This window comes from Eucalyptus grandis, chromosome 8 (assembly GCF_016545825.1).
Source record: "Eucalyptus grandis isolate ANBG69807.140 chromosome 8, ASM1654582v1, whole genome shotgun sequence".
Classification (NCBI taxonomy): Eukaryota; Viridiplantae; Streptophyta; class Magnoliopsida; order Myrtales; family Myrtaceae; genus Eucalyptus; species Eucalyptus grandis.
This window is the reverse complement of record NC_052619.1, coordinates 8249006-8390004: the sequence shown is the minus strand read 5'-3', so window position 1 is coordinate 8390004 and position 140999 is coordinate 8249006. Positions and strand designations below refer to the sequence as shown.

Below are 140999 nucleotides of genomic sequence, written 5' to 3'. Positions count from 1 at the left end.
GTAAGCTGATTTTCTTTTAATTTTATTTTCTTGCCGCGACTACCGTCAACCGCCCGAAGCCACCGCCGCGATCGCCGCCATCGGTCACCGTCGGTCGCCGCCGCCCCCGTCGCCGCGCCGGCCTCCGCGGTTGCCTCCGCCGGCAGCTGCCGCCACCGCCCGTCGCCATCCGCCATCGGTCGCCGACCACCGCCGCCTCAGCCTTCGGCTGCCCAGCCGCCGCCGCCGCATGATCGCTGGCCGCCGGCGCCACCGCCGACCCGCCGTCGGAAGCCACTCCAGTTGCCCGGCGCCCAAGCAGCTGTTACCCGGCCGTGGAGCGGCGGCGGTCGGCGGTGAAAGTGATCGCGGCCGGCGACTCGTGAGCGACGGCAATCTTGGTGCGGCGGCGCGCGGCGATCCGTCTGCAAAAATATAAAATGAATAAATACAAAAAAGAAATTGTTGCGTTACCAAACACATTTCTATTCTTTTTCTATTCCAGGAGTAGAAATTTTGTGTCGTTCTCGGCAAACGGGTTAACTTTTACTCAGAAATTGTTCCCCCGAGTAGAAATAGAAAAGAACTATTTCTGAAAAAAAAAACTCTTCCAGAAACGAAGCGTTGTCATGCGCAGCCCTAAGTTTCCTTGAATATACAGGAAAAATTCCATCTTTGAATATGTAGGAATCGGTCAATAAAATAATGGTCGATTTGGGAAAATGTACCAAAATAGTTATAAACCTAGCAAATTTAGTGGTAAACATTTAAATTAGATTGACTTAGTTATAAATCTTTTTATATTTATACCAATTCAATCCATCTAAAATTAATTACATGGACACCGATGGTCTTATTGGCATGGCATATGTTGACATATTATTTTTTTTATAATTTTTTTGAATTTTTTTTATTAATGTAATAGGTGTAGAATTTTTTTGTACCTTTCAAAATGGGGAGAAGTGACGTGGAGACGGGTGACGTATCCGCGGGGCAATACGAGGCTAGTTCGTGGCCTTGGACGCGCAAAGCAAGGTAATTACTTTCGATGCGTGGAAAATCAATAATCCCCCAAAGGTGCGATTGTAGTCCTGGTGGAGTTTGACTGGTACATGAACCCGGACATCATGGGACTCTTGGGCCGATGCTGGTTGGTTTGGCAAACGTACGGATTCTCATCGCTTTAGATACTTTTATTTATTTAATTATTTATTTTTGCTAGAGCTGTCCAGTATACTACCGAAAAACAAAAAATAATGGGCGACGAGAAGGGGAAGGTCACTAGAACTCGTCTCTATGAAACCCCTCTTCTCTATAATCAGCTTCGATTTGGTCTCCACATTACGCTTGCAATCTATCTTTAGTTTTCATTATCCGATGGATTCTCAATTGGTCACTTTTCCAATAAATTACGAGCTTTGATTGCAACTATTGATGTTTTATAAAATTTCGAACTTTTTCTTAGTAAAGTACGAAAAAAATGAAAAAAATCTTCCATACACGATGATGCAGGAATTCATCCACAAACAAGGCCCACTTAACCTGTGCATAGTTACTTTTCAACACACAAATTATAAATTTCCTTAAAAATTAATTGCTTCTAAGAAAAAGACAAACTATCGGCGATTGTAAGAATTTCACTGCACCAAATTCATTCAGATCTCTTTCTTTTAGGTAACACGTGCCAATCTACTAAATCATAATTAAATCAATTTTTTTTAATGAATATGAAAGCATATCAATTCCAAAATTTTTAAAAATTCCAAAAGTTCTATAAAATAAATAATATAATTTTTTGGTAACTTATTGATAAGTTATCGAACAAACAATTTAATAGTCACTTAATCTATAACAAAAATAGTCACTTAATATTGTCTGAAACTTATAATTTTTCTTAAAAATTCAAAAAAACATGATATCCACAAAAGGTAAGCTCTTATTTGTAAGGGTGTGCATGATCAGGGCGGGCGGTTCCCGACCTAGACCTAACCACCCTCTAAGGACCGGTTCCGAAAAATTGGAATCGGGATCTACCCGTTTGTTGCATGGATCCATCCCGGAATCGGACCGCCGATCACAGTCCCGGTTCCCGGTGGATCCATGGTGTGAAAGCTAGTACAAGCACCTAGAGGAAGTGAATAGATGCAAAAATAAATTTTCCAGAGAGAAGTGTGCAATTATAATCAACAATAGAATATGAAAATGAAATTAGACTCTTATAAACAAATTGAGTTATAATCAAAGTAAAAGAGCTAAGGGAAGAGAATAAAAACACAAGATTTATAGTGGTTGACTTAATCCAAGCCTACGTTCATTCTTCCGCACCGACAGCCCACCGCTAGATTTCACTATGAATCAAAAGAGTTGTTACAGTAAAGCTCTTTCTTGATTCCACAGTGTAGAGACCTTGCTACACTTCCTTAATGTTTCACAAAAATATAAACTCTCTTTTCAGTACAAGATTTCGCTCAACAATTGAATTGACTAAGAACAATGAGCTTAAAACTTTGGAATTCTTCTATCGCGCACACACTCGAATAACTGGAACATCTTCCTTATATACTCTTCATGTCATCACACCCGTTGGCACTTACCAAAGGAGTTCTTCCAATCTACCCGTTGGACAGAATTAATTAGGGAGATTTTTGAGTTAAGGAATATGTGTCGATAGCCCACCAATTCTGTCGCCCATACAATCGGGATCTAGGTTTCCATAAGTAGAACATTCCAAGTATACTTTGCCAATCAACTAATCCAAAATCCCTGAATCAATCTCAATTTAAATAATGGATTCTGACATGCTATATTCAGCTAAGAGATCTTCTTCAGTTGATAGAATTAAATCCTTAACGAAATACTTAATTTTGGATAAGCCTTCTTCGACGGTCTAGAAATTGTCAATGAGGATAGACTTTGAGTCTTGAGTCTGGTAGTCCGGAGGTTTTCAGATTTTGATGGAAGAGTCTGCAAGTCTTCAGACTAGGCTGATGAAAACGTTTTGTCAACTTCAAACACTCAAGGAAGTTTTCTCCAACAATCCCCCCTTTTTGATGGTGACAAAATTTTCATGCAGATTTGGATAACTTTGTCCTGCAAAACAATACTCAAACGAACATGGATATCTCACAAAAGATAATTAGCTTAGTAAAGATAACATTAAAATCTGTATCCACAGAAAGTAGGTTAGTCTTGTAAATGAGCAACTATCTTTGTCATGAAATACCAATAGTGCTTAAGATAAACAAACGATCAAACAGTCCAAATCCAAATCCGAGTCACAGCCAAACAGCCAACCACAAAAAGTAAAGTCAATCAAACACAAAGTCAAAGTTTAAATCTCAAAAGTTTAAATCTCAAATCTGCACCACATCTCTCCTTTTTGTCAGCATTAAAAGGTAGAGATGAAAAGAGAATGGAATTAGGATTGCTTTAGAACACGAACAAGCTGAAAATCTCCTATTGACTAGACAATCCATTCCAGCTTTTTCAAATCCTCCTTCAATTGAGCCACATTTTCACCCTTGGCATTTGCATGAACTTGAAGAGCAAGGGCATGGATTTGATCATGCAAAAGAAACTGAAGAGGCTTGACCTGCATTTTGCAAGTTTTGAACTTCGCATCCTAGAGCATAAATTTGGCCTCGCATCTCAAGAGAACATTAAGCACTCTGCGAAAGTACGCACAGATTATCACCGAGTTCTGGCTTCTGCATGATCAGAAGGTGTATTGGCAGATGATGGCAAGTCAGCATGATCACGCAGATTGGGCAATGAAACCTCATGGCCTTCCTCAGGAAATTGAGAGACATAGATGTCTTTTGGATTTGCTGGTAAACGACTTACTCCTTCACTAGTGGCAGCAATTGAAGATGTACCTTTTTCTCGAGTATCTCCCCCTTTGTTTCATTGCCTTCGGGCGGTGAGAAGTGTTGGAGAAAACTTCCTTGAGTGTTTTGAAGTTGACAAAACGTTTCCATTAGTCTAGTCTAAAGACTTGCAGACTCTTCCATCAAAGTCGAAGACCTCGGACTGCCCAGGACTCAAGACTCAAAGTCTATCCTCATTGACCGTTTCTAGACCGTCGAAGAAGGCTTATCCGAAATGGAGTATTTCGTTAAGGATTTGATTTTGTTGACTAAAGAAGATCTTTTGGCTGGATATAGCATGTCGGAATCCATTATTCAAATTAAGATTGATTCAGGGATTTTGGATCCGTTGATTGGCGAAGTATACTTGGAAGGTTCTACTTATGGAAACCTAGATCATGATTGTATGGGCGAGCAAAATTGGTGGGCTATCGTCATATTCCTTAAATAACTCGAAATCTTCCTAATTGATTATGTCCAACGAGTAGATTGGAAGAATTCATTTGGTAAGTGCCAACGGGTGTAATGGCATGAAGGAGTATATAAGGAAGACGTTCTAGTTGTTTGAATGTGTGCGCGATAGAAGAATTCCAAAGTCTGAAGCTCATTGTTCTTAGTCAATTAAATTGTTGAGCGAAATCTTGTACGCAAAAGAGAGTCTATATCTTTGAGAGACCTTGAGGAAATGTAGCGAGTCTCTACTGCTTGTGGAATCAAGGAAGAGCTTTACTGTAACAACTCTTTTGTTTCATAGTGAAATCCAGCCGGTGGGCTGTCAGTGCGGAAGAGTGGACGTAGGCTTGGATTAAGCCGAACCACTATAAACCCTGTGTTCTTATTCTCTTCCCTACGCTCTTTTACTTTGATCGTAACTCGATTTGTTTACAAGAGTCTAATTTCCTTTTCATAATCTATTGCTGATTTGAGTTGCACACTCACTCGGGAAATTTGTTTTTACACCTATTTACCCCCTCTAGGTGCTCGTACTAGCTTTCACAATTGGTATCAAAGCTTGTGTACTCACTTAAGTTGAAGTGTTTTTACTTGAGTTAAAGATCCATGACTAGTATGTTGGCTTCGGGACTAGTTAAAGGGCAAGCAATATCGAGACCTCCTTATTTTGATGGAAATGAATACAACATATGGAAAAACAAGATGAATGCATTCCTAAGATCAAAGGATCCTCGGAATGGGATGTGATAGATAAATGAATTATTCCTAAAGCTGCACCGAGTCTCGAAAGAGGAAAAGAAGCCATTGAGCTTAGTGAAATAACTCAAGAAGAGATAACCAAGAGACAAGCTCTTGATGCAAAAGTAATTTATTCTTTATATTGTGCATTATCTCCCGATGAGTATAACAAAATATCTTCTTGTGAAACAGCTAAAGAAGTTTGGGATAGATTACACATCACCTATGAAGGAACTGATCGAGTGAAAGAAACCAGAATTAACATTCTACTCGGTCAATACGAAGCATTCAAAATGAAATCAGGAAAATCTATCATTGATATATTTAGTCATTTTACATAAATCGTAAATGGTCTTGATTATTAAGATCAACCAATTTCTGGACCCATGAAGGTAAACAAGCTATTATGGACTGTCCAAGGATTGGAATCACATAAAGATCTCAATAAGGGAGACACAAAGAATCATGCCACTCTATGTTGACGAATTGGTTGGGACTCTTGGTCTTATGAAGTGGAGCAAATCAACGAAGATGAAGATCCTAAAGGTAAGAAATGCATTGCATTAAAATCTAATGATGATTCTGATGTCACAGATTCCGAAGACGATATGGATGATGAAGAGCTTACTCTCATGATAAGAAAATTCAGAAAACTAAACAGAAATGGGAGAAGATTTAATCCAAAGAAACAAAGTTTCAAAAGCAACAGACTAAGTCAGTTGAGGATAATGAATCTAATAAAGATGTAGTTTGCTTAAAATGTAAGAAAAATGGACACATCAAACCCAATTGTTCCCTTCTGAGGAAAAAGAAATGAAAAGCTGAGAAATATCGAAATGCACTTAAAGCAGAAACTTGGAGTGATACAGAATGTAAGGAAAGTGATGATGATTATGCCAATATTTGTCTCATGGCACAATTAGACTCAAATTCAGACAGTGAAGTGGATGTAAGTAATTTGAAAATCCCTACTAAAGTCTCTAGATACATTGATGAATTATGTCTTAGTCTCAAAACTTCTCTAAAGATTTCCAAACTTAAAAGAGAAAATTCAGTACTTGAAACAACAGTAAAATGTTTGGAAAGAAAATGTCAAAAGTTTAGACAAAAGTGTTACTACTTTGAAAGAAAATGCAAACAATCTTTCAAAAGAAAATGCATTCTTAAAAAATGATATCTTAAGTATTTCTAAAAAATTTCTATAGGATCTAAGAAACTTGAAAAAATTTCAGCACAAAAACCTTACTTCAACAAATCAGGCTTAGGAATGACTACATCAAACCATTCCTCTAATTGATTTTCCTAAAATAAAGGAAAGAATTAAGCAAAGATTTACAAGAGATTCTTACAAAAATCATTTCCAAAATTTTTTGTAAAACTAGTAGGTCACAATGCTCTTAAATGTTCTAAATGCAATAGCTCAGATCATTTTAAGAAAGAATGTCATTTGATTTGGAAACTGTTAAGAAGGTATGGGCAAATACCGTATATTACACTAACACCAATGGACCCAAGAAAATATGGGTACCAAATAAAGCTTGAGTCTCTTTTCTAAATGCAGGTCACTATCAAGAAAAATGTTAAATGATACATGGATAGTGGATGCTCAAGACATATGACGGAGATTCAAATTACTTCATAAAGCTTGTACAAGTTAATGGTGGAAAAGTTTCTTTTGGAGGAAACAACAAATGAAGAATTGTGGGATACGAAATCTAAAGATTGGAAGCCTTACGATCGGTAATGTTTCCTTAGTGAAAGGACTCAACTACAATTTGCTGAGTATCAGTTAGCTGTGCGACACCGGTTTCAAAATCAACTTTCAAGAAGGAATATGTTCAAGAACCAGTAAAGACTCCTCTCGGTCTTTCACGAATTCGAAGACATGGGAATATCTACCTCTTGGATATCAAACCGGATGAAACTCAATGTCTAATCTCAATTCAAGAAAAAACAAACTTATGGCATAGAAAACTTAGGCATATCAACATGAAGCAAATAGCCAAAATCTCGGTAAAGCTTGTTCGTGGACTACCCAATCGACATACCAAAAGTCTGATCTATGCACACCATGCGTGTTGGGAAAACATGTAAGAATTTCATTCAAACCAATAAATCAAGTATCCACTAATCGTGTACTGCAACTCTTGCATATGGATCTCTTCGAACCAACTAGAACTCAGAGCATTGGAGGTAAGAAATACTATTTAGTAATTGTGGATGATTATTCACAATTCACTTGGGTATATTTCCTAGTAAGTAAGTCTGAAACATTTTATTATTTTATAAAGTTTGCTAAAAAGGTCCAAAATGAGAAATTGTATGTTATTTCAAGTATACGGACATACCATGGAGGTGAATTTAAAAATCAAGACTTTACAAAATTCTGTGATGAATTTGGGTTTCGGCATGTGTTCTCTTCACCATATACTCGAGCAAAATGGAGTTGTGGAAAGAAAGAATAAGTCACTTCAAGAAATAGCTAGAACTCTTTTAATTGAAAGTAACATATTTTTTTTTTTTTTTTGGGCTGAAGCGGTTTCACGCATGTTATATTATTAATAGAGTCTTCTTGAGGCCTATTCTGGAGAAAACTCCTTATGAGTTATTCAAAGGAAAGAAGCCCATTGTTTCATATTTTCATGTGTTTTGATGTAAATGTTTTATATTGAAAAATGCAAATGATCGAGTTGGTAAGTTTGAAGAAAAATCAGATGAATGTATTTTCCTTGGATATTCTATCTTAAGCAAAGCTTACATAGTTTACAACAAAATGACTCAATCTGTGAAAGAATCGATGAATGTTAAATTTCAAGACTTTATGCAAAATCAATCGATTCACACTCATCTTGAAGAATCTGAACCTGCTCCAGACTCTACAAAGTCTAAATCTTCAGAAGCAGCTCAAACTTCAGAAGACAAGCAACAAATGATCAACGAAGATTCAAATGAGGAAAAAGATCAACAGTCTGACAAATCAACCAGCAACTGGAAGCATAAGTCCAGTCATCCCAAAGATCTCATTATTGGTGATATTAATGAAGGAATTCGCACAAGATCCAAAAGGCGTGAAGAGTCTAGTCTTTGTAGCTCTTATTTCTGAAATAGAACCCAAAAGCATAGAAGAAGCTTTAACTGATGAAAGCTGGATTGAAGCTATGCAAGAAGAACTCAGGCAATTCAGCATCAATGATGTCTGGGAATTGACTCCTAAACCGAAAGGTAAATCCATTATTGGAGCTAAATGGGTTTTTAGGAACAAGATAAACGAGAAAGGAAAAGTTGTAAGAAACAAAGCAAGACTCATGGCCAAGGGATATACGTAAGAAGAAGGGATAGACTATGATGAGACTTACACACCAGTAGCAAGGTTAGAAGCAATTAAATTATTACTTGTTTTTGCCTGTCATAAGAATTTCAGGTTATTCCAAATAGACGTCAAAAGTGCTTTCCTAAATGGATTTATCCAAGAGGAAGTCTATGTGGAACAACCACCCAGTTTTGAAGACTCAAGGAAATCAGACTCTGTATTTAGATTGAAAAAGGCTATATATGGTTTAAAGCAAGCACCTCGACCTTGGTACGACAGACTAAGTAAGTTTTTAATTCAAAATGGCTTTGTCAAAGGTAAAGTAGATACTACATTGTTTATCAAGAAAGAAAGCAAAAGCCTTTTACTTGTTCAAATTTATGTTGATGATATTTTTTTGGATCTTCTAATGAAAATCTGTGCAAGAAATTCTCTAAGTTTATGCAGGATGAGTTTAAAATGAGCATGATGGGTGAACTAACCTTCTTTTTCGGGCTTCAAGTGAAATAACTGAAGGAATGAACCTTTATTCATCAAGAAAAATATGCTAAAGAACTTGTCAAAAAGTTTGGACTGGAGAATTGCAAAAAGACTGATATACCAATGTCAAGTTCTTTGAAGCTAGACAAAGATGAGGAAGGAAAGAAAGTTGACCAGAAGTTATACAGGAGTATCATTAGTTCACTTCTTTATCTAACTGCTTCTAGACCTGACATTTTGTTTAGTGTTTGTATTTGTGCCAGATTTCAATCAGACCCTAAAGAATCTCATCTAAGTGCTGCAAAGCGTGTTATCAAATACATTGGCTCAATTTCAAATTTGGGTCTCTGGTATCCTGAAGAATGAGACTTTACTCTTCTTGGATACTCAGATGCAGACCTAGCCGGATGCAGAGTTGATAGAAAGAGTACCTCAGGCACCTGTCAACTACTTGAAAACAGAACAGTGTCTTGGTTTTCAAAGAAGCAAAGTACCGTAGCTCTTTCTACAACAGAAGCAAAGTATATAGCTCTTAGAAGTTGTTGTTCACAAATTCTGTGGATAAAGCAACAACTAAGAGACTTTGGAATTGAAGATTCATGCACTGAGATTAAATGTGACAACACTAGCGTAATCAATCTCACCAAAAATCCGATTATTCACTCAAGAGCAAAACATATAGAGATTCGACATCATTTCATTAGAGATCATGTTCAAAATGGAGAAGTTTCGATTCAGTTTATTGATTCAAAGGATCAACTTGCGGATATATTTATAAAGCCTTTGGAGAAAAATCAATTTGAAGTTATTCGTTACATACTCAATATCTTAAAGTCTGAGGAAGTTCAAACTCAAGACTGAAAGTCTAAAGACAATGAGACTTAGACGATCAAGATTTACGACTGTAAGTTAGTTCTATTTTAGAAAGTTATCTCTCGGACCAAATCTTGAAAATGTACAATCATCTATCCGAAATTGTTTGATGTTATTTTCCCAGTTTTCGTGATTATTGCAATCATTCCTTTTCGAAAAAAGAAGTTATTTTTAAAATGACATTTATCTAATTTTTGAAAAGGCAGTTATTTTTTTTAAAAAAATGCATTTTTAAATTTCCTTTTTACGACGCTCCGTATGCCTCGCTTCGACTGCCTTATATACTGTTGGTTCTTCTTCGTTTTACTCACAAAAACCCTAAGAGAGCACAGATCTTCCACTTATGTCTTCTTTTCTTGTTTAATCCTCGAAAAGTTTTCATATTTCTTGGGAAACAAGCTTGGAATCTCTCAAAGACTGTGAAAGATGTCGTCTCAAAGAAAGTCTTCGAGGATCGCGAACATGGGACCACAGCAAATGTGTGAGGGGCCTACGCACTTTGATCTCACCGAGGAATAAGAATCTCTAGACAGCAGCAGAGCCCACAACATTCTCGCAAATAGCGTCCATCTCCTCCATCTAGACCTCGAGTGTTGCACATCGAGAAGAGGAAGAAATCATCGAAGATGCGTAACCCGTAAGAACTCATAAGCCCGCTTTTACTTACAAACTTTACCATGCTTTGAAGAGGAGTGGTACTCCGTTGAACTATATTGGTGAATTTTTGAAAGACAAAGGGTATAGAAATGAAACTTTCTTTTTACGCACAATGGAACGATTGGGAATTGCCCCTGCAGGGTCGACGGAAGAAGCATTGGCAAATATTCCAAGCGATCCACGTGTTGGAGGGCTGAGTCAACCTGATGGGAATGATGATGATAGGATGTACAATCAATTTAAACCTAGAATGGGTGTTGCGGCAAAAATCCGAAGCAAAAGGACAGACTTGTTTCGCTCGGAGGAACACAAGCAACTGTACTCTAAGTTGCTAAAGCGTGGTGTGATAAACCCTAGAAGTGTGGACTTTGATTTTCTTGACTCTCTTAATGTCAATCTGCGAGAAAAATTCAATCTTCTTCAACTCGAACAGTTTTGTTCTGAAACGACAGAGGTTTATGCTGAACTTACTGCTTACTTCTATTCGAATCTCAGTTTCTTAGATGCGAATAGATTCTTTTTCAGTGTTCGAGATCAGGACTATGTGGTTGACATGAATACATTGGCTAATGTGATTGGGGTTGAAAGAGGGAGATATCAACCTATGAGTGTGTCTATTGCTCGTGCAATGATAGAGTTTGTTCAGGATAGAACAACGAAAGGAAAGATTTCCTATTCGAGGATGAATGCGTCCAACATTTTGCTTCACAAAATAGTAATTAACTGCCTCGAGACCAAAATCAACTTCAAAGACCGACGTTTCAAACTCGGAGGCAAAGCGATGTATGCCATCAATGCTTTGGCAAAAAGTTATCTTCTCCACACACTATTATGTTCCACATGTACAGAACAATGGTGAAGGACAAGGGTCAACTTCCTTACTCAGCACATGTGACCAAGTTATTCAGACATTTGAATGTTCAGCCTCCCCGGATTCTTTGTGTTCGAAGATGCGATCAAATGGTGGTGGGACTGAGAATGGTCTCTAAAATGCGTCTGAAGGAACTCAACAAGGCTTTAGAGCAATTCAAGGTGAAAACCCCCGTCAAGACTCATCTAGTCTCTTCAGCTGCAAAGCGGAAAGGGAAGGAGCCCATGGTTGCTCCATCCAAGAAAAGAAGAGCACTCATCATTGAGGATGAAGAGGATGAGGATGATATCACCATTTCTGTGATGGCATTGAAGAACTTGAGTCGTTCTCTTCCATAGACAATGGAGAGACAAGAACAAGACAAGGATGAGACAGAACAGAGGATTGGAGAGAGAGAAGAATTGGAGAAAGAAGTAGAGGAGGAAATGATTGAGGAAGAAGAAGAAGAGGGCAGAGGAGAACAAGCAGAAGCAGAGCATGAGGAATATTTTCTCCACTTGAAGGCATGGAAATAGGGGGAGATCCCCGAGAAAAGGGGTACGTCCTCATTTCCCCCACCGGTGAAAGAGTAAGTCGCTCTCCAGCGATTCGAGAGGACATCTATGCCTCTCAATTTCTTGAGGAGGGACCTAATGTTTCATTGCCCAATCTGCGTGACCATGCTGACTTGCCATCATCTGCCAATACTCCGTCGATCGAGCAAAAACGATTACTCGGACGATAATTCAGCGGGACTTTCGTAGAGTGCTTGATGTTCTTTTGGAGATGCGCGGCTAAATCTATGCTCTAGGATATAAAATTCAAAACTTGCAGAATGTAGGCCAAGCCTCTTCAGTTTCTTTGCATGATCAAATTCATGCCCTTGCTCTTCAAGTTCAAGCAAATGCTAAGAGTGAAGATGTGGCGCAACTGAAGGAGGATTTGAAAAAGCTAGAAGGGATTGTCCAGTCAATGGGAGATTTCCAACTTGTTCGTGTTCCCAAGCAATCTTAATTCTATTTTCTTTTCATCTCTACCTTTTTAATGATGACAAAAAAGGGGAGAGATGTGGTGCATATTTGACTTTGAACTTTGAACTCTTGACTTTTATGACGATTATGTTTGATTGACTTGACTTTTGTGTTTAGCTGTTTGGATTTGGACTGGATTTGGATTTGACTGTTTAAACGTTTGTTTATCTTAAGCACTATTGATATCTCATGACTTTGCTCATTTACGTAACTAACCTACTTTCGTGGATGCAGATTCTAATGATATATTTACTAAGCCATTTATTATTTGTGAGATATCTATGTTTGCTTGAGTAATGTTTTGCGAGTCAAAATTATCTAAATCTGCAGGAAAGTTTTGTCACCATCAAAAAGGAGAGATTGTGGAGAAAACTTCCTTGAGTGTTTTGAAGTTGACAAAACGTTTCCATCAGTCTAGTCTGAAAACTTGCGCACTCTTCCATCAAAGTTTGAAGACCTCCGGATTGCCAGACTCAAGACTCAAAATCTATCCTCATTGACAGTTTCTAGACAGTCAAAGAAGGCTTATCCGAAACGGAGTATTTCGTTAAGGATTTAATTCTGTCAACTAAAGAAGATCTTTTGGCTGGATATAGCATGTTGGAATCCATTATTCAAATTAAGATTGATTCAGGGATTTTGAATTTGTTGATTAGCGAAGTATACTTGGAAGGTTCTACTTATGGAAACCTAGATCCTGATTGTATGGGCGAGTAGGATTGGTGGGCTATCGTCATATTCCTTAAATAGCTCGAAATCTTCCTAATTGATTCTGTCCAACGGGTAGATTGGAAGAATTCCTTTGGTAAGTGCCAACGGGTGTGATGACATGAAGGAGTATATAAGAAAGACGTTCTAGTTGTTCGAGTGTGTGCGCAATAGAAGAATTCCAAAGTCTGAAACTCCTTGTTCTTAGTCAATTAAATTGTTGAGCGAAATCTTGTACGCAAAAGAGAGTCTATATCTTTGAGAGATCTTGAGGAAATGTAGCAAAGTCTCTACACTGTGGAATCAAGGAAGCGCTTTACTGTAACAACTCTTTTATTTCATAGTGAAATCCAACCGGTGGGCTGTCAGTGCAGAAGAGTGGATGTAAGCTTGGATTAAGTCGAACCACTATAAACCCTGTGTTCTTATTCTCTTCCCTACGCTCTTTTACTTTGATCGTAACTCGATTTGTTTACAAGAGTCTAATTTCCTTTTCATAATCTATTATTGATTTGAGTTGCACACTTCACTTGGGGAAATTTGTTTTTACACATATTCACCCCTAGGTGCTTGTACTAGCTTTCACAAGAGGTACTCTTCATGCTCGTTTCTTCTTGTTCACCTCTGCCCTCTTCTTCTTCTTCTTCTTCTTCTTCCTCCTCAATCCTTTCCTCCTCTGCTTCTTTCTCCAATGATTCTCTCTCTCCAGTCCTCTCCGTTCGATCTCCTCCTTGTCTTGTTCCTATCTCACCTGTCTCTGGAACAGAACAACTTAAGTTCTTCAATGCAAGAGCAGAAATTGTGATATCATCCTCATCCTCTTCATCCTCCAAGATGAGTGCTCTTCTTTTCTTGGATGGAGCAATCATGGGCTCCTTCCCTTTCCGTTTTGCAGCCGATGAGACTGGGTGAGTCTTGACAGGGGTTTTAACCTTGAATCACTTCAAAGCCTTATTAAGTTCCTTCAAACGCATTTTAGAGACCATTTTCAGCCCCACCACCATTTGATCGCATGTTCAAACACAAAGAATCCTGGGAGACTGAATGTTCAAATGTATGAATAACTTGGTGACAAGTGCTGAGTAAGGAAGTTGGCCTTTGTCCTTCACCATCGTTCTGTATATGTGGAATATAATAGTGTGTGGAAGGGAGAACTTTTTGCCAGCGTTAATGACATACATCAGCTTTGCCTCCGAGTTTGAACATCGGTCTTTGAAGTCGATTTGGGTCTGAGGCAATTGATTATTATCTTGTGAAGCAAAATATTTGAGGCATTCATCCTCAAATATGAAATTTTTCCCTCCGTCATTCTATCCCGAACAAGCTCTATCGTTGCACGACCAATAGACACACCGATTGGTTGGTATTTCTCTCTTTCAACTCCAATCACATTAGCCAATGTATCCATGTCAACCACATAGTCCCGATCTCGAACACTGAAAGAGAATCTATTCGCATCTAAGAAACTTTGATTATAATAGAAGTAAGCAAAGTGAGTTCAGCATAAGCCTTTGTCGTTTCAGAACAAAACCGTTCTAGTTGAAGAAGATTGAACTTCTCTTGTAGCTTGACATTTAGAGAATCAAGAAAATCAAAGTCCACACTTTTAGGATTAATCACACCACGCTCTAGCAACTTAGAGTACAATTGCTTGTGTTCCTCCAAGCGAAACAAATCTGTCCTTTTGCTTCGGATTTTCGCCGCAACACCCATTCTAGGTTTAAACTGAGTGTACATCCTATCATCATCGTTCCCATCAGGTTGACTTAGCCCTCCAACATGTGGATCGCTTGGGATATTTGCCAATGCTTCTTCTGCTGACCCCATAGGAGCAATTCCCAATCGTTCCATTGTGCGTAAAAAGTAGGTTTTATTTCGATATCCTTTGTCTTTCAAAAATTCATCAATATAGTTCAAAGGAGTACCACTCCTCTTCAAAGCACAATAAAGCTTAAAAGTAAAAGCGGGCTTTTGAGTTCTTACAGGTTCTGCATCTTCGATGATTTCTTCCTCTTCTTGATGTTCAATATTCTGAGGTCTAGATGGAGGAGATGGACAATGCTAAGAATGTTGTGGGCTCTGCTGCTGTCTAGGAGATTATTCTTCCTCGGTGAGATCAAAATGCGTAGGTCCCTCATGCATTTGCTATGGTCCCAATGTTCGTGATCCTCAAAGACTTTCTTTGAGACGACATCTTTCACGTCTTTGGGAGATTCCAAGCTTGTTTTGCAAGAAAGGTGAAAAATTTTCGAGGATTAAACAATATAAGAAAATAGAAGTGGAAGATCTGTGCTCTCTTAGTGTTTTTGTGAGTAAAACGAAGAAGAATCAATAGTATATAAGGCAGTCGAAGCGAGGCATGCGGAACGTTGTAAAAGGAAATATAAAAATGCCTTTTAAAAAATAACTGCATTTTCAAAAATTAGATAACCGTCATTTTAAAAATAACTTCTTTTCGAAAAGGAAAGATTGCAATAATCACGAAAACTGGGAAATAACATCAATCGATTACGGATATATGATCGTACCTTTTCGAGATTTGATTCGAGATATAAGTTTCTAAAATAGAAGTAACTTACAGTCGTAAATCTTGATTGTCTGAGTTTGAGTGTCTTTAGACTTTCAGCCTTGAGACTGAGCTTCCTCAAACTTTAAGATATTGAGTCTAGAACGAATAACTTCAAATTAATTTTTCTCCAAAGGCTTTGTAAATATATCCGCCAGCTGATTCTTTGAATCAATAAACTGAATCGAAATTTCTCCATTTTGAACATGATCTCTAATAAAATGATGTCGAATCTCTATATGTTTTGCTCTTGAGTGAAGAATTGGATTCTTGGTGAGATTGATTGTGCTGGTGTTGTCACATTTGATCTCGGTGCATGAATCTTCAATTCCAAAGTCTCTTAGCTGTTGTTTTATCCACAGAATTTGTAAACAACAACTTCCAAGAGCTACATACTTTGCTTTTGCCATAGAAAGAGCTACGGTACTTTGCTTCCTTAAAAACCAAGACACTGTCCTGTTACCAAGTAGTTGATAGGAGCCCGAGGTGCTCTTTCTATCAACTTTGCATACGGCTAGGTCTGCGTCCGAGTATCCAAGAAGAGTGAAGTCTCCTTCTTTAGGATACTAGAGACTTAAATTTGAAGTTGAGCAATGTATTTGATAATACGTTTTGCAGCACTTAAATGAGATTCTTTGGGGTTTGATTGAAATCTGTCACAAATACAAACACTAAACAGAATGTCAGGTCTAGAAGCAGTAAGATAAATAAGTGAACCAATAATACTCCTGTATAGTTTCTGGTCAACTTTCTTTCCTCTTTCATCTTTGTCCAACTTCAAGGAACTTGACATTGGTATATTAGTTTTTTTGCAATTTTCCAGTCCAAATTTTTTGACAAGTTCTTTAGCATATTTTTCTTGATGAATAAAGGTTCCCTCCTTCGGTTGTTTCACTTGAAGCCTAAGAAAGAAGGTTAGTTCACCCATCATGCTCATTTCAAATTTATCCCGCATAGACTTAGAGAATTTCTTGCACAGATTTTCATTAGAAGATCCAAAAATAATATCATCAACATAAATTTGAACAAGTAAAAAGCTTTTGCTTTCTCTTTTGATAAACGAAGTAGTATCTACTTTATCATTGACAAAGCCATTTTGAATTAAAAACTTACTTAGTCCGTCGTACCAAGCTCGATGTGCTTGCTTTAGACCATATAGAGCCTTTTTCAATTTGAATACAGAGTTTGGTTTCCTTAGGTCTTCAAAATTAGGTGGTTGTTCCACATAGACTTCCTCTTAGATAAATCCATTTAGGAAAGCATTTTTGACGTTCATTTGGAATAACTTGAAATTCTTATAACAAGCAAAAGCAAGTAATAATCTAATTGCTTCTAACCTTGCTACTGGTGCGTAAGTCTCATCATAGTCTATCCCTTCTTCTTACGTATATCTTTTGGCCACGAGTCTTGCTTTGTTTCTTACGACTTTTCCTTTCTCGTTCATCTTGTTCCTAAAAACCCATTTAGCTCCAATGATGGATTTACCCTTCGGTTTAAGAGTCAATTCCCAGACATCATTGATACTGAATTGCCTGAGTTCTTCTTGCATAACTTCAATCCAGCTTTCATTAGATAAAGCTTCTTCTATGTTTTTGGGTTCTATTTCAAAAATAAGAGCCACATCACTAGACTCTTCACGCCTTTTGGATCTTGTGCGAATTCCTTAATTAATATCACCAATAATGAGATCTTTGGGATGACTAGAATTATGTTTCCAGTTGCTGGATGATTTTTCAAACTGTTGATCATTTTTATCATTTGAATCTTCGATGATCATTTGTTACTCGTCTTCTAAAGTCTGAGCTGCTTCTAGAAATTTTGACTTTGTAGAGTCTGAAGCAGATTCAGATTCTTCAAGTTGAGTCTGAATCGATTGATTTTGCATAAAGTCTTGAAATTTGACATTCATCGATTCCTCCACAGATTGAGTCTTTTTGTTGTATACTCTGTAAGCTTTGCTTGTGATAGAATATCCAAGGAAAATACCTTCATCTGATTTTTTTTCAAACTTACCAACTTGATCATTTATATTTTTCAATATAAAACATTTACATCCAAATACATGAAAATACGAAATAATTGGCTTATTTCCTTTAAATAACTCATAGAGAGTTTTCTCCAGAATAGGCCTTAAGAAGACTCTATTAATAATATAGCATGCTGTAGAAACTACTTCAGCCTAAAAGCAAAAGGAGATGTTACTTTCAATTAAAAGAGTTCTAGCCATTTCCTGTAGCGATCTATTCTTTCTTTCCACGACTCCATTTTGCTCTGGAGTATATGGTGAAGAGAACACATGCTGAAAGCCAGATTCATCACAGAATTTTGCAAAGTTTTGATTTTCAAATTCACCTCCATGGTCTGTCCGTATACTTGAAATAACATACACTTTCTCATTTTGGACATCTTTTAGCAAACTTTATAAAATAAGAAAATGTTTCAGACTTACTTGCCAGGAAATATACCCAAGTGAATCGTGAATAATCATCCACAATTACTAGGCAGTATTTCTTACCTCCAATGCTCTGAGTTTTGGTTGGTTCAAAGAGATCCATATGCAAGAGCTGCAATACACGATTAGTGGATACTTGATTTATTGGTTTGAATGAATTTATTACCTATTTTCCCAATACGCATGGTGTGCATAGATCAGACTTTTGGTATGTCAGTTTGGGTAGTCCACGAACAAGCTTCTTTGCTGAGATTTTGGTTATTTGCTTCATGTTGATGTGCCCAAATTTTATGTGCCATAAGTTTGCTTCATTTTGAATTGAGATTAGACATTGGGTTTCATCTGGTTTGATATCCAAAAGGTAGATATTCCCATGTCTTCGCCCCGTGAAAGACTGAGAGGAATCTTTACTGGTTCCTGAACATATTCCTTCTTGAAAGTTGATTTTGAAACTAGTGTCGCACAGCTGACTGATACTCAGCAAGTTGTAATTGAGTCATTCCACTAAGGAAACATTACTGATCGTGAGGCTTCCAATCTTTATAGTTTCGTATCCCACAATTCTTCCTTTGCTATTTCCTCAAAAAAAAAAAACTTTTCCACCATTAACTTGTACAAGTTTTATGAAGCAATTTGAGTCTCCTGTCATATGTTTTGAGCATCCATTATCCAAGTATCATTTAACATTTTTCTTGATAGTGACCTGCATTTAGAAAAGAGACTCAAGTTTTCTTTGGTACCCATATTTTCTTGGGTCCATTGGTGTTAGTGTAATATACAGTCTTTACCCATACCTTCCAACAGGTTTCCAAACCATAGGACATTTTTCTCAAAATGATCGAGCTATTGCACTTAGAACATTTAAGAGCACTGCGGCCTACAGGTTTTACAAAAACTTTTTGGAAATGATTTTTGTAAGAATCTTTTGTAGGTCTTTGCTTAATTCTTTCCTTTACTTTAGGAAAATCAATTAGAGGAATGGTTTCAGCAGTCATTCCTAAACCTGATTTGTTGAAGTAAGATCTTTGTGTTGAAAGAATTTTTTCAAGTTTCTCAGATCCTATAGAAAATCTTTTAGAAATACACAAGATATCATTTTTCAAGAATGCATTTTCTTTTGAAAGATTGTTTGCATTTTCTTTCAAAGTAGTAACACTTTTGTCTAAACTTTTGATATTCTCTTTCCAAACATTTTCCTATTGTTTCAATGCAGAATTTTCCCTTTTAAGTTCGGAAATCCTTTTGAGAGAGTAAGACACAATTCATCTATATATCTAGAGACTTTAGTAGGGATTTTTAAATTACTTACCTCGATTTCACCGTGCGAGTCCGAGTCCTGCTCGGAGTCCGAATCCGAGTCCGATTGTGCCATGAGACAAATATTGCCATAATCATCATCACTTTCCTCACATTCGGTATCACTCCAAGTTTCGCTTTAAGTGCCTTTCAATATTTCTCAGCTTTTCCTTTCTTTCTCTTTAGAAGGGGACAGTTGGGTTTGATATGTCCATTTTTCTTGCATTCAAAGCAGACTACATCTTTATTGGATTCATCATCCTTAACTGATTTATTTTGTAGCTTTTGGAAACTTTGTTTTTTTGGATTGAATCTTCTCCTCTTTACCGTTCGGTTTCTGAACCTTCTTATCATGAGAGCAAGCTCTTCATCATCCATATCGTCTTCAGAATCTGTGACATTAGAATCATCATTAGATTTTAATGCAATTGATTTCTTACCTTTAGGATCTTCATCTTCGTTGATTTGCTCCACTTCATAAGACTGAAGAGTCCCAATCAATTCATCAACAGAGAGTGGCATGATTCTTTGTGTCTCCCTTATTGAGGTCTTTATGTGATTTCAATCATTGGATAGTCCACGTAGTAGCTTGTTTACCTTCATGGGTCCAGAAATTGGTTGACCTTGATATTTAAGACCATTCACGATCTCTGTAAAACGACTAAACATGTCAGTGATAGATTCTTCTGGTTTCATCTTGAATGCTTCATATTGACCGAGCAGAATATTGATTATGGTTTCTTTCACTCGATCAGTTTCTTCATAAGTGATGTGTAATCTATCCTAGACTTTTTTAGCTGTTTCACAAGAAGATATTCTGTTATATTCAATAGGAGATAATGCACAATATAAAGAATAAATTGCTTTTGCATTAAGAGCTTATCTCTTGGTTATCTCTTCTTGAGTCATTTCACTGGACTCAACAGCTTCTTTTCCTTTTTTTTGAGACTGGTGTAGCTTTAGGAATGATTATTTTGTCTACCACATCCCATTTAAGAGGATCCTTTGATCTTATGAATGCCTTCATCTTTTTTTTTCTATATGTTGTATTCATTTCCATCAAAATAAGGCGTTTTAGTATTGCTTTGCCCTTCAACCAGACTTGGAGCCAGTATACTGGCCATGGATCTTTAACTCGAGTAAAACACTTCAACTTAAGTGAGTACACAAGCTCTGATACCAATTGTGAAAGTTAGTACGAGCACCTAGAGGGGGTGAATATGTGCAAAAAAAAAAATTACAGAGAGAAGTGTGTAATTCTAATCAACAATAGAATATGAAAAGGAAATTAGACTCTTGTAAACAAATTGAGTTACAATCAAAGTAAAAGAGCTTAGGGAAGATAATAAGAACACAAGATTTATAGTGGTTTGGCTTAATCGAAGCCTACGTCTACTCTTCCGTACTAACAACCCACCGGCTGGATTTCACTATGAATCAAAAGAGTTGTTACAAAGTAAAGCTCTTCCTTGATTCCACAGGTGTAGAGACTTTGCTACACTTCCTCAAGGTCTCACAAAAATATAAACTCTCTTTTGAGTACAAGATTTCGTTCAACAATTGAATTGACTAAGAACAAGGAGCTTCGATTTTGGAATTCTTCTATCGCGCACACACTCAAATAAGCGGAACGTCTTCCTTATATACTCCTTCATGCCATCACACCCGTTGGCACTTACCAAAGGAGTTCTTCCAATCTACTCGTTGGACATAATCAATTAGGGAGATTTCGAGTTATTTAAGGAATATGTCGATAGCCTACCAATCCTGCTCGCCCATACAATCAGGATCTAGGTTTCCATAAGTAGAACCTTTCAAGTATGCTTTGCCAATCAACGGATTCAAAATCCCTGAATTAATCTCAATTTGAATAATGGATTCCGACATGCTATATCCAGCCAAGAGATCTTCTTCGCGATAGAATCAAATCCTTAACGAAATACTTAGTTCTGGATAAGCCTTCTTTGACGGTCTAAAAACGGTCAACGAGGATAGACTTTAAGTCTTAAGTCTGGCAGTCCAGAGGTTTTCAGACTTTGATGGAAGAGTTTGCAAGTCTTCAGACTAGACTGATGGAAACATTTTGTCAACTTCAAAACACTCAAGAAAGTTTTCTCCAACACATGGAACCGATCTTGACGCGAATGTGGAGCTCCGGCGAGGAGATCGGCGGAGGTGTGGCATCAGCAGTAAGGCGAACCAGCAATGGACAGGAGAAACCGGAGTCGCAGGGGCTGCAGGGATCGCGCAAAGGGGCGGTGGAGCAGCGACGGAGGCGTAGCGATCGGTTCGGGATTTGCTGGTGTCGGTCATCGTGGTTGTAGGGGTTGCAACGGCGTCGTGGGTCACTGTTGGGTGGAGCAGAGGCCGTGGTGGGCTGCGTGAGGGGGCGGACAACGGCGGTGGAGGAGCAGCGGCGCGCGTCGACACTCGAGGAGGAATCGAAATGGCTGCAAGGATCGCACGAGGGGGCGGCGGAGCGGTGACGGAGGCGCAGCCACCGATTCGGGATCTGCTCTTGCGTCGGTCGTTGCGGCTGTAGGGGCTGCAACAGCGTCGGATTGCTGGCGAAGGGGGCCCGGAGCATAAGCAACGGCGATGGGCGAGCGGGTGAAGGGCGCTCGTGGCTGCTAGCGCAGTGGTTGGCGCGGAGGCGAGCTGTGGCGTCGTGGGTCATTGCTGGGTGGAGCAGAGGCTGTGGCGGCTGGCGCGAGGGGGAGGACAGTAGCGGCGGCGGCGACATCAACGCTCAGGGAGGAACTGAGGAAGAGACAGAGAAGAGAGATAGAGAAGAGAGATAGTCATCGAACTGAAGAAGTCGAAGACGAGAGGAGAGAAGTCACGCTCGGTTAGGGTTTGTTTTGTTTTAGTAATATTTTAATATTAAAAATTAATCGGTCCGGTGCAGGTGGGCGGGCGGGCGGATCCGTCCATGGAACCAAGAACCGGACCGGTACCCACCGGTTCCAGTAAATTAGAACTGAGAACCGGACCGGTTCCCTCAAGAACCGCCGGTTTCGGGTGGTTCCATCCGATTCCGGGCGGTCTGGGTGATTCCGGGTATTTTGCACACCCCTACTTATTTGTGTGGGATCCATCATGTCAAAGTTGGATAATCTCGCTCACCCCACCCAAATGTTCATCCTCACAGAGTCACACCGTAAGAGTTACAAGATCCATCTATAAATATACTTAATTTGTCTGCCTATCTATCCATCTATCTCGCTAGTTATTTAAAAATAGTTGTTTGGTTATCCTTGGAAAAAATTATATCATTTAATTCTATGAATTGCACATGTAAAAATACCAAGATTGAACTAAACAAGAACTTTGACCAAGAATACAAAAAACTAAGCAAGAACTTTTGTTAGGTTTATTATTTTTACAATTATGTCATAAATCTATCATAATTATGTCAATTCAATTTTTTTGTCGATTAAATCCTAAATCTTTTGTATTTATACCAATTCAGTATACATGCCAAATTTTAGCCGGCTGGCTTTGGCAGATATGTTAGCTGTCCTACATGGTGTCACTGATGTTGACATAAATAATTTTTAATTAAGGGAAAATTCTAAATAAGGACCTAAAGTGAATCTATTTTTTCAAATAAGTACCAAAAGTGAACTTTATGTCAAATAAGGACCCGAAGTGGATCAATCGTTTCAAATAATGACCCGAAGTGAATTTTGTATCAAATAAGGATCCAAAGTGATCAAGTTAATCTTTATTGAGGGCCTTAACTCATCGACAAACATTTTCCAAAGATTAAAATAGGGGCAATTTTGTCAGAAATTTGTGATTGGAAAAAATGGAAAATTCTAAATTAATTAAGTTTAGATTATTCATTAAGATGTTTATGTTTTCTTCTTTCTTCTCCCCTGCTGCTCCTCAACCAATTCGCTGCCCAGTCATTGTCATGACTCGATTCTCGTCGCTCCTCACCTTGCTCGACCGGTGGAGAATTTGCGTCTCCGCAAACAAAGAAAGAAGAATTTGGTTTTGTTCTTATTTTTGAATTCGTGCCTCAACTAGTAGAGAATTTGGGTCTTTGACTTTGCGGAGGATGGGTAGAAGGAATGGGCGAACTTCGGTCTTTGACTTTGCGAGAGGATGGGTACAAGGAATGGGAGACCGTAGAAAACCTAGGGTTTTTTTTTTTTTTGTTTTATGTTTTAGGATTTGTTAATTTTCCCTAGATTTTTTTTTGACAAAATTGCCCAAACTCCGGTCGTCGAAAATGTCACATTTTGGCTGACCAAATAAGCTTAGGTCCTTATTTGGAATTAATTCAACCACTTTGGGTCCTTATTTGAGATAATGGGTTCACTTTGGGTTTTTATCTGATACAAAGTTCATTTCGGATCCTTATTTGAGAAAATTGATCCACTTCGGATCCTTATTTGAGATTTTCCCTTTAATTAATAATATTTTATTTTTCCTTTTTTTCTTCCCTTCCTTTTTCCTCCAATGAGTCGACCAACTAAAGGTAAGGTCGGGGATTTGGCAAGGCCAAGCCTCAAGTATGTTGTAAGATGATGGTTTCTCGTGCATATAGTCCAAGAAACTTGATAATATTAATTTTCAGTCTATAAATAACGAATGATACAGTTTTTCTACCATAGTTATGGAAGATGAGATCGTACAACATACAAATAATCATGCATGAACTGGTAATCCTTAAAGTTTCCAAATACACTAGTATCATTTAATTCAGAAAGAATGTAGTTAACGCCAATCGGAAATTTAGCAGAAAGATAGAGAGATAAGAGCATGTAATCATCTTGTTAAAGAAAAAAAAGAGGGAGCATGTGATGATCATCAATATCAAGCTCATCGAGAGCTCCAACCATCTGACAGTCTCCTCCATAACCTCAATGCACATGCTGCCAGTGTCCTCCATTGAAGTCCGTCCCTCAGCTTCATCTACAGTCAGATCGCCCCCACAGCCGTCCTCTGAGCCAACCCTATAACTTCCTGAAGCTGTAATCAATGCAATTTTATTAAGCCTCGTGCAGCCAAAATAAAAGCAGTCCTGAGGTTTTTTAATTCATAGTTTGAGAGTAAGAAAAGTCAGTTGGATTTACAATTGAACTAATCAAAGAAAGAAATTCATGCATTAACTTATTCTGCATATTATAGCCAAGAGATCATACCGCCCTAGAAAATGATATTCTATTGTACACTAACACTATTATTATAAATATATAACTAAAAGGAATGTCGCAAAATCATATCAAATTTAAACTTTACACGTACAATTTATAGAAGTCTTATCAACCTTCCACTAAACTCAATTTACATTCTCAATAACAATTCTACAGTCAAAACACTAGCTTTGTAGATTTTGTTCCCGTATGAGAAACTTCATTTTTTAACTATGATACGGTAAATCAAGGAGAGGTCTTAACTAGTGTGAAAAAATTCGTAATCTTTTCTTCAGATTCTTGTATGTGAGCTAGGTGAAAGGCTCAGTTGATGTGCGTAAGCTATGGGGAGTTGGTTGGTTCCAAAGGTTACTTTTGAATCCAATATTTGATTATACAAAGGTTAAATGATACTGCACATGTGATTTTGTGATATTTAGTAGGATTCACCGTAGCCTTCATAGTTTCTTAATATGTATCAATTTGGCATGGAAAAATGAGCCAACGTAATACTTATCTGATAAAAATCATAATTGTAATCAGCAATGAGAAATTGTCAATTCTATAAAAACATTTTCATCACCATGTGTAAAGAATATGTTCCAAACTGCGATACTATAGAAAGACAATACGATCTCTTGTGGAAATAAAAAAAAAAAAAAATTGTTGAGATGAAACTAAAGATATCAAATCCTTATCGAGAAAACTAGAAGATTTAACTAATAATAATTGTAGTGAACCTATAAAAAGGATAAAGGCCTAACAAAAAATTACTTATTTTTGAGACCCCATTGTAAGTTCTATCCTTATACATTATGATCGACAGCTCATATTAGATCTAGTTGCATTTTATTGGAATTGAGAAAATAGTTGTCCTCATCCACAGATTCGGGCTCTCGGAGCAGACTTCCATTTTTTCCCTAATTTTGATTGTTCTTTTTAATAACCAATAAGTAATTATTGAAATTATCAAGCCAATTAAGATATTTTCATCATCACGCATAAAGAATGTGTTTGAGATTTAGTAATGTCCCATACCTGTTGTCATCCGCAGATTCGGGCCTCTTTGAACATGCAGACGGGGCATCTGTGCTTTTTCGTCCCTGATTTTTATTGTTTTTTAATAACTAAAAAATAATTATTGAAATTACCAATCTATAAAAACATTTTCATCATGTTCGAGAGTTAATATGATCCCACACTAGCTGTCCTCATCCTCATCCTCATCCTCGTCCTCGTCATCGGCCGAAGATCCAGGCCTCTTGCTGTCTTCAAAATGCAGATTCACCTTCTCTCCTATTTTGTCCCTGAGTTGGTTAACAAGAGCATCGCATTGGGACATCACACTAAAATTCTCCAATATCTTGCACTCGTGGATCCCTTCAACAGTTTTCAAACACTCGAGGTGCCTAAACTCGAGTTTTATGAGACGCGGCATTGCTCCTTCTTTAATAGTCACACGCACAAGCTGAGGCAGCTTCCAAATCTTCAAGATCATGAGGCTCGGAAACCCACCTTTGGCGAACGTCAGACTAGTGCCTAGGAAAGAATTGGCCAACAGCTTGAGTGTCCTCAGGTGTCCCAGGAGGCCACCCAACTCAGGCATCATGTCTGCTTCCACCCTCGAACCCGACAGGATCAAAACCCTGAGCGAGACCGGCAGGAGCTGTGTCCAGATGGGTTTGTTGAGTCGGCCCAGCAAGTAAAGCACGAACAGTCCGTGATGCTCCGCCAACGACAATTTCGGCAACGGGCCTATCTGCGATTTCGCGGGCTTGGCATTTTTGGTCACCCCCAAGGTCAAGGACTGGAGATAGGTGAGCCTAGAGCTAATCCAATCGGCTAGTGCTTTTCCCGCAGTGCCTGAGGTGTCCCTATCCAATTGGTGCAAGAAAAGCTTCAGCGTGGTCAAGCTGTTCATGTGGCCCATCACCGAGTTCTCCTTCACTTCACCGATAACTAGCCCGCTTAAGGTTTGGAGTTTAGTCAAAGCATTATCATCCTCGAAGATCTTCTTCAAGTCGATGTACAACCAGTTGAGATGCAAGTGCCTCAAGTTCCTCGCCTTCCAGAAGGAATTCGGCAGGGAAGTGATGTAGGTGTCCTTTATGTCAAGAGTCTCAAGATATTGCAGATCCGCAACTGCACTAGGGATCGAGTGCAACACCGTGGATCTTAATCCTAGGTACTTTAGGAGCACCAACTTATGGAGCACACCTTCCAAGGATGGCCTATACACACCCTCCAAGTCAAGTACCCTCAGCAAGCTATAGGCGGTCTTGGAGGTCATGTTCCTGAGGAAGTTGCTGATTTCCTTGGTGAGCATGCCTCTCCTCATGTAGAACGACAGAAACGAGCGGACGTGATTGAGGTTCAAACCGGGGTAGCTGCCACCATGGCTGTCTCTGACTATGTTTGTGTGCTCTGCGAGCCACCGGACCTTGATTTCGTACTGATGGGCTGGCAGCTGTTGTTGCTGGCTGGTTGGGCCGCAGTCATTCTCGTCTTTTGACTTGCTAGCGGCATGTATGTGGAGGAACTTTGTGTCCATGGCGATCGGGTGGATCAGGTCATACAGAGAGGTGAGCATGTAGCAAGCTTTGGGGAATCCATCCGCCCTCCAGCTCACCACCTCGATGACGTTCCTTCCCGCAAGGTCCAGAATGAAAGTCTCTCCAGCAGCCTCGGGCTGCCTTGTCAGTTTTCTTTCTCCGTCGTAACAATGCGAATCCAATAAGCCCTCAGCCAACCACAGCCTCACTAGCCTTCTTGTCGAAATGGGGGCTGCTCGGGGGAACAAAACCATGTAGATGAAACACGGTTTTAGATGGGCTGCCAATTTATGGTAACTCAATTGTAGTAGCTCTGATGTTGACATCTTAGAACGATCTTTCTCCAACGCTGCGCGTTCCTGGTCTCCAGCATTTAGCAGCAAACCGCTGAGTAAGGATATACGGAGCGGCAAGCCCTGACAAATTTCTATGATACCCTTCTTTTTTGAGAGGCTCTGACCATTGGGTACTCTTTGCTTGAACTTCCCAGCGAGCATTTTCCGGCTCTGTGTTGAATTTAATTTTTTAGCTCGATCCTCCTTTCCGGGAAAAAGGACGTCTTATTGGCTATGCTGGAGTCTTGAGTCGTGATAATTATGTGGCCTGGCCCAGGATAAAGGATGCTCACTAACCTTGGCAGGAGTCGCTCGTTGGACGGGTGCATGCCATCCAACACGATGAGGAACTTCTTCCTCTTGGCCAATTCAATGCGGTGCATTTCCGTCATCTCGTGCAAATTCATGTCCTTCACCTCCCTCGCTAGCTTCCCCATTTGCTGCAGTATCTCAAATAAGAAATCCTGGATGTCCATTCCGGCTGAGAGGCGGACCCAAGCACACCACTCAAAGCCCAGGTACTTCGCTTCATTGTAGACGCATCTCGTGACGTACGTCTTGCCGACGCCTTGCTCACCCCAAATCAAAGTGCAACCGAGATTCCCCTGTCTCGTTCCCTCCCCCCGAATAGACAATTTTATTTCCTCCTTTTGCTGCAGCCATAAATCTTTCATCGACTCTTGCCAATCCCATAAACTAGTCAGCCTCGCCAGTTTTCATCTTGCTCTGGAGCACTAGTAAGGAGGAGGAACAAGCAGATTCCTTCCTCATCTTGCCCTCGGCCTCCTTCTTGCCCGTCAAGCCGTGGTCTTGACACAGCTCCTGCATCTCCTGCATCTTATTCACCAGATTGGACAGGTCCCTCCTTAGCTGGTGCTTGGAGATGAGCGCGGCTGGCAGCCTCATGGCCATGTGCAGGGCGTCGTGCCTCCCGCCGGCCTCTCTGAGGTGGAAATTCTCGATGAATTGCTCAGTGTCGTACATGGCTTGGAGGAGCCGCCCCAACCATCCTGCCCTACTCAGGGACATGCCGTCTGGCGTGGAAAGAACTCTTGAATCGTGGCCAGCTTCTCCTTGGCCTCCTTCACGAGTGGTTCAATTGACGAGCACCTTACGCACACCGGATGAGAGAGCAACATCTCTAATTTCTGGGACACGATCTCAGCAGCGGCTTCAGCAGCCATCGTGTATGTTATCGTGTTGGAAGCAGCCATGCCTGATCAATGTGTTTGTTTCGATCAAGGCCGCGTGTGTATGCTGGCTTGTTTGCTTGGATTAAACTTATTTGTTGGAACATATCATTTTTTAAGCTTTTCTTGGTATGGCTTCTCCTGTCTCCAACAAGCTTTGTTTGATTCTTTGCTTGTGCGATTTTTTGACCGTGAGACGGTATCTCCCAGAGTAATTGTGATAGAAGACTAAATTTCGTTTATAAAATTACTCAGGTGAAGTTCTTTATCTGTGAAATCTATCGAATCGCTTAATATAATAATCTTATTGATGCATCTTGGTATTCTCTGCTCTTATGTGTGAAGGTAATCAATTCGATCATTACGGTCGGACTAGGAGCTGCACAGATAACAAAAAAAATGGCCCATCAAAATTTAATATTTTGATGAAATTCCAGAGCACCTTACGAATGTAATATTTTACCGACCCAAATAACCCATATATGAGTGATGGGAGATCAGAGAGACATATGAGGCACTTATTGAACGAGATGACTTGATTAATTTATCAAAAAACCGAAACTATGTTAATAATTAACTACCAAAAGTTGGCTCAAAGGGACGTTTAAGCGCCAAAGTTACGAAAATGACATTTAAGTGCCAAATCGGAACAAAATAGATCACTTAAGCTGCGCATGACAAAATTTCTGAAACAGAAATTGATTTCTAACCATAAATCAATTTCTTTTTCTATTCCCGGACAAGTTTCTAAGCAAAGAAACCCGTTTGATAACAACTCAAAAGTTCTATTTCTGAAACAGAAATCCGTTTGATAACATAACAAAATTTCTATTTCTAGGAATATAAATTAATTATATAACAACATAGGAAATCCTCAAATACAAAATAATAGTCGAAATAATACTAAAACAACATAGGAAATCCTCAAATACAAAATAATAGTCGAAATAATATTAATACATTACAAAAGTTGAAAATACAATTTCATGGAATTTCCAGCATATTATTATCTCTTGCCATTTTATTAGCAATTGTTTTCTTAAGCGTATTTATTTGGTTTCCCTCCTCGATCAATGTATCGTTTGCAAGCTCATCCTGCATAGGTTCAAACAAGTACTGCGGAAGCATGAATATGGGTGCCATCAATGGTGCCAAAAACTAGTATTATACAAGATTATTAACAAAATAAAATTAATTGTGTAAAGAAATATATAAGAATTCTACCTTAAAGTAACGTTTATGGTTAGGAACCAATTGAGGGAAAGTCGGTTTATTTTGATTCTCGAATTGAATCAATCCAGTTGCTCATTCCTAATTTCTTTATCGTTGCTCAATGAACCTTTAATGGCCCTTGCATAGTAAAGAGAGAGATCTCTTGAATCTCTTGCCTTCGAATTAAAATTCAAGATTGTGTAACAATTTAATTATTTTGATTTTGCAAGAATTTTGAATTCGTAAAAAAATAAGGTTAAATTTCTAGGCACGTTTTTATTCATCTATTACGTAAGAACTTTTTCTTCAACTGGCCATGCGCGTGACTTTTCTAGGAGGAAAGAGCCCCATTGTTTTTAAGTAAGCATTTAAGAACTTTGGTCGTTTTTGAAAATTAGGGACCCATTGGATTGCCTTTCATCCTAAAGAGGAAGTTATAAAAAAATACAAAAAAAAAAAAAAAACACAAGCAAAATGAGAAAAAGAAAATTATCAATAATTTGTGAAATTGTGGTTATGAGTGAATTAAGTTAGCAAGAAAGCGCAAGGTTCTTTTATATGGTTTGATTTCAGTTTCTGATTTCTATTTCGAAACGAGAAGTTAAAAATTTCAGCTTCGATTTCTTCAATTTCTCTATTTTTGTAATAGAAATCTGTTTGAAATAAAGAAATCAAATTGTGTTACCAAACGGATTTCTGTTCCAAACTTGTTCCACGGAACAGAGAAACAGAGAATCGAGAAACATAAATTTTGTCATGCGCGCCCTTAAGTGCCAATCCAGCCAAAATTTGACCAAAACGCTAACGTGTCAATTTTTCGATGAAGCAAGTACAAAACGGCGTCGTTTTGGTGCTAACGTGGTAAAAGATTAATATAAAAATTAATTAAATTAAATTTATTTAAAATATTTAAAAATACTAATAAAAGTAAAAAAAATTAAAAAATTAAAAAAAAATTTAAAAATTAAAAAAAAATTAAAAAATTAAAAAGAAAAAAGAAAAAGAAGGTGCCTAAGGGTTGAGTCCTTAGCCGTCACTGCTAGGAAGGGCCGGCGATAGAGGGAAGGTCGGCGAGGGCCCGTGAGCCCTCGCCCGGATTCGACGAGGGTCGGCGGCCCTTGCCTAGGGCTTGGCAATCTCGGCCAACCCTCCCCCTCTGTCGTCGGCCCTTCCCAACGGCGGTGGAAGAAGTCTAAGATTGTTGAATATATCCTCTCAAGTTATTTTCAGCCGCCTCCCTCTTTTATTATTATTATTATTATTATTATTATTATTATTATTATTATTATTATTATTATTATTATTATTATTATTATTATTATTATTATTATTATTATTATTATTATTATTATTATTTGTATTTGTATTTTTAAATATTTTAAATAAATTTAGTTTTAAATTAAGTTTAATTAATTTTATATTAATTTTCTACCACATCGCACCATAACGACATCGTTTTTGCATTGTTTAGTCACGTCGGCGTGCAAAACGACGCCGTTTTGCACTTACTTCACCGGAAATTGCGTACGTCAGCATTTCTGCTGGATTTTGGCTGGATTGGTACTTAAGTAATCTATTTCTCTCCGATTTTAGCACTTAATAATCACTTTAGTAACTTTTGACACTTAAGTGTCCTTTTGTGCCAACTTTTGGTACTTGAAGCGTACTTTTGTTACTATAAATCCTAAAACTTGTCATGAAAGTGCAACTAAGCCTTATAACTTGTAAAAAGTGTAATCAATTCATAAAACTTGTCAAATTTATGCAATCAGGTCCTTCCGTTGACATTGTCAATTTGATTAATGAAAAATGCTAACGTGGCATTTTGATTTTTTGTATTTCCTATGTTGCATTTTTTATTTTTAATTCAATTCTTATTAAAATTAGATTAAAAACTAAAATAAAACTTAAAATCTTATTAAAAGATGAACCCAAAAAAGAAAAAAAAAATGGAATGGAGGGCTCGCCGGTAGAGCTTCAGGTGTTGCCATTGTTGCCACTATTGAAAGGGACGGCACCTTCGTTAACCTTTAGCAACAGTTGGTGACCCTCACAAATCCTGGGTGAGGGTAGCCAAATTTGACGACGCCAGCCCCTTGGGCAAGGCCTCGTTGACCCTCGCTTGGGGCCAGCTAGCCTCACCCATCAACCCTCATCGCCTTGGGTCGCGAGGTTAGTCAGCCCCAAGCGAGTATTAGCGAGGCCTCACCCGGGTTGGGCGATGGTCACCAAGTGAGAGCCTCCATCGCCTAGATTTGGGCACCCTCACCTGGGGTCAATGAGGCCTCACCCTGGCCGGGCGAGGGCCGGCCACCCTTAGGCTTGGCAGAGGTCGTTGTCCCTTTCGGCGGTGGACGATGGCGGCGATGGCAGCTAAAGCTCCCCTAATGAGCCATCCATTGTTTTTTTTTTTAAATAATATTTTTTAGGTTTTTTAAATTTGTTTTATCTAATTTAAATAATAATTGAATAAAAATAATATAAAAATGTCATGTAGGAAATAAAAAATAATTTAAAAATGCCACGTCAGTATTTTTCACTAATCAACTTGACGTTATTAACAAAATGACTTGATTGTACCAATTTATCAAGTTTTAAGACTTGATTACATTTTTTTATAAGTTTTATGACTCAATTATACTTTCACAACAAGTTTTAGAACTTCTAGTAAATATATCCCATGATTAATTAGTGAAGTCTTCGTTGCACAGGGGAGTTTTTCTGGGGGAGGAGAGGGCAACCCTTGTTAACATTCTCACTTCGAGCAAAAATTGGGTCATCTTGCGCTGCCTGCTATGTTCTTCCTTGGCCATGACTCTTTCTCATGTGGTATCATTGGGCTTACTTTATCTTTTTCTTCGCGTGTTAGACACTTTAAAGAACAATAAAAAATTATATAAACAATTGTAGCTTGAAAAAATGTCTTGAATTTGAACCCATGAAAGATTCCTTATCCAAGTAGAAATTTCAAATCCCATTAGAAATTGTGATTTAAATTTAAAAAAGTCTTGATTGAACTTTTGGTTGATCGAATATATGAAGCAACAACAAATTTGCTAGTTTTAAGTCAGCTAAAAGAGCTGTAACTGTTGACCGCACGAAAATGCCTTGCGCCGAAGTTTTGTGCATGAGTGTCGATTTCGTTTTTTTGTTTTGCTACATGATAATTAGGCTGTCGAATCTGTTTAATGGACTCTAATGTTTTGATGCCAATAACCAAAGGAGCAGATGCGTATCCCATACAAAAATCATCTCTGCAGTAACTGTAATTGAAAATTTGAATTCGTCATAACTTCTTCTCCTAGTGTGAACAGCTCCCTCACTCGATGAAGTAGCCCATATGCATAGTAGAAATCACACCCAAAAAACTTGACATGAAAGTATACTTAAGTCCTAACAATTAGGAAAATGTCACTTCCTTTTTTTAAAAAAAATGGGATACTTGAGTACCAAGTCCAACGAATCTTACCGGAAATCTTACATAACAATTTTTCATTAATATTGCTCGCCTACGTGGCTCGTCGGAGAGCTGACTCAGTAATAAAATGCAAAAACGATATCATCTTGGCATGGATTTGAATTTTAATATAAAAATTCATTAATATAAATGTAAAACCAAATTTTAAAAAATGAGAACAAGATGAAAAATTGCAGGTGACTAAGGGCTCAGACCTCGCCACTACCTCCCCACCATCATCGGGTTAGGGGTTGACGACCCCAACCGACTTTGGTGATGGTGGGGAGGCGGCAGCGAGCTTCTCTTTTTAATAAATTTAATTAATTTTTATATTAATTATCTACCCATGTTAACAGCAAAACAACATCGTTTTTGCACTTATCTAGCCAAATCAATGTGCAAAACAATGTCATTTTGCACCTGCCTCGCTAGAAAATCACCACGTTAGTATTTGACCAGATTTTCTTGCCAATAACACTTAACTAATTCATTTTACCTCGATTTTGACACTTAAGTGTCACCTTCCTAACTTTGGTTTTTTTGTATCCCCATGCCAAGTTTTAGCATTCTAGGTATTTAGGACTCCCAAAAAAAACCTTTCAATACACTAGGGAATGCAAAATCCAGTTAAATGTTCAGCATGAGCAAAGAGGACGAGCCGAAATTAGTTAATGTTCAGGCAAAGACGGGTCCGAGCCACCCTGCTTCTCTTGAGAGGAAGCATGCCGATATCTCTCCGGAAGCAGCCGAGATTTGGGGCTCTCTTTTAACTTCTGATAACGCGGCTTCATTAGCCAAAAGTGAGAAAATTGGTTCTGTTGATCTTTTCCACAGTTGCCATAATGGTCCAGGCAATGGTTTTGTACTTGATTCATCCGCGTCGTAGGCTTCATTCATTATCAAAAGCTTGATTAGCTGCTGCTTAATTTATTTGTTCATCTAGCTTTGCTGCATTTTCAGTTTTGGTTCAAAATTATGTGCAATAGCTAGAAGGAGTTTACCTTGGAGATAGGAATCAATATGGATTGAGACTCAGCTAATCTATTGAATGTCTGTGCAGTTCTATCCTAGCCGACTCAGCTAATATGTAAACGAAAGAAATAGTTGAAGGTTACGGGAATCAAAGAGCCAGTATTCAAAATCGCTGGCTAGTGCATGAACAAAAGCAAGATAATTACTTTCGATGCGCGGGAAATTAATAACACAGCCGGCGATGCGAGCAGTCCTGGAGAAGTTTGACTGGTACATCATATCATAATGGGCAACAAACCCTGGTTGATACAAAAAAAAAAAAAAATTTATCTATTTCTTTATTTTTCTGTCATTGGAACAAGTTTGGAACAAAAATCCATTTAGTTATACAATTTCATTTTTCTATTTCTAAAATAAATTTTTACTCCAAAAATAGATTTAGAACAAAAATTAGAAGTTAAAATTTTTAACTTTTTTATTTCTAGAACAAAAGTGAGAAATGATAACTATTCTCATTGTTCACTCTTATCACCGTCTATCACCCACCTGCCGCAAGTGGGACGCTAGACGCCCACCATCGACCGCTGACACCGGCCACTAGCTGCCCTCCGCTGAATGCTAGATGCTTGCCACTCGCTGCTTGCCACTGAACTCCGGTTGGACACCGGTTGTCGTCGGCCACCCACCACCGATGCCCGCTGCCCCCAAAAATAAAAATTTTATTCTATTATCAAATGGATTTATGTTCAAAAAACAGAAATTTTGAGTCATCAAATGCATTTCTTTATAAGTTTCTGTTCATAAATTGATTTCTATTTTAGAAATTTTTTCATGCGCACCTTATAACTCATTTTTCCAAAGCCCCTCTTCTTTATATTCAGCTTTGATTTGGTCTCCAAATTGCTCCAGGAAGCTTGCAATCTATCTTTAGTTTTCGTTATCCAATTGATTATCAATTAGACACTTTTCTAATAAATAATGAGCTTTTTTATTGTAATTATTGACATTTTTATAAGAAAAAGGAAAATTTAAAATATACTAAAAATTATTCACGTTAGCATCGATGATGTCATGTAAGATAACTAGCATTCATGTCAGTATTGGTTGGCCAAAATTGGCTAGATCGGTAAATTGGAATAAATGCAAAAGGCTTATGACTCATTTGGCTAAAAAAAAGTTAGAACTGAGTTAACATAATTGCAAGAAGATAAGGACCTTTTTGGGAATTTTCCCTCACCAAGTAGGTTAGAAATCAAATTCCATTGAATGAGAATCTAAATAATCAAATTTACACATCAGTGCTCAAAAGCAAAATTTGCTAACTAATTCGCTAAGAATTAGTTTCCCTATAGACATGAGAAAGCCTTATATCTAACACTACAGTAGATCTTGACCATAAAAGATCATAGAATAACTTAAATTTAAATTTAAAAAAAAAATATTGTATGCAATATAATTTAAAATCATCATGAATTTGCTCATAATTCTCAAGTCTCAAGTCATATGTTTTTTACTGTGAAATTCAACAGAGGACTTTTGTTTGCTTGATAAATTTAGAGCATATAGTTATTTTATCCAAAGGTGTTCTTTGTCTTGAATTGTAGTTTTAGACCGAATCCAACTTTTAACTTAATATCGGTATTATAGACGTAATAGATCGGTCACAAAGGAGTTGAATTTTCTTTTATGGGATCACAAATTCGAAATATTTTGTGAATAAATCTCTTGCTAGTTTGTATTTCAGGATTTCTTTAATTAATGGGGCGGAGTATTAACGGTTCAAACTGAATATTATGTCACAAGCAGGAGACCAGGCAGCCAATTTTCACTCACCCTCTTTTTTTTTTTTATTATAAATGTAAACATAGGTAATTGTGGTTTTTGTTTTTGCTGGTGAACGTCGGAGACTTCTGAACCCCCAAAAGTAAAAGAACAATGGAGACATGAGGTGGGACCAAAAGATTTCCCGTCCATCATATGATAAATTCTAACTTGTGGCGCGGATCTTTTTCTTTTCTTGAAGAAAAGAAAACTTAATTTGAGGTTACGAATTCTCAGACTTGACTTTTGTAGGTTCTTAATTGCATGTGTCAAGCCTTGATTTGCAACATTTAGGGCTTAATTAAGTTCAGCTAGGAGTGGGCCGCAAGCTGCATCTCCTTCGCGGGGCAGTGTGTGGAAGATCAAAATGTTCAGCGACCATCATGCATCACATGCTTCTTTGCGAACCATCATGTATAAATGGAGAAAAACGTTTGGTCGGTGTCAATACACTGCGTCGCAATTGTTCGGATATGGATGACAAGTTGTGATCACAAAGGTCACAAACCACATCAGTCGATGACAACATGGTGTTAAATACATGTGCTTTGGTGCAATGTTTTATCGCAGTGACAACTTCATTCACGGATTTGACATGAAGATTAGTATTCAATGAAAGAATATGCTTGTCTACTAGAATCAAAGCAATTGACTTGATGCTTTGGAATTACTTCAATTTGGGGTGAGCATTTATCACCCTTTTTGGCCTTTTTGTGACTTTAGTTGTGATATCTAGTTAAAAGTGGTGATTTATGTGTTCCCCATGGATCACGTTATGCTAGTGATGGTTGTTGGACAATGTGTGAGAATCACAGTGGTTAGAGTGAAGGTCACTACATTTCAATTCAGAGTAGTAATTGAGAAATCAAACTATAACTATCGACCTATTTTCCAGCCTTCTCAATTAAAGTTGATCATACTTAGGTTAGTATAAATGCCAGAACTTGATTCTATCACTTTACTTCCCCCTCGAGCAAATTCAAAGAATTGCTTGTTCATTATGTATCTAAAAGTGGTATCGCAAGTAATGTGTCGCATTTATCCCAAATTGATAAACTCTAAGTTGTGGTGCTGATCCTTTTCTTTTCTTGAAGGAAAACAAAACTTAGTTTGAGCTTACAAATTTTTGGACTTGACTTTTGTAAGTTCTTAATTGCATGTCTCAAGCCTTTATTTGCAATGTTTAGAGCTTAATTAAGTTACGCTAGAGGTGGGCCGCCACCTGCATGTCTTTCACTGGGTAGCGTGTGGAACATCAAAATGGTCAACGACCATCATGCACTACATGCATCCTTGTGAACCATCGTGTATAGATGGAGAAAAATGTTTAGCCGGCGTCGCACACCGCGTGGCAATTGTTCCAATATGAATGACAAGTTGTAATCACAATGTTCACAAACCGCATTAGTTGACGGTAATGTGGTGTGAGATACATGCGCTCTAGTGCAATGTTTTATCATGGTGATGACTTTAATAATGGATTTGCATGAAGATTAGTATTCAAGGAAAGAATATGCTTGTCTATTGAAATTAAAGCAATCGGCTCGATGCTTTGGAATTGCTTCAATTTGGAGTGAGCATTTATCACCCTCTTTTGGCCCTTTTTGTGATTTTACTTTTGATATCCGGTTAAAATTGGCGATTTCTATATTCCCCATGGATCACATTAGGCTAGTATGCTGGTTGGACAATGTGTAAGAACCACAATAGTTAGAGGGAAGATAAATCAAACTTTTACTCTCAGGCTATATTCTAGCCTTCTCAATTAAAGTAGATCATACTTAGGTTAGTACAAATGCCAAAACTTGATTTTGTCGCTTTACTCCTCCATCAAGCAAATTCAAATAATCACTTAATGATTATGCATTCAAAAGTGGCGTTACGAGTAATATGTCGCATTTACCCCAAACTAGCTTTGCGTTTAAAAAAAAAAAAAAAACTCCCAAAGCAATACATCCATGCTGTAATTACCCTCAAACTAATTTTTATGTTACAAAAAATCCTAAAATGATAGATTCGCACTATATTTATTCTAAACTAACATACCCGTTTGAATAAAATGGTAATAAAATGGGATTTTTTAGATGTGAATGTGGCACAAATATATTAATTTGGATTTTTTTGTAACAAAAAAGTTAATTTGAGATAAATAATGTGATACAAAAATTAGTTTAGTGTAAATATAGCACGAATATACCAGTTTGAAGTTTTTCGTGATATTAATCTTATAATAAATACAAGTTTCCAAGAATCTATATATCTAATTTCAAAAGAGAAGATAAATTGTAAATTGTGTCTACTTATTGGAATGTTCACATGAAGAGAATTGATATTCTGAGAGCAACAATCACATCATCCATGGGTAATTTATTTAAGGGCTGCTTAACTAAAGATAAAAGGAGGGGAAATTACCTTCACTTTCTATGGCATATGAAGATATTGATTCTGGGTTGTTATTGCAGGAAATTACTTTTAGCATTTTGATTAATTAATTTTGTATACTTTTAAAAACACATAAAATTAGAGAACCAGAAAAAAAAAAAAGAAAAGAAAAGGGCAGGAGAAAGAACAACTATAGAAAGTACATATTTAATTCTTCCAAAGAAATTAAACAGATATTTTCCTGATAATATCAATCGAGGTGTTTAATTAATCAAGAGCTTCGGATAGAACTTAATTTGGCTTTTCTTTCTAGTGTGTTAATGGGCTTCTTTTATTGTGTTATTCTATTGTATAATAACAAAAATACACATGCATTGCCTATATAAAAAATTAACATCCAAAAGGCTTTGTGAAATCGCTGTATCATACAACATGTGAATTATTAATTAATGAAAAGAAGTTATGAAAATAATACGTAGGAATTTTGAGATTACTTTTTTCTTTTTCTTTTTTATAGCAAGGCTGTTTATAAGATAGAAAATGTTTAATGTTGAGAGAGAGAGAGAGAGAGAGAGAGAGAGAGAGAGAGAGAGAGAGAGAGAATCGTTAATCGATGCATTTGTCCATCCATAGAATATTTGCCAAATAGCTAATTGAGTATATTTTTGAGAAAAAAAGGATTGTGATCTCTTTAAGAGATCCTTTTTCTTTCCATAATAATATAGAATAGCAAAATTCCAGTGGTTTAAAAAAGTTACATATTTTTCTTTGATTTTTATAGCTTTAACCATGAGGTTTTTAATTCCTCCGAGCTTGACGTGTCTCTCTATTGATTTTTAAAGTTTTGTCCCATATCTCAAGTCTCCACTAATATAAAGTAAACAAAATTGGTATTTCGTCTCACTTTCATGTTGTCCATATTCCTTGAGACGTTATATGGCGACAACACAAATGGATGATCTGCTATTCTTGCCATCATGTTCTTAATGAAAAACTTACCAACTCCCCCCTTTTTTCACAAGGAAGATAAATAGATCTTTGTTACTTTTAATGAAAGTATTTTGAGAGAATGTTTGATCCTCGATTTTACTTTTTTGAGTCTAACTGGACAAAGGAAAATAGTGGCAAAGTTAGAATACTTAATCTGTGATTTTTTGCTTGTTACTACCGCCATCGCTTTGTCAAGTTTTGAATTTCGTGGCTACAATCTAATAAAGGATCAATATACTATCAAAATTTTATGAACCATCACTTCAACAAATTTTTTTTTAAAGTATCCATTTAAGTAAATTCAATGAGTTAGGTTAGCTTTTTCGATTAATTTAAGTCATTGGAGTCACTAGAGTGATCAATTTCACAGTTTACTGATTTTTGAAAGGTTTTGGCACCAAAATCAACTTTATACAAAAGTTGTGGCACTGATTTTTTTTCCTTAACATAAAAAGAAAACTTAGTTTGAGGTTATGAATTCTTGGACTTAGACGCTTTTGTAAGTTCTTAGTTGCATGTTTCAAGCCTTAATTTGCAACTTGTAGGGCTTAATTAAGTTAACTGAGAGGTGGGCCCAATAAGTGGAAGGTCAAAATGTTCAGCCGTGTCATGCACCAGATGCACTCTTGTAAACATCGTGTATTGATTGTTAAAAATGCTTGGCCAGTGTCGCACACCGCATGCCAATTATTCAGACATGGATAACATATAGTGATCACGGTGATCATAAATCACATCAATTGATGGTGACGTGGTGTGAGATCTACATGCTCTCATGCAATGTTTTATTGTGATGATGACTCCCTTCACAAATTGAGATGGAGATTAATGCTCAAGGTAATAATATGCTTGTCTGTTGGAATCAAAGCAATTGACCTGATGCTTCGGAATTATTTCAATTTGGAGTAAGCATTTATCACCCTGTTTTGGCCTTTTGCTAACTTTACTTTTTATAGCAAGCTAAATAGGTGATTACTTTATTCATATGAACCATGTTAGGTTGGTGATGCATGTCGAGCAAAGTGTGAAATTCACTGAATTTAAATTTGGAGAAATGATTGAAAAACCAAACTTTAACTATTGGCCTATATTCCAATCTTCTAAATCAAAGTGAATTAAAGTAGATCATGCACATGCTAGTACTAATGTTGGAACCTGATTTTGTCACTTTACTTATGCATCGAGCAAATCAGAGAATTGCTTGATGATTATGCATCCAAAAGTGATGTTATGAGAAATGCGTTGCTGGTGTTTAGAAAAGGTTATTGCTTTTTTGTTTCTTGTAATGTTATGTGGGGTAAATGGGTGTTTCTAAATTTAGTTCCCATCCTAAGTTAATGCTTATATAATAGTGGCAGTTCTAATGGTGAGGTAAATTCAAAGCTCATGCTGCCTTGCCTTGCTTTGCTTTGTCCTCTCTCTCTCTCTCTACACCAATCAGGGAACTTCCAAAGACCAAACAATTTAATCCCAAACTCTTTGCGGCTCTCTCTCTCTCTCTCTCTCTCTCTCTCTCTCTCTCTCTCTCTCTCTCTCTCTAATCCCAAACTCTTTCTGGCAGAACCTTTCGAGTTTTTAGAGAAAAGCCAACTCAAGAGAGAGCAAATTAATGCACAGTTGTGAGTGAAGTTACATTGGTAGTAGCATCTTAGATATAGGAAACAGCTAGTATGACACAAGCTACTCTAGCAAGTCTTCTGTGGAGGAAGGAAGTTGGGGAGTAGCACTAGGGCAAGTAACTTATTTCACTAGTCTCATCTGTTAGTCTTGATGCATAGATTCCTCAAGGCATTAGAGTGCCACCTATGATTGGAAAACTAGGTTGCACGATTGAAGGAGGTGGCAAAAGGTGGATTTTCCTCATCGGAAACTAGATCAATCAAGTGGGAGAGTATCCCTTTGAAAGAGTAGCTTTCCAGTTCATGAGGAGGTCATTCCAAATCGACCCTTCTACCACCCATTTGTTGGCACGTTGGGGCGCATCCTCTATATACACACAAACACACACAATTAAAATTCACAATTCTAAGATCATTTTTGACATACAAAAAAGACAATGGGTTGGCAATCAAAAGTCCTTATCTAATACGATCCGTCACTCGAATCTATCTCCTTTCTAGAAGGCTAGGCTAGGCAAGTGCTCTTGCTATCCTATTTATCATGGGAAACCTTCAGTAGTACCGTCTGATTCTATTATAGTGGTAGCAAATGGCCGAATCCATCTGCTTCTTTCTTCGTATGCAAGTAAGGAGCCATCCTTAGATTGTCTCAAGCTACATACCCTTCTCATAAGATGCTGTCTATCTTTCTAGCCCAGTACCAATAATTCTTCATAGTTTAATGGACACCAAGCATAACCTTCGGCCCAAATATTCAAGAATAATAACCCCCATGCATCCCGTGGTATAGCATAAGATAGTTTCAATAACATTTGAGAATATTTTATTTGAATTTTATGAAAAAACTAATCCATTCCTTTTTCCGGGGTTGAAAAGACTATTCCATTCGTTGTCACAAAACGTCGGAACATGAGAGACAAGCTCAAAACACAACATATTCCAAAGAGGCGAAGGAGGATAACACAACCAAGTAGAAGGGAGGGATTTTTCAACGATGGGCTTTGGGGCAAGCCCAATCAGCTTAGCTGGTCGGCCTCACGTGGGCAGTAATTCACGCTCACTTCTCTCGTCTGGGCTGTAAGTACATCCGGCAGTCTTCAATCATATTTTGCATGGCCCATGAGCTTTGGCTCATGGGCTTTGGCTTGCTTCTGAAATGAACTGCACAATTGATGAGCTTGGGCTTCGGTTTGGCCCGCAGGAGACGCGCGCACTGTTCTTGCGAAAACCGGCAATCGACAACCGCGCTCCGACGGTCTCTATGAACTCCGGCCACCGATCCGTCAACACTTCCTTCTACCCAAGATCCACAGTCGACGTTGAGCTTGGTGGATTTACTCGCCGGCGGAACCCATCGAACTGGCCGAGAAGGTAAGGGCGCGCATGGAAACACTTCTTCTTTTTTTGTTCCGAGGAACAAAAAAAAAAGTGTTTACGTTCCGGAGAACAATTTTTGAACAAAAGAACGCGTTTGGTAACGTTTGTTCCGGGAATAAAAATGAATTGAAACGCGTTTGGTAAATTTTATTCTTTTTATTTATTTTAATTTTTTAATATTTTTATTTTATTTTTCCTTTCTTTTTTATTTTTCTTCTTTCGGCCCGGTCACCGGCCTCCGGCGACCGGGCCGACGGGGCCGGCAGCCTCGCCCGGCCACGGCGAGGCTCGCCGGCCCCCGGCGAGGCTCGGCCTCGCCTTGGCTGCGAGCTCGAGCTCGCCCGAGATCCGGCGAGGTCGCCGACCCTCGACGGCGTCGCCGGCCCTCGACGGCCGGTCCCGGCCATGGCCGAGGCCGGCGACCGTCAAAAAAAAAAAAAAGAAAAGAAGAAGAAAAGAGAAGAGAGAGAAGAAGAGAAGTGTTTCTTCAAAATTGTTTCTGAACAAGAAGTAACTTTTTTGTGTTTCGATAAACGCAAATGAAACGCGTTTCTTCTTTTTTGTTCCCAGAAACAAAAAAACAGAAAAGTGTTCAGAAACAGAAACAAGAAACGTTTCCATGCAGGCCCTAAGCTTTCGTTTCCCTGTTTCTTCCCCTTCAATCTGGGGTTCCCCATTTGATTTGATTTGATTTTGACCTACTCAGCACGATCCTGCAATTAGAGAGGGAAGGGCCGAAAGGAGCTGATCTCTATCTCTCTCTCTCTCTCTCTCTCTTTGCCATTGTCAAGCGAAAGCGAAGCTGAAACGAGCTCAATCGCTGCCCTCGAGCACGTAAGGTGCTTCTCTATAAAGTCGTTTACGTGCTTGCTCATTCGCTAAATTTTGCACTTCCCATCCTCAATTCCAATTTCCATGTTCTGTAGGAAAGATCGCGAGTCTGTCGTTGTTTCCCCTCTATTTCATGCTACTTATACGTATGTCCTGACGGTTGACAAGCGTGAGATCATTTTCTTGTTCGGAGTGTGGCAGAACTTCGACTCTAGGGTTTAGGGTTTTCCCATTTGTTGGTCAAGTTAAACGCTTATTTATCATAAAGGAGCTGTTTTGATTACTGGACTTTTCTTTTTCTGGGAAACTTTGGCATCTGCTTCCTGAACCATCCGAGATTCTTGGCGGGGTTGTTAGGGCTTGTGTATTAGTCGATAGTGGGTTTCTGTGGAGTGTATTTATCTTGGTGAAGTAATTTCAGTTGGTGGGTAGTATTTACAGGGTACTGGGTGATGTCCATAAATTAACTTTGCCATCATTGTCGACTGTGCATCCTGGAGGCGCGTTTGCTTTTGTTGGTCTAACCGTGCTGTTTCAATCCATCCCTGCGATATGGTCATCGGGTGATTTTTGTAATCACTCATGGTTGTTGTCTAAGTTGCTGTGAGGGCTTCGCTTGGTTATTCATTGTTGTTTTGCTTCTTTTAGTGCTTTAATTGGTAATCTCTTCAGTTGAAAACATTTGGGCTGAACTTGCACGATCTTATGTGTCATGGTAGCTTGAATTGTCCTCTGCTATATATCATTTATTGCTGACTATTGCTGACTTACGCATTTCGGCACAGATTGCAGGAGAGGTTCACACGCATTGAACAGGATCGACTACCTATTAGATAACCATGGCATTACAAGAACAGTTGAATAAATTCAAGAAACAGCAGGAGAAGTGTCAATCCACTCTTACCAGTATTGTAGCCAGAGCAGGAAGCACGAGTACTCCAGCAAAGCCCATGCCTGCACCTCCTGTTGGTGCACGAGCTACATTGCCTGCTGTCAAGTTCTCAGATGATACAGAAAGACTTAAATATGTTAGTGGTATACGCAAAGCACCTGTAGGAGCTCAGATGAAGCGCGTCATCGACTTGTTGTATGAGGTAATCTAAACTTCTCTCTGTGTGCAGGCGCTTGCAATTGTGTGAGAACTCAAGTTTGGTTGTATTCTAATGACGGTTGTTTTTTATCACTCTTATAATAGGTACTAATGATTATTCATATTTATAGCAAACCGAATAAGTTCTGGAACTGTTGGCTTGTCTCTGCCATTGATTTACTCAACGTAGGGTAGGATGCATGATGTGGATTTGTCACTAGTCGGAGTTAGAGGTCCATTAATCATTGAAATGGAGAATTAGTTGAATCTCCCTCAAATGTTGTGTGATGGTACTTACTAATTGATTGATGAATGTGGCTTTACAATAAGGGTCATGATTTTTCGGGAGCAGTGATATTTATCAGTATGATGGAGGACTTGGGCAAGGTGTTAGTAATTCCAGAGTCAAACAACAGCCATGGACAAACTGAGCACCTTTCTTGAGTGCTAGCTCATTGAATGGAGGCGGTCTTCCAAAGTTGTCTTGGTTTAGTAATGGAATAATTGACAAGCAGCTTTGCCACCTGTTGCGCATAATTCCACACGTTTTGAGTCTTTGGCCTTCTGAATTAGATTGCATTTATTGCACCAGAAGTCCCTGGCACCCGTCAATGGCATCAATCTCTCTCATCTAATTCTCTATTTGCTGTGTGTTGTTTTGTCGCGACATAAATTTCGAGTGTACCACCTAAGTTTACGCTAATGGATTACTAAATCTTTAAATTTAGTTCGGGCTCTCTCAAGCTCATACTAATTTGCAACTTAAAATTCAAATATTTAACATGTAAAAGATTATTATCTAGACTAATCGATTTACGGTAGGTCGATTAGACACCTAAGTAAAATAATGAGAGAATTATTTTACTCCTACGAACCAGAGACTAAGGATATGGAGACTTGATTACACTAAATTTCTCTAATGCCCTTTCGGTATCATTCTTTTTATTTTCAAAAATGTTTTTGCATGCAGCGTGGATTTATTTTAAGCTAAATCACTATCACACAATGGGATGATCACACGGATGCTCAATCATCATTAAACACTCAATCAAACAAATTACAAAATAAATAAATAAACACGCAAAGCAAGCAATTTTTTGGTTTTTCTTTTAATTAGAACTTTATCAATAGACACGCATTGTTTACCCGCCGGCTACCGGCCGTACGGGAGTTCCACAGGTATCAAAAAAAAAAAAAAAAACACACGCATTTAACTACATGACATAATTTTACTAACAAACTATTTCTAATTAAATGAACCTAACATGCAAACTAAATGACATGCACCTAATATTTTTGTGTTTTTTTAATTCGGAATTAATAAAAAACCTAATTTTACCAACTAAAATGTATGTTCATCTAATTTAGTTTAGTAATTAATTTGACTTAAACCCTATCCTATCTTAGAAAATTATTTTTTTAAAGAAAAATGAGATTATCTAAATGTGCAAACATTATTTATGGGTCTTATCTAAAAAATTCAATCCTAATTTATTTCAAAAATCATCTATAGGTGCAATCCTAATTTACTAACACACTCCGATGCAAAATTTGATATTTTTATGTTTTTTAGTATTTTTCCAATATAAGCAACTATATCTAAACAATCAAGATTTTCATCAATGAGAATTAAAATAACCAAAAATAATCCGTTGTCTCACAGGTTAAATTAACGGTTATTTTAACCCTAAACATCACAACATAAAGTTCAAAATAATTAAAAATCTGATCCGAAATCTTACGGATCAAATTAATAATTATAATGATTTAACAATTAAAATATTATCAAAATACTCAAAAGTTAATATAATTTTAAAAAAATAATCCGACGTCTTACAAATCAAATTAATAATTATAATAATTTTGGACAAGGGATAATGCCTATAATATTAAAATAATTAGCATCTACATACCATGCTCCAATAATAATGAAACTTAAGAAAAAAAAATTAAAAAATAAAAATAAAAATAAACTACCCAGGGGACTCAACACGATAGGCTTCGGGCGCGATGGTGCTGTTGGTGGAGCGGCGGTGACGCGTGCGCTTGGACGGAGGGCTGAGCGACGGCGGGCGGCGCCCGGGAGAGGGAGGCGTCGGCAGCGGGCGCCAGCGACAAGCGGAGGCGCAGCAGCAAGGGCGAGCGGGCGCGACAGCAGGGGCGAGGACGTCGGACGCCGGGCGGAGTTGTTGTGGTGGCAGGCGAGCGGGGGCGGCGGCGTCGCTGGCTGCAGGCGCGGTCGTCGCAGACAGGCAGAGACGGAGCGGTGGTGGCCGGGAGGAGCAGGCGTCGGGCTGAGATGCGGTGCTGGGCAGAAGGAAGCACGGCTACTGGCTACTGGTGCGGTTTGATGCTGGCGGGTGCTTGGGCAAGGACGGCGTTCGCGGCGGCTGCAGATCGCATGGGCTTCGCAGGTTGCGGGTGAGGCGAGCAGGCGGGCGCGACCGGCGAAGGGCTTCAGCGGGAGGGAAGCAGCAACAGCGGCGTCGGGATCTAGCGGACGAGCGGCAAGTCGCGGGTCACGAGCGCCAATGACCGGCACGGCGGAGCAGGGCTGTTGGCGGTGCTGCGGGTGAGCAGTGGAGGCAGAGGTCGCAGGTGGGGCGTCGGACGATGGCTGCAGCAGCGCGGCGGCCTCTGGACAGCAGCAGCGACGCGGGCTCACGGGCGACGGAGGGTCCCGGCAGAGGTGACCAGCAGCGGCGATGGGCGTGCAGGTCGCGAGCTACTGCAAGTCGTTGCGGCGGTGGCTGGCGTGCAGGCGGAGGGTGGGTGGAAACGTTGCAAGCGTGGCGGAGGTTAAAGCGGGTGCTCGCGCAGCAGGGGACACCGGGGTGGAGGTGCAGGCGCGGGCGGAGACGATGGCTGCAGCAGCGTCGCGGCCTCTGGACAGCAGCAGGCGAGGCGGCGTAGGGGGTCGACGAGGGGCTGCGAGGCGGAGGGCAACGAAGAAGACAAACAGTCCCCTGCGTTTCTTCTTTCTTCCTTTTCTTGTTTTTTTCTCTGCTCTCACGAGTCACATCTCTCTCACTCGACGTCACTTCTGTGCAGACTTTGAGAACACTTCGCTGACCTTTTCTTTTTTTTTTTCTCCCAAACAAAGATGAAAGAACTCTTTTTTTTTTTTTTGCGCCACTATTGACAAAGGGAAGGGTAAAGTTTCGTGGGATGAAGTGTGCCTTCCTAAGAATGAAGAATGATTGGGTATTCGTAAGTTGAAAGACCGTAACAAATCAACTATACTTAAATAGATTTGGATTCTTTTCACAGACAAAGAATCCTTATGGTGTCGTTAGATTTACTCCAATTTATTAAAAATGGACAACTTTTGGATCTCTTCCTCACCTTCTGTTTGCTCTTGGGCTTAGAAAATAATCTTACTTCTAAGAGCAGAGTTTTAGCTATCATTTCTCTGGAAAATTGGAAATGGTCTTTCGGCTTCCTTATGGTTTGATTGCTAGCTTTTAGAGGGCTCGCTTGATCAGATTATTCTGCATCCTCTTATTGAGATATCTGTCTTCCAAAGCATGCAGTAGTCGTGGATCTCCTCTCCCCTATGGGAGATTCCTTCGGGCTTTTCCTTCAAAGCTTGGGATTCCCCATTCCGATTTCATCCTCTACTCGGGATCGTTTCTTATGGAGTCGAGACCCCTCCGGATCCTTCTCGGTGGCTTTTGCTTGGGATTGCATTAGAACAAAAAAAAATCGGTTGCCTTGGGCTTCTCTTATCTGAAACTCTAATATTGCTCCTAGATTCCAGTTTAATTTGTGGCTGATTATGAAGAACGGATTGCCTACCTAGGAGCTCCTTCTCTCTCATGGAAGAATTGACTTTTGCACTTGTGCGTTATGCAATGAAGTTCCGAATTCCATCAATCACCTATTTTTTGACTGCTATGTCTCAGCTTCTCTTGCTTTCTTTTGGGCAACAAGGTGTAACTTACCTTGGCGAGCGAGACTGTGGGCGGAGAACCTATCTTGGGCTATTAAATAACCTATCTTGGGCTATTAAATTCTTATCTGGTAAAGTTTCTTCTACCATATTGCTAGATTTTCTTTTGTTGCCTTATGTTACTTGATTTGGAAAAAAAAAGGAATGATATTATACTCCGTGGGGAAGCCTTGGTCATCTCTGTGTTGAAAAATCACCTGATTAAAGTTGTAAACAATGTAAAGGAGAAAGCACTTACCTTCTCAAATGTTCTAGATATCCCAAGAAACAAGCGTCTTCAGAAAAAACTGGGGCTTTGATCCCTCCATTTTCTCAGGCCGTCCTTCGACTCTATAGGTTGCTCATGGATCGTGTTCTTGCTTCTAGTTACTTCAGCTCTCTGTTCTTTGTCTCTTCATTTTTGAATTGCTGAGGTTTCGTGTTGGCTGTTGTGACTTCTGTTTAAGTGACCTTGTTGGTCGCTTTTTGTTTTTTCCTGTTTTTGTTTCTCTTTGCCTTTGGCTCTTTCTTCGGCTTCCTTCCACTCTTTCTACTTACTTTAGTTAGAGTGTAAGTTTTTTGTGCGGCTTTTGTATAGTTGTCCAAAGCTATTTATTCATTACCTTTACAAAAAAAAAAAATTTTCTTTTTTCTTTCTTTTTTTGAATTTCGAACTCTAACAAAATGAAGGAACCACTCTCACAATTTTTTTTTTTGCTCTGAATTTTTTTGAATCCCACCCCCCTCGTACGAGAAAAGGTCCCCTTTTTATATGCAACGAAATTGAGCCCCTATATGGAAGAAGCAGAATTTCCTTTTTCTTTTCGATTGCATCTCGCACGATAAGGCGTAATCTTCACAATTTTATTTCATTTTCTTTCCTTTGTTCATGCCCATCAACAATTAAAAAATCTGATTTTTTTTTATTATGTCGAAAATGCATATTATACAAAGATCAATGCCAAATATATATCACATTTGAAATATTATATCAAAACCTTCCAATTTTCAACGAAATATACCTCTCTGTATATATCGTTTGAATATATCAAATGCGCCTAAAATGATATACTATGCAATTCTTTTTTTTAGGGGTTAGAATTAATCTCTAATTTGTATGCAAAAAATCAATGATTGGATTGCCAAAATTTAGGTGTCAATATGTTTCTTTCTTTTTTTTGTTCTTTTTTGGGTGCTTGCCCCTTCATGTCTTTCCTTGTTGCATCCCATATCCCTCCATTATTACTCTTCGAGTTGGGTTAAACATTACCAATCGATGCTTAGATCAGAGACCTAGTACATATTATCTGAATGGTCTTCATTAATTGAATGACTGTTTCCAGACAAGGCTGGCGCTTACACCAGAGCAGATAAACAACGCATGTTACGTTGATATGCTTTACAAGGTACACTTTCCTTGGAAGCTCCTCTGTTGTATTATATACTTTGCTTTCTTGAGGTGATGTTTTGGTTTTGGTTTTTTAATTGCTTCAGTCAAGGCATGATGTGAAGGAAAAGAATCAGTTACAAAAGTTGATAAGAAGCTACACGGATGGCATTAAGGTCATTGACCTTAAGGTTGCGTACCCAACTGTGATGGAGGACTTAGGGTGCGTTTGGGAACCACTTCCCAAAGCCCCTTCGGGGTCCAAAGTCCTTTGGGCAAAAAAAAAGGCGTTTGGGAAAAAACTTTGGAAGGCACCTGGACAAAATGCTAGCATTTTTAAGGCTGAAAGCCCAAGGCAGGGGGGGACCTGCCTTGGGCTTTCAGCTTTCTCGGCATGCCCACGCGTTCTTTGTTCACTCTTTTTTTTCCAAAATTGTCCTCATGAATTTTTGTTTTTTCGGTTCGTGCCCTTGGATGAAACACTGTTCATCTTCTCCGGGCCGACGCTCTGAGGGACGCCGCGACCTAGCGATCGTCGTCGGAGAGTCGGACGACCTCCGCGAGTCGCGGCGTTGCCGGCGACCGTCGCTTGCCGCACCGTGTGACCTCCGCGGGGAGCTCGCCGAGGCCGCGCGACCCATCCGGTCGCGGTCTGGTGGTCGCGACCAGATCCGGTGCCGGAGGCTCGGCGGCGACCAGATCCGGGTCGCGCGACCTTGCCGCCCCCGGATCCGGGTCGCGGGCGTCGCGCGACCTCCCGCGACCTCGCCGCCCCAGATCCGGGGCGGCGAGGTCGCGCGACCCCGTCGCGACCCGGATCCGGGCGGCGAGGTCCTCCCGCGACCTCGACGCCTCGGATCTAGGTCGCCGGAGGTCGAGGCGGCGTCGCTCGACGCGCGCGGCCTCGCCGCCCCCCAGATCCGGCGTCGCCGGAGGTCGAGGCCGCGTCGCGCGGACGCGCGCGACCTCGCCGCCCAGTCCGGGTCGCCGGAGGTCGCGACGGCGTCGCGCGACCTCGCCGCCCCGGATCTGGGTCGCCGGAGGTCGCCGGAGGTCGCCGGAGGTTGCTGACGGCCGCTGCCCTCGCCGGTCTTTTTTTTTTTTTTTTTTAATAATTTTTTTATCACAAAACTCATTTGTAAATGTGTAAATTCCCCAAACGCTATTTTGCTCAAAGCACTTCACAAAGAGCTTTTAAAGTACAATTTGCCAAACACAGTTTGCATTTTGAAAAACATCTTTAAGTCAAAGATCTTTGCATTTTCCTAAAGGCTTTACCCCAAAGTGGTTCCCAAACGCACCCTTAGGCTGCGTTTGGTTCAGCATTTGCAATGGGCTTTGAGTCCAATGCAAATCTTTGAAAGCCTAAAGCTATTTGGGAAAAATGCGGTTATGTTTGGTAAAAAAATTTTGCAAATGGACTTTGAGTTGAACGTGCATTTGGTAAAAAACTTTTGGAAAGGGCTTTATGGGTATTATATTTTCTTTTCTTTTTTTTTTTTTGGAAAAATCAGCTAAACCCTTCGCCGGACCGGCGAAGGGCTGCGGCACGGCGAGCCGGATCTGCGCGCGGCGGCCGTTGGCTGAGGTCGGGCGACCTCCGGCGAGGGTCGCGCGACCCGGCCGAGGGCCGCGGAGGTCGCCCAACCTCGGGCGACCCGGGGTCGCTTCGACCCGGGGGCGCGCGACCCGGGCGACCGCCGCCCGGGTCTCGCGGCCGCAGCGGCGGCCCTTGTCGTCGCGCGACCCTCGCGAGACCCGGGCGAGGGCCTCCTGCGGCCGCGAGACCCGGGCGGCGGTCGCCCGGGTCGCGCGGCCCTCGGGTCGAGCGACCCCGTCGCCCGAGGTCAGCGACCTCCGGCGGCCCTCGGGGTCGCGCGACCCTCGCCGGAGGTCGCCCGACCTCCAGCCCGGCGGCCGCCGGCGCCGATCTCCAGCTCGCCGGCGGCCGTCACCCTTCGCCGGTCCGGCGAAGGGCTGCTCTTTTTCATTTAAAAAATAAATAAATGCAGGGGCAACGGTGGGTTTTCAAAAAACTTTTGAGGGTAAAATAGGAAATAATATTTTCATTAAATGGACCTCCAGCATTCCGAAAATGCTGAGAGCTTTCAGCATTCCCAAGGGGAAACTTTCACTTGAAAGCCCCTTGGGAATGGTTGCCAAACACCCATTTTTGGGTGAAAGGGCTTTGGGGCTTGGATGGGCTTTCTAAATGCCCATCCAAACGCACCCTTACAGGTATATCTACTTGCTGATCACGTACTCCTTGGTTCATTGTGACTCAAGTCTGGTTTTCCTTTTTCTTTTAAATAAACAACTACGATAAAAGGCAGCTGAAGTTAATTTGCTAGGCTAGCACGCAATCTGAAAGTGGTTTAAAAATATGTCCTTGAAAGTACCGTGTAGTCTTTATAGCTTGACATTTGATTGTTGCTGTGGTTTATGATTGATTTTTGCATTTCCTCTAATGTTCTATATTTACAGGGTAATAAATTGAAATGACTGCTGAATGAATGTCAGAGTTCCTGCCATGTCATTTTACCTTATGGAATTGATTGGATTGTTGTTCTAGTTGACTATTGGACCTAACGCACACACTTACTAACATCAGAACTCAACCAGCAAAATGGTGATAAGAATATTTCATGCTTTACCTACATTTCCTATCGCTATTGGAATAGTGAATTTTTTCATTTGTCAGCGATATTGGTATTATGAGGAGGTTCTTATCAGAATCTGAATTAATGTGTTAGGTCTCTATCGTCTTTTAATTTTAGTTTCTACATAAATCATAGATGGGAAGTCCACTAATGAAGCATTTAGTATACAGTGAAGCTTAAAAAGTATATGATTTTCGTTTTCGTGTTGGTCCGGGAATGACAAATGGAGTTCTTTGTTATGCTTCTTGATTTCTAATGCATATATACAAAAGTTTACAGGCCTTGAAAGCTGCTGGTCAAGTATGGCTCCTATCGAAGTTCGACTCTCAGGAGGATATTGCCTTCCCGAATGATCCCAAGGTGCCCATAAAAGTAGATGACGATCTGAAGCAACTCTTTCGGAGAATCGAATTACCTCGGGACATGATTGACATCAAGAAAGATCTCCAGAAGAATAGGATGAAACCGTCAAAAAACATGACGCAGAGAAGGCTTGCGGCCCAAATCCATGGGATTTCACAGAAGCCCAAGCTCAAGAAGAAGAAGCGCGAGATCAGCAAGAGGACGAAGCTCACCAACGTTCATCTTCCTGAACTCTTTGAGAATCTCAGAGGTTCCTGAAGGAGGGAGACGCCGGAGCTGTCCTCAGCAAACAAATACCAAAGGACTGCTTGGAGGGCGATCTTTTTCCCCGTGTATCTTTGATTGATGTACATACCGCAGGCTTGTTTTTAGATCATTGATCTCGACCATAATTTGAGGTGTACAGTCAAGAGTTCTTAAAGTCAGATTCATCCAAGTTCAAAGGAGGCAAAGAACTTGTATTAGAAAGCTCCTCAATCGGATTAGATCCGCAAAGGACCAATGACAAATACATCGGCCCGCATCTGGGTCCTGAACACTTTCTGCTTCGTCCGATTCCTGATGAATAAGTGAGAGAGTGGTATACACAAAGCACCTGTTGCTTGTAGTGATAGTCCTGTCAGCCCATGTTTTCCAACATCCTCGTTTGACTGAAGTTCGGTTCCCAAGCCACTACGACTCCATCTTACTAATTGTAAGACATGGGAGGGACATTTCCATCTCTCATTATTGCTCCAAGAGTGAGAAGATAGCCATATGAAGAATTAAAAAGAAACTGGATGACTTTGGCTTTCAGACGGCTTTCTGGATCTTTCCCGCCATTTATATCCGAATTCGAAAATATGGATTCTCAGCTGGAGAAACAGCATGCAATGAACCTGTTCATGTTCCTGGTATGGTCCTCAAGAACACAAACCTGGGTTCTTGGGTAATTACATGATGCACGAGAAATAGTAATATCACAACATATCATTGGAGTTAATTCGGATATGAATACAGGTCAAGACAATCGTGTGGATAGGAACAAGAGAGAAGGGGAGAAGAAAGAAAATGGAGTAATCGAAATCCTGAGACAATAGGCATTATCGAAACATACTTTGTCATCAATAAAGAAAACATTTCTCATTGATTAATTATTTCAATTAATATAATCGATTATTTTCAAAAAAAATATTTTTTAAATTATTTATTTTTCACAAAATAAATGGGGCGTTAACGTTTGTTTGAAGTTTTCCTCATCTACTTTTAAATCAATTTGTGACTCTACTGGTAGTCTCTTAAAAAGTGATTTCCTCTAAGTTTGCGGGAACTGTCTTCTGCGTGGTTACCTATTGACATCCCGTGCTAACACGCGTGTCCCACTAACGGCAATTACATCAGTCCATACAGCAGCAAAATTGTCCATTTTTTACTGACCTTCAAATTGAATAATGTGCAAGTTACGCCAAAATAGTTTGGAAATTACGAAGAGATAATTAAAAAAAGAAGAAGCAAAATTGTTATCTTATTGCCAGAAAATTGAGGGAGCCCATAGCTTGGATTTGGAACACATCTCCTTGTCGGAGCGTGGAGTCCAGGAGCGAGGTTCGTAAGATTCCATCACGACCATACAAAAAATATAAAGTAATAAAATAAAACGAAAAAAAAAGAAAGGGGGGGCGGCGGGCCAAGGAATGCAAATTCCAAAGCTAGTTGTCCGGAAGTGTTTGTGGTTCTACTTACTTTGCGACAATAAATCAACTATGACAAAATTATAGTAAAAATACTTTGTTATTTTAGCTCTCTTTTTTGTTGAAATATTTTACTAGTATTTTAAGTATATGAGTATGAAACGATAATGTTCTCTTATCATGTTACGACATAACGCATGATGACAATGTGATCAAAATTCTCCTCGTGGTAAGGCATATACCTACAAAGCCAGTGACTTGGTCCATAAGGATATCCTAAACTTGGTATGCATACCCAAAAAAACCCCTCATTAGATTCATAATCATAAAACCCCTCATTGGATTCATGCTCGTGTCGCTGACTCCGCAATAAGGTCACACCACCTTCACAAACTTCGATCTTTTTTATTTTTTATTTTGCCAGCCAGTTATTGACACTAAACATGAGGTTGCAACAGAAGAAGAGCGAGTCCCCGGAAGAACGAGCAGAGGAGGAAGAAGAAGAGAAGAATTGGAGTTGGAGTCGGAAAGTAGCGAAGGGACGTAGATGGGGGCTTTGTTGCCGGAGAGCGTACTCGCATAGAACGACCCCATCATCAGGGCCGCCATTATCATCTGCCCTGATCTCAAATCGAACGTCGATCCCAAATGTCACCTTCGCAAGCTATCCTTGCTAGTGTCGCTGACTCAGTGATTCCAAACACCCGAAGTAGCCTCGCGGTGCCCGGCCCCGCCGGGTCTTGTCGGCCGCCGGCGAAGGCAACCGTGGCCTTGCTTGAGCCACAATGGCCTCGCCGGCCACCATGGGAAACAAAAAATGAAAAGATGGAAAGGAAAAAAAAAAAGTAGAAAAAAAGAGTAAATGAAAAGTAAAAAATAAAAAATAAAAAATTTGAAAAAATATTAAAATATTATTTAAATTTGTCCACGTCAATGCTTTGCCTTGCGCCACGTAGGATGGCTGACATCTTGGCCAAATTGATTCAATTGGCAAAACTTAAAAAAGGCTTATGACTCAATTAGTAAAATTAAACAGTTTAAAATTAAATAAACAAAAATAGATTTAAGATTTCTTGGACAATTTTCCCCCACAAGTGGCCCATCAAGAATTTAACATTTTGATTAAATTCCACCCACCCTTAGAATTTAATATTTTACCAAGTAATAGTTCATATGTGAGTAATGTGGGATCATTAGTCACCATTGAACGAGATCATTTGACTAATTAGTTAAATAAACGAAACCATGTTAACAAATATCAAGTCTTTCCGGTACAAAGAGAGTTGTTTTGGTGAATGGAAAGGAACCCTGTTGAGATTCTCGCTTCAAGCAAAAATTAGCTAGTCTTGCACTTCCTTTAACAATGTCAGGGAAAGCAGTTATTTAATCAAGTGGGGCTTAAGTGGGGCTTACTTTGTCTTTTCCTTTGCGTGTTAGACACTTTAAAGCACAATCAAACATTACGTTTACATACGTGCCCGCGATTCTAGGAAATGTTTTGAGATGATTATACCTTGCCTTGATCTTTTGGCTATTTTTTTTTTTAAAATTTCTTAAATAGCGTGTTTGGAATATTGATGTCAATCATCAAACTTAAGTTAGTATCATAGTAAAGGACCTAAGGTCACTTTGCATTTCAGTGGGGTGAATATATGTAATGGACAAAAAAGAACTCTCACATCGTCTTACAAAACAAGTTACAATTGTTATTGAGAAAATGTTTTGAGTTTGATCCAGTGAAAGATTTTAGATCCAAGTATAAATTCCAAATCCCAATTAGAAGAGTCTTGATTGGACTTTTGGTTGATTGAACATACGAAGCAACAACAAATTTGCTAGTTTGATTCAGCTAAAAGAGGTTTTATATTTCGGATACAAAGAGGAGGATGTTGGTGTTAGGACACTAGAGCACACAAGAGTAATGTTAATATTTTTTTCTCTGAGAGTTTTCTGAGTTCTCTAAGAGAGCTGTAACAGTTGACTGCATTAAAATGCCTTGCACCAAGAAAACGAAGTTTTGTGCATTTGCGTCATTCTTCGTTTGCTACATGATAATTAGTCTCTTGAACCTGTTTACTGGACTCTAATGTTTTGATGCCAATGACCAAGTAGCAGACGCGTATCCCATTAAAAAATCATCTCTGTGGTAATTGTAGTTGAAAATTGAAATTCATCATAACTTCTTCTCCTAGTGTGAACAGCTAATCTCTCTCAATTGACGAAGCAGGTCCCCATATATATAGCAGAAATTAAACCAAAAAAACCTTCAATGAGGATTCACAACACTACACCAGGGAATGCAAAATCCAGTTAAATGTTCAGCATGAGCAAAGAGGGTGACGCCAAAGCTAAATTCAAACAATCAAGTTAACGTTCAGGCAAAGACGGGTCAGAGCCGCCCTGCTTCACCTGGGAGGAGGCATGCTGATATATCTCTGGAAGCAGCTGAGACTATAACGCAGCTTTAGTAGCTAAGAAGTGAGAAAAATGGTTTTGTTGATCTTTTCAATTGTTGTCATAATAGTCCGGGCAATGGTTTTGTACTTGATTCATCCGCTTCGTGGACTTCATTCATGATCAAAAGCTTGATTAGCTGCGGCTTGATTTTTTTTTTTTTTAATAGATTTGCTGCATTTTCGGTTTTGGTTCAAAATTATGTACAATAGCTAGAAGAAGGGGTCTACCTTGGAGATAGGAATCAATATGGATTGAGACTCTGCTAATCTATTGAATGTCTGCGCAATGCTATACTAGCTGACTGTTATTAAGGGAAAACTTTAATATGTAAACTAAAGAAATAGTTGAAGGCTATGAGAAATCAAAAGGCCAGTATTCAAAATCGCCAGGCTAGTTCATGAACAAAGCAAGATTATTAATTTCGATGCACGGGAAACCAATAATCCAACCAGAGATGCGAGAATGCGAGTAGTCCTGGAGAAGTTTGACTGGCACATGAACAAAATATAATGGGCGACAAGCCCCATCAGGGATGGTCACTAACTAGAACTCGTCTTTGGAACTCGTCCCTACAAAACCCCTCTCCTCTATACTCAGCTTCGATTTGGTTTCCATATTACTCCAAGAAGCTCGCAATCTATCTTTATTTTTTGTTATCCGATCGATTTTCAATGAGTCGCTTTTCCAATAAATAACGAGCTTTTTATTGCAATTATCAACATTTTTCATAGAAAAATTGAAAAAATAATATTAAAATATAATTAAAAATTACCCAAATCAGCATCAATGATGCCACATTGGATGGCCGACATCCATGTCAACACTGGTTGGCCAAAGTTGGCTAGATTTGCTAAATTGATACAAATGCAAAAGATTTAGGCCTTATTTAGTCAACCAAAAGTTTACAATTACAAGAAGTTTATAAATTAATTGGCAATTTTCCTTCACCAAGTCGGTTAGAAATCAAATTCCATTGAATGAAAATCTAAATATGAAAAACTTTACTTGATCATCAAGTAGCATAATAATCAAATTCTTCGAATAAAAAACTATGTAGACTTACACGTCAGTGCTCAAAGCAAAATATCGGTATTATAGACGTAATAGCTCAGTCAAAAAAGAGTTGAATTTTCTTTTGTGGGCTTGCAAATTCGAAATACTTTGTGGATAAATCTCTTGCGAGTTTGTACTTCAGGAATTCTCTAATTAATCGAGCGGAGTATTAACGGTTGAAACCAAATATTACATCACGAGCATGAGACCGGGCAGGCAATTTTCACTCACCCTGTTGTATATGTAAATAGAGGCAATCATGTATGGTATTTTGTTATTTGCTGGTGAGCAACGGAGACTTCTGAACCCAAAAAAAAAGAAAAAGAAAAAGAACAATGGAGACATGAGGGACCAAAAGATTTCCCATCCGTCATTTGATGAATTCTAAGTTGTGGCGCAGATCCTTTTCCTTTCTTGAACGAAAAGAAAACTTAATTTGATGTTATGAATTCTTGGACTTGACTTCTGTAGGTTCTTAGTTGCATGTTTCAAGCCTTGATTTGCAATGTTTAGGGCTTGATTTTTTTTTTTTTAATCCATTGACAACTTTATCCATGAATTTGATGCAAAGATCAGTATTCAAGGAAGGAATATGCCTATCTATTGGAATCAAAGCAATCAACTCGATACTTTGGAATTGCTTTAATTTGGAGTGAACATTTATCACCCTCTTTGGTCTTTTTGTGACTTTAATTGTGACAGCAAGTTAAAATTGGTGATTTCTATATTCCACGTGGATCACATTAGGGTAGTGATGCTTGTTGGACAATGTGTGAGAATCACACTTGTTAGATTGAAGATCACTAGATTTCAATTTAACGTAATGATTGAGAAATCAAACTCCTTCTCAATTAAAGTAGTACAAATGCCATAACTTGATTCTGTTACTTTACTTTCTTCTCAGGCAATTCAAAGAATCACTTTATGATTATGCATCCTAAAGTGGTGTCACAAGTAATGTGTTAACATGTATCCCAAACTAGTTTTTGTGTTAAAAAAAAAAAAAAAAACTCCCTAAGCAATACACCTATGCCACATTTACTCTTAAACTAATTTTTGTGTTATAATAAATCCTAGAATGGTAGATTCATGCCATATTTACCCTAAGCTAATATATCCGTGCCACATTTACCTCAGATTGTAATAAATATGGACTTTTTAGTAGTAAATGTGGCACGAATATATCAAAGAAATTAATCAACATATTTTTCTGATAATTTCAGCCACATTATGCACCACATGCATCCTTGCAAACATTGTATATAGATGGAGAAAAATGTTCGGCTGGTGTCACACGCCATGTTCCAATCATCCAAATGACATGTTGTGATCACGGTGGTCATAAATCACATTAGCTTACGGCGACGTAGTGCGAGATATACACACTTTTGTGCAATGTTTTATCGTGATAGCAATTTCATTCACGAATTTGAGACGGAGATTTAGTGTTTAAGTAAATAATATCCTTGTCTACTGGAATCAAAGCAATCTACATGATTCTTCGGAATTACTTCAATTTGGAGTAAGCATTTGTCACCCTCTTTTCACCTTTTTGTGACTTTACTTGTGATAGCAACTTAAACAAGTGATTTCTATATTCCACATGAATCATGTTAGGCTGGTCATGCGTGTCGAGCAAAGTGTGAAAATCATAATGGTTAGAGTGAAGTTCACTCAATTTAAATTTGGAGTAGTGATTGAAAAACCAAACTTTAACTCGCAACATATATTCCAATCTTCTCAATTAATGTAGATCATATGCATGCTCATATGAATGTTGGAACTCAATTTTGTCACTTTACATTTTTTTCAGGCAAATTCAGAGAATCGGTTGATAATCATAGATCTAAAAATGGTGTTGCAAATAATGTATCGTTGGTGTTTCGAAACGGAAAATGCTTTTTTGTTCATTGTAATGTTAGGTAGGGTAAATGGGTGCTGTTAAATGTGGTTCCTATCCCAAGTTAGTGCTTATATAAGAGTGGCGGATCTGAGGATGACGCTGAGGTAAATTCAAGGCGATTGCTGCTTTGCCTTGTTTTGTCCTCTCCATTATATAATGCTAATTACAATTACAATTCTGCTTGAATGTAAATATTACTAAAATCTGATTTGTAAATTCACAATTATAAGATCATTTTTGACACACAAAAAAGACAATGAGCTAGCAATCATAAGTCCTTATCTAATTTATTTTCGAACGAAGTTTAGTTTAGAATACGAACTGTCACTTGAATCTATCGCCTTTCTAGAAGGCTAGGGTAGGCTAGTGCTCTTGCTCTCCCCTTAGTTATAGGTAACCCTTAGTAGTACAGATTGATTCTACTCTAGCGGTAGTAAATGGCCGAACCCGTTCGTTCCTTCCTAGATTGCGTTAAGCTACATGCCCCTCTCACAAAACGTTGTCCATCTTTCTAATCCAGTGCCAGTAGTTCTCCATATTTTAATGGACACTAAGCATAACCTTCACCCCGAATATTTGAGAATATTAACTCCCATGCATTACAGTGGATAGCACAAGACAATTTTGGTAACATTTGAGAATATAATATTTGAATTTTATGAAAAAACTAATCCATTTTTTTTGTTGTTCGAAAAGAATATTTCATTCATTGTTGCAAAACATCGGAACATAATGGACAAGTCTCGGAACACAACATATTTCAAAGAGGCGAAGCGGGATGACAACCAATTAGGAGGGAGGGAGTTCCTGCGATGGGCTTTGGCTAGCCCAATCAGCTTAGCTGGTTGGCCTCGCGGGGGCAATAAAAAACGCGCTCACTTCTCTCGTCCGGCAGTCTTCAATCACATTTTGCAGGTCCATGGGCTTTGGCTCATGGGCTTTGGCCTTCTACTGAAATAAACTGCACAATTGATGAGTTAGGGCTTCGGTTTGGCCCGCAGAAGACGCGCACACTGTTCTTGCAAAAACCGGCAATGGACGACCCCGTTCCGGCGGTCTCTACGAACTCCGGCCACCGATCCTTCGACACTTCCTGCTACCCAAGATCCGCCGTCGACGTTGAGTTTGGTGGATTTACTCGCCGGCGGAACCCATGGAACTGGCCGAGAAGGTAAGCTTTCGTTTCCCTGTTTCTTCCCCTTCAATCTAGGGTTCCTCATTTGGTTTGATTTGACTTTGACCTCTATTCAGCACGATCCTACAATTAGAGAGGGAAGGGCCTACAGGAGCTGATCTCTCTCTCTCTCTCTCTCTCTCTCTCTGCCATTGTCAAGCGAGAGGGAAGCTGAAACAGATCGGAAAGCTCGATCGCTACCCTCGATCACGTAAGGTGCTTCTCTATAAAGTCGCTTGCTTGCTTGCTCATTTCATGCTACTTATACATATATCCTGACAGTTAACCCTAAGCGTGAGATCAATTTCTTGTTCGGAGGTGGGCAGAACTTCGAGCCTAGGGTTTAGCGTTTTCCCATGTGTTGGTCAAGTTAAACGCTTATTCATGACAAAAGAGCTGTTTTGATTACTGGAGTTTTTTTAATTTGGGGAACTTTGGCATCTGTTCCCTCAACTATCCGAGATTCTTGTATGGGGGGCTTAGGGCTTGTGTATTAGTCGATAGTGGGTTTCTGTGGAGTGTATTCATCTTAGTGAAGTAATTTCAGTTGGTGGGTAGTACTTACTGGTTACTGGGCAATGTCCATGAATTAACTTTGCCATCGTTGTCGATTGTGCATCCTGGATGTGCGTTTGCTTTTGTTCGGTCTAACTGTGCAGTTTCGATCCATCCCTGCGATATGGTCATTGGGTGATTTTTTTGTAATCACTCATGATTGTTGTCAAAGTTGCTGTGAAGGCTTCACTTGGTTATTCAACTGAACGATGCTAAGGCTGAAGGCAGATTTATGCTCTACTTTTCCAGAAGATGTGACCTTGCTGATTTCATTGTTGTTTTGCTTCTTTTGGTGCTTTAATTGGTAATCTCTTCAGTTGAAATATTTGGGCTGAGCTTGCACGATCTTCCTCATCATGGTAGCTTGAATTGTTCTCTGCTATACATCATTTGTTGTGGACTATTGCTGACTTACACATTTCGGCACAGATTGCGGGAGAGGTTCACGCGCATTGAACGAGATTGACTACCTTTTGGATAACCATGGCATTACAAGAACAGTTAAATAAATTCAAGAAACAGCAGGCGAAGTGTCAATCCACTCTTACCAGTATTGTGGCCAGAGCAGGAAGCACGAGTAGTCCAGCAAAGCCGATGCCTGCACCTCCTCCTGGTGCACGAGCTCCATTGCCTGCTGTCAAGTTCTCAGATGATACAGAAAGACTTAAATATGTTACTGGTATACGCAAAGCACCTGTAGGAGCTCAGATGAAGCGCGTCATTGACTTGTTGTATGAGGTAATCTAAACTTACTTCTCTCTGTGTGCAGGCACTCGCAATTGTATGCGTACTCAAGTTTGGTTGTATTCTAATGATAGGGTTGTCTTTTATTACTCTTATAATGGGTACTAATGATTATTCATATGTATAGCAAACCGAATAAGTTCTGGAACTGTTGGCTTGGCTCTGCAATTGATTTACTCGACGTAGGGTAGGATGCATGATGAGGATTTGTCATTAGTCAGAGTTAGAGGTCCATTAATCATTGAATTGGAGAATTTGTTGAATCTCCCTCAAATGTTGTGTGATGGTACGTATTGATTGATTGATAAAGGCAGCTTTACAATAAGGTTCATGATATTTCTGGAGCAATGAATTTTATCAGTATGATAGAGGACTTAGGCAAAGTTTTAGTAATTCCCAAGTCAAACAGCTGTGGGCTAACTGATCACCTTTCTTGTGTACTAGCTCATTGAATGGAGGCAGTCTTCCAAAGTTGTCTTGGTTTAGTAATGGAATAATTGACAAGCAGCAGCTTTGCCACCTGCTTTGCATACTTCCAGTTGTTTGAGTCTTCACCTTCTGAATTAGATTGCATTTATTTCACCAGAAGTCCCTGGCACCCATCAATGGCATCAATCTCTCTCATCTAATTCTCTATTTGTTGTCCTGTTTCTTGTTATTTTTATTTTTGTGCTTGCCCCCTCATGTCTTTCTTTGTTGTATCCCATATCCCTCCATAAGTACTATTTGAGTTGTGTTAAACATTACCAATCGATGCTTAGATCTGAGACCTAGTGCATATCATCTGAACGGTTTTCATTAATTGAAAAGAATGTTTCCAGTCAAGGCTGGCACTTACACCAGAGCAGATAAATGAAGCATGTTATGTTGATATGCTTTCCAATAAAGCTGTGTTTGACAATTTGGCAAATAACCCCAAAGTATACTAGGATGGCCAGCGGTTTTCTTACGAGGTACACTTTCCTGGGAAGCTCCTCTATTGTATAAATGTATACTGTGCTTTCTTGAGGTGATAGTTTGGTCTTTGTTTTTGAATTGCTTCAGTCAAAGCATGATGTGAAGAACAAGAATAAGTTACTGAAGTTGATAAGAAGCTACACGAAGGGCATTAAGGTCATTGACCTTAAGAATGCATACCCAACTGTCATGGAGGACTTACAGGTATATCTACTTGCTAATTGCGTTCTCCTTGCTTCATTGCGACTCAAGTCTGGTTTTCCATTCTTTTAATTGACTAAGATAAAAGGCAGCTGAAGTTAGTTTGCTAGGCTAGCACACAATGGCTTTCTCTAAAAGGGGTTTAAAATATGTTCTTGAGAGTACTGTGTAGTCTTTATAGCTTTCCACTTGATTGTTGCTGGGGTTTATGATTCATTTTTTGCATTTCCTGTAATTAAATTGAAATGACTGCTGAATGAATGTTGGAGTTCCTGCCATGTCATTTTTACCTTCTGAGATTGATTGGGTAGTTTTTCTAGACTTCTAGTTGATTATTGGACCCAATAACATACACACACTTACTTCATCAGAACACAACCAGTGAAACAGTGATATAAGTGTTTCATGCTTTGCCTAAATTTCCTATTGCTATTGGACTGGTTAATTTTTTTGGTTGTAAGCAATATTGGTATCATGAGGAGGTTCTTATCAGAATCTGAATTAATGTGTTTGGCCTCTATTGTCTTTTAATTTTAGTTTCTACATAACTCGTAGATGGGACCTCCACTAATTAAGTGTTTAGTAGACATTGAGGCTTAAAAAGTATATGATTATCATTTTTGTGTTGGTCCGGGAATGACAAATGGAGTCCTTTGTTATGCTTCTTGATTTCTAAGGCATATATACAAAAGTTCACAGGCCTGAAAGCTGCTGGTCAAGTATGGCTCCTATTGAACTTCAACTCTCAGGAGGATATTGCCTACCCAAATGATCCCAAAGTGCCCGTAAAAGTAGATGACGATCTGAAGCGACTCTTTCGGAGTATTGAACTCCTGCGGGACATGATTGACATCGAGAATGATCTCCAGAAGAGTACGATGAAAGCATCAACAAACACAATGCAGAGAAGGCTTGCGGCCCAAATCCATGGGATTTCGCAGAAGCCCAAGCTCAAGAAGAAGAAGCACGAGATCAGCAAAAGAACGAAGCTCACCCACGTTCATCTTCCAGAACTCTTTGAGAATCTGAGAGGTTCCTGAAGGATGGAGACGCAGAAGCTGTCCTCAGCAAGCAAATACCAGAGAACTGCATGGACGGCAATCTTTTTCCCGTGTATATTTGATTGTTGTACTTACCGTATGCTTGTTTTTGGATCATTGATCTCAACCATAATTTGAGGTACAGTCGCCGAGTTCTTAAAGTCAGATTCATCCAAGTTCAAAGGGGGCAAAGAACGATTATCAGAGAGCTATTGAACCGGATTAGATCCACAAAAGACCAATGACAAGTACATAGCGGCATCTGTCTCCTAAGCACTTTTTGCTTCTTCCGATTCCTGATTGACAAGTGAGTGAGTGGTATCCACAAAGCACCTGTTGCTTGGAGTGATAGTCCCGTCTCTCTGCATTATTAGCATGGACAATCTAAGTTTTCCAACATCCCTGTTTGACAAAAGTTAGGTTCTCAAGCCACTGCGACTACATCTTACTAATTGTATGACATGTGAAGGACATTCCTATCTCTCGTAACTGCTCCAAGACTCAAAACACAGCCATTTGAAGAACTCAAAAAAAATTGGACGACTATGGCTTTCAGATAGCTTTCTAGATGCTTCCCGCCATTTATACGTGAATTCAAAAGTATCAACTCCGACTCATAAAAACATCATGCAATGAAGCTGCTCATGTCCCCCAGTACAGTACTTTGGAACACAAACCCGGGTTCTTAAGTAATTGTGCAATGTGCGAGAAATAATAATGTCATAGCATGTCATTGGGGTTGATTCGGATGTTCATAGAAGTCGAGACACTCTTGTGGACAGGAACAAGAGAGTATGGGCGAAGAAAGAAGAAAGAAAATGGGGTAATCGAAATCGCGAGATGGTAGGCAAATTTTGTGCAAAGAACGAATGTCGGAACGAGGATTTTGGCACGTGAGGATATTCTTCATACTCATTTGCAACTCGTGTTCATATTTAGCTCCTAGTTACTTTTCTAGATGATCCAGTTACAATGTGAAAATTAAGCGGATGGGGCGAACAAAAGTTGATTGCGAAAACAATGGCATGCACGGAGAATGGGGTTGGGGGATGTGGAAATAGTGCATTTGAATTTCATGAACTACAGTGCACAATTACTGGAATATTCACAGAGGTCTAAGCGGCGGAGGGGTGACTAGCCAGCCCTCCTGGCCTGCCACTTCTTCTGAACAATTATCATGCTGCTCCGTTCGGGCGACAGGAGTTTGGTAGAGTGAATTATGCATGTGTTTGATGTGGAAATGGCTGTACCTTCCCCTTCTTGGGCATACCTTTGACAGTATCTCAGCCACAGAACTCAAAATGGTAGAAGATATTCGATAGAAACTTCTTTCGCATGTAAGCTGGAACATGGTCTCTTAAGAGAAGAAAGAAATTTTGAATGAAAAGTCAGCGGCGGAGGTAGATGCGGTTTCTCTTCCATCAGGTCTTTGTTTTTAAGCTCTAAAAAAAATCAACAGCACTTTATAGTCCTCTCCTTCTGTGTCATGAAGTTTGGCGAACAGTCACCGACCACCCATTTAAAATTTCAATAAAATCGCAGGTCGATACTTGTTTGTTTCCCTTCTCACTTGGAATTAGTCACTTTATTGAGTTCTCGCTAATGGTATTCTCGCACTTTAACCGGTTTATGTTCCAGCTCTTTCTGATATAAATATTTGACTATCGATTCAAGTGACGTGTTCAACTAAAAAAAATCGGATGATATATGAGTGTAAGCTCCGCTCCTTGTTTTTCACTTGTCATATTAACATGATCAAATGTTTTGAATCTGGGCCCTCAAACATGAGAAAGGGATTTGCAAATTCTATATTGATTAATAGCAAGTGACAACCTAACTGATGAGGAAGAGAAAGGATTTGCTGGATTAGCTGTATGCATCCCAAATATCGAATGGGGGGCATTGTTGTGTAGCAATATCATCATGTTGGTTCCTCTTCCACATTCTTGCTGATGTGGAATTGCCCAGGGCATTGTGCCTCATTCGCTTTGTGTTAGCTTGAAGTTTCTCCACTCACCTATGGCAGACAAGGGTTGCCGTCCCTCAATCCAAAAAACCAGAAAGAAAGTAAAGAAAAAAAAATGAAAAAATTAGAAAAAAATCAAAAATATTAAAATATTATTAAAATTTATCCACATCAATGCCGGTTATACTATGTAGGATGGTCGGCATTCATATCAAGCAATTTCGGTCAAAATTAGTTGAATGGACTTAATTAACATAATCAAAAGATTTATGATTGAATTGATAAAAGTGCAATAATTACATCAGTTCGACTTTCAAATTGAAAAAAAAAAAAAAACTCTTCAAATCAATCCAAAATAGTTTGGAAGTTACGAAGAGATAATAGAAAAAATGAGAGTAAAAAAGCAAATTTGTTATCTTACCGTTAGAAAATTGAGGGCGCCCATAGCTTAGAACACATCTCCGTGTGAGTGATGACAAGGCCACCCTCGCGGCCTCTAGCGAGGGCTCAAGCCTCGTTAGGGGTGAGATGAGGCATGACCTTGTAGGATCTAGTGAGGTCGAGTCTCGCCAGCCATTACTAGGCCTTGGTGAGGCCATCAAGCATCTCACCGGTTCTACCTTCGTTGGAGGAAGAGGGAAGTGAAGAAAAGAAAGAGAAAAGAAAAGAAAAGAAAAGAAAAATAAATAAATAAATAAATAATTTGAAATAATATTAAAATATTATTAAAAATTGCTCAAGTTAGCACCGTGACGCCACTTAGGATAGCTAACATCTATGTCGGTATCAGCCGGTCAAAAAATAGCCAAATGAATTGAATTAGTACAAATACAAAAGATTTAAGACTCATTTGGATAAACAAAAATGTTTAGAATTGAATTAATACAATTGCAATATATTTAGAACTTTTTTGGTAATTTTTCTTTACTAGGTTAGAAATCGGAAAAGAACACCAAGTACCAAAACTTAGCATGGGGAAACACTTAAGTGTCAAAAATTACGAAAGTGACACTTAAGTGCCATTTTTTCTTAAAAATGGAATATTTCAGTAACAAGTTCCACGAATATGGCCGAAAATCCTATATGGCAATTTTTTAATAATAAACTCACATACGTGGCATGCCGAGAACGAGTTAGCGTCGAAGAACCAAAACGACGTCCTTTTATCTTCTTCTTCTTCCTTTTATATATAAAATTTAATTAAATTATAATATTTATATTTATTATTATTATTATTATTATTATTATTATTATTATTATTATTCTTATTAAAGGAGGAGGAGGCAAGCAGTTGAAGGTTGAGCCCTTACCTCCACCTCCTCACTATCGTTGAAAGGGCCGACGACCTTGGCCCCTAGACCCTTCACCCACCATTGCCAGCCCTTTCGGTGACGGTGAGGAGGTAGCAATGAGGGCTTAGCCCTTAGCCGCTTGCCTCCTTCCCCTTTTTCCCTTTTTTTATTTTAAAAAAATTAAATTAATATATAATTAAATTAATATTTATATTAATTATTTAACCATGTCAACAAAATGGCGTTGTTTTTGTGCTTGTCTAGCCACATCAGTGTACAGAACGATATCGTTTTGCACCTGTCTAGTCGGAAAATCGTCACATCAATATTTTAGCCGGATATTCTTACCGTTAGCACTTAATTGATCTATTTTATTTTGATTTTGACATTTAAGTATCACTTTCGTAATTTTTGGCACTTAAATGTAGTTTTGGCACTCCAGGTGTTCGACACTCATTAGAAATCAAATTCCATTGAATGAAAATCTAAATATAAAAACTCTACTTGATCATCATGTAGTGTAATAATCAAAATTTTCGAATAAAAATCTATGTAGACTTATACATCAAGACTGAAAGCAAATTTGCTAACTAATTCACACAAGAATTCGTTTCTCTATAGACACGAGAAAGCCTTTTATCAAACACTTAGGTAGAACTTGAACATAAAAGATTATAGATTACCTTAAATTTAAATAAAAATATTGCATGCAATATTATTTGAAATCATCCTGAATTTGGTCATAACTCTCAAGTCTCAAATCATATGTTTCTTTGACTGTAAAATTCAACAGGGGGCTTTTGTTTGCTTAAAATTGATAAATTTAGAGCGTACAGTTATTTTATCCTTCTTTGTCTTGAATTGTAGTTTTAGACCAAATCCAACTTTTAACTTAAAAGTGGTATCATGGACATAATAGCACGGTCACAAAAGAGTTGTATTTTCTTTTATGGAATCACAAATTTGAAATATTTTAAATCTCTTGCTAGTTTGTATTTCGGGAATTCTCTAATTGATCGGGTGGAGCAATAACGGTTGAAACCGAATATTACGTCGCGAGCATGAGACCGGGCAGCTGGTCTTCACTCCCCCTTTTTTCTAAATGTAAAATTAGGTTACTATGTATGGTATTTTGTTATTTGCTGGGCAACAACGGAGACTTCTAATAGAAAAGGAGAGAGAGAGAAAGAACAAGGGAGACAACGGGTGGGAGCGAAAGACTTCCCAACCATAATGAATTCTACGTTGTGGCGCTGATGCTTTTCTTTTCCTCTCAAATTACGAATTCCTAGACTCGACTTTTGGAGGTTCTTAGTCGCACATTTCAAGCCTTGATTTGCCCCGTTTAGGGCTTAAATAAGTTAACCTAGAGGTGGGCTGCCAGCAACATGTCCTTCACGGAACAGCGTGGGGAAGATCAAAATGTTCAACGATCATCATGCATTGCATGCATCCTTGTGAAATATCATGTATAAATGGAGAAAAATGTTCAGTCGGTGTTGCACACCGCAGGGCAATTGTTCAAACATGGATGACAAGTTACGATCACAATGGTCACAAACCACATTAGTTGACGGCGACATGGTGTTAAATGTATGCACTCCTGTGCAATATTTTATTGTGGTGATGACTTCATTCATGGATTTGACACAAAGATCGATGTTCAAGGAAATAATATGCTTGTCTTCTAGGATTAAAGTAATCGGATCGATGCTTTGAAATTGCCTCAATTTGAAGTGAGCATTTATCACCCTCTTTTAACCTTTTTGTGACTTTACTTGTGATAGCAAATTAAAATAGTTGATTTTTATATTCCACATGAATCATGCTAGTGATGCTTGATGGACAATGTGTGATAATCATAATGGTTAGAGTGAAGATCATTGGATTTCAATTTGGAGTAATGATTGAGAAATCAAACTTTAACTATCAGCCTATATTTAAACCTTCTCAATTAAAGTAGTTCATACTCAATATGATTTTGTTGTTTTATTTCCCCTTCTGATAAATTCATAGAATCGCCTAACAGTTATGCATTCAAAAGTAATATCATGGATAACGTGTCGCATTAAGCCCCAAACTAGTTTTTTGTGTTACAAAAACTCCAAAAAAAAAAAAAAAAATACACCCGTTCTACATTTACCCTAAGCTAATTTTTGCATAAAAAAAAATCCTAAATTGGTAGACCCATGCCACATTTGCCCAAGCTGATATACTCATGCCATATTTTATCACAAATTGTGATAAATCTATGATTTTTTTAGAGTAAATGTGGCACAAGTATATCAATTTGAAATTTTTTGTTATATAAAAATTATTTTGAAATAAACGTGGCACGGGTGCACCATGTTGAGACGGTAAACAGAGGTTTTTTGTAATATTTGTTGGAGAAATCTTTCCAGAATATTTTGAAACTGACAAAACATTTCTATCAGTCTAGTCTGGATATCGATAGTTAAAGTCTCAAGACTTTGTAATCTCAAGTCTCAAGACTCAAGACTCAAGACTCAAGACTCAAGATTATTCTCACTGACAGTCTTTCTAATCCAGTGGCGAAGGATATCCGAAACTGAAGTATATGGTTGAGGATTTGATCCTATCCTCTGGAAAAGATCCCTTGGTTGGATAATCATTTCGGATTCTTTGATTCTTATCTAAGATCAATTGAAGATCCAATGTTCGACGAAACGTTCTTGGAATGTTCTATTCTTGAAAACCAAAATCCTGATTGTATGGGCGAACAACATTGATGGGCTATCATCAGATTCCTTAAATAGCTCGGATGATCTTCTTAATTGATTCCGTCCAACGGGTAGATTGGAGGAATTCCTTTGGTAAGTGCCAACGGCTATGATGGCATAAAGGAGTATAAAAGGAAGACGTTCTAGTTGTTTTAAGTGTGTGATCGATAGAAAAATTCCAGTCTGAAAAACCTTGATTGTTAGTCGATACGGTTCGAGCAAAATTGTATACACAGAGTGTTTATACTTGGTGATACCTTGAGCGAGTGTAGTAGATCATCTACATCAAGAAATCAAGGAAGATCAACACTGTAACATCTCTTTGTTCATAGTGGAATCCAGCCAATCGGCTGTCAGTGCAGAAAAGTGGACGTAGGCTTGAATCAAGCCGAACCACTATAAACCTCGTGTTTAATTCTCTCTTTCCTTTACTCAGTCTTACGATTAATTTTTTAATCCTTCATCTGTCTAAGTATTGTGCAATCTTCAAGAAATTTTTATAAACCTATTCACCCCCCTCTAGGTACTCGTACTAGCATTATCAATATTAACCTTATAATAAATATGAGGTTTTAGGGTATCCATATATCCAGTGTCAAAAGAGAAGATAAATTGTAAATTTTGTCTATTTATAGGAATGTTCACATGAAGACATTAATTTTCTGAGTGTAATGATCACATCATCCATCGGTAATTTAATTAAGGGATGCTTAACTAAAGATAAAAAGAGGGGAAATCACCTTCACTTTCTATGGCTTAACAAGATATCTGAGATTCTATGGTTGTTATTGCAGGAAATTACTTTTAGCTTTTTGATTAATTAACTTTGCATACTTTTAAAAACACATGAAATTAGAGAACCAAAAATAAGAAAAGGCAGGAGAAAGCACAACCATAGAAAGTACAGATTTAATTCTTACAAAGAAATTAATTAAGATATTTTTCTGATAATACCAATCTAGGTGTTTAATTAATCGTGAGCTCGGGAACAGCTCAAGTTGGCTTTTCTTCGTAGTGTGTAAGTGGCTTCTTTTATTGTGTTATCCTATTGTGTAATAGCAAAATCCAAATGCGATGCCTGTATACAAAAATTGACATCCAAAATGACAAAAAAGTTATTGACACAATATGCAGGAATTGCATATACTGTGGAAAATGACAAACCTTTCGAAACTTTTTTTTTTTTTTTTTTATGGTAGGGTTGTTTATAAGATACAAAATGTTTAAATGTTAAAAGTAATACACATAAGAGATAAAGTAGAACCGTTAATTGATGCATTTGCCCATTCATAAAATATCTGTAAAAAATCTAATCGAGGATATTTTTGAGAAAAACAGCATTGTGATCTCTTAAAGAGATCCTTTTTGCTTTACATAAAAGTATAGATTAGCAAAATACCAGCGGTTTAAAAAAGTTACGTACGATTGAATCAATCAAAAATCTGCATTTGTACTCTCTTTTTTTTTTCAGCTTTGACCATGAGGCCTTTAATTCCTCCGGGCTCTGTGTATCTCTCTATCGCTTTTAAAAGTTTTGACCCATGTCTCTCGTTCTCCTTTAATATGAAGTGAAAAAATTGGCATTTCGTCTCCCTTGTCCACATTTCTTGAGATGTTATATGGTGACGACACAGATTGATGATCTGCAAGTCTTGCCATTGCGTTCTTAATGAAAATTTTACTGGCTTCCAATTTTTTTTAGGAAAACACAGAGATCTTTGTAATTTAAATGAAAGTAATATGCTTATCTACTGGAATCAAAGCAATCAACTTGATGCTTTGGAATTGCTTGAAATTGGAGGGAGCATTATGACCCTCTTTTGGCCTTTTTGTGACTTTACTTGTTATAGCAAGCTCAATAGGTGATTTTTAAATTTCACATGAATCATATTAAAGTGGGGATTTCAGACAAAGTGTGAAAATAACAATGATTGTTGGGAAGTTTATTAGATTTCAATTTGGGGCAGTGATTGAGAAGCCAAACTTTAACTCTCTGTCTAGTTCCAATCTTCTCAATTATGGTAGACAATACTTGTGCTAGCACGAATGCCAGAACCTGATTTTGTCACTTTATTTCTGCCTGGGGCAAATGTAGAGGATTGCTTCTTGATTATGCATCAAAAAGTAGTGCCGTGAGTATTGTGTTGCTGCCTTTTTGTTCCTTCTAATGTTTTGCAGTGTAAATAATTGCTTCTGAACTTGATTACTATCCCAAGTAATGCTCATAAAATGATGGCAGTTCCAAGGACAATGCTGAGGTAAATTCAAAGCTAATGCTGTTTTGCCTTACTTCCTCTCCAGTCTCCATATATAATCTTAAGTTTGACCGCTCTTTAAGTGGGTGCCCCGATCGTTGAGTCTGTCGGTGCCATCTGTTCGAGTTCAACCATGGGATTTTCGCTGACAAACGCTCATGGTCTATGGAAAGAGTGGGGGCTGCAGTTACTCGTCCTCTTCAGCTTGTTCCTCCAATTGACCCTTGCCACTCTGGCCAGTTGGAGGAAATCCATTTTCAGGAACTGGATCCAAGTCGTGCTCTGGACGACGTACCTTTCGGCGGACTCCATCGCGACTCTTGCGCTCGGCATCATGTCGAGCCGCCTGGCCAACATGAAGGAAACAAAGGGGACAATCGATACGAAGAGCCAGATCATGGCGTTCTGGGCGCCGTTCCTCCTCCTCCACTTGGGTGGGCCTGACACGATCACCTCGTATGCCCTGGAGGACAACGAGCTATGGCTGAGGCAACTGGCGCGGCTTTGCGTCCAGGTAGGACTAGCGTTTTACATTTACTTCTTGGCGTTGTGGGGGTCTACACTGTGGATATTAGCGGCGGGGATGATCCTGGTGGGATTCATCAGATATGCAGAGAGGACATTGTGCTTGTACTTGGCTAGCGAAGGTCGACTTCAAGGTTCAATGCTTCCGCGGCCCGATTTCGGTTCCGTATACCCCAGGAATGTGGCGCGGTACACTCTGAAGAAAGAGGAGGGTTACCGGGTTGGAATCGACGAGCTCACGCGGATTCCGGCTCTGGAGGATCACTCAGTGAAGGACTTTCAAGCGACTCTGGACAAAGCCTATGAGTTGTTCAATATCTTCAAGCTTCTCTTTGTGGGCCTGAACGTCAGCTTTGTCGACCTGGGCGTCAGTCGGCCCATGTTCAAGGGCCCAGATATGAAAGCAGTGAAGGCTTTCAAAATCGTGGAGATCGAGCTCGGGTTCATGTACGATCTGCTCTACACCAAGGCCCCGTTGCTGAACCGTCGCTGGGGCATCATTCGCTGGGTCATCAGTCTCTTCCTGCCGTGTGCCATGTTGGTATTCTTCTCCTTCCACGATAAGAAGGATTACTCCAAAGTTGACATATGTATAACTTTCTCGCTGATAAGTGGGGCTATACTTTTAGAGATTTTCTCGCTAATTCTAGCAATTTCATCCGATTGGGTCCAACACTGGCGCATTCAGAGACCCAAGGGATCCGCCATTTCATCAGCCATCACCTTTTTCTCTTTCAGCCGGAGCCTGAGATGGTCAAGATGGTCAAATTCCGTGGCCCAGTTCAGCCTCTTGGGATCATCTATGAGGAAGAGAAAGGGCATCTTCCGCTATCCAAGGCTAGCCATGTTGGGCGACGTTGTGGAAAGGAACTTCTATATCGATTACAAAGAGTTGAAGGAGGAAATCAAAGAACTGATCTTCAAACAAATGACGGATGTGGTCACTTATATGGAAAAGCAAGTAGGATTGAAGAGCGCATTGGCGAGTCTTAAGCTGGAGGCGAGCGAACTACTGAAGAAGTCGAACTGTGATCATCTGAAATGGAGTTTGGATGAGAAGGAATTTGACCAGAGCATCATCATATGGCACATCGCCACTGAGCTATGTCACTATGAAGACTGCCACAGCGTGGACTCGGACGAGGTCAGACTACATGATGAGTATGTTGGTCTCACGGTACATGCTCTATCTTTTAAAATTCCATCCTTCCATGTTCGCGACAGGGATGGGGGTGCTCCGATACCAAGACACGTTGGTTGAAGTTCAGAAGTTCTTCGAGGACGAGCTAGTGATGCTGCCAAAGAAGAAAGTCAACATCTTATCGGTCATCGAGTGGGCGCAGAAATTATTCAAGAAAGAGGCACATGCTCACTCCCGTTTATGCAACTGCTTCGAGGAGCACGAGTCGAGAGAGTCTCGCGATCTGTGCGAAGTCTGCTATCTTCTGCTCCAAGTGAGAGCTGACATCCCTGTGTGGAAGATGAGTGGAGCTGAAAGCATGTCTGTGCTGTTTGATGCGTGCCATCTTGCTGGACAACTGAAATCAGTCGAAACGTGGAACGTGATCAGCAAGGTCTGGGCGAGGATGATGATGTACGCGGCTTGCCAATGCACAGGCTACGAACACTCTGAGAGCCTGAGCAGAGGGGGAGAGCTTCTCAGCCACATTTGGCTTCTCATGGCGCATCTCGGCATAGCAGAGCCGCTACCAAATTCTGGGGCACCACACGTTACCAAACTGACCATGGGGTAGAAGTTTTAGGTGGAATGTGTCTTTTGGTTAAACGTAATGTTATCTGAGTAAGATAAATAAATTAAAGTCATCATGTTGAGATGGTGAGGTTGAGTTATTTCGAAATGTGTTGCACTTGGAGTAAAGTCAGAAATAATGAAATTGGGTGTATCGGTTGTTCACCAGAGGCATTCCACTGAAGCTAAGGCAAATTGGGACGGAGAACTTTTGAGTTCCTCAAAATGGCTAGTAATTTTCTACCTGCCTGCAATTAGCCACTCCTCAAAGTGGTTCATAACTTTTCGTTCGATGACTTGGTCGCTGACTCCTTAACGTGATTAATTTTCACTCTGATTTGTAAGTTTTTAATTTTCAGAAAGTAAATATGTATGCAAGATCGAGACTAGGTGGCAAAGCTGCTGCTTGCTCGTCGTTTCTAGGATAGCCTTCTCCTCATTCGAGAGGTTCTGACCATCGGGCAGTCCACGCAACTTACGGGCGAGCATCATAAATTCCACATAACCCTTTCCCACAATGACACATCAAGTTAATATCGAGACGGAACCAAACCTTCATTATTTGTACAGAATGGCTGTGGACAACAAACATGAACATATATCAAACAAATTCAACCATGGGCAGCTCATATAATCATGAATACGGCTCATTCAAGGCATGAACAACACTTATAATCAAGAATTTGCCAAGTTTTAAGCATGGACAGCATCTCTAATCATGAATCCCGCAAGTTCTAAGTAAATACAGCGCCTATAGCTTTGAATTCAGAATATTGTGAACATAAAATAGCACGTATGGCCCTGAAGCCAGCATATTCATACCATGTGCAGCACTCATAGCCCAGAAATCAGCATACTCTAAATATGTGCAACACTCATAGCCAAGAAATCAGCATGTAGTGAATATGAATTGCAGGTATAGCCCTTAATCCAGCATGTTGAGCCGGCAATGGAGATGACATCGTAGGCACGTGCCCTTGTTCCAGGCCTCTAGGTGAAATTCTATGATACCCACTGAAGAGAAGCCAGCCAAGAGTGTAACCCCACTTGCATGGGCCTTGCTCCTCAAAAATTAACTTCGCCAAGATATTTAACTCAGACTTTTAAAGTCCCGCTTCAGGATACACAACCAGAATGTCACAATCTCTTAAAAATGCGTGGATTATTTATGAACTTCATTTGGATGACGAGTGGCGACTTTGAATAACTAAGGAGAGCAACTCTGTCTTACTCAACTTAACAAACAACTCCGGGCTACTGATTGAAACAAGGAATGTCTCTGTGGTAGAGAAGCAAAAGGTGGGAGCGAGGTACTCTGAACAGGAAACATTGACAAGCGAGAATATGAGTACAAAAACTGAACACGAAGCGACATGGCGCATGATCATATATAAAAGGAGATGTTTGACTTAGATTATTCGTTGGAATCGTAATTCCTCTAATCGAGATAAGTACATCCTACAGTTCCTGGCTGAGCATAATCGAATTTTGCAATGCACCGTCACTGATCATTCTCTTGGATAATTTTACCAAACAACTATTGCACATCATCTAACTTATTGCACCTATTAACATATATCTCGAGTTTGAGCCATTGAACGAACTCAATCCAAAATGAATTGTGGATAAGGTTTAGAACAACCAAATCTCAGAATATGAAATTTACTTCATTGGTGAAGTCGTGTTGTAAAGTCCAAAGGAGCGTTGGACTTTGACCATAGGAGAGGACAGAAAAGGAAAGTGCAATATTGGACTTTGGCCGCGAGATATATGGCCACCGTATTTCAGAGAAATAAAAGACGAAAAAAAAAGGGGAAAGTCCAAATGTTGACTTTGTTGACCGAATCCCAGCTCGATTCGGTTTCCTTCACGCGTGGACTTCTTTTTTGACCGGTCTAATTTTGGACTCCTCTAGCGGTGGCTTATATGTCAATTCTCAACGTTTGTTCTATGAACGCTGGTTGACGTGGCGAAGGTTTCTTGAAGCGCCGTTTTCACAGAGTGCTTGCCCATTGGTTTCGTTCGGGCAATTATATCCGTCAAGAATTAGTGTTCAAGCCAATTAAAGTATTGTAACAAGAATTTGTATATAATTTTTCCACAAGATTGAGATTATTTCATGAGAAATTTTAGGATTAAACACTGCGTGAGTTATTTGGTATAATTGAGGCTTAGGAAATACTATTAGTGTTTGAGTGACTCAAGTTATTATAATTTTTGTGTATCACTTAATCCATAGTAAAATTCGTTGCTACTCTTCTCATATGACCGAATTACGTAAATCCGATATTCGATTTATTTTCTTGCTCTATCTATTTATTATTTGATTTTTCGCTTTTTCACAACAGGGCCTCCCATACTCCAACGCCACTGGATTGAACTCAAACCACTAATCTCGAACCAATCAGGACCAACAACCTCATGGACCGAAGAAATACTTGTTTGAGGAAATAGCGGGGTGGTTCAGCGTCTACAATGGAAAGACACCAAAACAGAGCGTAGGGCAAGAGACAAATTTGAAAATGAATTCGAAATCTGATACATGAGCGTAATTGGGAAAGAAACGACCTGATAAGTGTGACTATTGATTGACGAATTCCATTGTCGCCTTAGCGTCCTATGGAACTGGCCCTCTATGAAGATTTCTCTATTCTTCTCTCTCCACGTTTAAGATGCAGAGCATATCACAGCTATTGAAATAGAGCCGGAGTTGATTGTCAAAATCAGCGATATGAGCCTCTTCACAATTCGACAACTAGGGACGATGGGACACTTAGGGCCTGCATGTTTGTGTTTCTTTTTTTTTTATGAACAGATTTATTTTTTTTTTGTTCCCTAAAATAAAAAAAAAAGAACGAAATGCGTTTATTTGCGTTTTTGTTCAAAATTTGTTTTTTTGTACCAAGAATAAAATTAGAACAGAAATAAGAAACAAAAAAAAAAGTTGTTCCAGAAACACTTTTGAAGAATAAATTTTCTCTCTCATTTCTTTTCTTCTCTTTTTTTCTTCTTCTTTTTTTCTTATTTTTTTCTTTGGCCGGTCGCCGGCCTCAACCATGGCCAACGACCTCGCCGGAGGGTCGCCGGCCCCCGGCGAGGCCGGCGTCGCCGGCCCTGGCGAGGCTCGGCGAGCTTGGGCTCGCCCGGCCAAGGCGAGGCCGCCGGCCCTCGTCGGCGGTCACCGCCATGGCCGAGGCCGGCGATCGACCAAAAAGAAGAAAAAAGAAAAAGAAAGAAAAAAGGAAAAATAAAATAAAAATATTAAAAAATTAAAAGAAACAAAAAAGATTATAAATTTACCAAACGTGTTTCTATTCATTTTTTATTCCTAGAACATGTTTACCAAACGTATCTTTCTAGTCAAAAATTGTTCCCTGGAACATAAATAATTTTTATTTTGTTAGGAATAATTTTTGAACGGAAACATAAACAAACGCACCCTTAGTTGTAGGCCTCGAGCTTCTGTATCCGATCTCAAAGAAGCATTTACGCCGATGAATCCACTGGCCTATTCGCGCAACTCTTGATGTTGTTTACCATAGCAATAGGAGATGATTCAGTTCGGGCTACGGGTTGGCCGTTGGAGAAGCTGATGCAAGCGGGCGGAGACGTCTGAACACTCGAATCGACAAAGATGTTACCTCAAGCGAGAGAGAAATCCAGGGGATTCCACGTTCGAGCTTGGCGCGTCTTCCGTGATCGGAGATGGAAGGCCGGTAGGCGGAGCTGGCGACTGGCCGGGAAGCTAGAGAGGCCGTGAGAGGCCACCAGCGAGAAGAAGAATCTAGAACTCTTTTCATTTTCTTTGGGAAAGAAAGCGTGTATCTTACTAGTTGGGGCCTACAACAAATTTTTTTATTATTCTTGTTATTCTTATTTTTATTCTCGCACTCGTTGCTAGCAAAATTCAGGTATCAACATGGATAAAGTGAATGGAATCGTGTCAATTCATCATATAATATGACTGGTATATGAAATTGTTTATTGGCACACTGAGAGAGAGAGAGAGAGAGAGAGAGAGAGAGGGAGGAGGAGGGATTAAGGGGTGGGAAGGTGGGACATATACATATGTTCAGCTCCGAAAATCGTTGTAGTAGCTTGTATTCAAGAAGGAGCCGTTGCCTTGTTATCATCATCACTGTAGGAAACGAGAAACCACTAAATAAGTTAGCTACACACACGTGTGCATACAGATGCAGTAATAGTACTCATGATGGTGAAAATAAAGTGACCTTGTTCCTATATGACAAGCTTATTTTCTTGAACGATAGGTCTTAACCAGTGTAAAAAAAAAAATCTCTTTTATCTCTTCTTCATCGTCTTGTATGTGAGCTAGGTGAAAGGCACACTCAACATGCGTAGGCTACGAGGATTAAGGTTGGTTCCACAGCTTACTTGTGAATCCAACATTAGATTTCACAAAGGTTAAATGATATTGGCCTTGTGATTTTGTGTTATTTAGTAGGATTCACTGTAGCCTTCATAGTTTCTTAATATGTATTGACTTGGTTTGATGAAATGAGAAAACGCAATTCTTATCAGATAAAAATCATAATCGTGGCTTTTAATCCCTAATGAGAAATTATCAAATCCATAAAACATTTTCATCACTTTGTGTAAAGAACATGTTCCGCAGATTTGGGCCTCTTAGCGTCCTTTTCAACGTGCGGATACATCATCTCCTTCTTTGTTCCTGATTTTTATCGTTCTTTTTAATAACTAATAAGTAATTATTGAAATTATCAATCTATAAAAACGTTTTCATCGTCATGCATAAAGAACATGTTTGAAATTTACTATTTTCCCATACCTGTCGTCACCGTCTTCCGACCTCTCGATGTCTTCTTCAAAATTCAGATTCGTCTTCACTCCTATTTTGCCCCTAAGTTCTTTAACAAGAGTGTCGCTTTCGGATGTGACATCTATATTCTCCAATTCCTTGCACTCCTCGATATCTTCAACAGTTGTCAAGCTCTTTAGGTGCCTAAGCTCGAGTAGTCTGAGATGTGGCATTGCTCCTTGTTCAACAATCACCTCCCGAAGGCAAGGCAGCTTCCAAATCTTCAAGATCAAGAGGCTCGGAAACCCATCTCTGGCGAACTTCAGACTAGTGCCCAGGAAAGAATTGCCCAACAGCCTGAACGTCCTCAGGTGTTTCAGGAGACCACCCAACTCGGCCATCATGTCTGCCTCCAATTTCGAGCCCGACAGAGTCAAAACCTGGAGCGAGACTGGCAAGAGCTGTTTCCAGTTGGGTTCTTTGAGTTGGCCTAGCAAGTAGAGCGCAAACAGTTCGCGATGTCCTGCCAACGCCAATTCCGGTAACAGACCTATCTGCGATGTTTTCTTCTTGGCTTCTTTCGCAGGCTGGGCTTTTTTGGTCACCCCAAAGGTCAAGGACCGGAGATTGGGGAGCCTAGAGCTAATCCAATCGGCCACTGCTTTTCCAGCAGAGCCTGAGGTATCCCTATCCAATTGGTGCAAGAAAAGCTTCAGCTTGGTCAAGCTCTCCATCTGGACGGAGTTCTCCTTGACTTCACCCATAACCAGCCCGCTTAAGGTTTGGAGTCTACTCAAGGCCATGACATTGTTGCTGCGAGCCTTGAAGATGGTCTTCAGGTTGATGTAGAACCAGTTTAGATGCAGGTGCCTCAAGTTCCTTGCCATCCAGAAGGAATTCGGCAGGGAAGTGATGTAGGTGTCCTTTATGTCAAGAGTCTCAAGGTATTGCAGATCCGCAACTGCTCTTGGGATTGAGGGCAACGCCGTGGATCTCAAACCTAGGTACTTTAAGAGCACCAGCTTATGGAGCACACCATGCAAGGATGGCTTATACACACCTTCCAAGTCAAGTACCCTCAGCAATCTATAGGCAGTCTTGGAAGTCATCTTCCTAAGGAACGTGCTGATATCCTTGGTGAGCATGCCTCTCCTCATGAAGAACGACAGAAACGAGCGGACGTAGCGGAGGTTCAAATCAGGGTAGCTGCCGCTGCGGCTGTCTCTGACTATGTTTGTGTGCTCTGCAAGCCACCGGACCTTGGTTTCTCGTGGTTGTGCCAGGAGCTCTTGTTGCTGGCCAGTTGGGTAGCGGTCGTTCTCGTCTTTCGACTTCCTAGCGTCATGCACGTAGAGGAACCCTGTGTCCATCGCGATCGGGTGGATCACGTCATACAGAGAGTTGAGCATGTGGCAAGTTTTGGGGGATCCATCTGCCCTCCAGCTCGCCACATCGATCATGTTCCTTTCCGCGAGCTCCAGAATGAAAGTCTCTCCCACATCCTCAGGCGCCCTTGTCGTTTTCCATTCTCCGCCACAACAATGCATATCCAATAAGCCCTCGGCCAACCACAGCCGCACTAGCTTTCTCGTTCGAATCGGGGTTGCTCGGGGGAACAAAACCATGTAGATGAAACACGGTTTCAGAGGGGCCGGCAATTTCTGGTAACTCAACTTCAGGAGATCTAATAATGACATCTTAGAACCATCTTTCGCCAACGCCGCGCGTTCCTGCTTTCCAGCATGTGGCAGAAATCCGAGAATTAAGGATATACGGAGCAGCGAGCCCTGACACGTTTCTAGGATAGCCTCCTCCTCATTCGAGAGCTTCTGAACGTCGGGCACTCCACGCAACTTCAGGGAGAGCATTTCCCGGCTTTCTTTTTGGTTCAATTTTTTCGGCTCGATCGGCTTTTCGAAACCGCCCATGGTATTGGCTATGAGGTCGTCTTGAGTCGTGATGATTATGTGGCCCTGCCCATGACGCAGGATTCTCGCTAACCCTCCCAAGAGTTGCACGTTGGACGTGTGCACGCCATCCAACACGATGAGGAACTTCTTCCACTTGGCCAAGTCATGGGGGTGGATTTCCGTCATCTCCTGCAAGTTCATGTCCTTCAGCTCCCTCGCCAGCTTCCTAATTTGCTTCAGTACCTCGAACAAGAACTCCTGCATGTCCATGCTGGGCGAGAGGTGGACCCAAGCACGCCACTTGAAGCCCAGGTACATCGCTTCCCTGTAGACCCATCTCGCGACGGACGTCTTGCCGGCACCTGGCTCACCCCTAATTAAAGTCCAACCGAGATTCCCCGATTTCGGTCCCTCCCCAATCCTCTCCTTTATTTCCTCCTTTTTCTCCCGCCATAAGGAGTTAATCGACGCTTGCCAATCCCATAAACTAGTCAGCCTTTCCTGTTTCTCGTCTTTCCCAGGAACACTAGCAGAGGAGGCCTTCCTCGTCTTGCCCTTGGCCTCCTTGCCTGTGAAGCACTGATCTTGACACAACTCCCGCATCTTATTCACCAGATTGGACAGGTCCCTCCGCAGCTTGCACCTGGAGATGAGCGCGGTGGGCGGCCTCGTGGCAATGTGCAGGGCCTTGTGCCTTCCGCGGGCCTCTCTGAGGTGGAATTTGTCGATGAATTCCTCGGCGTCGTACATGGCTTGGAGGAGCCGCCCCAACCACCTCATGGTGCTCGGGGACAAGCTGTCTCGCGTGGAAAAGAACTCTTGGATCATGGCCAGCTTCTCCCTGGCCTCCTTCGCGAGCGGTTCTGTCAATGAGCACCTTAGGCACACCGGGTGAGAGAGCAACATCTCTAATTTCTGGGACACGATCTCGGCGGCGGCTTCAGCAGCCCACGTGTATGTTATCGTGTTGGAAGCAGCCATGCCTGATCAATGTGTTTGTTTCGAGCAAGCCTGCGTGTGTATGCTGGCTTGTTTGCTTGGATTAAATTTATTTGTTGGAACATATCGTTTTAATGCTTTTCTTGGTATGGCCTCTCCTGTCTCCAACAAGCTTTGTTTAATTCTTTGCTTGTGCGACTTTTTGACCGTGAGACGGGAGAAAGTAGAATAATTGTGATAGAAAACTAAATTTCGTTTAGAAAAGTAACTTAATGAAGTTCTTTACTTGTGAAATCTATCGAATCATTAAATATAACAATCTCACCGATGCATCTTATTCTTTACTTTGCTCCTATGTGTGAAAGTAATCAATTCGATTTTATGGTCAGACCATGAGCTGCGGAGATCATCAAAATGGCGTATCAAAATGTAATATTTTGATGATATTCCAGACCATTTTGAGAATTTAATATTTTACTGACGCAAATAGCCCATGCATGAGTGATGTGAGATCAGAAAGACATATTAGGCATTTATTGAATGAGATCACTTGATTAATTGATTGGAAAAATGGAACTATGCCATTAATCTATTGGTGAAGTCTTCGTTGCATAGGGGAGTAGACGAAAATGGAAAACATTTATCAGAACAAATTGTTTGTGAATAGGCTATTTCTACGGAGGCGACTCTACAATTTTCGGATGAGTGAAGGTGATTCATATTCTTCGCACTTAAATGAGTTTAATACTATTTGTACAAAACTTGCATCAATCGATGTCAATCTAGATGATGAAGACGAGTGCTAGGCTAGGCTAGGCAAGTCCTCTTGCTATCCCCTTAGTCATGGATAATCCTCGACTCGCGGACCCCTCAAGTGCCATAACTTTGGACAAAGGGACACTTAAGTGCCATAACTTACGAAAGGTACACTTAAGTGCCAAAATCGGAGTAAAAGGGATCACTTGAGTGCCAATCCGGCCAAAAATGCGGCCAAAACGCCAACGTGGCGTTTTTTCGGAGAAGCGTGGCCAAACGGCGCCGTTTTGCACGTTGACGTGGCCAAAACGGCGTTGTTTCGGCTAACGTGGAAAAAATATATAAAAAATTAATTAAATTTAATTTAAAATAAAATTTAGTTAAAATATTTTAAAAAATAATCATTTAAAATTTTAAAAAACTTTTAAAAACTTTTAAAAATTAAAAAAAAAAAAAAAAAAAAAAAAAGGAACGGGGGGAGGCGGGCGAGGGCGATCCTCGGCGGCGGCCCTTGGCCCGGCCGGGCGAGGCCGCCAACCCTCGTCGGATCGGGCGAGGGCTGCGACCCTCGCCGTCGATCGGCCGGGTCGCCGGCCCCGCCGGGGCCCGCGACCCGGCCGACCCTCCCCCCGCCGTCGCCGGCCCTTCCGGCGGCGGCGAGGGCTGATCCTCGGCTGCCTCCCCATTCCTTTTTTTTTTTTTTTAAAATTTTTTTAAATTTTAAAGTTTTTTAAAGTTTTTTAAATTATTATTTTTTAAATTATTTAAAATAAATTTAATTTTTAAATTATTATTTTTAAATATTTTAACTAAATTTAATTTAATTAATTTTTAATTTTCTTTTTACCACGTCGGCCCCAAAACGACGCCGTTTTGCCACGTCGGCGTGCAAAACGGCGTCGTCGTTTGGGCGCGCTTCACCGAAAACGCCACGTTGGCGTTTTGGCCGGACTTTGGCCGGAGTAGCACTCAAGTGATTCGTTTTTTTTCGAATTTGGCACTTAAGTGTATCTTTCGTAAGTTATGGCACTTAAGTGTCCATTTGGCCAAAGTTATGGCACTTGAAGCGTTCTTTTGCCGATAATCCTCAATAGTACAATCTGATTCTATTCAAGTCGTAGTAAATGGCCGAATCTGTCTTCTCCTTTCTTCATACGCAAGTGGAACTATCTGTAGAATTATTTCAAGCTACATACCCTTCTCATAAGATGTTGTCTATCATTCTAGTGTGGTACACACTAAACATAACCTTCACCCCAAATATTTGAGAATATTAACTCCCATCACTATGCGGGATAACACAAGACAATTATAGTATTTGGAACTTGATAGACGAGTCTCAGAACATAACATATTCCAAAGAGGCGAAGGGGGATAACACAACCACTTAGAAGGGAGGGATTTTTCTGCGATGGGCTTTGGGGCAAGCCTAATCAGCTTAGCTACTTGGCCTCGCGTGGGCAATAATTCATACTCACTTCTCTCGTTCGGGCTATAAGCCTATAATTACATCCAACAATTTTCAATCATATTTTGCGGGGCCCATGGGCTTTGGCTCATGGGTTTTTGCTTTCTCCTGAAATGAATCGCACAATCGATGAGGTAGGGCTTCGGTTTGGCTCGTAGAAGACGGGCGCACTATTCTTGCAAAAAGGGGCAATCGACAACCCCGTTCCTGCGGCCTCTACAAACTCCGGTTACTAAGGCTCCGCATGAGAACGTTTATGTTCTTCCGGATTTCTGTTCTTTTGTTCCCCGGAACAAAAAAAGAATAGGAATCCATTTGGTAACGTCAAGTTGTTTTTCTATTCCCTGAAATAGAAAGTTAGCTCGGGAATAGATTTGGAGCGAGAAACGAGAAACAAAAAAAAAAGTTGCTTCTTGTTCGAACAATTTTAGAAATAAGCCAATTTTCTTTTTTTATTTTTCTTTTATTCCTCTCTCTTGTCGCGGCCACCTCCAATCACTCGAAGCCACCACCGACCACCGGCCGCTGCCACCGCCCATCGCCACCCACTGTCGCCTACTGCCGCCTCCAGTCGTCAACCGGCTGCCGGTCGCTGACTGGTAGCCGGTCCCTAGCCAGCCTCCGCTGTCACCGCCTGCTTGCCACTATCCGCCACCGTTGTCCACCGTTGCCGTCGCTACACGATCGCCGACCGCCGACCGCCGACCGTCACGCCATGCCGCCGCCTGACCCATTGGTCGCCGACGACCGTGGGCGGCGGCGACAACCGGTGATTGGTGGTCGGCGGTCGGCGATCCGTGAACAAGAATAAAAAATAAATAAATACAAAAAGAAACTTTGCGTTACCAAAAGCATTTCGTTTACTCATAAAATTGTTCCACGCGGAATAGAAATAGAAAAGAACTATTTCTGGAAAAAAAAAAAAAAAAAAAAAACCTCTTCTCTAACCAAGAAGCGTTGTCATGCACGTCATGAGGTCTGCATGGTAACATTTATGTTTCTCCCAATTTCTGTTCTTTTATTCTCCGGAACAAAAAAAAGAACAGAAATCCGTTTGGTAAAACTTTTGTTCCCGGGAACAATTTCTCTATTTTTTTGTTCCCGAGAATAGTTTTGGAATAGAAACAAAAAAATGTAGCTTCTTGTTTTTGGGAATAATTTTTAGAAATAAGCAAATTTTCTTTTTTTATTTTTCTTTTATTCCTCTCTCTTGCCGCGACCTCCTCCAACCGCTGGAAGCCACCGTCCACCGCCATGGCCGGCCACTACGGCCGGCCTTCGCTGTCCACCGGCTGCTGCCACCTCCGTCCGCCACCGTCGCCGCCATCCGCCGATTGCCACCAACCACTGCCATCGATCGCCACCGCTTGTCGCCATTCACCACCGCTGCTGCACGACCGCCGACCATCACCGTCGATCGCCACCGCACAACCCATTGGCCGCCGCCGGCAATTGTGCGCAAACAGCGGCAACCGGCGGCAACAAGGGCGGCGGGCAACCCGGCGTCGGCAGATCAGCGATCCGTGAGCAAAAATAAAAAACAAATAAATACAAAAAAAAAAAATTCGTACCAAACGCATTTCTGTTATTTTTCTATTTATGAAGTAAAAATTTTGTGTAGTTACCAAACACCTTATTTTACTCAGAAATTATTTCCCGAAATAGAAATAGAAAATAACTATTTTTGAAAAAAAAAACTCTTCTCTAGCTAAGAAATATTGTCATGCGCAGCCTGATTCTTCTACACTTCCTTCTACCCAAGAGCCGTCCACGTTGAGCTTGCTGAAATTTGCATGAAAAGTAAGTGTGGGGGGGGGAGGACATGCGGTTTCTCTTCCATCGGGTCTTGTCTTTAAGCTATTGAAAAACAATAAAAAAAAAATAATAATAATAATAAGCAGCACTGCGCAGCCCTCTTTCTTCTTTTTTGATGTAGTTTGGGCAATAGTCACCTATCTAGGGTCGGTGCTCCTTCCCCACCATTTGAAATTTCAACAAGATCGCAGGTCGATACTAGTTTTTTCCCCTTTTCACTTGGAATAGTCACTTTGTTGAAAAGTTCTCGCAAATGGTATTACTGCATTTTAACCGATTTATGTTTTGGCTCCTTCCCGACTTAAAGATTAGGCTATCAAATCAAGTGACATGTTCAGCTAAAAAAACTCGGGTGATGTATGATTGTAATCCCCGCTTCTTGCTTTTTAGTTGCTATATCAACGTCAACAAATGTTTTGCATCTAGCACTCAAATATGAGAAAGACGTTTGCAAATTCCATTTTGATTACTGGTAAGTGATGACCTAATTGATTATTTGTATGCATCCCAATATCAAATGGGTGGCATTGTTGTGTTGCCACATCATTAGGTTAGTTCCTCTTCCATGTTCTTACTAACGTGGAATGGCCGAGGGCATTGTGCTGCATTCGTTTTGAGGAAAATATTTTCTTGACACATATCATTGGTATTATTAAAAGTATATAATGAAAACGTTTTTTTGTTGATTTATGAAAATATTGTTCAAATCATCAAATTTTTTCATGAGACAAACCAGCCCTAGCTACTTTAGGTCGTTTTGTGACTACTGGTTGTCCCTTCTAAAGTAATTTTCTCTAAGTTGCGTTGCGGGAACTGTCTTATGCGTGGTTGCCTAGTGACATCCCTCTCTTTTCTAAGACGCGTGTCCCGGCAACGGCAATTACATCAGTCCATACAGCAGCAAAATTGTCCGTTTTTGTCCGGCCTTCAAATTTAATAATTTGCAAGTTAGGCCAAATAGTTTAGAAATTACGAAGAGATAAAAAAATAAAAATAAAAAGAGATGAGAATAAAGAAAGCAAAAGTTGTTATTTTATTATCAGAAAATTGTGGGCGCCCGTAGTTTGGAGCCCATCTCCTTGTCGGAGTGTGGACTGCATGAGCAAGGTTCATAAAATTCCATCACGACCATACAAAAAAATGTAAATAAATGAATAAAACGAAAGAAAAAGGGGCCAAGGAATGAAAGTTCCAAAGCTAGTTGTCCTGATGTGTTTGTGGTTCTACTTGCTTTGCGACAATAAAATCAACCTGGACAAAATTACAGTAAAAACACTTTGTTATTTTAGTTCATTAATTATTTATTTACTTACTAGTACTTTAAGTTTATGAGTAGGAAATGATAATGTTCTCTTTTGAGGTAAAAAGAAAAATAGGAGGTAAAACGGCTGAATTTATATCGACTCAAAATAATATTGCATGATGAAGAATGTTGTGCCGATTATTGAGTAGCTTGAAAATTGAGTTCCCCGAATGAAAATTTAAATATGAAAAATTATATTTTATCATTAGATAGCTTAGCAATCAAATCTCTCCATTGAAAATCTAAATTGAATTGTATATGAGAACTCGAATTTAAATTCGTTAACTAATTTGCATGAGAATCTATTTTCTCATGGATATAAAAGCCTTGTATCAAACACTTGAATAGATCCTAAACACAAAAAAATCACGAAACACATCAAATTTATAAAAAAAAAAAAAAATGTATGCAATCGAATCTAAAAGCCATAATAAATTTCTTAATAAGCCTTGCGTCTCAGATCATATTTGAATTATTCACAAAAGTATCGAGACGTAAGTTGTTATTATTAATTAATTATTTTAAGGGATGTTAATAATTGTTTTTACAAAAACATTTTTTAAAATTATTTATTTACCAAGCGTGACAAACGGAGGAAAGGTGCATCCTCCACCATGAAATGGTGCGTAGGCCCCGATGAATGGGCATCCGAGTCGGCATTCTATTAGGAAACAAAAATCGAGCACCAAAAATATAGATTCATAAATAAATCAAAAGGAAGAGATACAGACGTCACCCACCCTCTCCGTGTCTGTCATCTCCGCCACTCTGTTGTTCCTTCTCGCGAGAGAGAGAGAGAGAAAGCCGAACCGTTTCAATTTGAGGTTGCAGTCAGAAATCGCCGGAAAAAGAGAGGAGAAGGAGAAGGAGAAGGAGAAATGCCAGGGCTGAGAGCACCGTCGGAGTACTCGCAGGAGCCTCCTCGACACCCCTCCCTCGTCATCAACTCCAAGGTCTCTCTCTCTTCCCGATTCTCCGCCTGCTTTGCTACCGTGCGGTCGCCAGAATCCGGTGGCGTCCGACGCATGGAGGTTTCGGAACTGTGCCCGTGGCCTTTTGTTGTGTCGTTTTGGATCGTGCTTCGATGTGCACGTGGAGCGAGTTTGATTCCGTCCGTTTTGAGGTGACGCTGGAGAGATTCGCTCGGAATCCGCTATAGATAATTTGTCTAGCTCCGGTATGAGGTGGAAGTTTTCGGATTGGTTGAGGTTGTCAATCGATGTGAGCTTTCTTTTCGTATGCCTTGACAACCGTATTCTCTGAGTTTGTTCCGAATTTCTAATGAAACTCCCCTCTCTATGCCTGGTCTCCACACGGCCGGGACTCCTCATCCGCGTTTCATTTGGTGAATTCGAGACTCGGCCAACGCTTTTCTTTTACTCGAGCCGCGATCAGCTGCTATGCTACGATGGCTCCTAGGCATTGCTACTCGAACCGTGTTAAGTTGTGCGATTGTCGGGACTAGAGAATCGAAGTTGGTGTTTTCTAATGCCCGAAAGTGTGGAGCTTGAGTGCTATTTTGATTCGTTTTCTCCGTCAGGGTCGACTATATATGGCGGTCAAGTTGTTCGAGAGAGATCTATTTAGCCAGTGGGAGTTTTCTGCAGATTGCAAGAAAATAATACTCTAATTAGATGAATATGTGCTAATGTTCTTCATGGTGGACTGTGCAGGAGCCTTTCAATGCCGAGCCACTCCGCACAGCGCTAGTTTCGTCTTACGTGACTCCGGTGGATCTGTTCTATAAGAGAAATCACGGACCCATTCCTCTAGTTGATGACCTTGATAGGTTGAGTTTCCTTAGTTCAATTCAATAGAAGCTATTGGTTGATACTTTTGTGGGTGATTCACACAATAAACTCTTAGCCTTCTTGCCACAACTGATCTCACACCTGTCTGGCAGAGCAGCTATTATGTTACAATCCATGGGCTGATTGAAAGTCCCAAGAAGATATCAATGAGAGATTTATGGTGAGTGCCAAATGTAGGCTCACTTGAAGTTTGGCTGGTATATAATGTCGAAAGACCATACGAGTGCTTTTAGTATACTCTGTTGGTTTTTCTCTTTTTCTTTATAATGCTGGGTAACAACTGACATTCCTGCTGTTATCAGGGCTCTTCCGAAATACAATGTTACTGCTACTTTACAGGTATTGTTTATTTTTCCTTGCTCGCTGCATATTTCCTGGGCACACGTCTCTTAGACTATTGTAGTGCCTTTAATTAAGAGCATGAGTAGTTTTCTGATTGATTAAATGTTTGAGGACTCTCCGTTTTGGCTTGTGGGAGCTGTGAAGTGTGCAGGCAATAGGAGGACAGCAATGAGCAAGGTCAGAAAAGTGAGGGGTGTTGGCTGGGATATCTCTGCCTTAGGAAATGGTGTGTTACTTAACTGTTGGTTGACAATGCTAGCTACCTACATTATGATTCATGTAACCAGCATACTTTAGTGTCTTATCGTGGAATCTGGATTTTGTAATTTGCGGAAGCATGTGAAACAGTGGACATCAATTTGATGGGCGAAACTTGAGGCATGCTCCTTTTCATTCTTTAAATTGAATTATGATAAATTCTATGCATGTTTGCAAGGCCCATTGTGGGATCAATTTTCAGGATGGGTTCTGGCTATTGATGCTCCATTTGATGCTTTAAGTACATATAATTGGTTTTATTTGGTGAAGAATGAGGGTTGGGGTAGTCCAAATATATAATTGGGTGTGTTCTGATTGCTTTCTCACATTTTGCTCAGTTATCTTATAAGTAGTGTTCTTATCAGGGAAAATGGCACTTAAATTCATTGAACTTGACATGATAACATATTGCTCAGTTATCTTATATATGCTGCCTAAAGGCTTTATAATTGAGTCACAAAAATGATAATATGATTGGAGAAAACCGTGGGCTCTCAGCATCTTTTTCTTCTTCTAGTTCCTCATTGTCACCTGAATCTTTAATTTTGCTCGCATATTCACGGCAACAGTGAGTTCAATTTTACGATTTTCCTTTTGTTGGTAAGTCCATGCAAAGAGTGGCTTCCTTATAAGAACATTTCCCTGTTAAATCATACTGCTTTATCCTGCTTCTTGATTCTAGCCAAAACAAAATATCCCTTGTCTTGATATCGTGATGTCCATTTTGCATAGGACTGTGCTTGAGGACCCAAGTTAAAAAGTTTTCTCTTTTTTGGTCAAAATACAAACTCATTGCATCTAGATGTTCTGTTAATTCTATCACAAATGGGGAAAGAAAAGTTTCTCTTTGGCCTATGTATGTCAAAGGGCAGTATGGATTCTGGACACCTTATTCTCTTAAGAGTTCACAAATATTTTAGCAGTTCTCCATCCTTATTTTGACCCAAATTCTGGTCAGTTTTTTCTTTTTCTTTTTCTTTTTTCTTTAGTTTGAAACTAATAATTATCCTGATTTTTCCAGCTGTGTGGGGTGGTGCCAAGTTAGCTGATGTTCTTGAGCTTGTTGGAGTACCTAAGTTGACAAGTGTGACTAGATCAGGTGGAAAACATGTTGAATTTGTAAGCGTTGACAGATGTAAGGTAAAGGTTCAAGTTATTCTTGGCAGTTGTTTTGTGTCAAGATAAAAAAAAAATGCGTTCATTAGGAGGGTGTTCTTTTCTGACTCACTTTAATGTGTTATTGGAAGCTTTAAAATGGTGTTTTTATTTTTTTTCACCTGATCTTTTTTCAGTTTGCAAGATTGAAAAAGAATTTCGTAATTATGGCTGTGTTCTATATGCAGAAGAATGTTTCCACAGTTTGCTTATGATTTTCTTGGATTTCTGCCTGAGGATTTTTCGGCGCATGTGGTGTGCTTTATTTAGAAGGAAGTAATGATCTCTTGGAGCAGCTTCTTAATTTGCTGTTTTGTGTGGAATTATTTACAAATTGCAATCGCTGTTTGGAACTTCTAAATACCAAATTTCTCTGTAATGAAAACCTTTAGGAGGAGAATGGAGGTCCCTACAAAGCATCAATCCCATTAAGCCAGGCTACTAACCCTGATGCTGATGTTTTACTTGCTTATGAGATGAATGGTGAGGTTAGTGAACTTGTCTTTATGGAAACATATATGGTAATTTCCATCACAGTGTTATATCACAAAATAATTGATTATGCTTCTGTTTCATTTGCATATTGTCTTCTTTGCTAAAATCACTTTCTCTGTTGCTTCTGCTCATATTGTTAAGATATCAACCCTGTAGGAGTTTGTCTAGGATTGATAGTTTTTCCTATTCTGCCAAAGACTCTTAACAGGGATCATGGTTACCCATTGCGGGTGGTTGTCCCGGGTGTTATAGGTGCCCGCTCTGTTAAATGGCTAGACTCCATCAACGTAATTTCTGAAGAGTGCCAGGTCAGACAAAGTTATTTTTTGTGAAAGTTTGTACAGCTCAATCTTGTCTTCCATATTATTTGGGTAAACGATTGTTGTCTTGCAGGGCTTTTTCATGCAAAAGGATTATAAGATGTTTCCACCTACAGTAAATTGGGATAATATTGATTGGTCAACAAGGAAGCCTCAGATGGATTTCCCTGTTCAGGTAATGTCTATATGAATTAACTCGCGCCTGGGAAAATGTCAAATCTCCATTATTGCACAGCTACCTTTGTCTTGCTTTGAAGATGGACACCTCATTCAGTTTTTATTTTGCATCGTGCCAGAAAATTTATGTTACTGTCGAACACTCAAAAACAATGTTGCATTCTGTTTGTTTCTCTTGTTCTATAAGGACTAATCTCGGAGAGATAGATTTAGTGCAGGATGATGGAACTTTACCTTCATTGAACTATGGTGGATTATTACCTTTTGTTTTGGTGTCATATTGTTGCACTGATTGCTTGATTTTGTGTTGGCAGTGTGCAATATGCTCCTTGGAGGATGTGAATGCAATTCAACCTGGAAAGGTTCGATTGTTATCAACAGTTTTACTTGCACAGACATCACAGTTTATTAGTCAGTAAATTGTGGCATGCACAGAATTCTGTTGGTTCACATACTATATGAATCTATGGTGGTCTGCCGTGCACCTGTACTTTTGTTAATCTTCCAAAAGAATAAGGGCTCGTCTCAGTTCTATCCATGTGCTAGATTTGATTTTGATATTAGTGTGAACCTTTCTCCATTTCCTATATTTATTAGTCTTGGGACTCTTAGGTGGGAAGTTTGTTGATATCGCTGCATTTGGATTTCTAAGTTGTTTCATGGCACAGGGATAATAGCGGCTAGAGAGTTCATGCAGTCATAAAGGATTTCCTATAAAATAATCAAAGGTTTCTCATATAAACTTGCAGAGTGTTTTTGAAAAGCAAATATTGGGGCTTCAAGTAAAATAAAAGAGCAAAAGCCACCAAAAGCCCTAAACTATGCCTACTGTGTACACATTTTCTTTAGACTTTTTTCCATGACATCAAAAATCCCAAACTTGGTACTTATGTGAGGCGTTTATCCTCCACTAAAAACATATCTTTATGGATGTCAGAAAGCAAACATTGTTGTCATGGTGCCCACTGGGGTTAGGTGAAATAAAAATGCCAGTTTTTAGCTGGAAAAGTCATCTAACGAGACCTTAGTGGAGGGCAAATATGCCACATAGGTACAAGTTTGGGGTTTTCTATGTTACAATAAAAAGTTTAGTGGCTTTTTACCCAAAATGAAAACAAAAGTGAAAATTGTGGGAAATATGGATCTGATCCCTACCCAGCATAGGGTTAGTCAATATTCGCCATGATTGGCCATCCACTAATCCCCAAATCCTTTGGTTTCACCTCTAAGGTTAATAAACATTTCTCGAACTCTTGATGCTCCCAAGTCAATGTTGATGTCCTTTGATGCTATTCAAGGGACTTCCTAATTTGTTGAAATTATTCACATGAAAGAAGGATAAATCATGATGCAGGTAAAGGTTAGTGGATATGCAACATCAGGAGGTGGCCGCGGAATTGAGAGAGTTGACATCTCCATCGATGGTGGCAAGAATTGGGTGGAGGCTTCTAGATATCAAAAGGATGGCATTCCCTACGATTCTAGTGATATTTGCAGTGACAAGTGGGCATGGGTGCTTTTTGAAGCTACAGTTGATATTCCTCACGATACTGAGATTGTTGCAAAAGCGGTATGTTTTCCTTGATGTGAGAAAGTGTCAAAATATTGTCTCACATTACTTGACAACGGGTCTTAAATGTTCTATGTATTCATGTATTATCTCTCCACCTAATAACTTAAGCTTTTGGGTTTGAGACTTTCTAACATGGTATCAGAGTTAGTCCTATCCCTTTTGCGAATGTGCGTGGCCAAAATTCCACGTGAATGTGCGTAGTCCAAATTTCACTTGCTGCTCATAATTAGGCATGCATGTGAGTTTGGTGTTGAAGTATTATCCCACATAGTCTGACAAACAATCCTAAATGCTCTATATATTCATGTGGTCTCTCTCCACTTGCTAGCTTAAGCTTTTGGGTTGGACTTTTTAACACAAAGCTTGCAGCTCCCCTGTTATCATTGTCAAAGCCTCGTAATAGCTATTATGATGGGTAAATCTCAAAGTATGAATGATCTTCTGGCTATTACTACTTGTTGCACTGTACTCACAATATTGTGGTGGCAGATAGTTGTTTAATCTTGCTTTAGATAAGCTAAAATGCAGAGATACTTTGACATGCTGTTTGTTTCAGGCACTGCTTTTCTCATGGTCCTATTTGCTTGTAAGCATTAGGTTGTTTCTTTTTTATTTGTGTGATTGGTATTAAGTGCATTATTTACCTAGCAATGCAGGCAAAGCTACTCATCAGGAGGCAATAGCTCATTTTGGTCCTTTAAATCATGAATTTGACTAAGCGGGCTCATTAGTCTGATATAAGCCTGAGTATCAATCATTCTCCTCTTTGATGGTCTTGCTGATTGACTCACATGTCTTGATGCATCTCTTATCGTTATTTCAGGTTGACACTGCAGCTAATGTCCAGCCAGAAAACGTGGAGACCATATGGAACTTGAGAGGGATACTAAACACTTCCTGGCATCGTGTTCAGGTACGGGTTGGTCACTCGAAGATGTAGACAACGAGTCGTGCTAAGCTTTTACCACAATTCATGGACTCGCGAGAAATAAATACTGCCTCTTACTCTTTTCTCATGGGGAACGTGTAATGGTTTGTTTCTAATGTGCTATTGAAAAATAATATCCTATCCCGAATCAGCCGAACAATGCAAGTTGGTGAGTCTTTTGCCACTGTACTCCAAAATCTTCATGGCATTGTCCGAGACTTGCGCAGTCTCCTGTGATGGCCCCTTGTGTTTGCGAACATCGATTCTGCACATTGTTCTCCCCTAAAGAAATCCATAAAGAAGGAAACAAACCTTGGTGCCTCGCGAACGGGTCCGACCAAAAGTGGGCCGAGACAAGGATCTAAGCATTCTGGCCGTGAATTGTGTGTATAGCACTTTTCCATAATAATTCGGCCTTGGAGGGAACAACAGGATGAAATATTCTTAAATGATGACGATGCATGTTGAACCCGATTGAAAAATTCAGCCTGAGCAAGGGATGAAAATTTCTCAAATGATCTCGGTACATGTGAGCCTAATTGAATTTTTTATCCTGTTGGTGGATTTTACTTGCGACGACCAGTCCGTCCAAGTTGGAATTGAGGATTGTTTTGGATGCAAGGAACGAGCAGAAGGTGAAAATCTTGATCTTCGATGCGAAACGGACGCTGTACACTGGCACGCGGCCCAGTAGTAAACAAATCGGGTAGGATGAGGACATTTAGTTTTAGCGTGGGGTTCAGTTAGAGTATATATATAATTAAAATTAAAACAGATGCTGAGCTTTAAAAGCCCAAGGGACGGGGACATTTCCAAATTTGGCCAACCCATCAACAATTCGTAATTGAATCTTTTCAGGAAGTGTTTCTAGATACTATTTCTCTTTTGGTAGATAAAAGTAAGCATAATTCAAATTAACGTCTAAAATTTATTATCCCTACTTGATCACCTAACGAAGCATGAATCACTCTTCAGGAGATCGTGAATAAAGCATAGTGTAAAAGCGCTTGTTTATTCCATGATTGACAATCCAATTAGCAAGAGTATTTTCTTTTCGGAAGTTATGTTGTACTTTAAATTCAAAATGAGAGCTCAACATTCTTTTAATGTCTTTAAGCAAAGCAAGTCCAGTTTTATTTAAAGGTGAGCGGTTGCAAGTTCCACTTGAAACCTAAAACTTATCTATTAGAACAGATTCTTCATTTTTGGAGTCTGGAACTTACTTTGTCACAAATTCCATGATTTATCCAAGCTCCATTTGTATTATTAATTAAAAGATTACAATGACTCACCACCTTTAATAACCACCATTTGCTATTACAATTCATGACCATAATTTATATTTGAACAAATGAATAATATGAAATGTTAATAAAGTAAAAATCTCAATTGTAAAATTAAACTCAAACTAATGATTTTAGATTATATACTTATCATCGGACGCCATGAAATATCAAAATATCACACAAAGACATAAACTAAGAAAAATATAAAAACTTATCGGATGTTCCTAGTTCCAGATTATACTTACCTAAAATCTGAAACTTACTCGTCAAAACAGGTTCTCTAATTTTTAGAACTTAAAACTTACCTTACATACCTTGAAACTAGAAACTTGATAGATTCTCACTGGTCTAATTCTTCAATTCCAGTTTTATTTGGAACCATGCTCACCTCTAGTATTATCTACCATAGTTTCTTCTGTTGATAAATTCAATCTCAATAATGGCTTGCAAAAATCATGTTGCTTGGCAAAGTATAGTCTCAACCACAATGTCCAAAGTTCAACTTACAAGGACAGACGTATTCCAAGGAAAGAGGCAAAACCTCCAAGCCTGCGAATCTGAGGTCACCTTTAGAAGCCTCTTCCATATTCAACGTAATCCATCTTATGGGTGAAGGGTCCCAATTGAGCAAAGTCGGAGAAGAAAGTGTAGCAAGCTGTTCATAAATGAGGCGCTGGTGATTTCCTTCATGTGTGACCGAATGACCTGTGCAAATTCGAAGGAAGGATAAAGTTGTATTGGAAAAGTGACTTGCTCGAAAAGCCACGCAATCACTCCAAAGGCTATGCCCAAGTCTAGATACTAGTTTAGCATAGATAATCAAGAATGTTTCAACTTTTACATGTCAAACTAGAAAAACAGCGCATTAAGATCGTAATATTTTCATATTCGATTACTTAACAAGTTGTTTGTGTCTTATTAAGAAAGATCTTTTAAGATATGATTTTGTGTCAGTTATATCTTACGATCCTAAACATTTAAAACGTGACTCCAAACTCGAGTTGTCTTATCAATTAAATTATTTTCGGAAGTTGCTCAGCCAAGGAAAAGAAATAAAGAAAGAAAAGACCGATTCACCATGAGCAAAGTTAAATGAAAAATTTCCCGGGGGTAAACTAAAGTTAACTGTCGAGATGATCAGCACATGATCATCATACACTATCACAAATATCGTCTTAGTCAAAAGCTTCTTCTTGTCCCATCAACACGAGGCCAGCCAATCCCAGCCACGATTCAATCTCTCTGTTCCTCCATCTTTTAATTTCCTTAATTCTGCACATGACACGATCCCCGCCATGTCGGCCACCTTCCGAGGATACGCCTGCGAGTTATAGTCCCTCCCTCTCTCTTTCTTGTCTGCGCTTGGGGCCCTCGTTTTCTTTTGTCGCAGCACGTGTTCCGATCTCTCGAAACTCGTACCCATCCACCGCTGCTGCAATGTGAACCCGTGAGAAAGCCAAACCCTCCAAAACTCGAAGCAGGAAAAAAACGACCCGCTCTTTGCCTTCGTCGTATTCGCAGGACTTCGATATTATAAGGCCATAAAATACACATAAACGACAAAGACCAAGCCAGTGGACATCGTATTTTCCACCTAATTCCTGCCAGCCATGATGTGTTTTTTTCCCCGATTGATTAACAATAATACCCACGTTTCGAAAAACCTTAGTCAATAATCTTTTATATTTCTTAGCTGTGTGGGTTCTTGTAAACCTCAGTTCGGACCTTTCTCGGATGCCAAAAACACATTTGCCAAGGAGCACATGGGAGTTGTCCGCTGTTGGATTTAAAAAGTACACCTAGGTTTCGTATATTCAATCTTTTTGCTTCAAGAAACTCCTGGCGGAACATAAATTATGTAATTGCATGGGAGTTTCAACACGTGTTTCCCCCTCTTTTTTAATGCTGCGGGCATTAGACAGGTGGATGGATCTCTCTTGATCATTGGCTTTCGTTGGTTTCCCGCTCGAGGGTTCACATGTCGATTGGACAATTGAGGTTGCAGAGAGCTTTGGATGTATGCAGGCCGCACTTCAGCTCATGTTTTCAGAAATTTTTAACTTCTGAGAGTGGACAGGGCGATCGGGTGTATCGTTTAGATGAAATTAATCCGGTATTATATCTTAACATTAGGGATTCAATCTGATTTAAATGTACGCTATAGAGATACCTTAATAATATCATGACAATAATTGTAAAAATTACTACGTGACATGATCGAGTTTATAAAATACTTCGTCAAGATTGATTTCGTAGTTAATTTTTTGATATAGCATTAGAGAGCGAGTCGAATTACTCTTTACCCTTTCCAATATATGAAATTAACCGCAAAATGATTGCCATGCAACACGATTAAAGTTCACAATTACATTTCCTAACATTGCATTAGAGACCTGACCCAATTTCTTTTTACCCTTTTGCCATAGAGATAGATATGCCACCCATGATGATGTCAAAATGACCGCCATGCAACACGATCAAAGTCTACAAATACCCGCCACTCGAATTTTTAGAAAAATATCCTCTCAAACGATTTTGGTAAAAATAGAATATTAACTCATCCATTTCTTATTTCCATGGTCCTCTTCTTCTTTTTCGGCTATCTTCTATGACATGACCGTATCCCAATCATCATTTTTTCCAACCAATCCTTGGATATATACGGCTTTAAACGCACACAAGCATTGAAAATTTTCTGTCACACTAGAAGGGTGTGGATGCAAAAGAAGATAAAGATTCCGGACATGAAGCCACACCATTCTGCTTGAATCGATCCTTAAAAAACTGTACAAAAAAACAAAAAGAGAGGCATTGAAAAATAAGAGACAAATTTGGACTCATTCGATTTGGTCCTAGCTCAATTATTTGCAATTCCGTCCATGATTGGAGCTTCCACTAGCACTGACGACGCACCCCATTACATCATATATTACGACTCCATGACTAATCGACGCGATTTTAATTGACCGATGGGCTCGTTGGGTCAATTCATTTCTACATAATAGAAAAGCAATCAAATGATTCATAGGGATGCCTGTATTTCAACCTATCTCCAGGGATCAAGAGCTTAGCAAAAGGGACCTGCAATGTTTCGTGTGTGTTGGAAAGACAAGGTGTGCATGTAGCGATGATGTATGTCTCCAGGGATTGAAATTGATGTCGATGCCCATGGTGTTCTGTCTTTTTAAGTAAGGAGTGAGTGGGTACTCCTTTGAGGTTTGGATAAGGACATAGTGGGGTCGAAGACTAGTGACCGCCACTCGATATTACAATTCCCGTCTCTTCTAGATGAGACCCCCAAAATAGACTGATGGGTCAATGATAACTTGGATCCAGCCTTTTGCCCTAGCAAGGACTCAGCAACATATCATGAATAACATGGTGTTTGAAACTATGTATGACGATTTGGTTAGCTGTTGATGGACCTTAGAAAGGTAAAGCTAATGGCAATAGGCTCGTACACCTACCAATGGACAAAGTAGCTGTGAAGAAAAAGCGAACATTCCATACCCGATGAGGATCCTTATACTCGCTAAAAAGGAGGTCGTTGCTCTGCTCTGGTCGCCCCTTCCCAATCTTTTAATTGTAATTTTCTTTTCAAGGCGAGTGAATTGAGAGTCTTTAAATTTGTTACGGAAGTATGATTGAATCCTAAAATTTTCAAAAAGTGCAATCAAATTTTAAAATTTATCAAATTGGTCTAATCAACTCCTAGTATTGATTGCATTTTTTTGAAAGTTTTAAAATACAATTGTACTTTTCATGACAAGTGTTAGGATTCAACTGTACTTTTTGAAAATTTTGGAATCTAATTATACTTTCGTGATAAGTTTTAGAACTTTCAATACATTTATTCCTTTCTTTTGTTGGCAATATATCAATTCGATGTGGATATTCGTTCCTCTCTTCAATTTTCCTTAAATCCCTGTACAAAGCATCAATTCACCATCGAGAAGGGACAAAGCACTCCGGTGTTGCAATTGGTGGAATCTCTTCGTTTTTATATTGTATTCACATCGACCCCATTCGACTTTTTTGTCTGGCAACTTGCTTGATGGACCAGATCAGCTCAACCATGCAGTATCTACCGACCATCGTGCCCCCCCTCTTGATGGCGATCTAGTGCGTGGTTCTAGGGACCACGAGCGACGAGCTCGGTTCCTCATACTTGAGCCCTTTTCTGCAATCTCTTGCCTAAACTGTTGAGACGAGAAGATTAGCGTTTTTCAATAGACCTTTTAAATCCACGAATCCATTTAATATGTAAAATCAAAGGGCATCATCAATATGCCCGATGATTAAACAACTCGAATCTGTTGAATTGAAATGTTCAGATACCTGTGTCATTGAAGACGACAATAGAAACTCTGGATTTTTTTATTAAAAAAAAAAACCATTATTTGCCTTCAGGAATCTCCATATCATAGAGAAGAAACCAACCTTTCCTGCACCTAATCTTTAGCATGAACTTCACATGTTAGAATCCTGTAACAGTCTCCAATCACCATACTGCAGAAGTACCGCTCGATATCGCCTTTCCTCCTATCAATACACTGCGTTACTTTCCATATCCAGCTTTTGCTTCTTTGCCTCTTCTTTGCCTGTGAGGCAAAGACACCAATGATGATCTTCACTTTCATTGCATTGAAGACTCTCGGTACCGCCTTCTTCTTCACCGTGCTCTACTTCCTTCATGTGCTCACGGCCAACTTCTTTCAACAAGTCTTCGATATCTCTGGCCACGGCCCGCCGACCTACCCTGTCATCGGGTGCTTGATATCCTTCTACAGGAACAGGCGCCGCCTTTTGGACTGGTACACCCAACTCCTGTCCCAATGCCCGACCAACACCATCGTCGTGTGGCGGCTTGGCGCCAGGCGCACCATCGTGACAGCAAACCCAAAGAATGTCCAGTACATCCTCAAGAGCAACTTCAAGAACTACCCAAAGGGCAGACCGTTCACTGAAATATTGGGAGATTTTCTTGGGCATGGCATTTTCAATGTGGATGGAGCGCTATGGCGAACTCAGCGCAAGCTCGTGAGCCATGAATTCAGCACCAGGTCGCTGCGGGAGTACGTGATGAGCACGTTGCAAGAGGAAGTCGAGAACCGGTTGTTGCCGGTCATGCAGTCCGTATTGACAGAAAACAAGGCAGTGGACTTGCAGGACCTCCTAAAGAGACTTACATTCGACATGATATGCAAGGTCTCATTGGGGACTGCTTATCAACCCCGTTCGTTGGATCCGACGTTTCCCATTTCTCCGCTGGCCAAAGCCTTCGACGTGTCATCGGAGATTTGTGCTCGTCGTGGGGCTGCCACTCTGTCTCTCTCGTGGAAGATCAAGAGATTGATCAGAGTCGGGTCAGAGCGGAGGCTGAAGGAAGCGGTCCGAGAAGTCCACGGGTTTGTATCGCGAGTGATTAGGGACAAAATCATGGAAATGAATGGAACAGCAGCTTCTGGCAATGATGATCTTTTATCTAGCCTGATCTTGCCGGGCATGACGAGAGAACGATAAGAGACCTTATGATAAGCTTCATAATGGCGGGAAGAGAGACGACTTCGGCCGCCATGACATGGCTTTTCTGGCTGCTTTCTCGGCATCCAAACATAAAGCAAGACTTGGTGACAGAAGTCGAGCTTGTATTGAAGAGAAGAAAAGACTTGGATTATGAATCGCTCAAGGAATTGAAGTTGTTGAATGCATGTCTCCTCGAGTCCATGAGGCTTTACCCGCCGGTGGCTTGGGACTCCAAGCATGCCGTCGAAGACGATGTTTTGCCTGACGGCACAATCGTGAAATCAGGAGATAGGGTGACCTATTTCCCGTATGGGATGGGGAGGATGGAAGAGCTGTGGGGGAAGGACTGCTTGGAGTTCAGACCGAACCGGTGGTTTCTCGAACCAGAGAAGTACGGGACCGGAGAAATCAGGAAGATGTGCCCGTACAAATACCCGGTTTTTCAGGCGGGGCCGAGGGATTGCATAGGGAAGGAGATGGCTTTTATTCAGATGAAGTACGTGGTAGCTTCGATTCTGCATCGGTTCGACATCGAACCGGTCAATCAAGTCCGTCCAGTTTTCGTGCCATTCTTGACGGCTCACATGGCCGGCGGCTTCCCAGTCAGGGTTCGCCAAAGAAACATTTCTACTCACGATGGTAGTGAATTTGTCGGATTGATCGGAGCAAACGCTCCCCATTTTAAATCATCAGGTTAATGTAACATCACATTATTATTTTGTTGTGCCCGATAACTCGTCTTCGAGCTGCAACCGACTGTTTTCCGAGATGCAGAGCCCTTTCCCCTGTGCGAAAATTTATTGCAACTTCATGGGCGATATTATTGTTATTTCTGCGCATGCGTGAGTGAAGTCACTGTTACATTAGTCACCCGGTTAAGGTTGTCTTCGTAAGATAGACCGTCCTCAGTATCGAGCATATACCGTAGGTGATGTGTCAGGTGCCGGTTCGACTATGAGTCATCCAGGGGCGGGTTTCGATTCATTGCCTAATATAAAGTAGTATTAGTGCTCAAGATGTCAGCAGGCAAGTTGGATTTTTCTAAAGAAGCTTAGAGGTGCACATGGGCTTTTCGGTAAGGATAGGTTCACGTGGGGAAGTTTTTCCAAGCGATAAGAAAGTGAACTGAGACAAACACTTCTTTTTTTTGTTTAGAACTTATCAGGGATCTCCTGTTCAACTGTTGTAGGACCTCTTTCCTTTTTCAGCTCTTTCTTTATGTTGTTGTTGTTGTTATTATTGTTATTACAGTTTTTATTTTTTTCTTTTTTCGACTTTTAAATGCTCCAAATCATCCCAGTCCAAACTATGGATAAGGTGTCGCTAGCTGAACGCATGATAGAAAAAATTTGAACAGAGACTGCTTCTCTATCCAGGGCGATACCTACCTATATGGATAGGTTAAACCACGCAAGCCTGGACATTATATAATGACTTTTCACCAAACTGTGCAATCTTGACCCATGTTTTTCTTTTCCCTTTTTGCCAAGTATTCTTTGTCTGGACGCATCCTTGTGGAAAAGATAATACATGTTACTTCGAAAGAAGGGAATCACTAACCCTTATCTTGCATTGAGCTCTCCATGGAGTGACGGATGGATGAAGCGACTTGTATAATCACAAGCTTCACTATCGTTCTGCACTCTCAACATTGGGAGGAACGACTTCTAAAGCGAAAGGCTCCCAAATTGCTTGTTCCATTCTTCATAGATGCCAAGTTCGTTCATAGAAACAGAGGGCCTAACCTCTTGCAATGCGTTCTCAAAGTCCTAAATTAATCCAAAAAGTGAGTCAAACTATGCCTCTGTGCAAGTATTTGTGCGGCAGTGGTAGCTGAGCATGTCGTTACCTGAAGAGTTACTGGACGCATATCCTCCTTTCTCAGCTTCGTGATTTCTATGCCCTGTCTTAGGGCCTCTCTCAGGGGACCCATAGATGCGTCTTTTACCAAATTCTTCATGTCTGATCCTGAATACCCTGAGAACAAATTCTAGGCAAGTAAGGACAAATATCCAAAACAAAATTCGGAAGTTCTCCGTAATCAATGGCATGCAGCAAAGAATTAACTAACTCAGGTTTGTTAGAGCTAGTACCCTTGGTGAAGTTGCATATGGTATTGATATCCTCACTTGAAAGCTTGAAGAGACCATCCTTCTCTAGTAAATTACGTGCAATCCAAGCCCTTGCTTCTTTAAACCATATAAAAAAACCGGTTAATCATGCCACAGTACGTTAAAGAAATCAATACAGAAAGTCAACTTAAGTATGAGAGGCACCCGATGAAGGTAGGGGGATATAGAGTCTTTTCGTTAGTCTCCTCCGTGCTGCTTCATCAAGTTCTTGAGGTCTGTTTGTTGCGCCTAATTATTTAAGAAAACAGCACATCATCCCAGTCAATTTTCAATTTATTGTGATATATAAAAATGTCAGAATAGGAAGGCTAAAAGCAATTAAGCATCGAAAATTAATTGATGGAAGTTGATAATGCAGTGCACTTTTGCAAAGATCCATGAGGTGACCTATTGCCGTACTTTGGAATGGTTATGTCATAAAAGTAAATCTCAAAGAGTTTCAAATTTAGCATAGAACATATACCCCTGTAAACGATATAATTGGCTGTTTATATTAATTTGTGGTGTTACAACATACTTCTGGCTTCAGTTTCAAGCCATCCTAATGGAGGTGTCTCATTAATTCGCTCACTCCAATATTTTTTATCTTATTGCTTTGACTTTAAAATTTTGCCCCATCTAATACATAGAATGACAATGCACCAAACCACACAAGGGTAGCAAAGCAAGAAGCAATCAAATGTAGTGAGATCAATCCTTTTAAAGCAATTGTGTTTTGGAGAATATATTGTCTTCAAATTCAACAGCGGGTGATTTTAGACTATATTTAGGGTCTTGCTAATACCTATTAGAAGAATTTGCTCACTGCCGCTATCAAAGCCTTCCATTTCGATGAGGAACTGTGTCTTGAGGCGCCTGCTTGATTCATGTTCCCCTTCCGACTTCCGCTGCAACCATTTACAGAGTTCGATGAAGTTCCAGTTTCTGCTGATAACTACAGCAATTAACCTAAAGATTTCATTCTTCTACCAGGAAAATTTAACACAACAGAACATTGCTTGAGCAATTTGTTACTTTGTGCACAAGCAGAGCATTTCAATTTAATGATGTACATACTCTTTCTACCCTATTCCTATAGTCCAGTAAAGTTGTGCATGCACCAAGGCATCTGTATGATCCCCTCCAGCCTTGTCAAGGGTGATAAGAATACATCTTACCTGAGAAAGAAGAGAATCTATTTCATCAACAAATATCACAGCAGGCTGGCGACAATGCGCAACTCCAAAAAGCGCTCGTACCAGTTTTTCGCCTTCACCGATCTAAAAAACAAATAAAAGTCAGAATTCATGGTTTGTAAACACTTCTTCCCTTCTGGTCTATCTACTTGCAAAACAAAGAGGAAATACACATTAGTAAAACTAAGTCCAGCTAGAAGACATACCCATTTGCTTGTTAATGAACTGGCAGATATGTAAAAGAAAGTTGCTTTTGCCTCTCCAGCTATAGCTTTGCCAATCATTGTCTTCCCTGTGCCCTAAAGGGTAAAGCATTATACACAGAGTATCAGTTCATAAGAGTATCAACCTTCATTTATCATAGAGAATGGTATTATACATACCGGAGGACCAAACAGAAGAAGACCTCTTCCCGGAGAACGACAGCCTTTAAAAATGTCAGGACGCAATAAAGGCCATATGACCATTTCTGTGACACACTTTTTAGCATGTTCCAGTCCCGCTACAAAATTATCCAGCAGCACAAGCATATTAGGACAACTTCACACACTATGAAGTGATAAAAGGACTTGAATCTTCTTTTTTTCATTTCTCATCAAGACAGAAATGTAACATTTCGTATTACCTATATCATCCCAGCGAACATTAGGATCCCGATCCATAATCTCATTACTAATATGTTCAATGAGACGAGGTTCTAAGTTCCTCAATTTTTCTGGAAGCTCTCCATCAGGACCACAGAGCATTTCCAAACTGTATCATGCAACAAAATGCAATAGGATTACTATCATGCAATAGAAAGAATAAGACTGCTGAAATTTTATGATTCATGAGCTAGGAAAATCAGAGATCACAGAGTGTTCATACAAAACTCAACCAGTCAATCACAATTCTTAAAAAAAGAAAACATGTATGAGAAGCGTACTTTATGAATGAAAAAAATAAAGATAATTATAAATGTCTAGGAGCAACACTGTGTGCTATTAACCTACAGAGTGCAACCTATTTGTGAACTTACCATCTCTTCGTGGAGTCATCTATTCCATCATCAGACTTTCCTCCCGCAACTCGTGAAGTCACATTTCCCATGCTGTTTCCATTGGATCTGATGGGGGGAATAAAGTTACCCCGAACACCGCGCCTTAAGGAACCATATGATCTCCCTCCATAGCCCCTACCAGTGGAATCACTTTGAGGAGACAGAGAAGCTCTAGGTGATCCTGCCAAACCATGCCTTTGCCTTGCCTCCATTTCCTATAAGCCAAAAAGCTTATGTAACGAGTCGCTTCTTGTGACCACATATACAGAAGACCAACCCATTACCCACACTTAGCTAAAGAAGTTTTATGGTCAAACCAGATAAACTTGTAACACATTTTGTCATAATAAACTTGTGAACGCACAGTTACAATCTTGATTAAAGAGCCGATTTTAATCTGGGTACATATAAGAAATCCTAATTGTTTCATGCCTCAAGTCGCGTAAAATAAAATTTTGAGTACAACTCTTTCCAGCTTCATCTAATCCATCACAAAAAAGAGGCATGCACTGGTTATGATCTGTTAATATGCTCAAATTATATGGAATTAAAAGAAAGTAAATTATCTATTTGCTGAATGAAAGGAGTTCACATGCATTAGGCAAAGTCCATCTGAAAATAACTCAAGGAAAGTGAGAATAATTTTTCTCTCCTTACAAGTTTTTTACCACCAGCAATTGAGAGAAAGATTAAGCATTACAAGCTTAATCATTCCGTAGGATGGTTCTATCTCATAAACTAATGTATGCAGCTATGCCTGATCTCATTTTAACGATACATATAATGTATTCCTTCCAAATATAGAAAAAGAAGAAAAAAGAATAGCTCAACAGGCTAAACATCTTAATAAACAGCGAAACAGGTTGCAAAAAACAAGAAGATACCAATTTGGCTCTTGCAGTCACAAATCCATTGGCTGCCACATCACCATTAGATTCTTCATCATTTGATGGCAACTTCCCAATATCATTGCCAGGGCTACTTATTTCCATGTGAACACGCTTTGCCCCTAAAGCATTATCGTGAAATCTCTCTTCTTCAACCTTTGGAAATGGTGAGAGAATAGTACTCTTGGGATGGCTGCAAATAGGATGGGGCTTATCTAAAATAACACAGTCCTCAGAGTTATTACTCCTGGAACTCAGATAATTCTTGCAGGGGGCGTTGTTTTGTCTATTAAGGTTGTTTCCATACAAAGACGACAACTTTGCTTGTTTCAGATTTTTGGCTGTCTTATCGAACTTGTCCTTCCTATCTGATTGGTCATCCTGACAGGAAGAAAAATATTGTTAGACATGATCAATCTACATCATTGGGTGTATTAGCAACATTTTCATCATTTAGGAATTAAGCATATGATCTTTAATTTCAAAATTTTGTAAAGATAACAAAAAAAGTGGACACTTTGGAATAATGTATATCGTTATTTCATACCATTTGTTTGGAATCCCCCTTGGAATGCTGAAGAAGAGTTTGAAAGTATGCCGACTGCTTTAATTTATCCATGTCAATGCCACCCTTCATGCCAAAAACACTACCAGGAGCTCTGTCTGCCAATTGGAATGCTCGACTGAAGGTAATAATCCATCATAAAGAGCACAGAACAGACGAGTAGTGAGCATTTATATTGTCCTTCCAAAGTACTAGAAGTACCAGAAGTGCCATTATTCTCCTCGCTCCTAGAAAATGAAATTGATCGGGGATATGTCCAACCATCCCAAAACATCAGAATGACTAGGGCTGATGTTGGAGTGAATTTGTGCTTTATCTCGAGCATAGCTTTACTTAAATATTCAGTAAGAATAGCGAAACAACATCGGAATCTAGACTCAGTTTCAGGTTCTATAAAAGCTCAATCACTCAACACAGGATATAGATTCTTCAGTAAATTCATCTTCTGTATGTTCAAGTAAACTATTCCAGCTCAACTAGCTCCACTTCTTTTTGACAACGATTAATCAAGCGCGGTCCAACGCCCTTCGAATCAAACCCCATTTCCGCTTCATAACTAAGTTCCAAGGCTGATTTAGACTCTAACCTAAAGATCGACGAACGGAACACGCGCTGCACGATCGGAAGTGTAAACATGTAGAACAAAACGATCTAGAGACAGACAGACAGACAGACAGAGAGATTACCGATCGGAGTCGGGAGTGAGGGCCCGGCGAGCAGCGTCGAGCTTCGCGGAGGCCTCGCGGCGGATGGGGCGGATGAAGGCGGCGTCGGCGTCGGCCCGAGTCTGGGAGTCGAGGAAGCCGAGGAGGCGGAGCGAGAAAATCTGAGCGGCGGAGAAGTCGCGGCGGTCCAGCGCGAGGTCGGCGCCGAAGAGGAGGGAGTGGAGGCGGTTCAGCTTCTCGTCCACCTCCTTTCTCCAGCACGCTTTCTGCTCCTCCTCGGATTTCGCCATTTCCGAACCTCTCCAGCAACAGCGAGAGCTAGAGAGAGAGAGGGAGAGAGAGAGAGAGAGACGGAGAGAGAAGAGGAGTTGTTTCTGTCTCCGGCGATGGAAAGTGGAGATGGTCCGCTCCTAGTTTTTCCAGCTCTCTCTTTCCCGCCATCTTGATCGTGGGCTTTTTTGGTTGGGCTTTTGAATTTCTCGTCTCAACGTTAGATGGGCCTTTGCAAGGGTAAGGGCCTTTTTTCTTTCTTGCTTGTATATATTGTATTGATGAGATTTGGCTAGGATTTCGTTTGGGTAGACCTGATCAATGAGTCGATCCGAACGAGTGAAGCTAATATGCCGAGCCGGAATGTACTTGCATAACCCGCTCGCCGAATTAGCGACGATTCTTGACGAGCTATTTACGAGAGAAAGTAGTCGGAACTCGTAAATAGGCCAATCGCATTTTATACACCATGCGATGAATGGCCCTAGGAGAAAATTACATGGTCCAACCAGAGGCCTACCATGCCCTTAAGACAGTAAATCTTGACGATTATTTTCTTCAAAGGATGCTTCATGGTTCGATGCCTGGCAAAAAGCACGCGCTTCGTGGACTAGATGCTTGATCATATGGCCGAAGCGTGCGCCGCGATACACCAGACATCTGATTTCATTTAAGCACGAATTAGATGCATCTGCCTTTCCTTGCATAATCTATGGATACTTCGTGATGTCATCTTTGAAAAGTCTTTCCTCACGCCACGGTTACTTTTGCTCCTTTACCTTATAGAGCACTGTCACGCATCACTCTGCATTGTCAACTACCAGACTATATCAGCCAGTCTACAAATCTCCAGGGCTCGGATCTTCGAAGAGCGGCAATAGTTGAATTACATTATAAATAAATCTCAGTCGTTCATCGAAAATCTTTATAAGTAGTTGAGCCCCGACCACCGAGATTGCATTCATCCTACAATTTACACTCGAATGCAAATTAAAAAGTACCGGATTTCCTTGTTCATAGGTTGAACTGCGACCGCAGGACAAGGCAGTCTCATTCTTTATTCCTGCATCTCATCAGCGTAATGAATTCGATTCACTGCAATGAACCCAAAAGATAGGCTCCTTACAATTAAAAAAAAACATCAGCAACCACCAACATTGACCATGAAGTCAATTGAATGTTTACTAATTACCGAAACATGAACAGCACCTCGGCCATACAACATGCAGAATCAGTTGTATTACAGTTAACTTAGCAACATGGCGCCATTATCCCTAGACAGCAACAACAGAGAAGGGTAAAGCAGCAGGCACACAACTATTTACAGTAGGCATTTCCTTTCTAAATAAATAGTTCCACCTCCAAGAGTTTCATCACTGAAATTATGTTAAAGCTCCATATAACGGGAGGTGCATGGATGTGATCCCCATCAGCTATAAATTCCAAAGTCAAAGCTACGCCGCCAGGGCTCCTACCTCAAGTCGTCAACAACATGCATGACTGTAGGGGTCAAGCAAAAAGAATCTATGGTTCGCAAAGTGGCCCACCCAAAAACCATAGTTAAGTACTTGGATGAGCATCACTTCCAGTTGCTGGTTTGCGATTCAAGTACCGAATAACAGCATCTTCCACCCTATAAAAACAAAAACATAAGTCATTATTCACGTTCATAAAGCATTTAGTCCAGAAGGTATGTTTTGCACACTTAAGAAGAAACTCAAATCAGAGACATGACCACATCATAACCAGGTTTAGTGGTGTGCTGTGTAGCCAAAGTGATAATTCTTAGGTTCCATAGAGCAGGAAGAAAAAGCATTGAAAAAGGCCCAAGCGCATAGAGTGAAAAATGCCCAAATTCATAAAGATGATGTGAATACCATGGCTGATTGAAGAAATCAGATCGACGCTCCTTTTCAGCACTACGGCTAGCTTCTCCAGAAAGTAGCTTTAGGTCTTTGCTTTGAGATTCAATGAGGGCATTAATAAATTCCACAGGAGATTGACTAAAGCCAAGGAAAAACGCCCGTCTCTTCCGGTGCTCGTGAATTTTTCGTATTGCAGAATATATTGCCTCATCACAGGCATCAATCTCTTTGTTCTTCTCCACATTCGCTAACAGCACAGACAGCTCCCTCTGAATGGGAATGGGCACATCAACCAGCACATCATAGCATGCAGTTCCAGCTGGATTATTTCCTGAAAGCTTGATTTTGTGCTCCAAATGTATCGGCTGTGGTGAAGATAAATGATTGGAGATCTTCTGAGAAACCGTAGTAAATTTCGTCTTCTCTTCCCCAAACACTTTCTGAAGAGGCGGGTCACAGTTAAAAAATGAGGGATCATTTGGGTTCTGCAATTTCCTGGCCTTCACATAATGCCAGATTGCAGTAATAATTCTTGGTCTAGTCTCAACTTCGATGCCAAGAACTTCCATCAAAGCTGGCGACAGCTTGAATTTCTCAGGCACATAATTCATTTCCAACCGGATAGTCACTGTAAATTCTTTATCCCCTTTCCGCTTCACCTCAAATCCCTCTTGAGGAGCAGATGATCTAGAGTTCTCCCAAACAATCACAGGGTTTTCAGGATAAAGTCGCTGGTCCAAAGAAATGGTTACTCTCTTGAAGAAAGATGAAAACTTTGGGTATAAAGGGCTTGATTTCTGAACTACTCCAGGCTGATCAGGATCCACCCCTTCCTCCAAGATCCTCCCAATTATCTTAAGGGTCCAAGTAGGTGGCTCAGCATTTGGCTTCTGAGGTATTGTGCGAATCTGGTTGGCAAATGTATTGAAGACATAAATCCTAAGTGTTTTCTGAATGCATGGAGGGTTCTTCAGGGCTTCCTGTATGTCAGTCTTCTTTCTCGCAAGAGCAGCATCAACGCGAGACTCGAACTCAAGGAGCTGTGTGTACAATGCAGACTCGGGAAGAATTGCTGCCACTCTGTCTTGTAGCTGCTTCTCAGGGACCTTCTGCTTCTTCTTGCGAGCAGCTGAAGCAAGCTCCATTTGTTTCAATGGTGAAATCATGGTGTTCATAGAGACTCCAGGAGGTCGCATTGGGGGTTTTTGAGGCAAACGCTTCATGCCGCCACTTCCAGGCGTGGACATGGAGGGCGAAGACGAACCCAAATTCCCAAGGCCCCCCATCTGACTGAGGGAAGCTTGCAGCTGCGCCTGGAACTGGGGGTTCACCCCTTGCATTTGAGCCTGCGCATGAGCCTGTGCCTTCGCCTGCGCCTGAGCGATGGCTTGCGCTTGTGACAGCTGAAACTGCGCTGCTTGAAACCCGGGCCCACCTTGACCCTGCGCTTGCCCGAACCCTGGGTTTGTCGGCATAGCCGAGTTCAAGATGGCAGCATTTCCAAAAGGAGATGAAGAAGCCGGAAGGTTTCTAGACGGGTTACTATTGTTATTCATGGACATCACCCGGTACCCACCAACTGAAATTACTTCACCAAGATGACGACACACTCAACAGAAACCTAGCATCCACCATACACAGGCCCAAAGCCCCACAGTTTCCCAAAACCAAAATTAAAAAACCGCCAGCAAATCAAAACAGCTCCTTTGTCCCAAAACAAGCGTTTCGCTCGACCCACAAATGGGAAAACCCTAAACCCTAGACTCGAAGTTCCGCCACACCTCCGAACAAGAAATTGACCTCACGCATAGGGTCAACCGTCATGATATATGCATAAGTACCATGAAATGGAGGGGAAACAGCAACAGATTCGCGATCTGTTCCCTACAGAATACGGAAATTGAAATTGAGGATGGGAAGCGCCGAATTCGGCGAATCCAGCAAGCAAGCAAGCGGCTTTGCAGAGAAGCACCTTACGTGATCGAGGGGTAGCGACCGAGCTTTCGGATCTCCGTTTCAGCTTCGCCTTCGCTTGACAATGGCGGAAGGAGAGAGAGAGAGAGAGAGAGACGGAGTGAGAGGGAGAGAGATCACCTCGTTTCGGCCCCTTTCTCTCTCTACTTGCAGGATCGCGCTTAGGTCAAAATCAAATCAAACGGGGGACGCGATCCGGATCCAATGTGACCGGCCCGATCTTATCTCGGGTCGGCTGGGACGTAAATGGGCCGGGCCGGTTACGATCCAATGAGATGGCAAGGGCCGGTGGTTGGTGCTTAATGTCATGAATTTGATCATTGAACTGATGGATTTGTATAGTTTCATTCGGCTCTCGATTTTCCAAAGAATAAGTTACAATTGTAGCATTATTACGCGGTAAAATGTAATTAACAGAAGAACGGGCACATTTAAGTAATGCACGCTAGACGTGGACAGAGATTGGTCCGATCCAATTCGATTGATTTCGATTTTCTTATCACTCATAATGCTCGAAAAAACCTCGGACCTATCAATCCAAACTGAATTCTATTTAGCCAAAAGATAAGAACACCGGACCAATTTCTAGGTCAACCCAGTTGTTTCAAACTACGTGTTTACTTAGTTGGCATTTTTTGATTAACTAAGTATTCGGCACCATCAGAATTACATATTTAGCACATGTTATCAGACTCAATGGACAAACCTAGACTCATCATAGAAACGAGGCATTGCTTGTTAAACCGAATGTACGCATTCCAATTCAGTGACTCGTTGGAATTTTTGCTTAAACGGGATCGAGTTGCATTAGTCTAGCTAGAGAACGTGAGCTTTGTTATAGGTAAAAACAGATGAACCCTCCATCTGCTGAGAAGATTCATCTGTTAAGGTTGTCTCTGCTTGCTGAACTTGGTGTCCTTCGTCCCCAAAACAGCAAATCTGCTACTCAAATCAAATCATTCTCTCAAAAACTATCAATCTTTGGAGTCCGAGTCTGGTGTTTTGGCGACTATAATTTCAATCGCGACATCATTTCTAGAATAAGTAGCTGCAATGAGGAGGGAAGCAAGTTTCGCATTGTGCTTGTTTTTCTAAAACCATTGAAAACTCTAATGCAAGGAAGCACACGTATTCAGGTAGCATCCTGTTCTCTCATTGCAGATCAGTTCTCAAGCATAGATGATTCCGCATGCCAGAGCGAGTGAAAGAGAGAGAGATTCGACTGGTAATTCGTTTGAGGATGCTTTGATATTGCAAATTTTACTGCATAGAATTAAAAGGTAACATGTTATTGAGGATACAACCTGAGCAACATGCGAAAAGCCAGAACTTTTTGCCATCCGTCCCGAAGAACAGATGAACTGAAAATCTGGCGCAACTTAACCTAGGTTCAGCAACAGCTGGAGATCTCCATTTAGGCATGAAGAATTTCTTATTACGAGTTCAGCAAGATAGCAAACCATGATAGAAACACTTGCCCTTAATTTAGAAAGACACAGGCACTCAAAACAATCATAAAGTTAGGAGATAGAATGACCCAAGAAAGATTACAGCTGAGCCATGAAATTAACCCAACTGTCATAATGCAAGTTGAATATAACAGCCATCTTCTTAACACAAGCTATGTGTGTATGGTTTAGCTAGACCAGCTTCATGGACTGCTAATGTAGCGCTTTATTCAATTGCTCACATCGCAAGTCGCCGGTCCAAGTTCAAGCCATCATTACACAACAATTCCAGATAAAGTGACTGGAACTGTTCTTGCCACAATCAAGAGGCGTCCACTGCAGTTCCTCAGTGTCTGGATCGGGGTAGCAAGTGAGGATGGTCATGCCATGGCCGGTGTTCGAAGCCGAGGATGCGCCTATCACCAGCAACTTGCTGCCCAGAGATTTGAACGCGACGCCCCATCCTTTGTTGAAATCAGCCCTTATAGGAACCGGCCCCAGCCTCTTCCAAGAGTTGCTGCTCTTGATATACACCTTCAGCTCGTTCGACGAAGTCTCGAGAGTGTAAAGCTCGTCGTTCACAACGGCAAGGAGGGGTGGAGATTGGAAGGTCGAGATGGGCATGTCTGACAACATGTCGGGGATGATTTCCCACTTGTTTTGGCTCTCGTCGAAAGCTTCTGCGCACGTGAGGCTCTCTTCCTCCTCATTCTTGCCTCCGATCACGTAGAATTTCTTGTCCATGTAACAACCGGAGCACATCTTCCTCTTTTGATGCATCATGGGAAGCCAATCCCACGACTTAGTCTCGGGATCATACTTCTCAGCAGAATTAAGAACCTTATTGCTGCCCGTATCGATCCCACCGGCTACAAAAGCATAGTTACCACAAGTGGCAGAAGCGAACAAGCACCTCGGGTTCTTCATGGAGTCGCCCTTGAACCACTCATTTTTAGCCAATTCATACCTCCAAATCACAAGGCCATCGATCTCTTTGCCCGAGACCATGAGGTGAGTACCTGCACAAAATGTTTCCTTGTCTCCGGCGGCAAAGCAAGTGTCGGAGGGCAAAATAGGAAGATTCCGACAAGATTCGGACTGCGGATCGAATGCCCACCAACTAGTTTCCCCGCTCGCCAACATAAACACAGACGGCTCTTTCAATCCAATCTCCCCCCTGATTTTGAAGATCTCTCCGCTCTTAATTAAAGATAAGAACCGTTTGTTGACGGTGGAAAATTTCCCGTATAAAGATCGAGGCACCCTAGCCAGTATCAAGACCTCTAACTCGTCGCTGAGCGATGGAGTGTTGTAATCTGCATCCTGAGGTTCCACAACTGAGGAACAACCAATCCCACTGGAACTAGGAGATGATTTTTTCTCCAATTTCCTTTTAGCCTCCCCATCTGAATCCTCCATGTTGGCTCTTTCTTCTTCACCATCCAAGCCCTTTCCTTTGGACATTAGCTAACCGAGATTAACTCGAAAAGCTCTGAGCTTTCTGCGAAATTTTAAACTAAAGTGGTTACAGCTAACAGACCGAAAAAAGGAGCATCATGATTCACGTGGCATGACTACCAAAAAGACAGGGATCGTTACCATAAGGCCGCCCGATTTTCACACTATGAAGCTTGCTCAAGGATTTATAACAGAGGGTACAGAGACAGAAAGAACACAAGGATCGCCCATATGATGAACCAAGACGACTGGAAATTAACCTTCTTCTTGTAATTGGTCTAAAAAAGGGACAGTACAAAACAGGCATATATTTAATGGGTGAAAAATTCCAGACAGATTAACTTCTCACCGTCCAAATACAGCTGACGACCAGAACTTTAACCAAAAAAAGAAAGAGACAAAACATGCGTATGCCAAGTGCTGAGCATCAGGATTTAGGACATCATCATATTACACCCAGCAAAGAGTGGGATTATCAAAACCAAGGAACTAAGGCATGTAACATCATAGTACAGACAAAGAGCCAGATGATACCAAAGATTTCTCAGGTCTCAAATCATCGGAGTTCCAAGAAGCATGCCCTTCAAGTGCAAACATTGCAAGAGAAAGTTACCCATGTGGAGCAGAGAGGCCCACCCCACTCCCCTCTCAACCCAGAAAGACATAAACCTCTCACACACAACACACCAAACTCAAGACTCCAATATAAAAAGATGTCCTGACTGGGAAGACGAAACCGAAAAACGACGCGGGTCAAGATGGAAACGCATGCACGGCAGTAAATACAGGGACGGAAGGGAGGGAGAACCAGTCAAAGGGGGGGCGCACCTGATGAGAAGCAGTCAAGTCAAACGAAGTTTTGAGTGCAGTTTGGACTGAGATGAGTAAATAAGGGAACGGTTACAGAGGAGGCCAATGAAGGCAAAACCGAGAGGGATCATCGGGCATCTGTTGGTATTAGCAAAACCCAAAAGAGCAAAAACGGCCTTGAATTTAGAGTAAAGGAGAGAGGGGGAGAGGGAGAGAGAGAGAGAGAGAGAGAGAGAGAGAGAGTGGGCCTGAAAATGAAATAAAAATAGCAACTTGGGGGAGAGAGGAGAAGCGAAGGGAGGCCCCTTATTTTAATTTAAATTGCAACTTTAGGTGAGGGGATTTCTTGCTTAATTTAGTGGAAGCACAAATTTTGTTGGGTTCCAAGTGTCAAGATGGAATTTATTATACGAACACTGTTAAACCCACCAACACCATCTTGGTTTCACAAAAGCAAGGTTGGAAGAGAATAGAAAGAATTTTTTTATGAAAAAAAAAATGTCTTTTTTGCTTCTTTAACCCACATAGAAACTCATCATTTTCGAATGATGATGTTATAGATTCCACAAAAGCATAATTCAAAAGGTTCTTAAGAGTAGTTTTATCGGTCTATAAGCATTACGAATCAAAACATAACCAAGAGCCTGACGTAAATTAAGAATGTAGGAAAAATACCCAAATCTGGCAAATCAAAAGGCACTCGTATTGTACTGGGAATGAATTTGGTGTACTAACGTTTAGTGTTGTACTAGAAGTTGCTGATCAAAAGAATGTCAAAAAATTGTTGGCTCCAACATCACCCAAACGGTGCTTTTTAGATTCATCAGTACATCCATCATGAAATGCCAATCCGAATGTCACTTGTACTAACCGTAGATAAAAGAATCGCTTGTACTCAGCGTAGATAAAACAATCATTTACATCGTCTTCCAATTAAAATGACTCCATCATTAATGCGGTACACCAAAAGAGCTACACCCATCACTTATAACATCATTTAAATATTAAACCATACATCCATCTAGCATCATTACTTGAGTTGTACTTGTAACGGATTTTATTTTTACTAGTCAACTTAAACCGAACCGGTACATGTAACACAAACAGCCATGTAAATACCAAAAATTGGAACTTAGGTTGTGAGATCTCACAAAATCACTATCATCTATATCCATTTAAAAAGTTTAAACTATTTGATAAAGGTTTAGTTTAATATTAATATTTTAAGTCTCCACCCACACATAGACTAAACAACCTAAAACATAGAAATACTTAATTGGGAAAGTAAATAAATAATCTAAAAGATTTGAATTTGGAACTTTACACTCAATATCACGTAAGATTTTATAAGAATTGCAATTAAGAAGACAAATAAAGCCTTGGAAGAGTTGAACTCAGAATTTTCTATTCTAATATCATGTGTGATTTCGTGGAATTATCGTCAATTATTTTTAAAAGTTTTTAAATTTTAAGCTGTTCAATAAATATCTAGTTTAATAAGACGTAAATTAATGTTACAAAAATGAAATTCCATATTCAAAGTGTCATCATGAAATTATCTCATCTCAAAAAGAGTCTAATCAGAAATGCTATCCGCGTAATGATGGGATTTGCACACCGCGCACGCGCACGTTCACACCATGCATCGACCCTCTTCTTTTTTTTCTTCTTTCGGCCTCCAAAGAGCGAAAGCTCGAAGACAGAATGAATCGACTGTCGAATCCAAAGAATAACGAGGAGAAAAGGGGCTCCTAAAGCTGTCCACTTTCGGAGCAAATAACAAGCAAGACAAAATCAATTTTTGCTCCATCAGCCGAAACGTGCATGAACCGTGGAGCGATACGCTTTGGACAGTCATACCTATTGCCGACGCTTTCGCCATCGCCTTTTGTCTTTCGTTTCTTTTCCTTTTCATATTTGCCCACTTTGGAAAACTTGATACGAGGCGTGTGGACGGAAAGCGTCCGGATCTTGTTCTTGATCTTCCATTGCTTGACGCGATGACCAAACGAAACTTGCCTCGCTGCCTCTTTTGATCTTTACTTGCCAAGTGCGTGTCCATAGGTCGGAGAATATTGGAGGGATGTGACAAATGATGGTATTCGCCTAGGGCTATGCAAATTTCGCATGGACAGGACATATTCCTATATGGATACTAAGAATAGAAAGCTTATGAGCTAAGGAGCAAGAACCAGCCCGTTGGGTGGCGCTAGTTTATTAGTGCTTTTTTCAGGTACCTGTGCCCCCTACCAAACTCTATTGCTTTTCAAAATAAAGCCCTAACCTCAACCGTTTTTTTTTCCCTTTTCCATCTCTCTACCACCGTCTTGAATCATTGCCCCGTCGTCCATTTCCTTATATTGTCTTCGTCAGGGTTCTACCGTCGCAGCTCAGCTCGTCTACTCCCATCATGTTCTCTTGTTGCCCCCATCGTCCATTTCCCGATATTGTCTTTGTCGGGGTTCTGCCGTCACAGCTTAGCTCATCTACTCTCTCTCTCTCTCTCTCTCTCTCCTCTCCCTCCACCATTGCTTGGACAATGGCGATCCTCTAGGCCGGTAATGAGCTACCACGCGGCACAAACGGCTCTTTGAAGGGGGCTAAAATAATTGCAGGTGTGTGCCGCACACAAGTGCACGATGGGAACCGCCAATAAACGATCCACGCATATGGGGGCAAGCATTGCTAATTTGGGCCCTAAACTAGGCATGGCCCAATGAACACAAATTATAACGAAAAGAAAGTGAGTGACTAATAATTATCGAGAAGGAAGGCGGGTGGTGTAGAAAATGGTCGATATCGAAACCGTCCAACGATAAAAGATTGATGGTAAGGTCCTAACCGATAGAATAATAATGATAACATTTGATAAATAAAACCCACCAAAAAGAAAACCATTCTTTACAAAATAGAAAAGGGGAGATGTCACATAAAGCTAAGAAACCAATTAGAGGGAGAAAAAACAAAACAAAACCTACCCTAAAGATTATTTTAAGTCCAAGACCAATAGTAAGAAGAGGTGGCACGCCTTAACCCTAGAAAGTGGATGCCCATTGGATAAGGCCTGCCCTTTTCTATTCTTTTTCCTTTGGGTGTGTGTGTGTGTATGTGTATTGTTTTGAGGGTTGGGACTTTTCATGTTGGATTGCATATATAATATCGACCAGGATTCGTGTGTTGTCCCTCCACTCAGGAGTTCCTGTCCCTTCCATGCCCATTTTTATAGTCCAAGAATCACTGTCATAATCGCGTAGGTTTGGCAATAGCCTTCGACATGTGTCTCCCCACCGTTTGCTGCCAAAAGAATATATTTTTGTGTATATATGGGTGTATATGTGTGTATATATGTGGACATGAATTAAATCAAATAGAAAAACCAACCCTTCGTTTGTCAAGAACGCTGAGCCTTGATTGGCTCCAGGACATACTCAGCTTTCAGCCCATGGATTAGGAAAAAGAGCATTCCTGGGAGAGAAACACGAACCCTAAATATTCAATTCTCCCCACTAATTGAGCTTTTCATTGGTTCACATCACTACATATTTTTTTCCCTTTCTTTCTTTTAACTGCGGTATGCTGCATTGTTCAAATAAAAGTAAATTCGAATGGCTCACTTGCCTAAACTGGTCACTTTTTGGGGATGCTCTTACGTGTCCGGGGCTTTCTTTTCCTTCCCCTCATTTTATTCTTTCTTTATTTCTATGGTTATTATCGCCCGTTTTCTTATAATTCAGGAGCACGACACGATCGTGGAGCCCTAACTACTTGAAAATTCGTAAAACCTCTGTCAAGTCCTATTAGCTGGTCATATCCAATTATACAAATAGCTTTCATTACGAGGAATTGGGACAAGGCTAATGGAATTCGAACGGTGTTTTCCAATTGTGGAAAGTATAATCAAAGTCTTTAGTCCCCAAAAGAATAGTAAATCCCAACAAAACTACATTACATACCTGCACAGGCCTTGCTGGGATGCTAATGTGAAACTGAATAATGGCAAATGAGTGCATGATATAGTGAGTTTAAACCAAGAGCACCAAGGTAATGATGCCTTTGAGGACTGATTGAGCCTTTAGGGATGTGGGAGTAGAATCTGAATGCCCATTTTGCCACGAGGAAAAGGAAAAAGATTAAATACGTACTCCAATATCCTAGCTCAAATTTCAAAGCATCTTGAGCATAGGACTTTTTTTTTTTTTTAGCATAGGACTTTAAAAGCCACTAAAGTTATGGTCATGAATGGGGAGGTGAGATGTGACGTTCCAAGTGACACATTGATCTTTTTGAGTATTTCATAAATAGTACCCATCGCCAAAATAAATAAGTAAATCGGGTTGGAATAACAATTTCATCACAACTTGATCAACTACAATTTCTATTTAGAATATTAAGCATTTTAGCTGGCAAGTTTCAAGAAATCATAAGTTTCTCGGGCATGAATGATGTGGTAAGAAAAGAAATATGCTACAACGCATTACATATTGAGATAGAATACCGATGTGAAAATCTCATGGGAACAAAAGAAAGATATTCATTACAAAATTAGTGGATATTTACAGGACATCACATGGGCAATTAGAGGTTTCAATAAGTCAAGCGAACAAGATCAACTCGCAATTATTTGAAGTGGACTCCAACTCGATCATTTGATTTCATGATAGAAAAATACTCGACTTAGATCAGCTCACGAACCCTCAACTCTTATCAATGGAAAGATCTCCGTGCATGACCGTGATTGGTTTCTAATAGGGCGGCTGAAATATTTTCCATGTCCACCGCATATCCGTGCGAAAGTACCATACATAAGCGCACACCCTCGTTTACAATTTCTAGCGAGCATATTATTCTCCGCCTCCACACCATCATCACACGGTGGCAACGACATAAGGGCACTTATCCCGCTAACCTCTCGGGCATTCTTCAGATGGATCGAGACGCTACGCCCGAACCGATCACGATGAACTATTGACGCGAGTTTTTTACTTCAATTTCCATGCAAAGCTCAACCTTCTATGGAAAATAAACACATGAGGACAAAACGAAATGCCACCTGAGGCATGGAAAGCGGCCAATGGGGAGGCAGCGGCGGTGCATGCGGCATTCAAAAGGCCCCGATCCACACATCCCCCGGGGTCACCCACCTCGTACGCTCGCTCTCGCTCTCGTCTCAATCTTATCTTTATTCTGGAACCCCCTCCTCGTCGATCCGTTCGACTTTCGTGCGCTGATTTCGGGCATCATTGCGTGGGTCACCAAAAGAGGACGGACGGACGGACGGACGTGTGGATAATGCTTGTTTATTATGAACGGCGGGAGATCCATCCATTTGGAGCGTTCCCACGGAGACTCGTGTCTCGATAGGTTATTTATTGCCCGTCGACCAGATTATTCCCGTCGGCTTCGATTCAACTGCCCTTTGTCTTTTCCCTTTTCTCTTTATTGCGTCTCTTTTTTGTAGTTATCTATGGTTCTTGTCTTGTCCGATTCGCGTGATGAGTCGTGCTTTTGCCCTTTTCTGCGGCCGACCGGGCCAACCGCCGGACCCCATTCCGGCGGCGGCGGATGATAGCGGTGGAAGCAGATCTCTCATAGGTCATGTGGACACATCGTGGTTGTTGGATAAGTGAGGCCCTAGAGTCTGCCCATAGTTTTTCATTGATAGCCTACTAAATGTGAAGAGTACTAAGGACTCGTGAAATCAAAACTATCAACTTCCAGCTAAATTTCAACGCCATTTCATATTTCTTTTTCTCTCAAACATCATAATTGTTGTTTCTTGCGGCGTGTAGGTAACTCATCGGATGTTATGCCATTCAAGTAATCAGTATTTGAGATTCGCAATGATTTAGTTAAACCTAAGTAATCGGGCGATTTAAAAGGTTAATTGACTTGGCTGCACTTACCTTGCTCGGGCAAATTCCAAAATATAGGAGGTCAATCGTGAAAATTAAAAGGAAAGTGGGCATGCTTAATAACCCCATTGTATTATACCTTTTAGCGGCCAATTGATGGAAGGAGACCGGAAGGTTTTCGACCCATTACGAAAGCATAGCTTTGGCTATTGTCATGAGAAAGCTCAATTTAAGCTCCAATTAAATATAGATGGCCTTTGAATCACGAGTCTTGAATACTACTCAAATAACGTCATATATAAAGATAAGATGATGATGTACGTATATTACGGATTGCAAGCGGATGTCTCATAAACTAGATTATATTCAACATCCATAATGATTCGCCGCGTCATTCGGTGCATCAACTTTGCAGGCCACGTCTTAGCAAATCCTGAATGTCTCGTACAAAAATTATGAAATCGAATGTACGTTCAGGTGGCAGGCTCCTCGGGTTCGGGCTTCGCTCGGAAAATCGGGCCAAGCCCGAGAGGAAAAGCCCGTCAATTGGGCCCACTCGGACTCGAGCCCAGCCCATCATGCGAGCCCATTAAACCTAGCCATCCACCATCTCCCTGAGAGGTTGAGAGAGAGAGAGAGAGAGAGACTCTCTATCCAGACCAGAAAGAAGACCGCCATAGCCAGACGCTGAAGCTCCCTCAACCAATGGCGACTTCCCTATCCAGCTTCCTCTCCTTCCTCTCGCCTTCCAAGCCGCCACCGACGCCGACGGCGACGCTGCCGGCGCCGGCGAGAGCCCCCCCGGCGGTCCTCTCTGTGTCCAGCCGCGGCGCCGGGGGCGGCCCCGCTCCCTTGGCCGCGGCGCCGGGGCGCCTGCCGAGCGAGCTGACGGCGGTGGTGAACCCGGCGCTCGCCCACGCGAACGCGCTCTTCTTCAGTGGCTACAACGTGCAGGTGACCGTGGACGACAACGAGCCGGAGGAGAGGCTGCTGAACAGGTTCAGGAGGGAGGTGATGAGGGCCGGCGTTATCCAGGAGTGCAAGAGGCGGCGGTTCCACGAGAACAAGCAGGACGAGAAGAAGCGCAAGACGCGCGAGGCTGCGAAGCGCAACCGCAGGAGGTGCGTGCCTCGTTTTTCCTTGACCTCATTTCTGAAATCCCTCTGGCGAAACTGATTGTAGATTGTGTTTAATGTGCTAATTCAGCTTAGGGGACATTGGCAGAATAGTGTCGTAGCTGCATTGCATTCGAAAGATAATCTTTTTTTGACTATCCTTTGATTTTTCTCATGTCATTTGGATTGGATGATGTACGGAGATGCTCCATCGTGAGCATTGCTCAGTAGTTCTGGCGCATAAGAGAAGGCGAGGGGGGTGGCGAGGGCTTCAGTAATGCTTGAGTGGTGCGAAATTACGAAATTTTTTAGGCTTGTCAGAGTGGAGGAGGAGGCTTTTCCCTTTGCTATCTACTACTTTGTAAGGTCGCATGATCAAATTGTGTAGAATACCAGCGGTTTTATCTGAGCAAAGACGAGGTGGGTTTTAGGTTCGTGCCTCGCTTTGGCTATTTAGGACCTCCTCCTCCCCTTCCACCCTCTTTACCCACTTTTATTTTGGTTTTTGCAATGACCAATGACGTGCTTAATTTGTCACCCTACTGTTTCATCTTACAAAGTATTAGAACTGATTTGCAAGGACATCGGCCTCTGTCACAAGAGATGGCGTTGTAATATGCTTCTAAGTTTGGGTTGGTGGGAAATGTAAGGAGTGATTGTCTGTTTTGTACTCATTTGCTTTTCAAGGGCCGGTGGACCGGTTGATTCTTCTGCCTACATTATGTTATCAATGGCATAGTGGCATGGTGCTGATAAAAGAATTCATGTTGGTGTTATCACCTAGACTCATGGTGACTTTTCAGCTGTAAATTTAATTAAGAATTGGGAAGCATGTTAGATTTACTTTTTTGATGTGGAGTCTGTGTAAGATTCTTTAGTTGGCCATTACTCTGTGAGGTCCAATGTTTCAGTTAGATTCCAGTCGAAAAGTGTGGAACTTTCGAGGAAAAAATATTCACTGTTTTAGTAGGACTTAAGAACGAAGAAGGGAAAAGGATAGACAGGGCCAGGCTTAGAGAATATTTGTAGCGAACAGTGTGTATCGTTGTAGAACATTTGTCATTTGCAAATGTGATAGACATTCTTATTCTCCCTTGCTTTTTATTCCAAGTTAAAGCCTGTTTGGATTATATTTTCTTCAACATGCTATTTGTCATTTATCCTCTTTAAGCTGTATTATTGTGATTATTCCTGCTAGATTTTGAGTCAAGTTGGACACTCAAAATGAAGAAAAGCTTTTTTATTTGGGATGTTACATACAATGCTCTATAGCCTATTGCTCTAGGCCTTTCCTTTGCAAGAAAATAGATGTTACCAGTACTACAATGGCATCTTCAATTCTCTGTCAGATTTGGTTAAAAATGCTTATCCTCATGGTTGCCATCTTACCGTGTAAACAGACGTCCCTATTCAAGATATGTGCCTCAGAACAAGGAAGATACCTCAACTAACAAGAAAAAGGAAGAAGACGAAGATAACTGGGACCTCCCAGAAGAACTTCCATTTTGATTTCATCTACCCTTGCTTATTTTTGTAGTCACAAGTGATGCAAGGGAGCATAAGCCAGAATTGTTCTTTAATTGATTACTTGTGTCATTAACCCTGATTCTTTCCAACATAAATCTAGATGCATTATTGCCAATTCCTCTTGGAAACTTGTTATGTAATGGTCTAGCCTCAGTGTGTGTGTGTGTGTGTGTGTGTGTCGGTACATACCGGCTGCCTTTGTCAACAAGCAAAGAAATCAAGGAGTTCCAATCATAAGTCAATAGTTGATATTTCAAGTCGAAAAGAATTGGTTATTTGGGATTATTGAGAGGAAATTGGAGAGATAGGAGCTGCTCGTTCCTCTGATGATTCATAACAGCGAAGAGTGGCATTCAGGAATTCTTTATCTTCAATTTTTCTATCGGAGGAGCCTTTAGTGGTTTCTGGTTTACATCCCCTGAAGGATAATTTCTCATCAGTGGTTTTACCGTGGTCGGTTAATCTGGCCTGTTGCTTACAGAGTAAGATAGCAAAAAGGTGAAGAAGGAAAGATGGTCAGATGGTGGAGACTTTCTCTTAATCAAATGTAAAGAAAGCAAAAGCAATAAGCTTGGCCATAATTGCAAGGAAAGAAATGGGTGGTCGAGGGCGAGCCGAGGTACAATATTCAACAGATTAATATCGCGGCTAAACCTCTTAAGGAGAGGCGCAAGTCTTTTCATTTTTCCGCTTTGCTGGGATGGCATGCATTGAAGATACTGCTTGGCTATTCCCTCCGAGTTCTGACTCTTCTTTGCAGTTCACGTTATGTGGCAGTGAAGAAAGACCCAGAACATGGGCAAAATCATATGGTACTGTTGGTCGAGTATAAAGCAGCAGTGGCTTATTCAGAGGTTACTCTACAAAATGTTATCAAACGGATGCAATTCTGGGGGAGATTCTGAGCACTTAAACTGAGCAATCACAGCGGTTTTAACTTTGTGGATACTGCGACCCACAAAAAATAAAAAAACTGTGGATACCACTAGCCGCTAGATGAAGTTCCGACATTGACCTGTTGAACTATCGGTTCGAGCATATAGAACAAGTGGGTCCCTCCCATTTCTGTGGCTTTAACGATGCCGATCTACCGAGACCGCAATAAGACTCTCCCTCAAGCAAAAGGCTCCACATCGGTCCTTTCTTTTGCGGAGGCGCATCTTTTGGCATGTTCTGGCAGGACCAAATGGGTCTTTAGAATGCTACAACCCTTCCTGATGTGCAAATTCGAGAAGGTTGAAAAGGAGGTACAAACTATTAATATAAGCAAATGCCGACAGGACACCCTTTAATATGCAAGCATTTCCGTATACAAGAAGTTAAGAAGATACATAACAAGGACTCACGATGCTACAGTTTATGTGCAACTAGTCTCTCCAGTAGTTAATCAGCTCAAAGCAAAATGCTTCTGGCCTAGAAGAATGGAGTAGAGAGCGAACAAAATTTTTCCCGTCTTCTCTTTGTAAAACTAGACGGGATGGGGGTAGAGTATGCGTTAGGTCATGACTTCTTGGTGCATCAATGCCTTTTGCTTCTTCGCAGGTGATTTCTTCTTTTTCTTTCCCGCCTTCTTTTTCTTGATGTGCATATTTTCCCTTCTTTTGAACACCGCCAAAACTTCAATGCTGAAATCACATTCTCATCATTTAGACACAACTTACACATAACACAAACACAACAGCTAGACAAGAATTCATTACACTGCATGTGTTAAGGATTCCAAAGGCAGTCAAGCTTTATCCCTGAGCATAATTTGTAAGCTTATGCTATTCGTGGGAGACCCAAGAGAGAGGAAAATGGTTGGATAACATGCCTAATTTGAATTTTCCCTCCATTTCTTTCTCATAAACATATTAAGGTATTCACAATTTTTTGGCCCAATTTTCATTTCTCCATTTTTCACCCTTTCCCAAACAGAGCCTTAAAGCTTCACAAGACAATATATCACACTGCTATTTCTAATACAAACACATGAAAGTGTATATTTAAAACCTTCCCAAGTCAATCCTGATAATCTGGGAAGACTATTTGACTAAGGCGGAACATTTGGTGTACGTTGTAGTTTAAACCAGCTCAGAATATTATCACGTACACTTTCCATTCAATGCTAACATTTCACCCTTTTAACAAGAAACTTGCATAATTTTCAGAGAAGCATCAATCCAAAACCAACTAAGAAAAAATGTTTTTCCAGATCTTTGAGAAACAAGACATCATAATTGGTATCTCAATCTAAATTTTAAGATCATTGAGACTGTTGCACAGAAGTTTCAGTTTCAAATCTGAGCAATTCCTGACTACTTGCTAAAGATAAGATCACATTTCAATATCTCAGCAACTTTCATCTGATTTAAGTAGACAGACATTAATTAAACATTAGCTTCCGAATCATGCAAAGCTACAGGATTGCAATATGAGGGGACTAATACCTTTGTGTGCCAGGAAAAAAGTTAAATCCATGGGCTTTCTCCAAATGCCAGGCCTTGCTAGACAGCAATGACTTACAGTCCTGTAAATTATTTGCTCGACATTAGCTCCTCAAGATATCTAGTATTCAGCTTATAAGAAAGCAAACTAAGCACCGAAGCTGCACTTCAGTCTCTTAACTGCAATTTACCTCCTTAAAGCTTTCCCAGCCACAGCTTATGTAGATAAGAGTTTGAGGCACTGAGTGACGGTTCTCTTGACTTAAATCATTTCCAACTTGAACAGAAGCTTCCCTAGCACGAAGTACCCATGGTCTCTTCTCTTCTTTTGTCTTAAAACTAATACCAAAGACAGCATAGGAGGATTAATTAATGCTGGAAGGTTGATGACCGTTATTTTCGCAAAGATATCAAATGATCATCTAAGAGACTGACAATGTCATGCCTTGATGCAAAGAAAAGCTAAAGATAAGGCCCTACCTTTCAGGTGATGATCTAGTTTTCAGTTCCCATGCTGGAAGAGTCTGCAGTGCTCCCACAAGAGATGCTTCAAGTCCTTTTCTAGGAGGATCAACAACAATCACATCTGATCCCACAAGCCAAGAAGTAGGCTCCTGGGTTGATTTTAACAAAATAGTAAGAACTCCCTACTCTATTACAATCTCAAGTCTAAAGAAGATTTACATAAACATATCTCCCAGTGAATAGTAATTTTCCATGCAAAATGGATATAAAAGTCATCAAGTTGACAAGATTGATTAACAATAACATCAATGAGATTCTTTTCTGGGACTTACAACTGAAGTGTCAGCTTGATGCCAACTGATGCTGCTATCCACATATTTGGGCAGGCGTTCAACTGTCTTTTCAAAAGACAACTTGGATTCTTTGTTAATTTCTACACATCTTACAGACCTGGAAGAGATGAATTACAAATTTGTAAGCCTTTCCTGAATGAGAACAAACAATCTGGAGCATTTAATGGAAAGAGGAGACTGGCAAGCAAAAGGAAAGAGAACTCTGGATTCTTGCCTGCATTTTCTTGTAGCAGCCAAGGATAAGCCAATGACGCCAGATCCTGCATATAAGTCAGTAACTGATGCACCATAAGGAACATACTTCTGTAACTTCCGGAGCAAAGAATTAAAAGCCTGAAGATTACCAAAGAAAAAGTATCATTACAAAGTATCAGTTACATGAATTTCAATTAAAAGGGGATAGACTCTCTGTTGTCAATGAATGATCTGTTATCATTCATATGCAACTGGGTTTGCCTGAATTATAGCATGGAGCCAAAAACCTCAGCAAATCAACATATGCCACTCAAAAGTTTTCTTGGCTATCAAAGAAGATGGTTGTGCGAGATACAATGGAAATCCAACATTGCATTCCAATTATAATGCCCATTTCAAGAACATGCTGCAGTCAATGCTAAACTAACATGACATTTGATGCTATCCAGCAAAACAATCAATTTGATGCCAGCATGGTAAATGCAATTTTATGTTAAACTAACAGTAGGTTCATATTAACATTTTCCTGTTCGTAATGCTTTCCAGAGAGGGAGATATGTCTAACCCGCGTATTCGCTTGGCCAAAACTGGATGGAGCCAGCGAAACATCAATGCCTCCAAGGTGCTCCCAGAAGTCCCTATCTCCCAGAAGATGTCTCCACCTATTCCCAAAGATTACCTATATAATCAAATGCACCACAAATAATAAAAAGACCCACTTGTCCTAGAAGGATTGAATTGAAAGGTACATTTAGTCACAGGATTAATTAGCATTTTACATTGTTAGCATGATGTCCTAACTATTTTCCTTGTCAGTGATTTTGAAAACATTAAAATTCAAGCAGTAGGCTACCACTCACGTTGCTAGTTGACGTCTGAAAATTGGCCCACACAGAGTGTATGAATGGTACTTTGCATTTTGACCCACCATTTCGCCATAAAAACTGCAGATGGGTAAAGAAACACATTTTACTGGTAAATTAAGATATGGTCCAGCATGAGCAACATGAAGAAAGAGAATTTGGCAGCCTCACATGAGCCAAGGCATTCAGCTTATCTGAATTGGGTGAATTTTCATTTCGAGAATTCCAAACTAGAGCAACCTGAACCTGACCTATAAATAAGTTCAGTTCAGAATTGTGAGTGCAATTTGCACACCCAAAAACTTCTAGAAAGTAAAAAACTGAAACTTCAAACCAAGTATGCAAGAAGTGAGTTCAGATCCATACCATGTTGGTATCTTTCTGAGGCGGGAATAGATGTATTGTATGTCGTCACAGCCATCTAGCAGAAGTGCAAGAACACATAAGTCACTGTTACTAGCATAACCACAAACTTAACAAGATATCCCCAATAACAAAACACTACCTGCACGTAGCGCAGATCACCTGTCCCTTGATCCTCATCGTGTGGTTCTATACCTAACTCTTTGATTCCTGTTAATAATTTCTCCCATGGAAAAAAGCAAGTACTTAATGTTCCGGAAAGCACACCAAATTTTTAGACGTCATCCACAAAATATACCTTGCTTCAACAGTTCCATGGCAGCATTAATGTTCGGATGATGAGCTGCAAGAAACAAGCAAGATAAGGCATTAACCACACCACTGATGCCACTAGTTTCATCCTTGAGGCCAATTTTGCTCAAACCAGTTCACATTTTCATTTTTCACGCTCCAACAGGTGAACTGAGTACCTTTGCAATTAGGGATGTCCACCACACTATGCGTGCCCTCCTGATAGAGTCCAATGAGAGGATCCACCGATGAGCCACGAACCGCCAACTTTGCACGGCATCTCCACCCCCACTGCACCACACACATGCGAACGTAATCAATCAAAACTAAGGCTGCACAAGCTGAAAACCACACCGACACCTCAACTCAAATCGAGAGAGAAAAAGAAGGCAAAAGCTTACAAGCTTGCAACTATCGAAAGTGAAATCCGAGACGCCTAAGCTCTTGAAGAAATCAGCGGCATCGTCGACGACGCTCGGACGGTGGAGGTTCAGCTCGTGAGTACACCCCGAGCACCTGCACATTCAAGCGAACCGACAATGTAACACGAGAAACGCGCTCGCAACTGACAAGAACGCGCCGGAGTTCGCATACTCGCACTCGTAAAAATCCGAGCAATATCAATTCGACAATCCAGCAGAATACACGGAAAGAGTCGGCGAGCGTGCGTACGATTGGAAGTGAGAGCACTGGAGCGCGCAGGCCGGCGAGGTCGAGGCCGGGCTCAGACGGAGGGTCGCCGGAGCGGGCGGCGGCGGCGGCGGGGAGGGAGGAGCTGAGGCGGCGGGAGAGAGGCGGCAGGAGGCGGTTGGGCAGAGGGAGCGGGCGGAGAGGAGGCACAGTGACATCGCCGGAGCTGGGCGAGCACGACGGAGCTTCGCTGCACTTGATTTTTGCCGGGAGTGGATAAAATGGAGACGATGGAGTTAACAAAGAGTATCTTCGACCAACGACCGGGTCGGGTGACCTTTCGGGTGCTCCCGATTCAATTCGGATCTGGGTCTGGGATAGAATCCGGTTCAAACGGACTTCTTCGGATCCATCCGATTCCGAAGCATGAACGTAAATAAAACATTTGTTTTGCGGACCGCATCCCATATATTTCGTGAAAAATAAATAATTTAAAATATATATTTTCAAATAATCACTTATATTGCTAAAAAAAAAAATGAATGAACGTTCAAAATATTTCTTTATTGATTAATTATTTTAATTAATACAAACAATTATTTTTAGAAAAATATTCTTCAAATAATTTATTTTTCGTAAAAGGAAATAGAGCCATAATTGCGCGAAATCTTGCAGGATTTAGACCCGAGTTTTAAGATGAGCTTATAGATTAATTTCCATAGAATTCAGTCTTCTCTTACTGCCCAGGGCTCGTTTTATTATGCCAGAAACATGTGGAGTATGTTCCCTATGCTTAGCTACAACATCCATAAAAGGTCTAATGATAGGAAGCCCTGAGTCAAATCCCTGAATACATGCTTGCATACTAGTCCGTCCGACGTGCGATGAATGCAGCAACAATTAGCTTGTTCTTCATTCTGTCGATGTAACCGTAGTAAGCCTCTCTCCAGGACTTCTTTACCATCAAAGGGCCGCAGACACCCCAGAACCCGACAAAGAAACCGAGCCCAGTGCTCAGGAAGAGCCACAAACGTTCGAGATCATCGCCTCCGTCTTTGCTCTTGGTGTTTCCGATGCCATCGTCAGGAGATTGTGGCTGTTTCTCGTCTCCCGGGCATAACTCTGGCAATGGAATCCCACAGAGGCCGACGTTGCCCTCGTAAATCGATGGGTCGTTGAGGGTTTGGAACTGGTTGGCCGTCGGGATTCTCCCCCACAAGTTGTTGTATGACAGTTTCAAGTGATTCAGCTTTGTTAAAGCGGTGATGCTCGGAGGAAGTGGTCCCGAGATATTGTTGCTCGATAAGTCGAGAGTTTCTAGCCCTTCCAACTTCCCAATGTCGATCGGTATTCTTCCAGTGAGATGGTTCATGGACAAATTCAAGGTCCACAACCTCACGAGGTTCGTTATCGCTTCAGGAATCTCCCCAGACAAGCGGTTGTCCGAGAGATCCAAACTGTTGACGAGGTAAAGAATCTTTTCGTCATATTCAACAAACCGTCCTTTGGCCACCACGGTCAAGCGTCCCTCGTACCTCTCTGTGTCGGCATCCGTGAGCTCCACTTTCAAGCCTGTTAAGTTTCCAATGCACAGCGGAATTGATCCTGACAAGCTGTTGTGAGAGAGGTCTAATATGTGGAGATTCGAAAGACGGCATATCTGAGGAGGAATTTTCCCGGTAAATGAATTGGACCGCAGACGCAAAATCAGCAACGAAGGAATGCTCTCTGCAATCCATGCGGGAATATTTTCCGAGAACTTGTTCTCACCTAGGTCGAGACTGTCCAAAGAGCTGCAGTTTCGCAAGGAGGATGGAAGTTTGCCAGAGAGATTGTTGTTACTGAGAATCAATAACTTGAGAAAGGAAAGAAAGCCGACCTCGCTTGGTATTGGACCTGAAAGGCCATTGCTCGATGTGTCAAGAATATACAGCAAGGACAAGTTGCTCCAGAACCGGGGTATTTCTCCGGATAGGTAGTTGTTGGAGATGACCAAGGTTGTCAAATTGGCCATATTCCCAATGGACGAGGGAATGGTACCATTTAGGGCATTCTGAGATATGTCTAAATCTGTCAGGTAAGGCATGAGTTCGCCAATGTTCGGAGGAATGGGACCGGAGAAGCGATTATCTCTGAGATACAGTGTTGTCACGTTGGAAGACCACGTAGGAAGAGGACCTTCATAAGAGTTCACACTCAAGTCGACAAGGACAGATCGTCTACAAATGTCAGAGAGGTGGGCGGCTTGCCAGTGAGTTGATTATACGCGACGTCTAGTTCATCTAATTGCAGATTCAACTGGAAGAACCAATCGGGTATGGTTCCTGAAATCTTAGCATTGCGCAACACAATGGTCTTGAGGTGGTTTTGATTCCTGAGCCAAGTAGGAAACTCAGGACCCAATTGGCAAGCCCTGATGTTCAGGTACCCAAGCTTGAAGGGAGGAATCCAACTGGGGGCTATGTTAAATGCCAAGGAAATGTTTAGATACACTTTATCCAAGTCAAGATCCGTAAGGCTCGAGAGATTTGCCAGGTGGCGCTCCGTCACGACTCCTTCCCACAAGTTCTTAGAGAGATCCACCGCGACCAACGCCGACAGTTGCCCAAAACTTTCAGGAATCCCACTCATCCCATTGTTGGCAACATAAAACTCTTTCAAAGACGACAAGTTTCCAATCGTCCGTGGAATAGAACCTTGAAATGAATTAAACGAAAATTGGAGATACCTTAACTTCTTCAGGTTTCCTAGAGAATCTGGCAGATTACCAGACAACTGATTGTTCCCCAAGTCCAGATTCTCCAACTGGCTATCGTTGCATCGAGCAAACCCATTGATAAAATCAGTTATATCACCAGCGATTCTATTGACAGAAAGCTTTAGGACACTCAAATCACATAAGCTCCCCAAGGATTTCGGGAGCCGACCTTTGAGGTACGAATTCTGGGACATGTCGAGTTCTTGGAGGGATGCTAAATTAGCAAACTCATCTGGAAGCTCACCCCGAGACTATTTGAGTTAAGATCAAGATGAACAAGGCGAGTGAGATTGAACAGCCACCGGGGCAACGTACAGTTGAAGTCATTGTTCGAGAGATCAAGGACCTCAAGCGATGTGACGTTGATGAATGGAAGAGAAAGAGGAAGTTTTGAGAGGAAACAGTTGGGCAAGCGCAACTCTGTGAGAGAAGGTAGCGAATTGATAGCTGGAAGCCAATGATCGGCGGATTTACTGAGATCAATGGCTCCAAGATTAAGATATCTAAGGGAAGAAAGGCCAGGAAGCCAGAGAAGATCATTTCGGTTTGATTCGGCAAAAGAATTGCTGAGGTCCAGATGCTGCAGTCTCGAAAGATTTTTGAGACTCAGAGGGATTGTTCCACCAAAAGATGCACCCGACAGATTGAGGTATCTCAGCTGCTTTAGGGTACCGATGAAACCTGGGAGTTTGGTGCCTCCAAAATTGTTCATGCTCAAATCCAAGTACTTCAACTCTTTTACATCAAGCAGAGAAGGACTGATCTCACCCCCCAGCGCTTGTCCTGGCTTGAGATCGCCGCTTAGATTATCATCCACATATGGGTTGTGGAGATTAATCTCAATGACTCGCCCAGTCAGGTTGCTGCATACAATTCCTCTCCATTGGCAGCAATCTTTCCCGACCCATGAAGCAAGCCGGCCTGAAGGATCCGTGAAGCCACCTTTCAACTTGGCGAGTGCTTCTCTTTCACTTTCGAAGCAACCTGAAGCGATTAACCCACTGGAAAGTGCAGACTTTACAGTTCCAGGAAATAGAAGTCCTGATAGGACTAGGAGAGGAAGAAGTTTAGTGCAGGAGATCTTATGAGCCATTCTTGCAGGCAAAACGAGAATAGACGAAAGGAGGGTAGTATCAGAAAGTGCAGATCAGCCTGTCTAGACATATATACTGGACTATTGTCCTCCTATGATGCAAAGAGAGGGAGCGTCCATTGTTAGTCTGACTTGACTTGACTTTGAGTTTACAGCAAACCAGTTAAGCATCATCGACCTTGTCATCCAAACTGTTTTTGTTTTCCCCTTGCCTGGGACGCATTTTAAACTTGCAGACTTCGATGGCAAGTTCTGGTCCATGGTTTTTATGACATAGAAGTGCCGTCTGGACAGTCAGAAGATTATATGTTCCTTGCCCATGTTGTTGAAAGTTGTCGGAATTTGATAGTTCACCACGAGGTCCACCGAATTAAGTTGATCACGCTGTGGAGTTGGAGCGCATGAATCAGGTCTGCATAACGATATTTTTCCATTCACAGCTAATGTCATGGGGAGGCACCTGTCCAGGCGTCATGAATCACGTACGCTGCATCTATCACAGATGCACCCATGTCTACTCGTATCTGGGATTCGCTTGCTCGGTCATGTTGTTTCTTGGTTTAGGGAACAAGAGCGTGAAGAGTCACAATGGCATTTTCTTTTCTTTAGCTTAGGCTGCGAGAGCTCAATCCAAGAGGTGACTTTCAGGATATTAAAATAATTAAATATTAAATCACGCTTTGGTCTAATAGTTTAAGTTTTTAGAACAATTGATAGTAATCTCACAAAATCTTTCAAAGAGAAAGAGAGAACTTGGGTGGCAAGTTTTGGTGTTTCTGGTTTGCGTTTGGATCTAAATGAAGAACGAGACGCTCCTCGAAATACCAATGAAGAGAAGACTTCTGAAGACGACGTACTCAGTGGACGTGGCTTCTTGACTTAAAAGCCGACCAATGACTACGAAGAACCATGATCACATTCCACTGGGCTGACTCCCAACGTAAAGTATCATGCCAGCTTCTTGATAAGAACCCACATTAGTGAAAATGAATGCGAAGAACTTTACAATTTGCTCATTAAATGCCACGGTTGCACCACGCCATCGAATTTCTGGATGATATACTTCCAGACATCTATTATCAAACATATAAATTCCAATAAAGATGAGTTAGACCAATTCGTAGCAAATCTGGAAAGGGATGGGGCTGACTGAGTCGCCAGCTGAAATTGACGTAGATTTGAACACCGACCGCGTGGGACCACTCTAGAAATGACCTTAGTGCTGGAGGTTTCGGACAAATTCCACGAAGTGCATATTACGTCTTTCATCTATGAATATAGTCCACACATAAACCTATAGAAACCAGAGGTGATCGGGTCTAGGTTGGGTAAGATTTAGATTTGGACCCTATACCCTACCTTGTTATAACCGATTCCCATTTTTTGAACCCTGTATCCGACCTATCCTATTTTTCCGATCTGATTCTAGGGTCAATTCTATTTCCACTTGAACATGTTCTGCAATTGTCCGATATTTTATACGACTTTAAATTTTACATTAATATGAGAGAAAATAACGTAATCCTTATAATTTGTACCGAAATATTAAGCACATGTAATAAATAAATATATGAACTTTTTGACTAAACAAAAAATTAAGAATTCACAAGGCTAATTATCATAAATAAAATTATAAGGCAAAGCAAAAATCATAACATTACATAAACATTAGCAACAAACATTGGTGTAATATTAGTTTCATTCCCACAATTACTATATAAAGCTGTTCATTTATCTAAAACGGTTAACAAATGTCTACTACAAGAATAACTCCTTATCCAAAAAAGAAATTAGGTGAGCCAATTCACGTGGTACACAAGAATTTGACGGTGACGGATGCTGTCCATCCGTTAGATGATGCGAGAGTGAGCTGGTGAGGAAGGGAAGCGAACGAGGAAGAGGAATGACAAAGGAGAAGCGCCATGCGTGTCTAAGAGGGCTGAGAGGAAAAATGCCGTGCAACCGCAAAAGCAAGAATAGAAATCGAGGGAAAAAAATTGGATTTTAAATCTTTGCTTACAAAATTGGTCCGAGAACAGCTGGGCCGGTCCGGTTCCCGAATCTACCTGGTCAGTTGCACATCCCTAATAGAAACCTTCCAGTCTTCTTCTCTGGCGATTTAAATGGGAACACAGTGCAGTCCATTTCCACTGCATCGCTAATGAAGACTTCCGAATACCTCCGGCCGTGATGACTCGATCGGAAAGGAAGTTCCTTGGCAGTTGGACTTTCTAGACAATCAGATAAACGACCGTGGCAGCACGGCATGACCTCAAGAGGCCATTTGTCGAGGTGAAAGTCCTCGTCTCCTTTTTCATTCAGGTCTTCTGAAGAGCTTCATCTCGGTTCACGCGTCCGTGTCATTGCCTTGGCCTGATTGATAAAATCAATCTTGAATTTTCGCTTGACATGACCCCGAGAGTGTTGGCTGGGTCCACCTTCATGTGAGGCGCAGCTAGCATTAGAAAAAAAAACAAAACAAACCAAAAAAAAGACAAGTTGAAAAGAAGGTGATGGCTTCGCGCGCGTTTGTGTGTGTGGGGGTGTGCCCAAAGTGAGGAGAGAGAAAGAAAACCAAAAACTACCGAAATAGGAGAGAATATAATAAAAGAAAAGGGCTGCAATTTTGTGATCCTGATTTAAAGGCCAAACATTGATGAAATTGGCTCAAATTTGAAATGAGAATGGCCTCTAAATTCTCCAATTGTGATTAGGGTTTTCTTGCTCTGAATTTATTTATCCACCTATATGGCGATGAAATGAGATTGTAATGTTGATGTTGTACTTTTAGTGTGTGATTAGAAAAGAATACTTTATGTATCCCGTTATTCTTGTGATTAGTAGTTGTTTTGGGCGGTTTGTGGTTTTTTTCGCATCGAGTTTTCCACGTTAAATCATTGGTGTCGTTATTTGCTTGTTTACTTATTATTTCGATATTATATTTGCATATTGTAACGTTATACGTTGCTTGTTATTACTGGGGGTTAAGAAAATTTCAGTTGATTTAGTTTCGAAGAAGAAATTGATCTTGGATTGCGTTTAGCTCATAATAAATTATTGTCCCCAAATTCTCCCCAATAGAGAGGTCATTTCTAATTCACATCAAACATAAGATCTCACTTCTTAAATCGAAATTATCGTGCCGTTTCACCAACTCAACCGATCCTTAGAGCTTAGTCCACTATTATATCTAACCACAGAAATCTATCCATCATTTCTCACCAGTAACGAAGCTACAACTGCCCTTTTGCCAACTCACGGATCTCAGTTCCGGTTCAATTCGGAGTTGGGTCTGGGATGGAGGGTCTGGAAGCTAATCGGGTTCAGATGGATTTCCGACCCGCCTAATTCCGTGGCATATAAGTCAATAAGACTCATAGTTGGGCAAAATCCTAAAGGATTCAGACCTGAGTTTCAAGATAAGCTTATAGACTCCTAGGAATAAAAAAGTGAAATTTCTTTAGAATTGAGTCTTCTTTTAGTGCGCAAAACTCATTTAATGACAATACCTGTAACATGTACGCTTTGTTCCCTATGCTTGTTGTAAATAACTGCTACATTTATAAGATGTCTAATGATGGTATGGAAGACAGCTTTATGAAAGCACTGAATTGAAATCCCAGAATACATTATTTTAGTTTGTCTAACGTAGTAAGCCTCTCTCCAGGACTTCTTTACCATCGAAGTGCCGCAGACACCCCGGAACCCAACAAAGAAACCAAGCCCAATGCTCAGGAAGAGCCAGAAATATTCGAGACCATCGTCTCCATCTTTGCTCTTGCTGTTTCCATGGACATCGTCAAGAGATTATGACTGTTTCTCTTCTCCCAGGCATGACTCTGCCAGTGGAATCCCACAGAGGCCAACGTTGCCCTTTTAAATAGATGGCTCATTGAGGGTTCGGAACTGGTTGGCTGTGGGGATTTTGCCCGAAAAGTCATTGCACGACAGGTTCAAGTAATTCAGCTTGTTAAAGTGGTCATGCTCCGAGGAATCAACCCCGAGAGATTGTTGTTTGATAAGTCAAGTGTCTCCAGCCGCTCCAAGTTCCCAATGTCGACCAGTATTTTTCCAATGAGATGGTTTATGGACAAATTCAGGGTCCACAACCTCACGAGGCTCATTAGCGCTTCAGGAATCTCCCCAGACAAGCGGTTGTCAGAGAGATCCAAACTGTTGACGAGGTAAAGAATCCTTTCATCATATTGAAGAATCTTTCCTTTGGCCACCACAGTCAAGCGTCCCTGGTACCTCACCCTATCAGCATTTGTGAGCTCCACTTTCAAGCCCATTAAGTTTCCTATGCATACCGGGATTGATCCTGACAAGCTGTTGTGTGAGAGGTCCACTATGTGGAGATTGGAAAGACGGCATATCTGAGTAGGAATCTCCCCGGAAAACAAGTTCGACCATAGGCACAAAATCAGCAACGAAGGAATGCTCCCTGCAATCCATGCCGGAATGTTTCCCGAGAACCTGTTATTGCCGAGATTGAGACTGGCCAGAGAGCTGCAGTTCTGCAAGGAGGATGGTAGTTCACCAGAGAGATTGCTTTTACTGACTATGAAGAACATGAGAGAAGAAAGCAAGCTGACCTCACTTGGTATCGGACCCGAAAGGTTATTGTTTGACATGTCAAAAATGTACAGCAAGGACAAGTCACTCCAGAACCGCGCTATTTCTCCTGATAGGTAATTTTTGGAGATGACTACGGTAGTCAAAGTGGTCATATTCCCAATAGACAAGGGAATTGTAGCATTTAGGGCGTTCTGAGAGATATCTAAATCTGTCAGGTATGGCATGAGTTTGCTAATGTTGGGAGGAATAGGACCGGAGAAGCGATTATCTCTGAGATACAGTGTGGTCACATTGGTAGACCACATAGTAAGAGGACCTTCATAGAGGTTCGAACTCAAGTCGACATTAGCTCGGACGTCTAAGAACATCAATGAGGTGGGTGGCTCGCTGGTGAGCTGATTATACCCGACGTCTAGCTCATCTAATTGCAGATTCAGCGGCAAGAACCAATCTGGTATGGTTCCCTAGACATTAGCGTTGTTCAACACCATGGTCTCAAGGTCGTTTTGATTCCTGAGCCAAGTAGGAAACTCGGGACCCAATTGGCAAGACCTGATGTAAAGGTACCTGAGATTGAAGGAAGGAACCAACCGGGGGCTATGTCAAGGAAATGTTTGGAGATGCTTTACGCAAGTTAAGATCCATGAGGCACGAGAGGTTTGCCAGGTGGCGCTCTGTCACAACTCCTTCCCACAAGTTGTCAGAGAGATTTGCCGCAACTAATTTCGACAGTTGCCCGAAACTTTCAGGAATCCCACTCATCCTGTTGTTGGCAACGTAAAAACTCTTCCATTGACGACATGTTTCCAATCGACTGTGGGATAGAAACTTGAAATGGATTCTGCCAAAATTGGAGGTACCTTAATTTCTTTAGATTTCCTAGAGAATCTGGAAGGTTGCCAGACAACCTATTGTTCCCCAAGTTGAGATTCTCCAACGTCTTATCGTTGCATCGAGCTAACCCATCGATAAAATCAGTCATCTCGCCAGTGATTCTATTGAGAGAATGATGGTTTTATTAATGATGGGCTTAAGGCCGTTCGCCTATGTTGGGCCTAAAAGCCCGGCCCACAGGAATAGGGCCCGTGGATGGAGGGACGTATAAAAGGGATGAGAGAGAGGGAGAATGCACATTTTGGAAATCAGAACGTACGTACGTCTCCCTCTCCCCCCCCCCTCTCTCTCTCTCCCAAAAAGGAAAACGGTAAGGCTCCGGCAACGTTTTTCTTCCCTTCAACCATGATTTGGCATCATCGGATCGAACATGGCCAAATTCTCTTCCTCACGTCGGCGTCGGTGTTTAATCTGTGGCTAACAAGGTACGCTCAAATCCGTGGTGTGCTTTAGGATCGGTGATATGTGATTTTCCCGGGCTTGTCTTCCGCATTCGTTTTAAGGGTTCGATTTAGTGTCGAATCCGGTTTTTGGGGACCCGTTAATCCCAGCATTGGTATCAGAGCCCTAGTTCATGTTTTCTCGACCATTTTCATGTTTTTTGATTGATTTTTCGCAAAGAAATACGGCCGACACGGATCATGGTGAGAAATCCCGACACCCGAGCACTGTTCGTCCGTTTATTCGAGTTTCTGTAAGTTGAAATCGATTTCTAAAAGCATAGGGTGAAAGGGCTCGTCGAGACGAATCCGGCGACATGTCGTGCGCCGCCAGGCGACGCCGCACGTGCCCACACGAGCGGCCAGAAGCCACTACGCGTGGGCGCCACGCGCCGGTCAGCGAACCAACGCGTGATGACGTCACCCAACGGTTGGTAACCGCTGGGATGACGTCATCGATGACGTTAGCGCCGACGACGGTTGGCTGGGCAGTCACCGGCCAGCGACCCGACCCGACCCAACCCGCGGACACCTGGCACGTGCGCGGCACGTGCGGTCGGTTCGTCCGACCCGGCCCGACCGATCCGTCCGGTTTGATGACCAACAACCTGACCGTTGACTGTTGACCAAAAAAAAAAAAGAGAGGAAAAGAATGTGTTTCTTTTTCAATTAAGTCTATGTGGATTATTTGTGATCCCTTATTTGTTCTGCATTTGTTGCAGGGACGATTCTGCATTTGTTGCAGGAAAAATGCCTCCCCTCAGGTTGCGCACACCTATTCGCGCAATTACCGATGAACAAAAGGAAATGCTTTCTAAGTTGATAGTTGAGCTGACTGATCATCGATGGGAGAGTGGTGACTTAATTGATCATGTCCTTGAGGTCAATGAAAAAATTCAAAAGGTCATATGGAATGGTCGTCCTATGCCATAGTCAAAGATGGTGCGATTTTTCATGAACACCCTTCCACCTGAATGGCAAGGAGTGTTGAATCGCATATGGGATATCAACAGAGCTACTTCTTATAAGAAAATTGTGATGGATTTTGTAAATGAATATTACTGGATTATTACAAGGGAAAATATCAAGAAATTGAACAAAAGAGGATCTTTCCCAATTTGTGTGCTGACTTGGTGTTAGTTGTATTGGCTGATCTTTGTTAAGTATG

At 40.6% G+C, this 140999-nt stretch overlaps 13 protein-coding genes and 1 pseudogene across 20 annotated transcripts; 6 read left to right on the top strand and 8 right to left on the bottom strand.

The window, feature by feature from the left end:
* Positions 1-25607: 25607 nt before the first annotated feature.
* Positions 25608-27967, bottom strand: LOC120286936 (disease resistance protein RPM1-like). The gene is made up of 2 exons (XM_039299552.1): positions 27591-27967; positions 25608-27345 (listed from the first exon to the last, which is right to left on the bottom strand). The coding sequence occupies exons 1-2, from the start codon at positions 27965-27967 to the stop codon at positions 25608-25610; spliced, it is 2115 nt and encodes a 704-aa protein (XP_039155486.1).
* Positions 27968-43937: 15970 nt separating this feature from the next.
* LOC120286494 lies at positions 43938-53075 on the top strand. The gene is made up of 4 exons (XM_039298734.1): positions 43938-44238; positions 49509-49571; positions 49660-49775; positions 52485-53075. Exons 1-4 carry the CDS (start codon positions 43984-43986, stop codon positions 52831-52833), a joined length of 783 nt encoding a protein of 260 aa, XP_039154668.1. The 5' UTR covers positions 43938-43983; the 3' UTR covers positions 52834-53075.
* A 7591-nt stretch (positions 53076-60666) lies between these two features.
* LOC104422710 lies at positions 60667-64533 on the top strand (annotated as a pseudogene).
* An 8183-nt stretch (positions 64534-72716) lies between these two features.
* On the top strand, positions 72717-74862 carry LOC104423941. The gene is made up of 2 exons (XM_010036370.2): positions 72717-74277; positions 74333-74862. The coding sequence occupies exons 1-2, from the start codon at positions 72717-72719 to the stop codon at positions 74860-74862; spliced, it is 2091 nt and encodes a 696-aa protein (XP_010034672.2).
* A 3998-nt stretch (positions 74863-78860) lies between these two features.
* LOC104423938 (probable disease resistance protein At1g58390) lies at positions 78861-82529 on the bottom strand. Its single transcript, XM_039299551.1, has 2 exons — positions 79669-82529; positions 78861-78996 (listed from the first exon to the last, which is right to left on the bottom strand). The coding sequence occupies exons 1-2, from the start codon at positions 82527-82529 to the stop codon at positions 78963-78965; spliced, it is 2895 nt and encodes a 964-aa protein (XP_039155485.1). The 3' UTR covers positions 78861-78962.
* Positions 82530-88577: 6048 nt separating this feature from the next.
* Positions 88578-95085, top strand: LOC104422709 (sulfite oxidase). The gene is made up of 12 exons (XM_010035116.3): positions 88578-88782; positions 89503-89618; positions 89738-89800; positions 89943-89979; positions 90127-90208; positions 91262-91380; positions 91788-91883; positions 92088-92198; positions 92284-92385; positions 92702-92749; positions 93742-93957; positions 94784-95085. The coding sequence occupies exons 1-12, from the start codon at positions 88708-88710 to the stop codon at positions 94898-94900; spliced, it is 1182 nt and encodes a 393-aa protein (XP_010033418.1). The 5' UTR covers positions 88578-88707; the 3' UTR covers positions 94901-95085.
* Positions 95086-100436: 5351 nt separating this feature from the next.
* Positions 100437-102529, top strand: LOC104422706 (cytochrome P450 94B3). The gene is given in 2 exon segments (XM_010035109.3): positions 100437-101668; positions 101671-102529. Coding segments are annotated over 2 exon segments (1602 nt in total). The 5' UTR covers positions 100437-100794; the 3' UTR covers positions 102399-102529.
* Positions 102530-103064: 535 nt separating this feature from the next.
* Positions 103065-108532, bottom strand: LOC104422707 (ATPase family AAA domain-containing protein FIGL1). The gene is made up of 13 exons (XM_018864115.2): positions 108185-108532; positions 107481-107616; positions 106931-107314; positions 106026-106261; positions 105633-105760; positions 105391-105509; positions 105214-105306; positions 104990-105091; positions 104617-104719; positions 103977-104060; positions 103794-103889; positions 103550-103677; positions 103065-103469 (listed from the first exon to the last, which is right to left on the bottom strand). The coding sequence occupies exons 1-13, from the start codon at positions 108451-108453 to the stop codon at positions 103368-103370; spliced, it is 1980 nt and encodes a 659-aa protein (XP_018719660.2). The 5' UTR covers positions 108454-108532; the 3' UTR covers positions 103065-103367.
* Positions 108533-109512: 980 nt separating this feature from the next.
* Positions 109513-112427, bottom strand: LOC104422708 (SWI/SNF complex component SNF12 homolog). 2 transcript variants are annotated; one of them, XM_010035115.3, is made up of 3 exons: positions 112271-112427; positions 110311-112182; positions 109513-110066 (listed from the first exon to the last, which is right to left on the bottom strand). In XM_010035115.3, exons 2-3 carry the CDS (start codon positions 111858-111860, stop codon positions 109994-109996), a joined length of 1623 nt encoding a protein of 540 aa, XP_010033417.1. In that variant the 5' UTR covers positions 111861-112182; positions 112271-112427; the 3' UTR covers positions 109513-109993. The 2 variants fall into 2 exon arrangements, with proteins under 2 accessions (XP_010033417.1, XP_018719661.1); XM_018864116.2 differs by having other exon boundaries at positions 112276-112425.
* Positions 112428-113734: 1307 nt separating this feature from the next.
* Positions 113735-116213, bottom strand: LOC104422705 (F-box/kelch-repeat protein At3g27150). 7 transcript variants are annotated; one of them, XM_039301158.1, is made up of 3 exons: positions 116007-116213; positions 115320-115456; positions 113735-115236 (listed from the first exon to the last, which is right to left on the bottom strand). In XM_039301158.1, exon 3 carries the CDS (start codon positions 115182-115184, stop codon positions 113985-113987), a length of 1200 nt encoding a protein of 399 aa, XP_039157092.1. In that variant the 5' UTR covers positions 115185-115236; positions 115320-115456; positions 116007-116213; the 3' UTR covers positions 113735-113984. The 7 variants fall into 7 exon arrangements, with proteins under 7 accessions (XP_039157092.1, XP_018720052.1, XP_039157093.1 ...); XM_018864507.2 differs by lacking the exon at positions 116007-116213 and adding an exon at positions 115713-115997; XM_039301159.1 differs by lacking the exon at positions 115320-115456.
* A 6260-nt stretch (positions 116214-122473) lies between these two features.
* Positions 122474-124622, top strand: LOC104423937 (30S ribosomal protein S21, chloroplastic). Its single transcript, XM_018863363.2, has 2 exons — positions 122474-122961; positions 124356-124622. The coding sequence occupies exons 1-2, from the start codon at positions 122546-122548 to the stop codon at positions 124462-124464; spliced, it is 525 nt and encodes a 174-aa protein (XP_018718908.1). The 5' UTR covers positions 122474-122545; the 3' UTR covers positions 124465-124622.
* A 1096-nt stretch (positions 124623-125718) lies between these two features.
* Positions 125719-130352, bottom strand: LOC104422704 (uncharacterized RNA methyltransferase pc1998). Its single transcript, XM_010035100.3, has 15 exons — positions 130111-130352; positions 129840-129954; positions 129618-129729; positions 129446-129490; positions 129290-129357; positions 129151-129205; positions 128956-129035; positions 128782-128865; positions 128487-128600; positions 127941-128059; positions 127706-127823; positions 127389-127522; positions 127100-127247; positions 126912-126991; positions 125719-126107 (listed from the first exon to the last, which is right to left on the bottom strand). Exons 1-15 carry the CDS (start codon positions 130284-130286, stop codon positions 125978-125980), a joined length of 1578 nt encoding a protein of 525 aa, XP_010033402.2. The 5' UTR covers positions 130287-130352; the 3' UTR covers positions 125719-125977.
* A 435-nt stretch (positions 130353-130787) lies between these two features.
* On the bottom strand, positions 130788-133919 carry LOC104423936 (receptor-like protein EIX2). The gene is given in 3 exon segments (XM_018863760.2): positions 130788-132283; positions 132286-133058; positions 133142-133919. Coding segments are annotated over 3 exon segments (2901 nt in total). The 3' UTR covers positions 130788-130933.
* Positions 133920-137881: 3962 nt separating this feature from the next.
* LOC104423935 (receptor-like protein EIX2) lies at positions 137882-139479 on the bottom strand. The gene is made up of 3 exons (XM_010036363.2): positions 139358-139479; positions 139127-139260; positions 137882-138948 (listed from the first exon to the last, which is right to left on the bottom strand). The coding sequence occupies exons 1-3, from the start codon at positions 139477-139479 to the stop codon at positions 137882-137884; spliced, it is 1323 nt and encodes a 440-aa protein (XP_010034665.1).
* Between the last annotated feature and the right edge of the window lie 1520 nt (positions 139480-140999).

What these genes read in the sequence shown, in the direction of transcription:
- LOC120286936 (XM_039299552.1), bottom strand. Translation starts at nt 27,967, where the DNA reads ATGAAAGATTTATGGCTGCAGCAAAAGGAGGAAATAAAATTGTCTATT. An exon ending in AACGAGCGACTCCTGCCAAG is followed by an intron (nt 27,346 to 27,590) that starts GTTAGTGAGCAT and finishes ATCCTTACTCAG; the next exon opens with CGGTTTGCTGCTAAATGCTG.
- LOC120286494 (XM_039298734.1), top strand. Translation starts at nt 43,984, where the DNA reads ATGGCATTACAAGAACAGTTGAATAAATTCAAGAAACAGCAGGAGAAG. An exon ending in TCATCGACTTGTTGTATGAG is followed by an intron (nt 44,239 to 49,508) that starts GTAATCTAAACT and finishes GACTGTTTCCAG; the next exon opens with ACAAGGCTGGCGCTTACACC. An exon ending in ACTGTGATGGAGGACTTAGG is followed by an intron (nt 49,776 to 52,484) that starts GTGCGTTTGGGA and finishes TATATACAAAAG; the next exon opens with TTTACAGGCCTTGAAAGCTG.
- LOC104423941 (XM_010036370.2), top strand. Translation starts at nt 72,717, where the DNA reads ATGGGATTTTCGCTGACAAACGCTCATGGTCTATGGAAAGAGTGGGGG. An exon ending in ACTACATGATGAGTATGTTG is followed by an intron (nt 74,278 to 74,332) that starts GTCTCACGGTAC and finishes TGTTCGCGACAG; the next exon opens with GGATGGGGGTGCTCCGATAC.
- LOC104423938 (XM_039299551.1), bottom strand. Translation starts at nt 82,529, where the DNA reads ATGGCTGCTTCCAACACGATAACATACACGTGGGCTGCTGAAGCCGCC. An exon ending in TCGGAAGACGGTGACGACAG is followed by an intron (nt 78,997 to 79,668) that starts GTATGGGAAAAT and finishes CGTTTCCTACAG; the next exon opens with TGATGATGATAACAAGGCAA.
- LOC104422709 (XM_010035116.3), top strand. Translation starts at nt 88,708, where the DNA reads ATGCCAGGGCTGAGAGCACCGTCGGAGTACTCGCAGGAGCCTCCTCGA. An exon ending in TATCTCTGCCTTAGGAAATG is followed by an intron (nt 90,209 to 91,261) that starts GTGTGTTACTTA and finishes TGATTTTTCCAG; the next exon opens with CTGTGTGGGGTGGTGCCAAG. An exon ending in CTGAGATTGTTGCAAAAGCG is followed by an intron (nt 93,958 to 94,783) that starts GTATGTTTTCCT and finishes TCGTTATTTCAG; the next exon opens with GTTGACACTGCAGCTAATGT.
- LOC104422707 (XM_018864115.2), bottom strand. Translation starts at nt 108,453, where the DNA reads ATGGCGAAATCCGAGGAGGAGCAGAAAGCGTGCTGGAGAAAGGAGGTG. An exon ending in TGTTCGCTGGGATGATATAG is followed by an intron (nt 105,510 to 105,632) that starts GTAATACGAAAT and finishes ATAATTTTGTAG; the next exon opens with CGGGACTGGAACATGCTAAA. An exon ending in GTTCATTAACAAGCAAATGG is followed by an intron (nt 105,092 to 105,213) that starts GTATGTCTTCTA and finishes TTTGTTTTTTAG; the next exon opens with ATCGGTGAAGGCGAAAAACT.
- LOC104422708 (XM_010035115.3), bottom strand. Translation starts at nt 111,860, where the DNA reads ATGTCCATGAATAACAATAGTAACCCGTCTAGAAACCTTCCGGCTTCT. An exon ending in GATTTCTTCAATCAGCCATG is followed by an intron (nt 110,067 to 110,310) that starts GTATTCACATCA and finishes TTGTTTTTATAG; the next exon opens with GGTGGAAGATGCTGTTATTC.
- LOC104422705 (XM_039301158.1), bottom strand. Translation starts at nt 115,184, where the DNA reads ATGTCCAAAGGAAAGGGCTTGGATGGTGAAGAAGAAAGAGCCAACATG.
- LOC104423937 (XM_018863363.2), top strand. Translation starts at nt 122,546, where the DNA reads ATGGCGACTTCCCTATCCAGCTTCCTCTCCTTCCTCTCGCCTTCCAAG. An exon ending in GCGAAGCGCAACCGCAGGAG is followed by an intron (nt 122,962 to 124,355) that starts GTGCGTGCCTCG and finishes CCGTGTAAACAG; the next exon opens with ACGTCCCTATTCAAGATATG.
- LOC104422704 (XM_010035100.3), bottom strand. Translation starts at nt 130,286, where the DNA reads ATGTCACTGTGCCTCCTCTCCGCCCGCTCCCTCTGCCCAACCGCCTCC. An exon ending in TTCAGACGTCAACTAGCAAC is followed by an intron (nt 128,601 to 128,781) that starts GTGAGTGGTAGC and finishes TTGATTATATAG; the next exon opens with GTAATCTTTGGGAATAGGTG. An exon ending in TTGGCCAAGCGAATACGCGG is followed by an intron (nt 128,060 to 128,486) that starts GTTAGACATATC and finishes GGTAATCTTCAG; the next exon opens with GCTTTTAATTCTTTGCTCCG.
- LOC104423935 (XM_010036363.2), bottom strand. Translation starts at nt 139,479, where the DNA reads ATGACTGATTTTATCGATGGGTTAGCTCGATGCAACGATAAGACGTTG. An exon ending in GGAAATCTAAAGAAATTAAG is followed by an intron (nt 139,261 to 139,357) that starts GTACCTCCAATT and finishes TGCCAACAACAG; the next exon opens with GATGAGTGGGATTCCTGAAA. An exon ending in CCTCATGGATCTTAACTTGC is followed by an intron (nt 138,949 to 139,126) that starts GTAAAGCATCTC and finishes GAACCATACCAG; the next exon opens with ATTGGTTCTTGCCGCTGAAT.